The 139,830-nt window shown below is 39.8% G+C and overlaps 1 protein-coding gene across 1 annotated transcript; it reads right to left on the bottom strand.

The window, feature by feature from the left end:
- Positions 1–24,129: 24,129 nt before the first annotated feature.
- On the bottom strand, positions 24,130–95,720 carry SESN3 (sestrin 3). Its single transcript, XM_049889500.1, has 10 exons — positions 95,373–95,720; positions 55,235–55,300; positions 52,596–52,793; positions 50,578–50,760; positions 44,499–44,735; positions 43,562–43,736; positions 36,690–36,808; positions 36,009–36,199; positions 33,784–33,928; positions 24,130–32,011 (listed from the first exon to the last, which is right to left on the bottom strand). The coding sequence occupies exons 1-10, from the start codon at positions 95,448–95,450 to the stop codon at positions 31,925–31,927; spliced, it is 1,479 nt and encodes a 492-aa protein (XP_049745457.1). The 5' UTR covers positions 95,451–95,720; the 3' UTR covers positions 24,130–31,924.
- Positions 95,721–139,830: the final 44,110 nt, after the last annotated feature.

Below are 139,830 nucleotides of genomic sequence, written 5' to 3'. Positions count from 1 at the left end.
CAATGCAAACAGGAGGGGGAGCACAGGAAAAGGGTGGGGTGGGAGAAGAATTTTGTAATCTATGGAGCTGTGAGTGCAAGCACCTCATTTTTGCCTCCAACCCAAATAACCACCCCTAGATACTGACATTCCCCCAAAGAGCCGTTCATTCTGCACCTTTGGTCTGTGGTCTCTCTGTAACTGTTGGCCTGTGCCTTCAGCAATCATCCTTGGTCTAAGACTGGCTCCAGCCTCCATGGAAACCTGTGGATGCTGCCAATAGTTCCTCACGGGAACACCCTTGCACCCACACCACCCTTAAGGTCTGCCCTCTGCAGAGCAGATGGGAAAGACCTGGCTCTCCCAGGCCCTGGCAATGAGGCTGAGAGACTGGCTTGAGCATTGAGGGGAGGCTGACAAGCCACAGCCAGAGAGGAGAGGACCATTTTGAAGGGCACCCGAATAGAAAGCATTGGCCGCTCAGAACTGAATGAGGCAGATGGCATATGAGGCCAGGCCCCCAAAACAGTCACACTCTGACCCTGAGTGTTACCAAGCACTACCAACGAGGTGGTGCAAGTAAAGGGGAGTCGGTGACGGAAGGGATGGGAAGATGCTGTTTACTAGGCCGTGTAGAAGAATTGGAGTCAAGTGATTGCCAGCCTTAGCTTTTGAAGGGTCTGAATGGAAAGGGGACAATGTCATAATGGCATTAATTCATTATTTCTCAACCCTGTGTGGTAGAAAGAATATATATACCGATAGTCCCCGCCTTACGACATATTCAAGTTATGACCAGCAGCACTTATGACTGTCTTTTTTTTTACATCTTATCATTTGTAATCTGTACTACATACAGTGCTGCAGCATGTAATTTACTGATGTTATTCTCAGATGTTCACTTGCAGATGTTTATATGTAATGTTTTCAACCCCCAAAGACAAATAAAGACCGGATTAACAAAGATACTGATAATAAAAGGCAATAATAATGAAAAGTAAAAAAAAAAAAAATAGAGGTATTGACTTAAGTCAGAACCAATTTAAGATGGAGTCGTTAGAATGGGATCCCAACATAAGCCAGGGACTAACTGTGTGTGTGTGGTGTGTGTGGCAGTCTCCAGATTATGAACGAGTTCCATTCCTAAATCTCTTTAAGCTGAATTTGTACATAATTTGGAACAGTTAGGTGCAGTTCATATTTAATCTCAGCTAAACCCTGGTGGAATAGTGGTTAAGAGCTACAGCTGCTAACCAAAAGGTCAGCAGTTTGAAACCACCAGGCGCTCCTTGGAAACTCTATGGGGCAGTTCTACTCTGTCCTATAGGGTCACTATGAGTCGGAAATGACTCAACGGCAACAGGTTCTTTTTAGTCAAATACTTGTCTTAGTATACAGTATACCTTTCTATCCATAAAAACATTAAAGAAACACTTCCGGATATACTAAAACATCTTTAACATAATAATACAGTAATAATGTTTTAATGCAAGTTGCAAAGTAGTGCCCGCTTGTTATAAACCATTGTATGTGCCTTGAATTTTTAATACAGTAGGCTTTACAGGGGTTGGCTTGGAACTATGGGTTGTACATAAGTTGGACATTGGTAACCTGGGGATTGCCTGTATATATACAGTGAAACCTGTGAGTGCTGGAACTCAACAGCACTGCCTTGTTTTTCTGGGTCTGGCAAGTTTTCAACCTTTTCCAGGGTGCTCTTTTACTACTTTTGCCTGTTTTAGTAGAAAATATTTGAGTTTTCCTTCTCTGACAGGTTTCTGCCTTCTACAGATTCCAGCTTTTCCAAGTTTTACTATATATATACATATATACACATATATGCATTATATTTACATATATAATACACACACACATATGTATAGTTTGCACTCAACTGCTAACCTAACACTTGACTGAACCCACCCATCACTACTACAGAAGAAAAAGCCTGGAAATCTGCTTCCTTTAAGATTATAGCCAAGAAAATCCTACAGAGCAGTGATGCTGTGCAACACATGGGGTCACCATGAGCCAGAATTCACTCCACAGCCAACTAACAACGATATACATGTAGCTGTTATATACATACACACACACACACACACACACACACATACATATGCATACATACAGAGCTCTGGTAGCACAGTGGTTAAGAGCTTGGCTGCTAACCAAAAGGCAGGCAGTTCAAATCCACCAGCTGCTCCTTGGAAACTCTGTGGGGCAGTTCTGCTCTGTCCTATAGGGTCGCTATGAGTCTGAAGGGACTGGGAGGCAATGGGTTTTTATACATACAAACATACATACATATGTATGTATGTATATATATATATATAGTGTATGTATATAGTTTTCCCCAGTCAGAGAACACTGGGTTTGAGACCCCCACTGCCATGTACTGTCTGTAGGCCCTTGCACAAGGCGCTAACCTAACTTCGGTAATCATTCGTCTGGATAGGGTTGCCTGGAAGGACTCAAGGGCGGCACTCCCTCAGAATGCAGGGCAAGTTCTCTTCCTTTCCACTGGCTCGGAGTCATTAGGAAGATTGCTGTGCTTTTCTCCCAGGCACAAACCTCAGAGTGAGGCTTGTGGCTCTCTCTGGAATCCTTTAAGGGGAGGGAGTCCCGGGAGCAGAGGGGCAGGATCAGCCCTGAGAGGGCGAGCGACAAACGGGCATTGTTCCCCGGGATGGCGCTGGCCAGGGCAGGCTCTGATTTGGCTGCGGGCGTGGGCGTGGGCACGTTTGCGCCCGCAGAGAAGTCCTCCATGCAGACCCACAATGGACAACCCAACAACCCAAACGATAATTTTGTTAAAATTCAGAAAAATGCCAGGGGTCTTTTCCTTCCCCCCCGCCCCCGCCCCGGCCCGCCTGGGGAAAGTAGGGGAGCAAGTTGCTTCTTTGTACAGGCCGGATGGAGTCTGCCCTGTCTTCGGTCTGGCTGCACCGAGATCTGAGGTCCCCGTGAGGCAGCCAGGTGACAGCACCGCCCCTTCCTCTCAGTCCGGGGTGCGCCTTCCCGAGCCTCCCTCAGCCCCTCTCCACCCCGCGCAGAATCGAGATCCTGGCATCCTCGCTCAGGCCGGAAGTGAGGACAAACGAAGTCCTGTAACGGGCCTGGCCCCAGCACTACCACAGATGAAGGTGTCCCCTCCTCTACCTTAACACCACGCCCACTACAGGAAAGCTGGCAACGGGCAGCTGCTATGGGATAAAAAAATGTACATATGTATGATGTTGTTGTGTGCCCTTGAGTCAATTCGGATCAATAGCAACCCCATGGGACAGAGTAGCACTACCCCGTAGGGTTTTCCAGGCTGTAATCTCTAAGGGAGCAGGTCGCAAGCTCTTTTTTTTCCTGCAGAGCAGCTAGTGGGTTTAAACCACCTACCTTTCCGTTGGCAGCCCAGCGCTTGATCACTGAGCCACCAGGGATCCTTATATATGATATACATTATATTGTATATATATTATACGCATAATCTATATACATTATACACGTAACTATATACATTTTATGTGTCCATTTATCCATCCACTCATCCACCCACCCACCCATCTCGTGCCCATCTACAAGGCAACCCAGCGACTCCTCTGATAAACAACTACCCAGTCCCGCTGGTGCTGCGGCGGCGAGGATTCTCCGCTTGAGGAAGGGCGGCCGGGCCACTATTTCCGTCAGGGTTGTCTGCTGCCTTGCGGGTTCTGGGGGCGCCTGGGTGCCTTTTCCCTACTCTCGAAGGAGGATGGGATCGGTGTTCCAGAGTCAAGAGGAAAGTTCATCACAATTCCCTCCCGGCCCCCTGGCGCCCGGCGACCCGCCCAGCCTGTGCAGGTGGCCGCCAGTCCGACTGCGGCGGCCCCACGGGTCTCCGGGCGCCCCTTCGTCCTCCGCATCTCTGGCGACACAGCCGAGGGGATGCGGTGGTGTGAGCCTATTGAAGCAGTGGGCCGAGGCTGGGTGGGACAGCCAGGGCTCTGTCCCACAGGTCGGACCTCGCGTCTCCTCGCGTCCTTCCTCCCAGCCTTCCTGGGTCTGGGGGCCTTTGAGAGTCCGAGGGAAGCCATAGACTCCTCCCAGAAAATGCACCCTCACCGACCAGTTCTGCACTACCCTTCGGCTATACCTGGACCCACTGAAGCCCACGGTGGGACCCGAAGAGCTCTGGGCTTGCCCTCTCCTGGCCCTTCCCAGCCCGGCGGGTGGGGTCGGGTCCAGGGATAGCCCAGTGCCTCTAAACCCCAGCGGCCTCACCCAGGGGGCCCGACTGGGAAGGTCTGTGCTGACCACGCAGGAGGTCGTTTATAAATTTACAACAGAAAGCACTGGGGGAGGGGAGGGGGAGGACTCATGTGTGAATCCGCCTGGGGGTGTGGGGGTGGGGTGCGTCCCTTCCTGGAGGCAACCCTCAGGGGAGGCCAGAGAAGGAGAAGTTGCTGGAAGATCACGAATTGGGGGGGGGGGGCCGGGGGGAGGTGTCAGTTGAATTGACGGTGCTGTGGCATCAGACAGCCTGTTGGCCCGTTTTAATGTGACCTGATACTTCCTGAGCCCCATAGGGTCTGCCCTTACCTGGACTGTGCCCCTAGTTTCTGATGCACTCTGAACACTACCCACCTGAGATGTGTTAATAAAGGGCTTCCAACCTGTTGCTTCCGGTTGGAACCCCTGCTGAGAATATGCATTTCCATCCCAGGTTTACTGGATCAGAATCTACATTTTAACAAGATCCCCAGGTGATTCTTACCTGTAACGTCCTGGAAACTTGTTAGAAATGCAGTTCTCAGCAGGGGTTCAAACCGGAACTGGTTGGAGGCCTTGGTTAATACAGGCCATTAAGTTGAACAGTTTAGTCCTGCTGTTCCTGGCACACTTCCACTGTGAGCTGATTTCATAGTTTTGCCTGCAGAGGGCAACCTTATTCCAAGTTCTTGGGAGCCCTCTGCAAGCCTGCCTTTCCTGACTGGAAAGGTAGGCCGTAGGTGTCCCCCCAGTTGAGTTGCAGCCATGTCCTTCCCATGCATTCTCTTTCATCCTCCTCAGGCATTGGGCGTCCACTACTCTCCACCCAGCAGTAAATGCTAGGGGAAAGGACATTTTGTCCCTAGCAGAGCCAGTGTGACCTGGCTCTGTCCAGGTGACTGTCCTTGTATGCTTCCTCTCAGGAACTGTTTATATTTTAAGCAGCCACAAATCCTCCAACCTAAGGAAAGCAGGCCAGGGAAAGGCAGAGTGTGTGAGGGGCACCGGGTGGGGGGAAAGAGCGGGCCAAGCAGTTTCTGAAAGGTTGTTGTTGCCTCCAGTTAATTCCAACTCACAGTGACTCTATGTGACAGAATAGAACTGCCCCATAGATTTTGTAGGATGTCAGAGCAGATTGTCAGGCCTTTCTCCTGTGGAGTGACTGGGTGGGTTTGAATTGACAATCTTTCGGTTAGCAGCCAAGCACTTAACCATTTTACTACCAGGTCTTCTTCAAAAGATGGTTAAAAAAAAAAGATGGTTAGGAAAGATTAAATTCAATTAACATATGGAAGCACTTACTGTGTCCCCAGCACTCTGTTGCACATGTCTCAATAGAACAAGCTCTGGGTTTGGAGCTGTGAGATCTGGTTGGAATTCTGCTTTTCTGGATATGAATTTCCTTTTGTACATTTCCTTCATAGCATTTACCACTATGTAATTAAATACTTATATTTCATTCATTTGACAAATATTTATTGAATGCCTACTCTGTCCTATAGGGTCGCTAGGAGTCAGAATCGACTCGACGGCACTGGGTTGTTTTGTTTTTACTATGTGAAGAGCCTGGGTGGCACAAGCAGCTTGCCATCAGCTGCTAACCTAGAGATTGTTGGTTCGAATCTACCCAGCAGCTCCAAAGAAGAAAACACAGGTGAACTGCTTCAGTAAAGATTACAACCAAGAAAACCCTATGGAGCAGTTCTACTCTGTAGCACATGGGTCACCATGAGTCAGAATTGAGCCAAGGGCAACTGGTTACTATGTACCAATAAAGGGGCCCTTGCTGAGCTTGCTGAGCTTGCATTCAAATAGCAATAAGCAACAGATATAATAAGGAAATCATCTGTTGGGAGGGGAAGCTTGTATAGGGCATTGTAGACATTTTAAAGACTTTGCTCTAATGTGAAAGAAATGGAGAGAGCCACTGTTGGGTTTTTGAGTAGAAGATGGACACTGACTTTTTACAAGGGTCACACTGGCTGCTGTGTTGAGAATGGACAATAGAGAGTACTTGGGCCAAGAGGAGGCCATGCACTGATCCAGGTGACAGAGGGTGCTGCTTCAGGCCAGGTGTAGCAGTGGAGGTGGAGAGAGGTGATCAGATTATGGATGTGTCTTTGGTAAGCAAAATAAAAAGATTTCCTGTTAGATTGTGGGGTGTCAGAGAAAGAGAGTGATCAAGGATGACTCCATGCACATGGAAAGATGACATTGCCACTAAAATTGGAAGTCTGAGGGGGAGAGTGGTAGAAAAGGTCAATTTTGGACATTGAGTTTGAGATGTCTGTTAGAAAAGCAAATGGAGCTCTTGACTAGACAGGCACATAGAAAAGGGTTTGTTAGGATATAGGTGGTACTGAAAGCTGTGAGGCTGGTGAGATCACCTAGCAAGTGAGTGAAGATAAAGAAGTCCCAATGCTGAGCCTTAAGGGTCTCGAGCATGTACATTTTGCCTGTTTCCTCTGCTAGAATATAATTCCCATGATCCTCTCTTGGTCACTGCTCTATCCATAGTGCCTGCTCAAGGAACATTGTTATAGATTGAACTGTGTCCCCCCAAAATATGCATTGTAAATCCTAACCTCTATTACTGAGGTTATAATCCCATTTGGGAATGGGTTGTCTTTATTACGTTAATGAGACAGCATTAGTGTAGGGCGTATCTTGCATCAATCTCTCTTGAGATGTAAAAGAGATTGAACACAAGCTATTATGGGGAAATGGAAGAAAATGTTTGTTAAGTCACATGAAGATCTTCCAAGAGGAGAAGCTCAAAAGAGACAAGGACCTTCATTCCAGCCAACAGAGAGAAGGCCTTCCCCTATAGCTGGCACCTTGAATTTGGACTTCTAGCCTCCTAAACTGTGAGAAAATAAATTTCTGTTTGTTAAAGTCACCCACTTCTGATATTTCTGTTACAGTGACACTCAATAACTAAGACAAACATCTAGCCTAACCTCTCTAACTCTCACTTTCCTCACATGTGTTAAGAACAGATAAAATGATCTAAAACCAAAAACCCATTGCTGTTGAGTCAACTCCGACTCATACCGACCTTATAGTACAGAGTAGAACCTTACTTATTATCAGTAGAACCTTAAAGAACAGGGCTGAAATCTTTACAGAAGCAGACTGCCACATCTTTCTCCCAAGGAGTGGCTAGTGGGTTCAAACCTCTGACCTTTCAGTTAGCAGCCAAGTGCTTAACCACTCCATCACCAAGGCTCTTTATAAAATGATACCTACTTTATAAGGTTGTTGTCAGGAAAAGCTAAATGAAATAATGAAGGGAAAAATGCTTTACAGATAGTAGGTGTATTTTAAAAATGTATTTGAAAAATAGTACATTTTTTAAAACTAGGTTTTGATTATTATTATTATTTTTAGGGTACTCCTTGGAAACTCTATGGGGCAGTTCTACTCCATCCTGTAGGGTCTCTATGAGTCGGAATCGACTCGAGGGCACTGGGTCTGGGTTGAGGTCATCTGTCCCCCCCTCTCTTTTTTTTTTTTTTTCTTTTAACATTTTATTGTGGTTTGGGTGAAAGTTTACAGAGCAAATTAGTTTCCCATTCAACAATTCATACACATTTGTTTCATGACATTCATTCAACAATTTATACACATTTTGTTTCGTGACATTGCAATCCCCTCAATGTGACAGCACTCTACCAACTTCTTCCCTGAGTTCCCCATTTCCATTTGCCCATCTTTCCTGCCCCTTTCTGCCTTCTGAACTTCGTTTTTGGGCAAATGTTGTCCTTTTGGTCCCATGTGGTTGATCTACTCCCCTTTTTATACCTCAGTTTTATATGGACTTTACAGCTTGTGTTACTTATTTGTATCTTCACAGTTAATTCTTGATGCATGTAGGGAAGACACTGTTATTCTCATTTTATAGATGAGAAACAGGCTTGGTAAGGTAGGCTAACTTCCCTAGTGGATATGTAGTAGTAATACCAGTGGCTAACATATTTGAACACCTCTGTGTCAGGCACCAGAGCCCTGGTGGCACTGTGGTTAAGTGTTTGGCTGCTAATCAAAAGGTCGGCAGTTTGAATCTACCAGTCACTCCTTGGAAACCCTATGTGGCAGCTCTACTCTGTTCTATAGGCTTACTGTGAGTCGGAATTGACTATCCACAATGAGTTTGGTTTTTGGTTTTCATGTCAGGCACTGAGCTAACGATTTTGCTTGTGTTATCTTGAAACAACATGCCAAGGTGAGTATTATTATTCTCACTTGCAAATTAGGAAGCCAAGGCACAGAAAGGGTGGGTGACTTAGCCAAGGTCACATAGTGAGTGGGTGGCAGAGGCTGGGTCATGAACCAGACCTCTGGATCCTGACTGGAATGTTCTTTTCCCACCCTTGTAGCTCCTCTTCCTCATTCACTGCCAAGGCCAGGCCTCACCGTGGGCAAAGTCATTGCTTTGAAGCTGGAAAATTCTCTCTCCCTACACATCTCTTTTACCAAGCTTGCTGCCGGATCTGAAAGTTCAATCACCACTTGGGAACTTTCTGGGCCAAACTAGGCCAAAGCAATATGATTGATTGTTCCCTCTCTCTGGAATGCCATTTCCCCTCTTTTCTCTCTGGTGAATGCTTGTGTGTTTTTTCCAAATTCAGCTCACATTTCCCCTCTACTGTGAAGCCTTCCCTGCTGGCACCAGACAGAGTTAGCTGCTACTCAGTTCACCTGGCACTTTGTTCATACCTCTGATGTTACAAGTATCACAAAACCCATTGCCATCGAGTCAATTCTGACTTATAGGGTTGTTATGAGTCGGAGTCCGACTATGCCTGGAGCCAGCAGGAAAGGTGTCACAGTAGAAGGGACGTGGAAGTACCACAAGGAAGTGACAACTACCTATGGATTTGACTGATGCCCATTATAAGACAGTAATTTCCAATAGGGACTATTTTATTTTTTCTCATATCTTTGTATCTAACATGCTGTTTGTTTAATGGAGAAATATACCAATGAATGACCAATTAATACCTCGGCTGCTAATTGAAAGGTAGGCAGTTTGAAGCCACCAGCCACTTGTTAGGAGAAAGACATGGCATTCTGCTTCCATAAAGATTACAGCTTTGGAAACCCCGCGGAGCAGTTCTACTCTGTCCTGTAGGGTTGCTATGAGTCGAAATCAATGCTATGGCAACAGGTTTGGTTTGAGTTTTTTTAATTAGAGAACAATTTTATGGCTATCAAATCCTGTATTGGAGATGAGAAAGCTGATGCTCAGAAGAGTGACTTGCCCAAAGTCAGTGACCTAATTAAATATGGAGCATGGGCTCCACAGAGGCAATGGGCTGCATCCTTCAAACTTTGGCATGAGGTCTGTGGACAACTGGTAAAGTCCAGGGTACTTCACAGCTGCCTCACAGCCGCTGTTCTTCCCTTTTTCCTCTGCTATATCCAGGGTTCTTAAACTATCCCCCACATCATCCGGAAGGTGGCAGCAGAGGCCAAGGAAAGGTGCTGCATTCTGGCCTAAATCCCAATTGGGGGGTTGGGGGCGGGCAGGTATGGGGAGAGACAGAGCTCCCTGAGAGCTGGGGCAGGTTAACGAAGAAATTCAGTCAGGAGAAAGCATTTTATGCATCCATCATTTGTAACTCAGAAAGAACTTGTTTAGACACTCTTAGTGTAAGCACTAATCAGTCATAAAAATGACACGAAGAAAGGAAAAAGCAATTAAAATAAAAGGGCATCAAAGGACAAAATACCTTCTATTTAGATGAAAAGGCTTTGCAACCTACTCCAAATCACAGAGCTAGAAAGTAGTAGACGGGAGGGTGGATCTCAGAGCCCGTTGCCTTGTGTGGTCTACACAGGAAGTTTCTGCCTGATGCTTGAGGACAGAGAGACAAGGTGCATTAGATGCGATACAGTGGGTGTTTATTTATGGAGTGATGTCCACCTGGAGGGTCAGTGCATCTGGCTCGTTGCTAGGCTCTATTCTCAACCCTGCCCTAATAAACATTTTTACCAATGGTTCCATGAAGAAACTGAGAAAAGGTCATTGGGTTTGCCAGTGACAGGAAGCTTAAAGTACTTGCAAGTGCCCAGTTGGAAAAACTAAGAATTGTGTACATCCAGCAGTGTGGCCCAGTGGGGACATGGAGCAAGGTGGAACTTTGCCCTGTGTTCAAAATAATTAGACAAGGACAGCATGGGCAAACCATGGCTTTAGCTGGAGTGGTGTAGGAAAAATAGGGCTGCTAAACAAAAGGTGCCTTGGAAGATAGGCCTGGTGAGCTATTTTTGAAAAATCAGCCATTGAAAAGCCTATGGAGCCCAGTTCTACTCTGACACACATCGTGTTGCCATGAGTTAGAAGGGACTCCAAGGCAATTGGCTGAGCGTGGAGTTATCTTGCCCAAGGTTGCACAGTTAGTTAATTAAGTGAATTACATTTCTGTAATTCTGGGGTTGCTTCTCGGCTTTTTCCCACATCTCTAACCAGGTTGCAAGTTCTGCCCATTCTGTCTTCAGAATGTCTCTCACCTCTGTTCCAGCCATCCTGCCCAGTGTAGGAGTGTACTGCCCATCTCTTCTGGGAGCTGACGCAACCTCCTAGTTTATTCCCATTCTAAAGAGGATTTGCTATATAACACTCGGGTAGGATGACCATATTTGGAAAACAAACACCTAAACAACAAGATATTCTGTTAAATTAGAATTTCAGATGAACAATGAATACTTTTTATTGCACGAGACATACTTACACTAAAAATATTTGTTGTTTTTCTGAAATTCGAGTTAAACTAAGTACCCTGTATTTGACCTGGCAACCCTACCAATGAGTGATAGTTCTGAAATTCCATCATTCTGAAACTTTTCAGTAGCTCCCTGTTACCTTTAGAGCTGGGGTCACAAACTCAAATTCCTACAGGGTCTGGGCAAGTAACATAAATGTGTGAGTTGGGTGACAATAAGGAGAAGTGGGGCTTGGAGCTAAATTGAAACTCGAAGAGCAAATACTCTTCAATTCAGATTTTAAAAATAGATAATAAAACACTATGAAAGTAATAATACAAAATAAACATAAAAGGAAATCCCCTGGCTGTCAGAATGAACCACTGGCTTCCAGTCTCAAGCCCTGGCTTTGCCACTTGGCGTGGAAATGGAGGTCCCAGATTGAGCTCTCTGCCCTCCACTCCTACCAGCTCCACCATGGGCTGCCCTCTCCTCTCTCTCTCCACCAGCTAATTCTCCTCATGGCACCCTCACCCCTGGCCATCTTTCACCCTGCCTATCTCTCTGGCCACTCAGCCCACAGCGATCTTTCCCTTCTCCATGGTCAAAGTGCTCCTCCCTGTCCAAAGACACCACAAGAGCTGACATCAACTTTCTCTCAAATAGCCCAAAGGGAAGACGGGAAGTGACTTTGTGAGCTTCCCTACCACCAGGTACCAAATCCTTTACGTAGATCTTTGCTTACTTTTGGTCTCCTTGGCTAGATGGCAAATCATTCAAGAATAGCAGCTGTGTCTCATACACTTCTGAGTTCCACATTGAACCTTGGCATAAAATACGTGCTCTGTACACACTTGCCAACAGGTCCAAGAACGTACAATCTCGTGAACTCAGTAACTGCAGACTGGAAGCAAAAACATACGCCAGTGCTTCCTCTACCCCCACATTTCCCTACCTCAGCCCCATCACCTCCCAATTCCATTTTGAAGCATTTTTCATATCTGAGGCTTTGGCCCAAGTTTAAGCCTTGGCTTGATTAGCTGTAGAAGGAGGTTGGAAAAATCTGTTTTTTACAGAGCTGATTAGAACCTGTATTTGAAAGATGTCGGCTCTTTTTTGTCTTCTGTCCTGCTGGGTAGTTTTGCTTTGTTAGAAAATTAGCCGTAGCACCTTCAAAGGCCTCCTCTTGTGCATGTTGAACTGAGCCAGATTGGAGCTTTGAAAGGAATGCCATTTAATCTTGGCAAAGCCCCACCCTCTGTTTCTAAGCAAGGAGAGCGGCTCAGGAACATGGGTGACTTGGGGCCAAGGGCCAGTTGGCCCCCCGACCTGATCCGCCTTTGATGAGGCATGGACCAGAATCCGGGAAACACACAAATTACACACAAAGCTGGGAAAGGGAGGGAAAAGCACTGGCTAGGCAACCTTTCAGTTTTACTAACTCCAAAGACTTTTAGAAAGATCACCCCCCTCTCATGATTCCTGGCCTACCGAGGTAAAGGTATGCCTGGCAGAGTTGTCCTGAGCACAGCCTGCACCAGGCAGGCAGGCAGGGCTCGGGCTGCTGGCCTGGGAGTGGCTTGCAGCCAGCTATGCCTTCAAAGAACTCCCTCTTTAAGACTTCCTCCCTCTGACTCCACCGCTGCCTCCAGGAGCTGCAGGGCCAGGGAGGGACCAATCCGGGAGCCCAGCTCCCTTCTGAATTCTGATATTACTCTTTTCTTTATAAATGGAGATGCTTCTTTTCAATGGGGAAAGGCTCCACAACAAATACAAGTCTCTATTTTATCATTAGTCCCTCAACTTCTCCATGGGAAGGAATAGCTATTTTTTAATTGAATGAACTATAAGAAGCTCTTGATTATTCATTAACTTCAAAGAAACTATGCTAGACATCTCGGATAGGATTCAGAGCAGAGCATCCTATCGGGAAAGCATTGACAGAAAGAGGAGCAAGGACTGGAAGCATGGGTGAATTTTTCTGGCTTCATGGTTTTTCTTAAATATTGTCTAGTTTATTGTTTGGGGAGAGGCGGATTGCCTGTGCTGGTGTGCCAGGTAGTGTGCTAGGAGCTGGGAATGCAGAAATGAATAAAATCCAATCCCTAGCTCTCCCAGCCTCCTGGAGAGGATGGGCATAAACACCCTGTGCCCAGGAAGAAGCAAGCAGTGTAGCCAAGTGGTTAGGAGCACTAGCTCTGGAGTCAGACATCCTGGTTTGCTCACTGGCTCTGCCATTTATGGGTTGTGTGCCATTGTGCAAGTTACTTAACTTCTCTGTGCCTTACCTTTTGCATCCTAAAATGGGGTTAACTATAAAACCAGCATTATAGGGTTCCTGTGAGGATTTAATTAGTTAAAATATTTAAAGTACTGAAGCACAGAGCCTGGCGCTTGTGTCTGTTACTAGCATTAAGGAAGTGTGTGGGAGCACAGAGGGTGAGACTAACTGCCTGGATGAGACAGGGGAGGCTTCAAAGACAAGGTGACATTTGATTTGTACCCTGAAGGATGAGTAGGAGTTCAATACACAAAGGAGGGGTAGGGGAACCCAGGCAAGGGGCAGCATGGCCAGAGGTGGGAGAGAAGGTGGTGACTGTAAGCAGCAGCAGGAAGCTCAGCGTGGCTATAGCGAAGGACACATATTTTGCATGTTGTTGCTGCCATGGAGTCATTCAACTGCGTGGGGAGGGTGTAAAGCACAAAATGAGTCTGGAAAGGTGGGCTCAGGCTAGACTGGGAAAGGCCCTGTAACCCATGTAATGGATCATTAATTAATTCATGTAAATCAGTCAGACTGTATCTGTGTACTGTACGTGCTCAATAAATATACGTGTTATTAGCATTGTTCTCAAATCCTTTGCAGACATTATCTCATTATTGAATTCTTGCAACATCTCTGGTGTTATGGATTGAATTGTGTCCCCCAAAAGGATATGTTGAAGTCCTAACCCCTGGTACCTGTGAATGTGCCCTTCTTTGGAAATAGGGTCTTTGAAGATGTTATCAGTTAACACAAGGTGGTACTGGAGTGGAAAATACCCAGACCAAACCTGTTGCCTGTTGAATTGATTCCGACTCATAGCGACCCTATAGGGCAGAATAGAACTGCCCCATTAGGTTTCCCAGGAGTGGCTGGTGGATTTGAACCATCAACCTTTTGGTTAGCAGCCGTAGCTCTTAACCACTAGAGTAGTAAAAAAAAAAAATTTTTTTTTTTTGTGGGTCCTAATTCCATCCGAGTGGTGTCTTTATGAAAGAGGAGAAGGAACAGAGAGACAAAGGAAGGGCTGCCATGCGAAGATGCATTTTCAAGCCAAGGATGCCTGGGCTTTTCAGAGGTTGGGAAAGACAAGGAAGGATCTTTCCCTAGAGGCTTTGGAGAGACCCTGGCCTGGCTGACACATTAATTTAGACTTCTAGCCTCTGGAACAAAGGAAGAATGAATTTCTGTTCTTATAAGCCACCCTATTTGTGGTATTTTATTATGGCAGCCCTAGGAAACTAATGCACCTCCAAAGTAGGTTGTATTATCCCCATTTTATAAGATGGAGAAGGAAGGCACAAAGAAGTTTGCCCAACATCACTGAGCCAGTAGGTGGCAAAGCTGGAATTTGAACCTGGGTTTGTCTGACTTCAGAGCCTAAGCTCTTAAGCTTGATGTTGTGCGACCTCACAATGCTATGGCTGCTGCCTTAAAACATTGCTCCCCACTCAGCTTGTTAAATGGGATTACATATGGATAATACTACACTGCTCAATTAAAAAAAAATAAACCTAATCATCAGTTTGTCGTAGTGTGGGGGCTTGCATGTTGCTGTGATGCTGGAAGCTATGCCACCAGTATTCAGGTACCAGCAGGGTCACCCATGGAGGACAGGTTTCAGCTGAGCTTCCAGACTAAGACAGACTAGGAAGAAGGACCCAGCAGTCTACTTCTGAAAAGCATTAGCCAGTGAAAACCTTATGAATAGCAGCGGAACATTGTCTGATATAGTGCTGGAAGATGAGCCCCCCGGGTTGGAAGACAGTCAAAAGATGACTGGGGAAGAGCTGCCTTCTCAAAGTAGAGTCGACCTTAATGACGTGGATGGAGAAAGCTTTTGGGACCTTCATTTGCTGATGTGGCATGACTCAAAATGAGAAGAAACAGCTGCAAACATCCATTAATAATCGGAACCTGGAATGTATGAAGTATGAATCTAGGAAAATTGGAAATCACCAAAAATGAAATGAAACACATAAACATCGATATCCTAGGCATTAGTGAGCTGAAATGGACTGGTATTGGCCATTTTGAATTGGACAGTCATATAGTCTACTATGCTGGGAGTGACAAGTCGAAGAGGAACGATGTTGCATTCATCGTCAAAAAGAACGTTTCAAGATCTATCCTGAAGTACAATGCTGTCAGTGATAGGATAATATCCACATACCTACAAGCAAGACCAGTTAATACAACTATTATTCAAATTTACACACCAACCACTAGGGCCAAAGATGAAAAAATAGAAGATTTTTATCAGCTTCACAGTCTGAAATTGATCGAACATGCAATCAAGATGCATTGATAATTACTGGAGATTGGAATGCGAAAGTTGGAAACAAAGAAGAAGGAACAGTAGTTGGAAAATAGGCCTTGGTGATAGAAACAATGCTGGAGATCGAAGGATAGAATTTTGCAAGACCAATGACTTCTTCATTGCAAACACCTTCTTTCACCAACATAAACGGTGACTATCCACATGGACCTCGCCAGATGGAACACACAGAAATCAAATTGACTACATCTGTGGAAAGAGATGGTGGAAAAGCTCAATATCATCAGTCAGAACAAGGCCAGGGGCCGACTGTGGAACAGGCCATCAATTGCTCATATGCAAGTTCAAGCTGAAACTGAAGAAAATCAGAGCAAGTCCACGAGAGCCAAAATATGACCTTGCGTATATCCCACCTGAATTTACAGACCGTCTCAAGAATAGATGCAATGCATTGAACACTAGTGACCAAAGACCAGACGAGTTGTGGAATGACATTAAGGACATCATCCATGCAGAAAGCAAGAGGTCATTGAAAAGACAGGGGAGAAAGAAAAGACCAAGATGGATGTCAGAGGAGACTCTGAAACTTGCTCTTGAGTGTCGAGCAGCTAAAGCAAAAGGAAGAATTGATGAAGTAAGAGAACTGAAGATTTCAAAGGGCCTCTTGCGAAGACAAAGTAATGTATTATAATGACATGTATAAAAAGCTGGAGATGGAAAACCAAAAGGGAAGAACATGCTCGGTGTTTCTCAAGCTGAAAGAACCGAAGAAAAAATTCAAGCCTCGAGTTGCAATAGTGAAGGGTTCCATGGGGAAAATATTAAACAACGCAGGAAGCATCAAAAGAAGATGGAAGGAATACACAGAGTCATTATACCAAAAAGAATTAGTTGACATTCAACCATTTCAAGAGGAGGCATATAATCAGGAACCAATGGTACTGAAGGAAGAAGTCCAAGCTGCTCTGAAGGCACTGGCGAGAAACAAGGCTCCAGGAATTGATGGAGTATCAATTGAGATGTTTCAACAAACAGATGCAGCACTGGAGGTGCTCACTCGTCTATGCCAAGGAATATGGAAGACAGCTTCCTGGCCAACTGACTGGAAGAGATCCATATTTATGCCTATTCCCAAGAAAGGTGATCCAACCGAATGTGGAAATTATAGAACAATATCATTAATACCACATGCAAGCAAAATTTTGCTGAAGATCATTCAAACGGCTGCAGCAGTACATGGACAGGGAACTGTCAGAAATTCAGGCCGGTTTCAGAAGAGGACGTGGAACCAGGGATATCATTGCTGATGTCAGATGGATCCTGGCTGAAAGCAGAGAATACCAGAAGGATGTTTACCTGTGTTTTATTGACTATGCAAAGGCATTTGACTGTGTGGATCATAACAAACTATGGATAACATTGTGAAGAATGGGAATTCCAGAACACTCAGTTGTGTTCTTGAGGAACCTTTACATAGATCAAGAGGCAGTTGTTCGGACAGAACAAGGGGATACTGATTGGTTTTAAGTCAGGAAAGGTGTGTGTCAGGGTTGTGTTCTTCCACCATACTGTTTAATCTGTATGCTGAACAAATAATATGAGAATCTGGGCTACATGAAGAACGGGGCATCAGGATTGGAGGAAGACTCATTAACAACCTGCGTTATGCAGATGACACAACCTTGGTTGCTGAAAGTGACAAAGACTTGCAGCACTTACTAATGAAGATCAGAGATCACAGCCTTCAGTATGGATTGCACCTCAACATAAAGAAAACAAAAATCCTCACAACTGGACCAATGAGCAACGTCACAATAAACGGAGAAAAGATTGAAGTTGTCAAGGATTTCATTTTACTTGGATCCACAATCAACAGCCATGGAAGCAGCAGTCAAGAAATCAAAAGATGCATTGGGTAAATCTGCTGCAAAAGACCTCTTCAAAGTGTTGAAGGGCAAAGGTGTCACCCTGAAGACTAAGGTGCGCCTGACCTAAGCCATGGTATTTTCAATCGCATCATGTGCATGTGAAAGCTGGACAATGAATAAGGAAGACCGAAGAAGAGCTGACGCCTTTGAATTGTGGTGTTGAAGAAGAATATTGAATATACCATGGACTGCCAAAAGAACGAACAAATCTGTCTTGGAAGAAGTGTGGCCAGAATGCTCCTCAGAGGCAAGGATGGCGAGACTGTGTCTTACATGCTTTGGACATGTTGTCAGGAGGGATCAGTCCCTGGAGAAGGACATCATGCTTGGCAGAGTACAGGGTCAGTGGAAAAGAGGAAGGCCCTCAAGGAGGTGGATTGACACAGTGGCTGCAACAATGAGCTCAAGTGTAACAATTTTAAGGATGGCGCAGGACTGGGTAGTGTTTTGTTCTGTTGTGCATAGGGTCGCTATGAGTCTGAAGTGACTGAACGGCACCTAACAATAACAACAACAATCATCAGGGACCCTGACAAATTAAGTCACCCTCAGATTGAGCTGTGTTTCGGGAAGCCTGGGCAGCCAACTCTTGGGCTGTATCCCCAAGGCTCAGGCCCTAGAAGGGAAGCCTTCTGACCTCCTGGTGACTTTGGCACAAAAATCACCATGGCAGCCCCAGTTAGCATTTCTCTCTCCGGAGACTGCTTGACAGGCAATGCGCCTTGGAGAAGAACCCAAATGTCTTCCAATTGAACGAGGGCCTGTGACACCTTTCCTACACATTTGGGATCCAAATGGCACTTCTGTCCTGGGTCAACTCTGCAGGTCCTCTCTCATTATTTACTTGGGAGGTACTCACTGGTCGAAGACACTTAAGCACAGTGGATCCCCAGCAACTCCTAGGAAGTAGCTGGAGAGGGAAAAATAGCACAGTGGGGAAGCAGATAACAGGCATCAGGGAGCTCCCCCTTTCTAAACCCTCCTGTTTATTGTGTTAGTATCTTCAATACCGGAGGTTTAATAAGTCAGCACGGTGCCCAGTGGCATTTTACCTGGGACAACTGCCCTCCATTAGCATCCAGTGGAGATTAGCTGATAGGCAGAAATGTCGCTTGCTCAGAGAGCCCTCCTCGCCTCCCCCCCCCCATTCATTCTTATTCCCTGTGTTTCCCTTCATAAAATTTTTCCCAATTTGTGGTTCTGTAATGGTGTGGTATTCTTGCTTCATGTCCCCCATCCGGACTGTGAGCTCAATGCAGGCAAGGGTGCTTGTGGTCACAAGGAGGAGCATGTGGGTAAGGGCGTAAAGTGGCACAGGTTTTCTGGAAAGCGGTTCAGAAATGTGTATCAAGAGCATTTAAGAGTGTTTTTGTCCCTTGATTGAGAAATTCTATTTTAATGGTTTCCATTTCAGAAACATTTTGTAGCAAAGATTTATAATGGGGAGTTCAGTTTAACCATGGGAAATCCTTCTTTGAAGCTTCTTCTTGGTTCCATTGGATTTGCTGCTTCAATACCATCATGAACCTTGTTTGGTTTCCCTATCATATATGGAACAAAGATAGGGTGTAGGCAGTCAAGGTGGGTTTAAGGCTGTACCTCTATGTTTAATGTTGTCTAAGGAGGCTGTTCCCAAAAGACATACGGTTCCTGAAAAGAGACTGGTATAGTGCTGATTGTAATAAAGATTTGTGTGGGGAGCTTGTAAAAAGGAAAATTGTATGAACCCCTTGTCTCCATTCTGATGCAGCAAGTCTGGGTGGTATCCAGGAACGTCTATTTTTAACAAGCTTCCCTATAGATTCTGATACTCAGAGAGAAGGTTTAAGAACTATGGTTTAGACTCTAATCCACCATAATCCATTTAGTTTTTAATGAATTCCCCTAGATCTTATTTTCATAGAATATTGTATGTTACACAGGACCCATGCTTCATAGAAATATTTGAAATAGTGGACAAGCATTCTTACCACAAAGTTACAAGAAGAAGAGTAATTACATAAAATACTATGTAACCCACATACCGCACTTTGAAATACAACTCTACATACTGACAATCTAGGTGACTTCAGTGTTTCAGTCACTAGCAAGCATGGGCACTTGTATTCTTTCCCTGGGGATGATTTGAAATGAGTGTGTATTTCTATGTTCTGTGTCCACCTTGCCAGTACTTCTGAGACCCCACCATAAGGGTGTGGTCTTGGAAAAAAAAAAGCAGCTGGGAATTGATTTAATATCTGTTTCTCTCCATTCTGCCTGCAGGCCAGTTTGGTAAATCAGGGTTACAATTCTTTCCACTGTTAGGAGGATACCTATATGGTTGGAGGTTATTAATTTTGCCTCCCCTCCCCCCCCAAAAATAGTTGCTGTCCAGCTGATTCCAATTCAAGTGTTCAAGGGGGTGGGGAAATCGACTACCTCTTGATGAGGAGTTGTAAATTCACATTCCATAGGGTGTGGATGCTGGGAGGATATTAACTGAGGCCGTTAAAGCAAACAATCTACTGCATCCATTACCTAAACTTTATCTGTTTACTTAACGCATAGTTAGAAGCCACAAAGTCCTACAGGCTATCATGTGGCTCCCAGGCATCGGAAGAGTCTGTGTGCACATGGACGGGAAGGTAAGGCCGTGCGTGTTACCAGTTTGCTTTGAGGATCTTATACTTAATCAGTGATAGTCTACATCATCAAGGGGGATGTACAAAAACATTCAAGGTATTCAGAAAACTTCCCCAAGATGGCGTTACAGTTACCTTGCAGATTCTGTCAGGCTCTGGTTGTCAAGGAGATGCTGTCGTTTGATAGTGGGACCCATCCATGCCTGAGCTGAAGACTCACTGAAAATGGCTCCCCTATGAATCGGCTTCAGTCCAGCTTTCCTCTCCTTTTCCAATTGAACAAATACAAGTGTTTTAGCCTAACCTTTTAGACCCTGCAGTCTAACCAAACTACGCTTTCCAAATCTATCTTCTAATGTGAGGTCTCATACACATGCCCTGAACTTCACATTCTGGATTTTTGTTCCCATTGACCCCTCTACCTAGGATGTTCTTCCATCTCTGCAAATTCTAGTAATCCTATGTGTATCAGCTTAAATATTACTGTTTTATAAAACCTCCACTTCTAACACCAAATGAAAGTGCACTAATTTCCTAAGTGTCACAGAGGAAAAAGAATAGCGATTGAAACCTGTTAAATCTGAGAACAGTTCTATCATTCACTTATTGTTTGACCTTAGACAAGAGGCTATTTTTTTAAAGCTCTCTAACTTGGGGATAATACCCACCATTATTACTGGTATTATAATAAAAAGTGGGTGATATATTTAAAGTTCCTAACATTTAGAAGGTTCTTGATTAAATTATGGCTATTTTTATGACCCCTTGTCACAAGCTATTACATCATTATTTTCTATTATTCCTATGTTACCTTCTTCCTACCAACTTTTATCCCTTCTTAATATGTCTTATTTCTTATGTTATCTGCATTTTACAGATGAGGAAATTCAGGAACCACAAGGTTAAGTAATTCCCTCAAGGTCAGATAGTTAGCAATGGTGGAGTTGAAATTTGAATTTATTTTGAAATCTGCTTTTTCTAAATCCCTACCCTATACCGACTTGTCATAGTCTGGGGTTTTCCTGGAAGCAACCTGAGACCAAGGTTTGTTTGGAGCAATGGAGCAGGAATGGAGGACAGGTGGAGTGAAACAGGAAAGGAGGGAAAGCCAATGAAGAGATGGACTGTCACTCAACCCCAACAGACACTCTGAGGCAGAGAAGGAGGAAGCACTCACCCACCGACTCCAGTTAGCCACTGGTTGTGGTTAACCAGTGTAACTCCCTGTACTTGTGGGCTGTGCATGCTGAATGCAAAGGCGGTTCCTTCCTGTGTCCTACCCTGGTGCAGGTAGTCAGAGGTAAGCAATCCAGGGCCACAGTAGGTACTTTACCACTTCACCTGTGAAAATCTGGCAAAAAAAACCCTCAAAACCCATTGCTGTCAATTCTGACTCATAGTGACCCTATAGGACAGAGTAGAACTGCCCCATAGAGTTTCCAAGGAGAGCCTGGTGGATTCAAACTGCTGGCCTTTTGGTTAGCAGCCATAGCTCTTAACCACTATGCCACCAGGGTTTCCAAAGCCTGCAAGGAACTGGCTGTCACAGCAGCAGCAGAAGTTGGGGCCAAGAAGACTGTGAAGTGGTGTACAAGAGGTGTGCAGAATGTGCCTCTTCGTAAACAAAGTAGACAGCCAATGGGTGTTGAAAAGTACTATAACCAGGACAGTTTTCCTGAATTTCACTTTGATGGGAAGTTGAAGAATTTACATGTTTATTTTAGGTGCAGACCAGTACAAAAGAGAGTCTAATGTATTTTCTTGTCCAGCTTCCTCTTAAGGATTAGTTTTATGGAAAGGTTTGGGCTCACCTAAGTGTTCTAAAACATGTCAACTAGATGAAATTATGGAAGAAGAGACCTTTTCTGAGACAGACTTTCTTCTTAATCCACAGAATGGGAAGCACATGTTAGAAAGTTATACTAAAATCCTATTTAATACTTATAACTATCTTTGAGTTAGACATTCTTTTCTCCCATTGTGTCAACAGAGAAACTGTGGGAGCTCAAGACGTAGGTAAGTTACCCTAGGTTATGCGAGACCTACTGACAGCTTCGGTAAGCGCCTGGACAGAAAAGGTGAGGGACAGAAGATAAAGAGGACCATAAAGATGACCTCATTATACCAGAGAGTTCTTTCCATGCCATGACTGTATCTTAATCATCTTTGTTGTTTCTGATACATAATAGACACTGACTAAATGTCTACTGGAGCCCTGGTGGTGCAGTGATTAAGAGGTACAGCTGCTAACCAAAAGGTCTCCAGTTAGAATCTACCAGCCACTCCTTGGAAACTCTATGCAGCAGCTCTACTCTGTCCTACAGGGTCGCTATGAGTCAAAATTGACTCAATGGCAACAGGTTTTTTTTGGGGGGGGGGGTTATATGGTCATTTATATCACTAAGCAAGAAATTTAGGCTAAATTAAGGTAGTGAAGTTCAGTATAAAAAGTGCTATCAGAAAGGCTGGCGTTCAAATCCACTATGCAAATTCTAGTGTCAACTCTCAGGCAAGTAAAGCTAAGATTCAATTTCTTCATCTATAAAACAAAGACATTAGTTCTTTACAAAGTTACTGCAAGGATTAAATGAGATTATATGTGTAAAAGGACCAAGCACACACATAAACATGGAGTTTTATTTTACTTTTAAAAATGATTCAAAGTCGCTAATAAATTCGTAGGGAGCTAGTGGCAAAAAGTCAGATTTTGAACTGAGGGAGAAGTTGTAGAAGGGATGGGCTGTTAGCTGACAGTTTGATCCCATGGGTGCTACCCTTTATCATCCCACAGAGGTTGCAGGTTATTGGAAAAGACAGACTCTAATCAGCATGGGGAAACCCTGGTAGCGTAGTGGTTAAGTGCTATGGCTCCTAACCAAAATGTTGACAGTTCAAATCCACCAGTTGCTCCTTGGAAACTCTTATAGGGCAGTTTCTACTCTGTCCTATAGGGTCACTATGAGTTAGAACCAACTTGATGGCAACCTGTTTTAATCATCATGGAGCTGCTTTCCACTGGTCTCCCATTTCAGCTAGACATATGGCACAAAGGAAGAGCTGTCATTGTTGGTGGTTTTTTATGTAATCAGCAAGTTAAAAGAAATGAAAAATTAAGACTTTTCTTGGAAAACTAACCTGGGGATAATACCCACCATTGTTATTGGTATTATAATAAAAGGTGGGTGATATATTTAAAGTTCCTAATATTTAGAAGGTTCTTGATTATGACCCCATGTCACAAGCTATTACATCATTATCTTCTACATGCCTATGTTACCTTCTTCCTACCAACTTTTATCCCTTCTTAATATGTCTTATTTCTTATGCTATCTGCATTACACAGATGAGGAAATTCAGGAACCACAAGGTTAAGTAATTCGTTCAAGGTCAGATAGTTAGCAGTGGTGGAGCTGAAATTTAAATTTATTTGTACTTAGAAGTCTTACCATCACTTCACATTATACATATAACATCTCTCCCTCCCCATTTATTCTCCTTTGAACCTTTTTATTTCAAATTAGCAACACTATTCTCCAGCTTCATTGATCCATTCAAACTTACCACGTGCTGTACTATTTCAAATACATTATTATTGCACCTCACCTAACTCTCAACCAACCCCCTCAAGCAGGTATGATCCCCCCCAGTTCACAGTAAGGAATCCAAGGTTCACAGAGATTAAGTTATTCCCAAGGTCTCAAATCTAGTAGAATGCAGAAAAAAAATAGATCTTGAATTCAGGCTCTGACCCCATCCATGTTCAATGCCCCTTGCCCCATTCTACATTACTATATTCATTAGCAAGGGGGTAATAATGAAATCAGTTTGTCTTTTGTTGAGATCACAATTGATATTTTTAAAAGTAACAATAACTATACATTTTCCACAGCTTGCATTATTGCAATATTCCATTAATGCAATACTGAGGTGATCATAAAAAATATGAGACTGGGTCAGGAAGAAATGAGGGGAAATAAATGACTCTTAAACTTCTGATGTTTTTCAAGATGCATGTCTCAATAATCAAGCAGAAACAAACCCAGGCAAGACTCTTACTCCAATACAAATACATATGCACACACATATATATATACATATGTATATATAAAATCAAATGATCAGGGTTCAGTTTTGCCAATTTTATTGAACCAATAAAATTCCTACTAATAACAATGAAATAAATTTCTGCAAGTATAAATGTGATACAGTTTAACAAAACCCATTGTTCTGTACCTATAAATAGATTTTCAAAATGTCATAAAAAGTGCAGTTATGAATTGTTAACATGTTAATACACAGTTCCTTATTTCGAATGTGTTTTGTCTTGACTCACTAACAGTTTCCTTCTGCATCTGTTCAAATAATATTACCCATCCCTCCAAAAAAAAAAAAAAAGGCATTAAAGCCTAGAATATTACACATAAACTGATCCATTCAGGTCAGCTTTAGTCAGAACTGTAAAATCAGCAACGTAAGAAAAATAAAACCTAGGAATACAAAAAAGCTTTCATGGGTTCTCTAATCTCCTTAGCTGCTGACTCATGTGGAGGGCATACGAGCTGAAAAGGCTTATATGGTTAACTACCTTAGACTATACCTACGGCAGGGTCTGGTTTGCCAGAACAAGTTTAAAGTGGCTGTTTATCAAGTTTGCTATTTTCAGAATTGAAACTATAAGTATAAGACTGCAATTTGACACTGAAACTTGTGTGAATCCTAAATTGCATCAATGATCTATTTGATAAAAGCTTATTCTAATTTAAAACCTTATATAGTAAGAGACTGATACATATAGCAATCTTAAAGATCACGTCATCCGCCTCACATTAGTCCAAAGTCATGTGCTTTGTAAAGAAAAAAAAAAAAACTTACAGTAACAAAGCACAGGACTACAAAGGCAAAACATCACAGCTTCTGATTACATTGAATAAAAAGTACCAAGGAACACAAAGATAACTCTGTATTAATACTGATGAATTAAAGAACTATAACAGACGTTTCACAGCACGCTACATATATCGCTCACAACTTAAGGATAAAATTATGTCTAGAACTGAAAGTCAAGAAGTTGGCAATCTGATTTCATGTGCAATTCAGCTACAAACGCTTAATATATACATTCATTATGTAGCTGCCCTGCAAAATCAGGATTAAAAAAAGAGATTTCAAGTTCAAACCTATTTCATTAGCTAAAGGATACATCCAGTTCTTCCATGACCAGGAAAGTTATTTTCAGGTTTGAATGAGCAAATCCAAGCAGCAAGGCCTCATGCCAAGTTGGCCTGACAGTGTTCTGTTTTGCCTTGCTGGCATTGAGAAGATGCCAAACTGGTATGTGGTTTGTTCTCTGGGTCTATCTTATTTGGGGTTGAAAAGAGTAAACGTGAAGAGAAAGAGGGAGAGGAAAATTGTATTTTCTTTCCAGGGAAGATATATGAATTCGAAGGACTGTATCTGTACTGGATAGTTTGGATCACTTTCCTTGGTGAATAAGGGTACCATTTAACTCTTAACTTACATTTTAGAGAACCAGAGAAATTCAGAAAGGAGAAAAATAGTCTCAACATTACAAAGGAAACTTGTTGGCCACCCAACTGATAGGCTTCCTTTATCCTACCATTCGATCCTTCCTCACCAAACTAAGGATGGCCATTTGAAAATTTATCAAGACTGGTTAAGAGATATGTAATCATTTTCATTCAGAAAGTATCATAACGTATGTACTTAACTGGTCAGGATTCATGAACAATACTGTAGGGCTTAAGACCCTGGTGGTTTAGTGGGTAAGAGCTCAGCTGCTAACCAAAAGGTCAGCAGTTTAAATCTACCAGCAGCTCCTTGGAAACTCTACAGGGCAGTTCTACTCTGTCCTATAGGGTCACTATGAGTCAAAATCAACTCGATGTCAACAGGTTTAAAAACCAGAAATTCTCTCTCCCTCTTTTCTCTATCCTTTCTGTAGAAATTATGCATGCATTTTTAAGAGGTTAAATTCAGGATGCAATAAAATACTGTTCTAGCAAAATTTATGTATAAAACAATTACATTTTTCATGTTTAGACTTAGTAATGTTTGATGTTGTCCCATGAGCTGTAAAATGGCCATTTGTTCTAAAGGCTATTTTATAGTATGCATTGCATCATTTCAAAGACTTCCATAAGTTCTGAAAAGAATCAGATACTCATTGTTTTTTCCCCCCTGTATTTCTTCTTTTTCAATTCTTTACTTCATGGTGGGGCAGTCACAACTAGTTTAAAGCTAGAATGAACACTTAATAACCTGATTTAATAAAAACCACCCCTTCAGCCTCAATTACTAAGCCTTGTATCTGAACTAGGCCATCAATTCACTCCAAGGCCCTTCAAGTCATTTAATGGACTCTGCTGTCAGGTTGGGGTGTTCATGAATGAAAATGAAAAACATCTAAATACCACTGTAGATCATAATAATCTATACTTTCAAACAGGGTCATTATCTTCAGGTCAGATAAACATCTAGAGATAAACACTCCCCATGTTAGAAACCTGACTTAGAAATATTTCACATCTATGAACAGCATCCCGTGCACACTGGCTAGAGAAGAACTGTCGCTTCTCCCTCCCCTGTGTACTTCCTGCTTTCTGGACGTACCTGAAGTCAATGCATTCCCTTTTCATCCCGTAGTACTTTTCTTTTTCCATGAGAACAGGGTAGGAATGGGGGCCAGAGTCCCAGTCTAACCCAGGAAAGCCTGATCAAATCCTATGCATCCAAATTTGTGGTGTTTTATCTATATTATGGATCAAACGGACTTCTGTGTTCTGGTGGGGCTGCCTAAACACCACTTTTCATTTAGGCCTTTATTAAAAATGTGTTTCAAGGTCCCAACAACATTAATAAAACGACTGTCTGAAACAGCACTCATGTGTATGACAGGAATTTCCCACTCCACTGAAGGGTTACAGATCAATCCGGACTGCTGGAGAATTTTAACTTTACATTCAGATAACCTGGATTAATACCAATATTCACTACCTAATATAGATCCAAGTTAGAATGGCCATTAAATCTCTTAAAATCCTGTTAAATGCTAAATTCTGCATGGTAGAAATAGTTCAATTTCTGTATCGTGTATAAATATAAAGATTCCTACTTTGATAGAAGGCAAAAATCTTTTATGATTTATTTAAAATACGGAAGTAGCATTACTGAACAACAGAGAGTGAATCCATGAAAATGTTGGATACTCCAAATTTATAGGCTCTTTGGGGATGAGGTAGAGGATAGCAAGATATTTTGGCAGCTGGGATAAGAGTAGAACAGTACGGGATGGACAGATTACACTTGGTGCTGCATAACATCTAGGGTCTAGGGTAAAGGTTAGCCAAAATATATCTGGGTGGTTGAAGGATTTAGAGGGAGTCATGATAAAGCCATATTCTTAATGAATGGAGAAAAAGTAACTCAGAAAAGTGAATGCTGGTGAGTATCAGCAGGTGGCTGGTGATGTTTAGTTTGGATTCTAAAAGACGTTCAGACCAGGACTGGCTGAGGGAGGGGGAAGAGAGACAGCATGTAGAGGTTGAGGCACTTGGAGGAAGAAAAAGCAGGCAAGAAAGGGTGGACTGAATGCAGGTAGGAGCTCCCAGGTAGGAAATGTTTCCTTTATATTAGGTGTGAGGATAGTCACACCCTCAGAATTATGTTCCACTGGTTCTTTGAGTAACTTTTCCTTCCTCACAGGGCTCTGCCTCAATATACCTCTACCTCTGTGATCCATTTCACCCCAGCTATTTTTGTTCTAGGTCTTACCTGAGCAGACACTGCTAATGATGCCAGATTAGCACTGAAGTAGCTCCACATACAGTGGGCATTTAAATTCTGTTGATTGAGATGAATACATTCATGTTACAGTACTGCTTTGAGGAAAGACTTCTTAATTTGATTCTAAGTCTCCAGAGGGATATAATAGGGAAACACAGTTCATGATAATGACCACCTAGAATAGGTTCTGATTATACAAATCACATAACTTAAAATTTGATTTGAACAGAGGAGCCACATGTCTTTCAGTTTACTGTTGAATTATACTATTAAGAAAATTCCATATACTGTTTATATAACATAATTTGTTGCATACTTCTTACTCCATGCAAGACCATCTATTTGCATAAAAGAAAAAGTCCTATTCGACAGAATTTAAGGTCTTGATTTCCAAAGAAATGATTTAGAATTGTCTTCAAAACAACAAAAAACCTCATTTTACTATTACAGTGCAAATCATTTCCATAACATGCACTGAAAATTTTTTCCCTGATGAACTGTCCTTAGAATTTAAAAGACTCTTACCGTTATATATGCATGCATTCTGAACTAAAATGCAACTATTTTAAGTAGATACCTTGAATTGTTTGCTGATAATTTTACCTTGCTGCAGCATAAAAAAGCTAAGATGGGATTCTTTTAAAACTCTATAAGGTGGAAAAGGAAAAAGTTGCTCTGGAATAATTTAAAATCTTCAGGTGATATTATAACATAATTAAAATCAGGGCTCTGGTTCAAATATGAGCTTGATATAGAGCTTAGAGTGAGTTTTCTACTCTAAAACAGCCCTGTGGTGCTCTGCCATTATTTGAGTTTTAAAGCCATAATTAAAGACCAAGGCCATGTCCCAGATTCCACGTTAGCATCTTTTATTTTTAAAAATCTCCCGAATGGGACAAAGATTCTTCTTGAGACTGAGACAATATACTTAGTTCAAAAAGGTGAAGAGGGTAGTAAATAGTCCCGTCTCAAAGCCTCTTTCTCCCTCATTATCACGAGTCCACCTGAGGAAGCCTGATGTCACTCTCACACTCAAGTGATGGAGTTAAGGACAGATTTGCTTTTAGATGGGAGAATACTCAGATATTACTTTAAGGTGATCTGAGAAATCAAGAATTACAATTGAAGCTGGAAAATTTGTTATTCCAGCAAGAAAAGGTAAATAGACATTACTCAGGAATATACATCCGTGGATCATTACACTAACTGTAACGTAATAAGCAACAGAGGTAAAGGGTTCACATTCACGTGTGCTTTTGAACATACACTTGCACGTTTAAGTTTGGCACAATGTGAGCCCAAGGTGTAGATGAGCATATCGTATAATCGTATCATTACACCAACTGAACCAGACATCTCTTTTAAAAATATCATATTTGAATATAAAAAGCTATACTATAAATTACTACATAGTAAATTCAATACTCTGAAAAAGTACCACCCTGGAAAACCGCATCAGAACTTCAAGTTTGCATTTGATAAAGAAAGTTAACAGCAAACTCGCTGCAAAGTGGTATTCACCACCTGGAACGCTGAGCGTGCTGCATCTTAGCAGGCGCTTGAGCACTTTCAGAAGTCAATTTTTCTAGGCTGGTTACATAAAGACATTGTTTTGTTTTTGTTTATAGTTCCAAGTCATCTCATTTTCCTGATTACTAATGAGACAGACCAATGCTGAGCTAAAAAGAAACTTGGCTGGAAAGAGATTTAGTAAAGGCACTAATATTTCCATAACCCAAACTCCAACTATTTATATTTCTGGGGAAAATATTAAAAAAAAATTAAAAAGCTAAGTGGCCATTTTAGTTACTTAAACCTTGTTTCCCCTTTTGGTCTGAAGCTCATGTGGTGTTCTGTGAGAATTTCTCCTTTTCAGTACATAAAAATTATTTTTCATCCTGTAATACAGTTCACCTGCACTAAAATATAGGGCTATTAACTGAAGGAATTCTAGTAGAAAAACAAATGTCAGGAATAAAAGATAACCTCAACTTGAAAGTTTGAAACCTAGGGAAATCAAACAAATGTTGTCATCTGTGTTTTGCCATTCTTCTAATTACTTTTTTTGTACTTAACACTATCTACATAATGAGATACTGGATTAAATCAATACCTGGTATATGCGATGAATAAAACAAGAGATCTGGCACAAGTTCTCTGAATAATCTCTTTAAACAAACCACCCTGTCTTCAAAAATATTAGTAATTTTTTTTCCTCACATGGAAGATTTCAAATATGAGCCTGAATTCAAAAAATGCAGAACTACCTTATAGTACAAGACTTACAATCGTCTTTTTGTTTTCTTATCGGGAACAAGATCTAAAAGAAAGCGACCTCATGGATTGTACCAGAAAAGAATGATACATGGGAGGGGAAATGATTTAACAAAACACTAGTTCACAATTCTTTCATGAGAGAAAAAAGTAAGTCTTAAATAACAAGTCTGAAATGAAATCTTTGTAGGATCGCTAACGGAAAATTTTAGCTATATTATTTACTATGAAAAAATGGTCTGTTTTTTAAAAATTAGCATATATGTGTAAAATTCAAGTCACCCTTAATTAACCAAAAAGTGTTTCAGCAGTGCAGTCGTGTCCTACTGGATAGTTGTAAGCATCTCTTTAGGCACTTCACTGGTTCATTAACATAATACAAATTAAAGCTATAAACACATAATGTTGTGCTCTCTGAACATGGTCTAATCAAGCAACATAAACCAATGCAAAAATGTGACTTTTTGGCTGCTTACTCTTCCCCTAAGACTTGATATCTTTTCTTAACCAGCTGTCCAAAGAGATTTTTCTGGGGATGGGAATGCTTTGGTATTATGAAAAGAACATTGTTTAACCCCAGTAAGGCAGGTAAAACTGGGGGGAAAAGAAGCCTTGTGCAATAAAGAAATTTGAACAAAATTTCTTTATGGCTCTGTTTAGAAGGACACTTCTGCAGTGACATAATAGGGGACATCTTAGTTGAGTATTTCTTTTAACATATTGCACTCTTTTTTGTTGTTGTTGTTGTCCAATCACATTAATGCATAGAAACACAATTTTTACCTTTGAATAATAAACTGTTTAACCTATTACGAGAAGAAAAATCATGGGAAATAATTTCTAAAAGCCTAACAGGGAAAATATAGGTATATTAACCTTCCTTTGCTTACCGCAATACAGAAAAAACAATGAGAAAGGAAAAATGTGCAAAGAAAATTTTTGGTCAGTCTTGTGTGGGTGCAGGTTTATATGTGCCATCTAAATGAACTGGAAGCAGCACTGTGAGCACTGATTACTGAAGATGACTGAGGATTACTGTCAGTGATAGAAAGGATTGTGCATAATTCCACTTTTAATATATATATCTGATATGGAAAACTGAAAATTCTGTTTCAGAAGAGAAAGAAAATAGCTAAATTTGGCATTTCAGTAGCATGCTATAGAATTCATCATGATTACTTTCACATTAAATTATGGACAATGGCTGTATCACATTTCACGTTATCGCCAATAACAATTAAAAAAAAAAAAACGAAACAAAAACAGTGCCTGACAAATAATCTCCTAGGGACACACATGTGTCCATCGAGCAGCTTGGTTCAACAGCGCATGCTTTTCCTCTCCCAGGTATAGGACACAACATTGAAAACTGAGAATGGCCAGAGGGAGCCATCCTTTGCTGAATTCCAATATCTGAAAAACAATTGCTTGAACAGATTGTAAGCGCTTTTTCTTACTTAAAAAAAAAAACAAAGAAAGAAAGAAAAAAAAAAAAAAGGTACACATACACACAAACCCAAAAGCGCTGAAGTTAAGCATTAACAAACCAGGTTCATGATTTCCGGTCAGTATCCAAAAATCCAACTATAAACAATGCAAAGTAGTGCTCCTCAGTATTATTTTTGCAGTTGTTAGTAATGTTAAGCATCAAGAAAAATAAAACACATCATTGCACATTACAGCCACCAAAAAAAAATTAAAAAACGGCTAAACTTTAACACTAGAGAATTGGATAATTTTTGATGCTACATCACAAACAGCTTCTGATGTATATCTTATGTGAAAAGGTCTTTACACACATATGACACTTTCTCTGGATGATGTTTCAGGTCAAATGCCGAGTTATGGCACGAAGAGCATAAAGGAGTTCAGCTTGCATCCGCGCTTCCATTAAAAGTAGATTTACGTGAACCTAGAAATAAAAATGTCAGTTTAATAAACTATTATAAACAACTTCAACAATTTTTCATATACGAACATTCACAAAGGTTTTGCATGCATATATAAACAGATATACAAACATATATGCTGGCATATTTACACAAGTACATGATGTAGCTTTCACGAGAAACCTGTCATATAAAAAATACCTTTGTGAGCAGTAAAAACAACCTATAAAGCTTAAACACTCCAAGGGTTTTGTTAGAATATACTTTATGTTAAGCCAATCTACCTTGTGGGCTATAAAATAAAATTAATTTTTATAAATTACAATTTTCCTACAAATTATACTTTCTTCCACTAGTTGTAAACTTTTATGTGGCTAAAAATCAGGCCTACATGTCTTACAGCCTATGCTTAGTACTTGGAAAAGCTTTTTAAAGTTTTTCTATTATTTACCTGAAAGATACTCAAGTGAAAACTGGAAGTTTAAAGCAGTTTCTAATACATTACATATGTGCAGACTCCCTCGAGAGTCTATGAGATACAGTGGTCAAAAAACACTTCTTTATTTCTTTTGGGGCTAATTCTCAGCTGAGAGGTTAAAATAAATATCCATGTGTTTTCGAAATTTATTACAAAGAATATGTTATGATAATATATGTAAATTTTCTTTTTCTAAAGGTTGGATATATTGTTGGATATATTCTCCTGATGAATGAAGGGAATTTCTAGATACAACCTAAAAAGGGAGGAAAATCTAGTGCAAACATGTAAACAGAGTACAATGATCCAACACGCAGAGATGGCAGAGATGCAATGGGTATTGCCTGATGTCTGGCTGACTGTAAGACTTCAAAAAAATCTGTTAGATACTGAGGCTATAAAGTTCTATGCCAGTTAGTGAATGTTAAAACCCAACAACCCGCTGGAGGCAAGTTGATTCCAACTCACAGACACCCTATAGAGAGTAGAACTGCCTCACAGGGTTCCCAAGGCTGTAATCTCTATAGAAGCAGGCTGCCACATCTTCCTTCTGTGGCGGGTTAAAACTGCTGACCTTTCAATCAGCAGCCGAGCGCTTAACCATTGTGCCATCAGGGTTCCTTTACTGAATGTCAGGCCCATAAAAAGATTTTCTTACTTTCATGCTTGGAAACTGTAGTATAAAGCAAAGATCCTTGGAGTTAAAGGTCAAAAGACCTATGATTTAAGGCCAGTTTTGATACTATGATACCCTTGGTATTTATTAGGTCTTAAATAAGGGTTCCTATGTATTTCATCCAAAGAAACATTCTTATATAATGATATATTTGGCTCAAAGGTCCTGGATTACAGTGTCAAAATACCAAATTACCAAAGTAGAATGAAAAATCTTTGTTCTGAGAGGTTAACCCCAATGGCTGAATGGATGTAAAGAATCTCTAAATGGATATGCCTTCTGGGCCAAGACACAATTACTTAACACCTCATTAGGTTTGATTTTTTAATTAATAGTTGAAATGGCAGATCATTTCCCAAATGTTCTTTAAAAATATCAATATTTAGACCCAATTTTCCAAAGACTGATGCTAAACTTTCACTTTATACATATACTAGATAAAACATATGACCAAAATTTAGTTAATAATCAATAAACTTGATTTAAAAGACATTAAAAAAAAAAACACAGATAGCTAAATGATGCTACTTTCATTGGTGGCACTACTAATTTGTTAATACATTCATGTATCATTTTTTCATAATCATTATATCCTACACTGAGCATCTATCTAGGTAGTGTGTTAGTCAGGAATTATTTACCTTTTCTGAGTGTTTGAACTGACGCCAGTAACTGTCATACATGCGCTTTGTAGTTCTCTCAGGATAGCAGGTCACTGTCTTAATGTAAACCTTCAGGCTTCGTTCAAGTAACTGATTAACTTCTCCATAATCATAGTCATCATACCTATGCAGTGCAACAACAGTTTTACAATGTCGCAATCAAAACTCAAAGTTATACCAAGAGATATCCATTGTCTACTAATTAAATATCAAAAGCTTGTTAATTAATTCATTTAACAAATGTTTACTGAATGCCTATTACATGCCAGGCATGCTTCTAGGCACTGAAGAAATTTGAACATTAGTGAGCAAAATAGACAAAAACTCCTGGCCTCATGATGTTTAAATTCTATTGGGAAAAAAAGAAAATAAACAAAATAAATATAGTGTCAGATGGTGATTAGTGCTTTAGAGAAAAAAATAAAGCTGGGGCTGGAGGGAAGAAGTTGTGGTTTTAAGTAGGATGATAAAGCCTTCTCTGAGAGGTTGATGTTTGAGCAAGTATCAGAGAAGGTGAAGGAGCAAGTGTAAAAGCCATGAGGCAGGAGTCTAATGAAGAGTGTTTCAGGCAAGATGGAGTAATCAACTGTCTAATGCTGCAGGTAAAACAAATAAAATGATGAGAAATGACCACTGGAAGGAGCTCTTTGGAAGTCACTGACAGCCTCAACAAGAGCAGTTTTGTTGCCATGGTAGGGGTAAAAGCCTGAACTTGCAGCAGACTCAAGAGAGAGCAGAAGACGAGAAAATGGTGGCAGTAAATATTCAAACTGGTTTTCAAAGGGATTTGCTGTGCACAGGAGCAGGTAAAAGGGGTAGTAGCCAGAGGAAAACGGAAGGATGAAGACAGGATTTTTTTTTAAAAGATGGGAGAAATAACAGCATGCTTATACACTGATGAGAAAGATCAAATAAAGAGCGTAAAGCTGAGCATGCACAAGAAAGGGGGGAGAGTTGCTAGAAGAGAGTTCTTTAAGAGATGAGAGGAGATGGGGTTTTGTGCACAGGTGGAGAGGAGCACAGACGGCTCCGCCATGAAAACAGAAGAGGTAGCCCAGTCAATGGGCATAGACGCCGGTAGGTGGGTAAACTTGCTGTTGGGAGACTGTGGAGCTTCTTGTCTATTTTTTCAGTTAATTTAAAAAATTTTAAGTGTAATGCTTATTGTTAGTTTAGAAAAGTACTTTGAGAATTTTACATAAGCTTTATTTAGTAGCATCCAACAGATAAATACAACCACCACGGTATTTGTTATTTATTGTCTTGCATACAATACATATTAATTGCAATTAATGTTTATATTTTTCTTGGGTAGGTATAACATACATGTGTTTTAAAATGTGATGATGCTGTGATAACCTATTATCTAGGATGATATATAGCCAAGAACATAGTTGTTATGTATCATCACAAGTGTTTTTAAGAGAGAATGGTCCATTGTTAACTGATTTGTCAGGAAATTTTGGATTTATTCATTTAAAATCCATAGATAGCATTCTGCTCAAAAACTTGAATTCTAATTCCATTCTATAAATAGAAAGGATGGAGTAAACAGTCAAGCTGAATGTATCACAACTGGAAATTTTCTTTCTGCAAATTTATCTTCATAAAAGCCTTGAAAAAGTCCAGCTCAAAAAGGCACCTTATCCACAAAGAGCTTTCCTAATTAGACCATTAGGTCTCATTCACTCTTCTACTCACTGTCCTTTCAGTGCTAATTTTCTAAAGTTAAAGGCCATTAATGTATATCGATTGATATGTTTTGTTTCAGTGTTCTTACATGACAATAATGCATGGCAAGCTTTCAGGGCAGAATCTATTCCAGTTTTACTTATACTCTAATTTACCATCCCTTCAAAAATAAACTAAAAAACAAACTAGCGTTTATAACCATGATCTAAAGGAACACAATATATGCGTTTCAACTGACCTATTCTTCCAGGAAGGATTCTATCTATCTGGTATGATTACTCGCGCTTTCTCCCCTCCTTATTAAACTCTTACTACTGTATTTATACATGCATCAATATTAAGAGCCACAACATTTAACAAAGAATAATACTTTTCCACAAAACGGAATACATTTTTTTTTTCAATCACAAGTCCATCTGTAATATTTTCTCCCGACTTGTATACTCCCATGTTAAGAGGTAAGATTCATGTTAGAATTTTCTTTTAGAAATATATCTCCACAACGAACATACCTGATTCCAAACATACAGTGAACATAGTTAAATAAAGCTCTGCGCAGCATGGCTGTGTCAACATCCTCGTGGCTGGCCATAGTGTTATAGGTGAGATTGTAGACCATCCGAAACTTTTCATCAAGAAGATGTCCGATGTCAGAATAAAGTCTGTTCACCAGGGAGAACCCGTGATTTTCCCAAGTATAGTCCTAAAAGAATAAAATTCATCCAGTTGCAAAATGGGCATTCTCCATTTAAACTCTGTGTTTTTGTTAAAATTAACTACTGAAGCTAGTAAGTGAGGATATTTCAAATCTACATTCTAGGTTTGCAGCTTTAGTAAGAGCTTTTCATGTCAGTCTGCTGAGTGGAGTGCCATCATGTTTCTTCAATGGGGCCCAGAGCTTGCATGTTAGTGATGAACTCTGGCCACCTCCTGTGGTCAGGTACTAAACACACTGTGCCCTGATGTGCAAGGACCCCAGGAGATCTCAGAATATCCCTGTACGGCCAAACTGACTCAGTGACATGGACAGTGAGCAGGTCATCTGAAACACGCAAAGGAGTCTATCTTAATTAAAACTATACCCTCTCTAGGAGTCACATCACTATGTGGCTGTTTTCTAGGGTGTTTTACGTTTAACAGTTAAAATGGTAGTATTTATCCTGTAGTTTCTCTGAATTAAACACGTCTTATACCTGAGCTCGGAATGTTGGCAAATGCTCTTCCCCTCTTCTGGCAAAATCCTCATACCCAAAACCAGGGTCTTCAATATACCGGGAGACGTCAGATGTTACAATCATGTCATCTGCAAAATCTAAGGACAACAGCGAACAATCTAGTGTTAAGGAAACAGTACATAGTTAAGACAACAAAACTAAACTTAATTTTTCCCACTTTTTAGCTTCTCCATGGCATTTCTGAAATTATGACAGTAATTAATGAGTTGCTGTAGAATCTACTCCGACTATGGTGACCCCATGTGTATCACAGTAGAGTTGTGTTCCACAGTGTTTTCAGTGGCTGATTATTTGGAAGTAGATTGCCAGGTCTTTCTTCCAAGGTGCCTCTGGATGGCCTCAAATCTCTAATTTTCTAATTAACAGTGGAGCATGTAACTATATGCACCACACAGGGACTCCTACAATATTGATAAACCAAACCCATTACTGTTGAGTGGATTCCGACTCACAGCGACCCTATAGGACAGAGTAGAACTGCCCCACAGAATTTCCAAGGAGTGGCCGGTGGATTTGAACTGCCAACCTTCTGGTTAGCAGCTGTAGCTCTTAAAACCACTGCACCATGGCTTAAACTCATATAAAATATCTATTGCTGACATATGAATGCAATTTCATTACCAAATACTGGTAAAGATAAAGATGAAAGCCCACCTTAACTGAGTTTAATTTTCAGAAAGACTGTCATAAGTTAGCTGGCACTTTAGCTGGGTATATTCACAGTAAAAAGATTCAATACAGTTCTTTTTTACCTTAAAAAGAGGCACATAGGGAGGACTTGGAAGGGAGCATGACAGGAAGGAGGGTGAGCTTTTGGGTGCTGCTATTATTATCTTGGAAACCCTGGTAACATAGTGGTTAAGTGCTACGGCTGCTAACTAAAAGGTCAACAGTTTGAATCCACCAGGCACTGCTTGGAAACTCTATGGGGCAGTTCTACTCTGTCCTATAGGGTTGCCACGAGTAAAAATCAACTCGATGGCAACAGGTTTGGTTTTTTCGCTTTTTGGATTATTATCTTAATTAACCTGTGTGCTAATTACCCATGAGGGTTCAGTTTTTGAAAATTCATTGAGCTTTACACTTGAAGACATGTACACTACATATAAACAATGTACTTCTGAGACTGTACGTATAATACTATCAAAGTGGCATTCAGGAAGATAGTAAGACTATAATATTTTAAAACATCAGATGACTTCTGCATATTTGATACTACTAAAAAGTCCCCTCTGAAAATTTTTAAATGCCAATGCATATTAATTTGGGTTAAAGATAATGCTCCTGTTTTTAAATTTTTGTTGTTGCTGTCAGTTGCCGTCACACTGGTCCTGACTCATAACAACTCCATGCATGCAGAGCAGAACAGTTCCATAGGATTTTTAAGGCTTTGAACTTTTGGAAGCAGACTGCCAGGGCTGTCTTCTGAGGCACCACTGGGTGGGTTCGAATTGTCAACCTTCTGGCTAGTAGTAGAGTACTTAACTGTTTAGGCTACCCAGGGGGTCTATTCTTTGTTTTTTCTGATTCAACCACTAAAAGGGACTGAACAAGTTTTACTTACTACCATTTACTTTAGAAAATAAACATATATTCTTCAAAATAAAAGAAAAAAATCAGCTCCCTTTGTGCAAGGAACAGTATTTTCTTAATAATGCAATTTTATGGCATAATAAAAACTATAATTCTTAACTTGACAAAGTCTTGAGAGGCTTAAAAACCAAGGGCAATTAAATTAATTCATCTGCAAAAACTGGTAGACTTAGCAGTACTTTATTATATTCTGTTTTTGCTGTTTCATGTAAATCCTAGTAGTAAGTATTCTTTTCTTACAAGTTTTTACCTTTCCTTAAGTTGCTGCCTAATTGGGCTGCTTGAAAACTGCAGGAAAGATCAAGTGCCCACTTTGGATGTATCTCCTTAAAATTCTTACCTAACTTCTTTATTACACATAAGAGACTATCATTTGTTGAGTTACACATCACAGGGTTCAGTTTGTGAAAATTAATTGAGCTTTGTACTTTAAGATATATGCCCTTTTGTGTATGTATGTAATACTTTGATAAAAGTTAAAACAAAAAATTATACTATGTATAAAGTAAACACGGTACTGAGACTGTGCTACTCAACAGGTACTATGCTATGCACTTAACATCTATTTTTTTCTTTATTTGCTTCATTAATACAAAAAGAAAAATCTACTTAAGAAGTAAACTGACTATAAGTTACTAATACCATTGTCAGTAAGAATCACAACATGAATTAGTTTAAGAAAATGTGGAAAACTTCTAAATAATAAACTACTTAAATTGACGTGAAGCTTTTGACTTCAGTTTTCTGAAAAGAAATCTCAGGCTTATTCCTAGCTTAACCCCACAGCCAATTTTGTTTTCTTCTTGTATTTTAGTATTCTACTCAGTTAAAGAAAAACACTTTGAAAAATTGCTTCTTCAATTCATTATCTCTTAATACTTATAAAATAGGTTATACTTTAATTCAGTCCATCATACAGTAACCAAAAGAAATAAGCAAAAAAAAAAAAAAAAAAAATGTGGTAGCAATCCTGAAGGCTGCTATGAAAACTAGGAGTTTTGTGCGCTGCAAAGCAAAATCAGACAAAGAACCGTGAGTGATGGCTACACTCTGTAAGACAGTCTCTCCCTGGAACAGATCGTTTGCTATGCTGTAAAACCAGGTGCTTTTATTTGCTAACTGGCGATTTTGGAGTTGACCATTACATAGCTCGTTCCTTTTACTTTGATGTTATTTTTTTGTCCTGCTCATATAACATTTTCAGGTTGTCACATGACTTTTGGACATCTTTCAATGAACTGTAAAAAAGGAACCAACCAAATAAAAGGGAATTTATTCTAGGGAAAATCTACATCTTCCAATTTTAAAATTATGGGTCCATCAAGTTTTGTTTTTTTTAAATATTCTGTCCACAGAAAGAAAGGTACAGAAGTCCCTCAATCCACAAATTTTTTTCTAAATTTATTTTAAGAAGTTAAAATTGGTACTTTGGTCAACAACACTAAAACTCTAATTTTATCCTAACAAATATTTCAAAATCTGGACTCAAAGGAAATAGCATTTTGTATTTTATGTGCACTCTTCTGCCCCCTAAGAGGTAGATACTAACATGATACAGGAAAAAAAAAATCTATCTTACACTAATGGAATACCTTTCTAACTTAAAAAAGGAAAAACAAAAAAAGCTAGTTAACCTTTTACCAACCTGTAGAATACTATCTGTGAACACTTCAAACATTTATTTTCTTCATAAGACTTGAAAAACTATTTTTAGGATCCCTATGAGAAATTTGGGATCTGGAATGCTTTATTACACTGATCAAATCAAGAAAAAAAATTTTTCTAGGACAAAATTCCTATTTCGATCACAAAACATGGTAAATGTATAAAAATGATTCAGTCAACCACTGTACTAAGTAATTTTTCTATATTATCTTCGTGCGGCCAGCAAATTAAGTACTTGGAGTGATGAAGAGTAAAAACAAATATATAATGAAATAATTTTATTTCCTTGAATGATTTAAACATGATACAGTCTCTTCTGTTAAAATTAGAACATGATTTTTGGCTAGGGTCCAAGGCTTGTGAGTCACAATCCATTTTCGAAGGTAGAAACTGGGATTCATAATAAATATTCAATATTTCAAAAAACCTAAAAGAAATAAAACATTTGTATCCTTGAAACGCTACTAGTCTTAAAGAAGTTTTTAAAAATGACTAAAAGCAAGTAGATATTTCCAACCTTAATAAAGTATTTATATTTTTAAATAGTGGTTTAGTTCACCAAAGGCTGGCTTTTTTGTCCTTACTTCACTTGTTCTCTCTGGATGTTTTTACAATCAACTCTTTTGATTTTAACTCCCAGTTACATGCTGATAACTTCCAAAAAGATATCTTGATCATAAGCCCCTCCCCTGATCTTCAGACTTTCTGCTAAACTCCAGCTACACACGTGTGGTTTGCAGACCAGCAGTACTAGCATCACTTGGTGGCTTGGCAGAAATGTGGCTGCTCAGGCTGACCCTAGACTAACTTAATCAGAAGCTGCATCTCAACAAACTCCCCCAGGTGACCCACATGCATATTAAAATTTGGGATGCTCTGTGCTAGACACCTCCAGACTGGATGTTTTACAGACATCTAAACTTAAAATGTGCAAAATATGGCAGGCTACATGTTGCTTAAGGTTAGGTCCCTGTCTACTTAAGCAGTTTTCACTTACTCTTCACCTCATGATTTATGTTCTCACAACACAGAACCACTTGTCCTGCACACAAAACCTTTTCCGTACTGTCATGCCTTCGCTCAGGTTGGGAGGCTGGTTACTACCTCCTCAGCCCCCCTGGCTTCCTCTCACTCTGTAAGATTTAGCTTAGAGCCAACCAGCTCCAGGAGTCTTCCTCTAGGCTCCCTTTTGCCCAAATCCCTCCCTCACCAGGGCTGGGTTCAGGGCCTTCTTCTATTCTCACAAACCTTTACCGTTCTGCTGTGTATTGCAATTACTTATTTCTCTACCACTAGCCTAAGAGCTCACTGAGAGCAGGAATCATGTTTTATTTAGACTTAAAACTTTCGTACATACCACAGTGCTGAGACTATTACTCGATAAATGTTTGTAGAATGAATATTACACCAATAACTAACACCAAGTTTCTTTATTTGGGATATCCTGCTGATTAGAAGCTCTGACTTGCAGTTATAGTATTTTTTTAATGAATTAAAAACAAAAACTGTTACTTAATATACCCAATTTGGTAATTAAAATCTTTTGTAATAAGATACACAGGGAAAATGATAAAAGGAGTCCTTGTTCTTTCAGGTAAAGTTTCTAAGAGGTATTAATCAATGCTATATTTAGCGTTGCCAAACAAGTTATGGCCAATACAATTACCCTCAGAATTTACAAGACTGACCAGCCTTAAAATAGCAATTTTGAAGCCTTCTTTTAAACCAATGAAATCCTATTTGAAAAGAAATCTTATGTAGATTGATGACTTTTGAAGAGTTTAAGCTTTTTACTGAATCTATGCTATTTTACTAACATGAACTACTATGTGGTATTCAATATATTTTTCAGTTATGATTGAAAAGTTACCTCCATATTTAAAAATATATAAGAGTATTAGGAAAAAAATATGTTTTTTAGATTAGGGCAAAAACAGAACAATCCCAGCTTGTAATACAGAATGAATTTCTCCAAATTCAACCTAGGAAAATGGCCTAAAATAATTTATTTTACTAAAGTTTCAAAGAAAGATTTCTCCAGCAGTGGGATGCAGATCTCAAATTCTTGTAAAAAGACCAGACTTAATGGTCTGACTGAGACTAGAAGGACTCCAGAGGCCATGATCCCTAGACCTTTTGTTAGCCCAAGACAGGAAACATTTCCAAAGCCAACTCTTCAGACAGGGATTGGACTGGATTATAAGATAGAAAATGATACTGGTGAGCAGTGAGCTTCTTGGCTCAAGTAGGCACATGAGACTATGTGGGCAGGTCCTGTCTGGAAGGGAGGTGAGAAGGAACAGGGGGACAGAAGCTGGCTGAATGGACACAGGGAATACAGGGAGAGAGAAGGAGTGTGCTGTCTCATTGCAGGGGACCAACTAGAGTACATAGCAAGATGTATATAAATTTTTGTATGAGAGACTGACTTGATTTGTAAACTTTCACTTTAAGCACAATAAAAATAAAAATAAGAAAGGTTTCTCTAAAGAAACACAAATCCAAGTGCAACGTAATTTTAGAACTAATGTGGAAAAGCAGTGGTGTGAGAATAATCCCTCTGCCTCTCTGAACTCTGAAGAAAAGAAAAGATATTTTATATACACACATAACCATAGAATCACACATGCATGTAAACGGGGATGCTGTATTGACTAATTTGTATAGTCTAATTAATATTATTTAAAGCATGTATTGAATTAGTGAGAAATTGCCTGGAGTTTAGTATTTTTTCTGTTTGACACTGGAGAGTGTGTTGGCAACTCTTGACTGGAGGGGGGATAGGAAGATAGAGAGAGAGGGAAGATGGCAAAATTGGCACGAAACGAGAGACTGTAAGGGCTGACTCAATAGGGGGAGAGCAAGTGGGAGAAGGGAGTAAGATGTATGTAAACCTACATGTGACAGACTGATTGGAATGGTAAATGTTCACTTGAAGCTTAATAAAAATTAATTAAAAAAAAAAAAAAAGGAAAGGGAAACAAGCAGAGAGATGGGAACCTCATGCCACCAAGAATGCAGCACCAGGAGTAGAGCGCGTCCTTTGGACCCAGGGTCCCTGGCCTGAGAAGTTCCTTGACCAGGGCAAGATTGAGGGCAAGGACCTTCCTCCAGAGCTGAAAAAGAGAGAAAGCCTTCCCCTGGAGCTGACATCCTGAATTTGGATTCGTAGCCTACTAGACTGTGAGAGAATAAATTTCTCTTTGTTAAAGCCAAAAAAAAAAAAAATTATTGTATCTATTAAAAAATTACAAAAGTAGGATAGATTAAATATTGGTATCTAACTTTATAAGCAATTGGTCTGCTTTGAATAGCATTCTACCATGGATAGAGTATGACTGTGTGAATTAAGCACGAAGCTGGAAGTTCCTCTGAACTGGATGTGAGATACATTCAGAGACGCACCAGCCTAGGAAGGGGAGCAGCAGCAGTAGGTCAAGGGAGAAGAGGGGAGCTCAATAAAAGGAAGAGAGAAGTAGCATCATTTCTACATATACACCTGGAAAATACTGCAGTTTGTTCTGTCAGGGCTTTAAGAACGAACAGAATGCAAAGACAGTACAAATAACCACCTGAGTGAGGAAAAGAATGAAAAGTATCTCCAGAAACCACAAACAGGCTTTCTTTCTTCTCCGTCTCAAAACGAGTGGTCATTTCTTCCTGAGATGCCTCTTCATCTTCCCTTTCTTCCTGAAGCCTTTTCATCCTTTCCATTAAGGCCTCCAGCTCACTTAGTGAATCGACAATCTGTAACCAGGTAAGATTATGTTGGGTGTTATTATCATTTAAAACTGTTCTAGTAAATGTCTCCATTTCCCAACATCATTTTTATTATGTACAGTGGAAGGGACACAGCTATTATGTTCTTAAGTGGGTTTTCCACCAATTTCAAATAAAATCACAAGGCAGATTCAAACATTTTTAGAAGGGCAATGTTTTTGCTTCAGTTGTAAATACTGAAATTTAAAAAGTAACTGATTAGTGCAGATACATGCAATCTAAAAGTATAATAAAAAAAATAATAATACTTGGTATATATTAAATTATGTTATTGTTTTCAAGAAAATTATGCAGCCTCAAGTTTTCTACTTTCTACTGTCATAAAAATATATTTTCTATTGGTTGTTCCAGTGTCCTGCAGACATGAATACATCATTCTGGGATTTGCTGTTCAAAGGGTATAACATTAAAAGCCTGTGACCACTAGAATGCATCATGGTTTCGGTCTATATAATTTGCAATATCCATTTGCTATAAAAGTCTCTAAGACAAACCAGAACTTCTGGTACCAGTTAAATTTTTACAGTAATAAAAATTACACACACTGATTTGTACATGTAAAAAAATGTTGAAATGGTAAATGTTTTGATATACATTTTTGGACCGTAATAAAAAATTTATGCAAAAATAGTTCAAGTATATAATATCCTTTTAATTAGAGAATAAATTCCTTTTAGAAAGCAAAAATAGTAAAGAAAACATAGTTTTAGAAAAGTCAGTAAAACAAACCCCAAAGTTGCTGCCTGTAAGGGACGCATTCTCTATGTTGTTGTCATTGGCAAGATCACAGACGCAGAAATTGTTCACTGATATTAGCCTGAATCCATTGGAGATTTCTGGGCCTCTCTCTGGATTGATGCCACTACCAAAAACAAAGCTTGCCAAGGCATGATAATGTGCCAGCAGGACCACGGCATGTACCAGTTCTGGCAGAGACCAATTATTTTCTCCAGTTTTGACAAGTTTCTGAAATGAGAAAGCATGTAAGAGTAAATGTGAAAATCACAGAATGCTATAAAGGAATGTTAAAAAGCATGGAAAATCTACCAAATTTCATATACCCACTTATAGTAGTAAAACTTAAAACTCCCTTTTAAAAATGTTTCATACATTAAAGATAGGGCTTTGGTTAAACAATGCTGCATTCGAATCATAAATCTAACAACAAAATTACGTGCGGCTTTCTTAATTGCATTTTTACATATTCTGCTAGTTTAATAAGATACTTGAAAGAATCATAGAACATCTGGCAAAACCATTCATTCAATATTTAAGGTTTTTTGGAAACTTTGTTTCATAAGATCACATAAAAATCCAATTTAGTAAGTCAAGCTTTGGTTAAATTTTAGATATTCTCTCTGATGGAGAAAAACACTGCAGCAGATAATAGAAACTGTAGGATTCCACCCCACATTTGAAAAAGAACATAAAATTTCAAAGCACTTTCTTATATGGGATTTTATGACTTTTGATAAAACTGCCATAGAGCTTTCCAATGTCTTCGCCAATCTCATTAAACCTGACAGGATACTAATCACTCATCATCTCTAATTTCTTACCTCACATTCATTCCCACTTCTTTTCATTATAATCTGGTTTCCCTTCCAGCCAAACTCCTGAAGTTACATTCATTAATGTCACATATGACCTCCAATGGCTAAATCAGTTCTTTTAGGGCCTCTGTTGTTGTTCTTAGGTACTGTCAAGTTGGTTCTGACTCATAGTGATCTTACGTACAACGGAACCAAGCTCAACTGAAACCTGTCCACCACGGGCGACCCTTACCAATTTTTTTTTTTTAATTGTGCTTTAGATGAAGGTTTACAGAGCAAATTAGTTTCTCATTAAACAATACACATTGTTTTATAACACTGGCTGCCAACCCTGCAACTTGTCAACACCTTACCCTTCTGGACCTTGGGTTTCCCGTTTCCATTCGTCCAGATTTCCTGTCCCCTCCTGCCTTCTTATCCTTGCCCCTGGGCTAATGTGCCCATTTAGTCTTATATACATGGCTGAACTACTTGTATTATTGTTTTATGGGCCTGTCTAATCTTTGGCTGAGGGGTGAACCTCAGGAGTTACTTCGGTACTGAATGTCCAGGGCCATACTCTCAGAGTTTCTCCAGTCTCTCTCAGACCAGTAAATCTGGTCTTTTTCGGTGAGTTAGAATTTTGGTCTACATTTTTCTCCAGCTCTGTCTGGGATCCTCTATTGTGATCCCTGTCAGAGCAGTCAGTGGTGGTAACTGGGCACCATCTAGTTGTGCTGGACTTAGTCTGGTGGAGGCTGTGGTACTTGTTGTCCATTAGTCCTTTGGACTAATTTTTTCCTTGTGTCTTTGGCTTTCTTCATTCTTCCTTGCTCTAGACAGGGTGGGACCAGTAAAGTATCTTAGATAGCCACTCACAAGCTTTTAAGACCCCAGATGCTATTCACCAAAGTAGGATACAGAACATTTTCTTTATAAACTACTGTATGTCAGTTGAGCTAGATGTCCCCCAAGACATGGTCCCCAGACCTCAGCCCAGTAATTCAGTTCCTTGGAGAGTATGGATGTGTCTATGAAGCTTCTATGACTTTGCCTTGGTCAAATCGTTCTGACTTCCCCAGTATTTTGAGTCCTTTTCCTATTTTGTCTCTGCAGAATTTACACTGTTCCTCACTTCTTCCCTTCTTGAAATTTATCTTCTCTGACCTCAGCAAGTCCACATTTTGGGGGGATACCTTTCTGACCCTGGGATGGATCTTTCTTCATCTCTCATAGCCTCTTCTTCTGCTTGCCTCCAAAAGGTTGGCTTACTTTATTCTATTAATAATCTTCTTTCCTTGTACAATATCTCCATGGATAGATCACTCACTCATTTCTTCACCCTGACCTTTGCTTGTCTATCAATAACTATCCAATTTTATGTCCAGTCCATCCTTTATCTTGAGCTGTTGCTGTTGTTTTTAGGTGCTGTAGGTGCCGTCAAGTTGAAATCGACTCAGTGACCATATGTACAACAGAACAAAACACTGCCTGGTCCTTCACCACTCTTGCAATTGTCGTTACACTTCCATCATTGTGGCAGGCACTATATGTCGATCCATCTTGTCCACGGTCTTCCTCTTTTTCGCTGACCCTCTACTTTATCAAGCATGATGTCTTTCTCCAGGGACTGGTCCCTCCTGATAACTTGTCCAAAGTATATGAGATGAAGTCTCGCCATCCTCACTTCCAAGGAACACTCTGGCTGTATTTCTCCCAAGACAAGCTTGTTCATTCTTCTGGCAGTCCATGGTATATTCAATACTCTTCGTCAGCACTGTAATTCAAAGGCATCAACTCTTCTTTGGTCTCCCTTATTCGTTGTCCAGCTTTTGCATGCATATGAGATGATTGAAAATATCATGGCGTAAGTCAGGCATGCCTTAGTCCTCAAAGTGACATCTTTGATTTTGAACACTTTAAAGAGGTCTTTGCAGCAGATTTGTCCAAAGCAATACGTTGTTTGATTTCCTGACTGCTGCTTCTGTGGATATTCATTGTGGATCCAAGTAAAATGAAATTCTTGACAATGTCAATCTTTTCTCCATTTATCATGGTTTTGTTTATTGATCCCGTTGTGAAGATTTTTGTTTTCTTTATGTTGAGGTGCAATCCATACTGAAGGCTGTAGTCTTTGATCTTCATCAGTAAGTGCTTCAAGTCCTCTTCACTTTCAGCAAGCAAGGTTGTGTCATCTGCATTTTGCAGGTTGTGAATGAGTCTTCCACCAATCCTGCTGCTGTATTCATATAGCCCAGCATCTTGAATTATTTGCTCAGCATACAGGCTGAATAAGAATGTGAAAGGATACAACCCTGATGGATACAACCTTGATGTACACCCTTCTGGATTTTAAGCCACACAGTATCCTCTTGCTCTGTTTGAAGGACTGCCTCTTGGTCTGTGTACAGGTTCCTTACGAGCACAATTAAGTGTTCTGGAATTCCTATTCTTTGCAATGTTATCCATAATTTATTATGATCCACACAGTCGAATGCCTTTGCATAGTCAATAAAACACAGGTAAACCTCTTTATAGGTTCACTATGAGTTGGAATCGACTTGATGGCAATTTTTTTTTTTTTTTTTTAAACCTCTTTCTGGCATTCTCTGCTTTCAGCCAAGATCCATCCAACATCAGCAATGATGTCCCCCGTTCCATGTCCTTTTCTGAATCTGGCTTGAATTTTTGGCAGTTCCCTGTTGATACACTGCTGTAATCACTTTTGAATGATCTTCAGCAAAATTTTACTTGCATATCATATTAATGATATCTTGAGCTACAGACCTGTATTCGGACCTTCAGTAACTGGACATCACAACCTGGAGCCATAATCTTCTGTTCTCAGGCCCGATTGTATCCTATCTTGGCTCACTACATTGCCTTTTGCCTAGTCACCAAGGTAGAAACCTTAGTGTCATTCTCTCTCCCACCCCCTTCTCCATCCTCACATTTTGCCAGTCACTGAGTCCTGCTTATTCTCATGCAGAATGATCCCAAGTATCTGATTCGTCCTTTACCTCCCCTTTGCTTTTTTTTTTTTAAATCATCTCTTAGGTGGGCTATGCAACTCTTTTATGACTGGCTTATCGTCTGCTTCTAGCCTGTTATATTTGTAATTTACCTTCCATATCACAAAATAAGCTCATGTCATGACTCTTCTCAAGAGCCTTTAATGATTCTTGATTCTCTCTCATAATGATCTCAAACTCTTTTGATTATATATATATATATATATATATACTTTCAGCAGAAACAACTGGAGGGGCAATTATAAATTAATATATATTTTATATAGAATACATGTACTGTAGTAATACTATGAAACACTCAAACACAGAAATTTTAAAAGGAGGATATAAGAACATGCATACACACACACATATATCTTCTCTAATATTTTGAAGGATTATTTTATGTACCCACTGGGGTACCATAACACGCAGCTCTGGAGACCGTAATTTTCTGAGGATAAATGTGAATTCCTTAATACAATATTCATTAGGTTATACAATATTATCCTAATTCTTCTCTTTTCCCATCACCACCTTACGTTAACATTCCATACCTTCAGTAATTCCAAGCTGTTAGCCACTCTCCCGGCATGTCATAAAATTGTGTACTCTGTTCATTATCTGGAATGCCCTCCTTTACTCGAAAACTCCCACTTATTCTTCAAGACATAACTCGAATGTTATCTCTACCATGAAAGCTTCTCTTACTCCCACTGACAACTTTGTGATGCCATTCTCTTTATTCATACAACTCTTACAGCACTATTGTGCTGTGCTCACTATCTTTACTCCCCTGCCTTTCCTCTCCCTCGACTCCTAGGAATCTAACGGTAGGGTCTTTATCTTCTTTGGACCACCAAGGTATCTGGCACAAAGTAATCAACCCACAAAACAAAAACAATGATTGATTCCTTTATCCAGTGGAAAGATTATAAAGCGTATATAATCCTCAAGGCAGTACTGGGCTTCACAGATTTCCAGATAATAACCAAAATCAGAGATCCATAAAGATTTACAAAATTTACAGAGATTTATAAAAGCTAAATTTCATCAAATAACAGGGCAACTAACTAACAAGTACGTAGTCTAGTAAGGGGATCAAAAAAACAAGGACATTTCTATGCATCAGAAGCAGAGGTTTTAAATAAGGAAGGCTTCCACTGATGATAACTTAGACCATGTTGTGTCGATTCATGGGGAGCCCGTGTGTTACAGAATAGAACTGCTCCTTAGGGTTTTCCAGGCTGTAGTCTTCTATAGAAGCAGATCATCAGGCCTCTCTTCCGAAGAGGAGCTTGGCGGGCTTGAATCACCAACCTTTTGGTTAGCGTAGACTGGAACATCTGTGCCATCCAGGGTCCCAGCTTAGATCATAGCTATTATTTATTGAATATTTGCCATGTGCCAAGTACAGTGCTAAGCATCATTACCTCATCCTGTAGGGCTTTGATGGAAGTTCCTTTCAAAGTTCCTTTTAAAGTGCAAGCGCTCTAGCTAATCACAAGTCTACTTCTCACCTAAGCTCTTTTTAAAGGTACTTATAGATTCACAACAGCTAGCAGGTCCCTTTTTATTTGCAAAATCATTTTTTGAGAATCTTAAAATTATGAAACGTTAGAACTAGAAAACAGTTTAGAGCTCATATAATCCAGTCCCCTCACTTCAGAGTAGGAAACTGAGGCCCATAGCAGTTCAATTACTAAAGGTCACAAACTTGTGAGGAACAGAGTAGAGACTAGAACCTAGGCATCAGGTATGCTAGTGTCCTTTCTTTGTTCTACCCACTGCTTAAAAATAGAGATCAACTTTTCCCATAGCCACTCACCAAAGTACTTGTACAAGCTAAATACTGATTATTTAAAGAGATGATTCATTTTGTACTTAAATTAAGCCCACTTTCTAAATTTATCTTTTCTACACATGCTTGGTAAAGTAGAGGGTCAGTGAAAATGAGGAAGTCCCTTCATGAGATGGATTGACACAGTGGGTGCAACAATGGGCTCAACCATAGCAACGATTGTGAGGATGGTGCAGGACTGGGCAGTGTTTCGTTTTGCTGTACACAGGGTGACTATGAGTCAGAAGCAACTCGATGGCACCTAATAACAACAACATACATTAATATACTTTGTTATTTTTCAAGTTCTTAACATGCAACGGTTTAAAATTAAATCTTAAGCAAAACACCTAACTAAAAAAATGAACTCTTAGTTAGAATCATTAGGAAACTTCCCTTGATTTCAAAAAAAAAAAACACAGTACCTGAATGTGCTCTTTTGTGATCAGCCAGGGCCGGTGTGCTAGCAGCTTATTTATTTCATTAAGGTTTTTCAGTCTTTGTGGTATATACTCCAAACCATTCAACCACTCAGCCATACCTCCGGTCTTTAGAAATTCATCCACATGCATGTTTATTAAGTAAGAGCACTGATGTCTAGCTGCAGCCTAAAACGCAAAGAGTCCGTTGATAAAACAATCATGGTATAGTCTTATTCCAGTTTCTAAACAAATAATTCAGATTGAGTTAATAATTTTTATAGCCAATTGCTTGTTTGTTTTTTCTTTCTTTAAGAATCCCCTTTGAGGATGGAAAATGATACTAGTGAAGAATGAGCTTCTTGGATCAAGTGGACACATGAGACTATGTTGGCATCTCCTGTCTGGAGGGGAGATGAGAGGGCAGAGGGGGGCTAGAAGCTACCTGAGTGGACACGAGGAGAGAGAGCGGAGGGAAGTACTGTGCTATCTCACTAGAGGGAGACCAGTTAGGAGTGTATGGCAAAGTGCATGTAAATTTTTGTATGAGAGACTGACCTGATTTGTAAGCTTTCACTTAATGCACAATAAAAATTAATTAAAAAAAAAAAGAATTCCCTTTGAAAAATTTCCATTGCAATGCTATAATAGATTTCTCGAATGAATACACGAAGCTGGTATGTATACAAGCAAATAATCATCAATGAAGCCAATCGGTCCCTCATCCGGAAGTTAGTGTAGGTCAGCTCAGAGCCCACCACCTAACTTTGCTAAGGAAATACATGTGCGTTTTTCATTATGGTAAATGATATCTACTTTATTTTGTTTAAAGCATAATAAAGCCTCATTACTAATATAGAATTCATATTAATTTGGGTACTTTTCTTATCCCCTTTAGGACAACTGTGATTCTAGTCATATCTGTGCATATTACTCTATTAAGATGAAACTGAACCTCACTGACCCTTTTCCTTCCTATGCAGTCAGAATCAGCCTTGAAGCTGACAACTTGGTAAATCCATGCAGCACAGTTTTGACCTCTCCTTTCTTCAGGGCTGCTTCTCGGTAAAACGGTATGATTTTATTCTTCCTATTCTCTACATCCTGTTTCTCTCTTAGTTTGTGGTCATTCTAAGTCTTCTTTCAGCCTTATTCTCATCAAAAGTAAAATTATAGTCTTAGTCAAGTTCATTATTCAGTGAAATACGGGATGCTGCCCAGACTTTTTTCTATTTAAAATTTCAGTGAGAGCATAAAAAGACATTCAAAGCAGACTGCGTAAAAACTAACCTGCTAACTCCTGGCCAGCTCTGCTAGCTCTGCCAGCCCAGCTATTTCCCTAGCCTCTCCAAATACATAGCACTCCCATTATGCTCTCTTTGATCTTTTTCACCAGTAACAGCCCAAATGTAGCACTGTTTCTTTCTACCTTTCTCGTTCTTGGTGGGTATCACCCCAGTTTACAGTTCTCTCCCTCTTCCCAACATTAACATTAACTAGTTTTTAACAAGTACTATTCTTAGAAGTGTTATGTTTGACTCTTTTTCCCTCTTCCCAACATTAACATTAACTAGTTTTTAACAAGTACTATTCTTAGAAGTGTTATGTTTGACTCAAGGATTCTTCTCTTATCCAGATTCTCCATTAGAGCTGACTGATACTTTCCTCTTATTTGGCCAAATTAGGGATATTCTTCATGTGCAATATGACTAAGTAAAATGCCACAATCTGTTTTTAATTAATAATAAAAATAAGACATCAAGAGCAAATACACACTTGTGGGATATTATTTTGGACCCTACCAGCATCTCTAATCATAAGAGAACAAATATGGAAAATGTGTTTACTAAAAATTAAATGAGAAACATTCAGCACATTAAGTGGTTTTACGCCAAAAGGCCACTGGCTTCTTCAATTCTTACTTGCATGAAATTAGACCTGGCTCGACACACAGACACACACAATTTTAGAAGGGAGAAAGATGCGATACGAAAATTGGAAAAAATAAGAAAACAAGCACCTACCATGATTGCGATATAGTGCCTGTATGGTAGAGGAAGGGGACCATCCATGCGCAACATGTAAAACTGGCTCCTCAAGAAAGACTCCAGGTACTGAGTGTGTAAACTCATGACCTGTGTGATGTTGTCCAGACGACCGGATGTAGAGTATTCTTCCACAAGAAAGTTAGTACGTTCATCTACTGTGTTTGCTTGGACAACCTTATAAAACAGAATGATTACTGAGTAGTAAACACAGCCTTGGTTTACATAAATTATGCCACTATTGAAGCAAATGAATGTTCTTTTGATATTAACAGACACTGAAATTATGCAGTTGCTCATACTAGATACAGCAACAAAAAAAGAGAACACTATTCATTTTTGGCTTTGATACCACAATTTATTAAACAACAAATGTCAAATTATCAAACATTCTACACATAGCTATGAAATTGGAGAAAGGAAGCTTCCATCTGTTTTGCCAGGCATACAGGCAGATTTTCAGGGCTTACTTGCCCGGCCATTGTCATACTAATTTGTGGTTTTTTTTACACTAGTGCCATTTGACTACATACAACTTTATCTCAGCAGTCTATCAAGATAATTAATCACATTATCTTTAGACAAATATTTTCAGTATGATCCTTTGCCTGTTTTTGTCATTCAACGTTAAGAGAAAAAAAGCTTTCTGAAGTCTTTCTGGGGTGGAAAGAAAAAAGATAATTTGTAGGAAAGTGTTAATTGAAAAATTAATAAAGATGCTAGAATACTATCATTCCTATTTTGAGCTTATCATATTAATCACCAGAAACAAGTTGAGTTATTAAAATGGACAACCTCCATCCTAGAAAATCAAAGGAGTTTTCTCAAAAGCAGATTTTTTATATATCCTGTTATGCACAATGACAGTTTGTGGGCATCACACCAAAAATTGGCTCTGAAGGTGTTAAGAGCTTATTAGCATCTTGTAGAAAGACTCAGCTCTGTGGGAATTAATGGACATAAGATGCATTTTTTTTTTTTAAGATGCATATTTCCATATTTTACTTCAGCTCATTATAAAGCCAAGAATAGATTTCATTTGTTCATTTCCCCTCTTTTTTTCTACTATCGGGACCAAAGATGATAGTTAAAAATATAACAGGATCTGGATGAAGCACATGTAGTTAGGGAGAGAATATTTGTTGTTGTTATTTTGTTTCCCTTAGCAGAATTTTCTTTTGTCTAGCTGGATGCCTAAAACACATTAATAGATTCTTATGATGCAACAGATCCTGAAAACAGTGGTGGATTCTGCAATCCAGATTATCTTCAAATATAAACTGTGAAGATAACTGTATTTCAGTAACTCTTGAGGTATGTATTAGGCAATCACTCCACGAAGAGCAACACCCAGTTATATGAGAGAAATAGGCATAAGCACAGCCATTTCTTTAATGTATTGTCACCACTGAGATCAGCTGTTGTGACTGAGCTCCCAAAACAATGCTACTATTTTGGATTTCCTTTAAATGGTAAGGTAACTAAAAAAGTGAAATGAAGATGAAGGAAATGCTGACTCTGGCAGTGATCTGGCATGCATTATTCTAATTCTACCAGACCCTTTTTTTTATGGCTGGCACATAGAAGGTGCTCTGTTAATATTTGTTAACTAATTTCAAAACAATATAGGAATAATCCTGGTGCTTTAAGATAAATGATCGCTTTGCAGTAAATAGTCAATCAGTACACATGATAACTCTATTCAAATGAGCTAATAGCTCCTTGAAGCACGGTTTTTAGCCTTTACTTAGCCCAAACATATCTGAGAGGCATCTAGGAATCTAGAAGGTGCTGTACATTGCTGTGATCTTGCATACAGATATATGCTCGAAAAATACTCATAAATCTTTTATTGATTATAATCTCCTTTGTGTCATCTTCCGACCCCTTTCCTTGCATTTACCAACTTGATTCCTCATTCCTACAAAAACCCATTGCCGTCGAGTCGACTGCGACTCATAGCGACCCTATCGGACAAAGTAGAACTGCCACATATGGTTTCCAAGGAGCACCTGGTGGATTCAAACTGCTGACCTCTTGGTTAGCAGCCATAGCTCTTAACCACTACGCCACCAGGGTTTCCATTCCTACAAAAGGGTGCCAAATTGTATTGGAGATCTCATGACATCCTATCCAACAAAAAATTTAGAACAAAGTGAAGAGAGTAACTACTAGTGATGTAATATTACACTTTATTTAATAGGCTTACTTGGGGAACTTACTGTTTTATTTCAAAATTTCTTTTCTCAACATTTACGTAACCTATAATCACCACGAAAAGAGTGACCATTTAAAAACTTTAACTTTCAGGTTAACATTAAATTTTACTGCTCTCAGTAGCTTTGCTCAGAAAAGTTATATTTGAAATCAAAGACGGTTAAATTTATATTTTTCTAATCTCAGAGTACTACCTAACTTTAAATAATAAGACAGATTATTATACACTCAAGCTTTTAAGTGAAGCTGAAAAGAAAATATCTCTGTGGGTTTCTGACATATGAATAAGAAACTCAAGAGCAAAACACTTTTTCACTTCTGTTTTAAAAATGATGATATTCTTTGATACAATTAGGTTATTCTTTACCATGCTTTATGTATTTTAAAACAGATAAACTTACTTCCTTCTCTGGAATAAAGGCACTTGGTCCTCGTGTCAAGGGTTGAGACGCTCTGATTCTTTTATCCTGTTTATAAAAGAAAAGTTTTATGTATTAATAATGATTATTTAAAAAGTTATATTGGTGCACATTTATTGCTAACATACTAAAATAAATAGAATTATGTGAAACCAGAGTAAGTGTCGGGTCTCAGAAGGAAGAAAAGCCACAGGATCACAGCATAGATGAGATAACGGGTCAAACTCCTACCACAGTGCTGGGCTCATAGTAAACCAAAAACCAAACCCAGTGCCATCGAGTCGATTCCGACTCATAGCGACCCTATAGGACAGAGTAGAACGGCCCCATAGAGTTTCCAAGGAGCACCTTACAGATTCGAACTACTGACCTTTTGGTTGGCAGTTGTAGCACTTAACCACTACACCACCAGGGTTTCATGGTAGGTTCCCCAAAATGTCATTTCCCTCAATAATATTATACAACACCACAGATTTTCAGCCCATATTTGACATGACTGAAAGCCATTAACCTCCATAATTGCCCTGGTGGCACAGTGGTTAAGAGCTTGGCTGTTCACCAAAGGTCAGCAGTTCGAATCCACCAGCTGCTCTTTGGAAATCCTATGGGACAGTTCTCTGTCCTACAGGATAACTATGAGTAGAAATCGACTCGACAGCAACAGGTTTTTTTTTTTTTTTTTTTGGTAGCAGTGCGCTAATACACTATAAGACATTGATTTGGAAGTTAAAGGGAAGGTTAAATTCAAGGAGGATTATATGCAACTCCCTAAAACAATTTACCTGGCATATGGTTTTTATCTGGATAAAATCGGAATAACCACATCTAATATAAAGTTTAAACCCTTTAACAAAAATATAAAAGTTGGAGAAGTAAATATTAATTTAAACAACAGCAAATACAGCAATTCTTGTTTCTCTACTTGTTATTCTATTAGTATAAAAACTGGTAGATTGTTGATGGTATATTTGAGTGCCATTTTTTTAAGTTTTTTGTTAAATAGTTTTTTAATTGAAAAATATTTTGGTGTCTTCATTTAAGTATAATTATCTATACACCAAGGAAACCCTGGTGGTGTAGCGGTTAAGTGCTACAGCTGCTAACCAAAGGGACAGCAGTTCGAATCCGCCAGGTGCTCCTTGGAAACTCTATGGGGCAGTTCTACTCTGCCCTATAGGGTCGCTATGAGTCAGAATCGACTCAACAGCACTGGGTTTGGTTTGGTTTGGTTTGGATCCATAAGCCATAAAAATTCCAATTATGAAATAGCTTCCTCCTCTATAGGCTTGCTTAGGAATAGTCAGAGAGAGGGTCTCATGCTTTCAACACCTTCTTAGCCAGGAGATGAGATGGAGGAAATGGTCACTTCATTTTTTATGAAAAAAGTAATAATCTAAAGCTCTACAAAAGAAGACCTCCAAAGCCATTAAATAAAAATGGGGACTATGCCATGGTTTATAAAGACTGAGTAGGAAAATTAAAAAATGTGTGTCTATTAAGGAATAGCAAATTAAGCTTTTAGGTATATGGCACAGTGGTTAAAGAGCTCAGCTGCTAACCAAAAGGTCAGCAGTTCAAATCTACCAGCTGCTTCTTGGAAACCCTACGGAGCAGCTCTACTCTGTCGTATAGGGTCACGGTGAGCCGGAATCGGCTCGATGGCAATTGTTTTTTGGATGGGAAGCCCTCCTGAGGAAACTTCTGAACTGAGGAGGTAGATTTAGGTGGTTTCTCACCCAAAGATGGCAACATTTACTCCAAATGATCCTGTCTCCTGGCCACAGCTAACCTGACCAAGCCCCAACCAGTCAACACAGCAGCTGATCAGAAGCCCCTCCATGGCTTAATGCAAAAGATCTACCTACACAGAGTTGAGAGTAATTCTTTTTCAGGACCATGTACTAGAATTACACAAAAGTAATGTAATTTATCAAGAGAAAAGAAGCAAAACATCACTCAGACACAGAGATGGAGAGTAAACAACAGAAACACAGCAGGGCAGGCATCAACAGATACCTGCTTCTAAGAGTTTCAATGGATTCACTAGAGAAAGCAAAGCCTAACCATGGTCTGATCTCTCTGGGTCAGTCTTTCTCTTTCTTCCTCTCTCTTTCTTCACTGAACACTTACAATGTGATAGGCACAGCGGGACACAAATAAGGATTAGATTGGTAGAAATGCATATAACTAACTATAGCATATGATATACATCACAGCAGGCTCATACACAGAGTGGTGTAAAAAGACATCATTTTAGCAATTATCATTTACCTAGTCATTTTCTTATTGTTGAACATTTAGATTATACAAAAATTTCACTATTGTAATTCTATGATAAGCATCTTTGATTAAAAAGATTTTGTGGTATTTAGAACAGGTTCTTTACAAAGATTCCCAGAAGCAGGGTCTTAGTGCATACTGCCGATACACTAATAAAAATGTTTTACTAATTTTATTTTCATCACTAAAAAAATGTTAGTTTAACCCATTAATTCCAAAAGTGAAAAACAGCATCTCAAAAAATTTTTTGAAACTTTTTTACTGTGTGCTTATTGAACAAAAAGTGTTCTTAATCAGAGATGTGGGTCAGATCAGTGTTTTTAATGGCACAACTCTGGGAGTGATGTAGACCCCTGGGCACAGGACAGAAAAAACAGCAGAAAGCTGCTGTAACAGCCCAAGAGAGAAATGACGTGGCCTGATCCAAAAAGGTTGTTTATGCATTGAAAAGAAGGGAAAACTAACACTGTTTAAAGTTTTTCCATCATGTGTCCTTCCTCAGTTACACTTTTAAAATGGCACCGCTATTGAAAAGATCAGCCTAGGTCCTGGGCTGTATAAGGAACATCTTTTCAGGTAAGGACTCCACTACTGCCTGAGTTGGCTGCTTTTCCTATTTATATTAAGGTAAGAAACAAAATTTTTCAAATGATCAAGGCAGTGCATAAATTCTACTTCAGACTCACTTAACTCTGAAAGTTTTTAATTTTTCCACCTATTTCTATGTCTATATATTCCTATGTTGGTAAGATCAAACACAGAAGAGAGAGGAGAGCACTCTAACCAAGCAAGAGATTCATTTTAAAACCACAAATTGGAATTCTGGTCAAATTGTAATACCTTTCCTCAGCTTTTCTTCCAAATCCAAAATGTGCAAGGGCCAAGTTCCCGCTTCCTTCATACCCCAATTAACTTTTCTGACGACTCTAGATCTGTGCTACCGGATATGGCAGCCATCGATTGCATGTGGCTAGATTTAATTAAAAGTAAATAAATGTAAAGATTCAGTTCTCAGTTACACCACTACTTTTCAAGTGCTCAAAAGCCGCGTGTGGCTATAGGTACCACAATAGACAGTGCAACATTTCTATCCGCCACGGTAGAAAGTTCTAATGTATGGTGCTGCTCTAGGCTCTTCATCTGATTTTTTTTAATCATATCTTCAAGCAATTTGATGCATTTTTGAAATGTTAGGAACTGCTCTGCAGAGTTATTGGTTTGATGGTCATACCTACTTAATTCCAGAACCAAGCATTTTAGCTTAATTGTAGAAACATTCTAAACCAAGTTAGGAGTGAACCCAGATAGGGGCAAGTCAGGAAAAAAAAAAAAATCAGTACATTCCATGGACTCTAGTCCTAATTTATGCTCACCTTCGGTCACCAGAAAACTATCAAGAACTTTTTATGCAAGCATACTCTTCCAACCACAATGGAGATTGTTCCTATGTAGCCCCTCGCCTTCTCACCAACCTGCACAATTCAGGTCTACTTCTCTCTGTGCAAAGCTCCCCTTGCTCAGCTTCCATACACTGAACCACCCCAATCCACTTATACCTTCAACCACTTTACTTTTCCTAGGCATTTCCTCCACTTCTGTCTTCATAAACATTCATTCACTCAAGTGAGAGTTCTCTTCCATGACTTACATATTCTTTATACTAATAAAATTCTACTTAGCTTGTTATAGTTACTATACTGGTACAGGAAAAGGCAAGTGAGAGAGGAAAAAAAAGGGAATGAAATATGAAAATGAGTAAGCTATGCAACTCACTCCGTTTATATCTAGTGATTTTAGCTCTTCTCTATGCTTCAATTCAACTTTGGGTCATTTTGAACTGCCTGCAGTATCATTTGGATATAACATTTGCACCTTCGAAATCAGTATTTTAAAAAGTAATCTATGCCAAACACACACCAGTCACCCTGGCTCAGATCTCAGAATAATCTTATCCTCATTAGTCTCATCCTAGAAGCCTACACTCAGAGTTGCCAAGTCCTATAATCGCTACCTCCAGATTTATTGCAAGATTGCAAAATCTTTATGTTATCCTTTCCACAGCCCCTTCTCAGCCATAAGAATTTCTCTCACACTCAGAAATATTTTCCACTCACAAATGAAAATAGAGTCAGTTCTAGGCCTTAGCTCTCCCCCTTTGTTGGGAGGATCCAGGGAAATAACACATTAAAAAGATATTGCAAAAAATGCAAAGCACAATACAAAATAAAGTATTTTTATTCTACCAATTTTTCCGTGTGTGCGTATGTGTGTGTATATATTAAACCAAAGAAGCCAAACCCGCTGCCGTCTTGAGTGATTCTGACTCATAGCAATTCTGTAGGATAGGGTACAACTGCCCCATAGGGTTTCCATGGTTGTAAATCTTTACAGGAGCATTCTGCCACATCTTTCTCCTGTGGAGCCACTGGTGGGTTTAAACTGTCGACCTTTTGGTTAGCAGCCAAGCACTTAACCACTGCACCACCAGGGTTCTCTCTCTCTATATATATACACTAGGTGTATTTTCTCAACAGATGCTACTTCAATAGAAAATTTCAAGCAATTTATGTTACAAGTGATAATAATCTGTAGCTACACTAATTTTAAGGAAAATATTGCCATGTTTTCCTCTCTTTATTAAGTGCCAAAGAGTCTTGCTTAGTTTCTGTGAAAACCCAAAAACACGTCCTTGAGTTTCTTTAGCTGCACAGTACAAAATAGTGGCCACTAGCCACATGTAGCTATTTAAATTTAAATTAACATTAAATAAAATTGAAAATTCAGTTCCTTGGCTGTACGAGCTACATTTCAACTGCTTCACAGACACATGTGCCTAGTGGGTACCATGCTAGATGGTGCAAATCTAGAATATTTTTATTATCACTGAAGGTTCTATGGTATGGCATTGTTCAGCCCTGATTTCAACTATTGAGATTAAGCAAAGATATAAAATGACTAAAAATTCAGGATTGAATTTAAGTATAATAAATATGTATAAAGGTAACTTCACAGGAATGAAACACTTATCTGAATGTCAAGACTGGGAAAATAACAAAACCAACAAATTAAGTACAGTTGCAGAAAAGTGTGACGATATCATTCTTCATAGTCTTACTGGACTGACAGCTTTCAAATCACTAAAAAGAAGAAAAAAAATTCTCTTCTAGTGTTAAAAAATAAAAAGGGACTTAAGAGTATCCAAGAAATTTTAAACGGTAGTAAATTTAATTGTGACTTATTTTCAAAGGTCTTAGACAACAGTCACAGAACTTGCTTAAACTGTTTTCATAAAGTCCTATAATTTCAATCATGAAAGAATAAAATAGAAACTCATTCTTTCTATGTGTCAGTTCTACATATTCTAAGAGATTATTTACAAGGGTTGTGACATCAAAAGTGCTACATTAAGGAAGGCTTCTTTTTTTCAGATATGTTACTATAGCTGTAAGACGTTATGGCTGAAATTCATCAGTGGAGATTATGCCTAATAAGTCATGAATATCTGCTGGAAAACAAAGCACCGACAGGATAAAGATGAATTATATTGAGAAAACAGCTTACTTTGTTACTTAACAGCCAAGAAATTCACTAGATCACTTTACATAAATTAATCCCAATAGGAACTTAAGATACTTGGAAGTCTGGAACTCTTAAAATTATAAGTCTTAAGAAGTCATCAGAAAAGTACTTGCCTGTATAAGGCTGACTGCCAAAGAGAATTAACTGCTGCATTTTGACCTACTACATACTTTTAAGATAAATTATTAAATTTAATTTTTACTTTTCTTTATTTTACTAGAAAATGGAAAATCAAAAACTATGTAAATCCTATCCATTAAAAATATAAAAGCTATTTGTTCCTTTCTATAAGAGAGGAGAATATTAAAAGTAAAATGAGTGATAATCTTCTATAGAGACACTTAGGAAGAGATTAAAAAATCTGTTCAACATATAAAAATTCCAGCAAAGCAGAAATCTGACTCCACAGAGCAGACTACTGCCACAATTTTTAAGGAAGTCCTTAGAAGACAGTTTATCTAATGGCTTCAACATTAGTTTTAAAACACACTACAAATACAAAATATCTTAAATATGAAACACAAGTTACAAAGAAAACTTTTCAATGTAAAGCCAATTATAATTATCAATACAAACAGTAATTCAGCTGTTGATTCTTCTATTGTTCATAGATGTGACACTTTGGCAGAAACTGTTGCAAAAAGAGTGGGGAGGGACGGGTGGCCATATACTACGAAATACGCTGATGCCATATTTTTATCCCTGGCAGATGATTTCAAGAATATAATCACTGGTTTGTAGAAATTGATGACAGTATATACTTCAAAGGGAAAGGGCAAATGGAAAAGAACACAGAGATACTAAATGAGAAAAGAGCAGGTTCTAAATTAGATTAATTGTAATGGATTGGGAATTTTACAGTAAACTCAAATTTAAATGTGAGTCATTACCTGGAACATACCATACCTTATATTCCCACCATCCCTAGAAAAGCCCAAAAGACTACGTATTTACGTATATGTGTATATATATATATATATATATATATATACCTTCTATACTAGATTAAAATATGTATTGACCTTCACAATATTATAATAACTAGGATCCAAGATTATTTAGTGAGAAAAGATCTGAAAGTAGAAAATGGTAACGGCACCAAGAGCCTGAGTCTTGCTTTCAAATCACACCATCATCTCAAACCAGAGTGGTGCAAGGAACCACTGGGCATCACAGGTCTACACGGTGTGGCAGAAAAATTCCAGAGACTCCAAAGAGCACCCAAAATTCCCCCTTATAGGTAGGGAATCCTGTCTTATTTTAAGGGCTTGAGGTTTCAGGAGCAGACTCCTTTTAACTGTGTTGTGATTAAAACCAAGGCAGACGTAAGTCCTTTCTGCAACAACAGAACTATAGGGCTCAGGACAGGCTTAATTGAGGGACATTACGAAGATCTTGTCAATAGTAGCTTTGATTTCAGCCTTCTTCAACAAAACTTGCTGCTTTAATTTTTTAATTTGAAATCTCAAAATGTTTCCACTCAGAAACAGTGAATTTATCAACTGTACTTTAGCCATTTGCTTACCCTCTCTCTTCCCTACTAAACTGCCAGCTCCTTGTGGGCTGGGACAATGCCTTCTTCATCTATGAGTATTTCAACCTTTCAATCTTACTATGGTATACAGCGTGAAGTAAACTTCTGGTTAATTTTTATAAGTTTTACATAACGCTCATTTGAATAACAGTAATTTTTTTCTATTTCACTTGCTAAAAAATGAGTTATAATGAATAATAGTTATCATGATGAAACAACTCATTAAATACATATGCACATACAAACTGGTATGCCATTTGTTAGGAGCCATTAGGCAAATTTTATTTGTTTTACTAACTGGAGGCTTAAAGCTGGACAAACTCACCTAGTGAGTCCTCTGGAAATCATAGCCACGAGTACTACTATTACTAGGAGAAAAGTAATAGCACTTAAGGAAGTAGAGAAGAATGGATCTCATCCCAGCGCTGAAAGAGTTAAAAATGCTTCTTCTCCAAATGGCAAAGGGTGACTAATGAGTTAAACTTGCACTGCAGTACTGCTAAGTTTCTAAATGAGCTTTCTCTTGGCTACGAATAAAACCCCTTAAATTCTACTCATTATAACGCACAGTGAACCTGTTTAGAGTACAGGCATGATTTTTATATTTATATATTGATCACAGAGAACCAAGCTTCTAAAAACAACAGGACTACTTTAAGGTAGCACTAATACAATCACAAAGTGACACAAACCTACAAATGTGCAAATATGTTAAGAATGAATATAGAGCTAAGATAGTCTTTAAACTATTCCATTAGCAGTGTACTACTAACTAATCCTTTAAGCCAGAAGTAAATTTAAAATCAAGTTCATGTCCAGTGTTTTCTCGAGGCAAATAGCAAAGAACATACCCTCTTTTCCACTTTTCATGTAATGCCGGAGTAAGACAAATCAGTTACGGCAGATTCACTTGTAAATTGGAAAGGTGACTGGTAGTTTTAGCATGGCAGGTTGTTTCCGTGTTCTGTGGAATCTGGATATATTTGAACCAACATTTTCTGAGGATCTGCCTTCCTTTTTACCTCAATTAAAACCCTACCCATTCTTCCTTTAAGACCCAGTTCAAATACCAACTCCTTTGGTCTCCCTCTCTTCTCGTTAACTCCCACCCTCTTACCTGAATTTGAAACCTATTCCTCTTAAGATTTACCACTGTATTTTGTTTCTCTCTTTTATAGCTTTTTAAAAAATACTGTAACATACATCACTATCTTATCACTCCTTTCAGACCATAAGAGTCTTAAAGAGCAGGATCAATTTCTAACATAGTATCTGTAGAATTATAACAGAGCAACATGAAAATAACAGGTGCTCATATATTTGCTGAACTGAATATTAAGGAGACCGGAGTCTGGATTCAGGTTTTTCCATCCCATCTCCTTCCCTAGACAGGAGAGAGCATCCTGGGGACTTACGGTAGCTGTGTATTCTCTGTATTCTTATTAAGAAACACCAATAAGTTCAACTAATAAGTTAGACACAATGCTTGACATCAACCCACTGCCTTTCCTGTACCCTCTGGGCTCCCTGTGTGATGCAGCTTCATTTTTTCCCCCATTTTTTAAATTTTCTTATGTTGTTAAAAACAATTAATACCTGCAATTTCCCATAAGTAATACTACTTTCTTAGAAATCATAACACATTGCATGCTGTGACACAAATCTTGAGGAACAAAGGCTCCTATACAGACTTTTATAAAGTGTTGAACACTTTCTATAGAGATGGAGAGCTACAGAACATACTTTCTGAATGTACTATGAAAATTTTGGACTAAAGCTCAAAAGAAGAGAGGGAACTATAACAATCAGCTTCTTAAAATTCTTAGTACCTGAGTACCTTAGTTCATGTAAGATCATAATGACCTAACTCAGTGCTTCTCTGTCAACACACAGACAATACACTTTCCTTCCACTAATTAGGAGATCTCTCCCCAAGTCCCAAAAAAGTATTAAGAAGGGCTTTACTTCTACACAATTTTTAGAGTTTCTATATTATGTAATAATAAAACCTCACTTTGTATATTGGAATATTTTACCTATTAAAATTATGTCCCAATTAGATTAAAAGAAATTAAAATTTGAAGTTTTAGAAAGTAAAACGCCCATTAGAGATAATTACAGTTACATAACAGTCTAGTATTAGTAGTAGTTGATAGCTACTAGTCTTTTTGGAGAAACAATAAACATGCTGTGATACTTTGAATATGGCGGTGGGGGGGGAACCAAGCCTGTTGCTGTCAAGCCGATTCTGACTCATAGTGACCCTATAGGACAGAGTAGAACCGCCCCATAGGGAAAAGCAGAATTTTAAATCAAGCTTCTACCACCTCAACGATAATAGGGTCAAAAGGCCTTCGTGTTATTCTAATGGAATACAAAATGACAGGGTAGCTTCTGGTTCTTTTAAAACACCATGATAAATAAAACACAGATTACTTGTTCAGTTTAGACAAATCAAGGAAACACTGAATACATCAGGTTCTAGAAATTTACAAAACAAACATTTAGCTATCTGAATACAACACTTCTTTAGACACAGAGTATTCAATAACAATTGAGATTCTGAAGACTGGAGTTCTACTGCCTGCCCCTGCAGTGACCTTAGGTGAAACACCAGTCACTTATCTGACACCATTAAGTGATAATCAAAGACTAAAAGAGTCTCTGTTTTACCAAAGATTTTATGTATATTATAGTTATCTGGATGTATCTTAGGTAAAAATGTTTACCAGAAATATAAAGAGAATTGTGGAGGAAACAGTTGAATATATCTGTGAATAACGGAAATGCATACATGAATGAGGGAATAAATGAATCTTACAAAACTGCAAAGAAAGCAAGGATCATAGCTTTCCATTATGATCGCCCTGTGATAAATTCAATATTCCTTAAAAGAACTAGAATTCTGCTTCATTTAAATTGATAAAGTACCTCTCACACAGCCTTCCAGGAACACAATGACTGAGCAAATAAAAATGTTTGATTTTACACTGAATTATATTAAATTTCAGTTTTAATAAAATTTAAAAGAAAAGAAGTTTTTATTCTTGGTTCTGAACAGAACAGTTGTGTTTTAATTTTTGCCCGGGTAGAAACTATATTTGCTCTATGCATTCTCACTGGCTTCATTATTCCTGCTCTATTTTGTCAATCCCCGAGTCTATAAACAGAGGACTGTACCATCGTGCCTCATGGATACAGGCAAACTCAAAACCTACTGTAATCAGTTCATTTAAATGGATAGTCCCCCAAACTTTGTGCTATGAGGACCGTTTACATTCTTAAAAAATATTGAGGGCCCAAGAGCTTTTGCTTGTATGGGTATATCTATCAATATTTACAATATTTCAAATTAAATCAAAGAATTTTTTAAAATATCTATTTATTAATTCATTTAAAAATACAGATAATAAACCTATTACATGTGGTCACAAAATAAAATTTTTGGAACTGATTTCCAAACAACAACAAAATAGTGAGAAGAGTAGCACAGTTTTACGCTTATCTAAGCCAGGAAATCCTGGTGGCACAGTGGTTAAGTGCTATGGCTGCTAACTAAAAGGTCAGCAGTTCAAATCCACCAGGTGCTCCCTGGAAACTCTATGGGGCAGTTCTATTCTGTCCTATAGGGTTGCTATGAATTAGAATTGACTCAACAGCAATGGGTTTATTTTTTTATATCTGGCTTAATTAGACAGAAATGGATACTCATTTGCTTCTGCATTCAATCTGTTGCTTTATGTTGCTGTGATTGAACTACATGAAGAGAATCTGGTCTCACACAGATATGTACTTAGAAAACAGGAGTATTTTAATAGCCATTTTAAATAATTTTGGTCATTCTTTGATATTACACTAAACTTGACAAGTGGCAGCTTTTGAAAGTTTCTAGTAATATGGAATCTAACACCATACCAATACTCTTCTTACTCAGTGTGATTGTTAAGGTTGTGTGTCAACTTGGCTGGGCCATGATTCTCAGTGGTTTGGCAGTTATGATGTAGTTTGGTAGTCGTATAATGGCATAATCACCTCCATGATAAGATCTGATATGCCATGATTACCACCATGATGGGATCTGCTGTGAGCAGTCAATGAGTTGAAATGGAGTTTTCTTGGGGATGTAGCCTGCATGCTATATAAGTAGACTTTCTGGCAAGGCTCACAGGCTTTTGCTTGCTTTGGATCCCGCAGCTGGCTCCTGTTCATCTGACCTCCGGTTCTTGGGACTTGAGCTAGCAGCTTTTCTGCTGATATTGGGATTCATCAGCCCCTGCAGCTATGTGAGTCAGGGGAAGCCTCCAGCCTGGCCCACAGACTTGAGACTTTCCAGCCTCTACAACCATGTGAGCCATTTAAATCTCTCCTTTTCGTTTTCCCTCTCTATACAGCCACCTCACTGGTTTTGTCTCTCTAGAGAAAGCAGCCTAAGACACTCAGAATAAAATCCACTGCTTTATCTTGCACTTTGAATAGCTCTTTTAACCCATGTGTGATTTTGTAATGCCAGTCACTGGTCATTTAGAAAATACTGCTTCACTGAGTTTTACAGGTTTTCCAAATGTTGATACATTTCATTATATAATATTAAAAAATAAAATTTGTTAATTTATCAGCACAGATCACATCAGAAAAGTCTTTAAGTATGGGAAGGTGTCAGGCTCATGGTAGCGGAAACCAGTTTTCCAAAATTCTTTTCATCCGATAGCTCAACAAACCCTGTCAGTTGTTTTCCTTAAATTGACAGGCTCAGTTTGTTCATTTTTGAGAAAATGTCTGCCAAATACCGAGGTCTGAATAATCATAGTTGTCAGTCATTTTTTATGTAAAAATGGTGTTCCATGAAAAAGTGGCTCATTAGTCTCACAACTCAATCACACAACTGCTTTTCCCTGAGAAAACCATCATATTTTGATATGTAGAAAAGCTTTGTGCATATTACCCATTTTGAAACAGACTATTAAGAAGACATGTATTCCAAAGGTCAAGGTACAACATAATACACACTTTTTACTGCTTCATCGTGGACATTCTAGATGAAAAAAACAATGACTGCTATTACAGTCTGGTGTCACTGCCTGGATTTGGGCTAAGGCTTTGAGAACCACTGATTTAAATAAATGTTTCAAATGCACTGCTATCTCTTTCTTTTAGTTATGTATCCTTATCAACTGTTTCAGTCGATTGCAAAAAAATTGCTACACTTAACTCTCCTTTGGGAGAAAGTACTAAGTAACCCCTAGGAATAATTTTTGTTTGTTTTTCTCTGTTACTACTAAGCCATAAGGTGCGCTGGTGTCACAACACTTAAGCTCTCAGCTGCTAACTGAAATGCTGGCAGTTTAAGCCAGTGGCTCCATGGGAGCAAGATCTGCTTCCATAAAGATTACAGCCAAGAAAATCCTATGGAGCACTTCTACTCTGTCACATGGGGTTATTAGGAGTCAAAAAAGTCTCAATGGCACCTAACAACAACCAAGCCATAGAGCTATATAAAAGTGTTCATTTTTGTATTTGTACAATAAACCGTCAATCAATTACAGGCATGGGTGGTCAAGAAAACCCTGTAAAACAGCAATGTGGGAGAGGGGTAGACCTACCATGTAGTAAAATTCTTCCATTTTATTTGGATCCATAATCAATGTCCATGGAAGCAGCAGTCAATAAATCAAATGACATTGGACAAATCTGCTGTAAAAGTCCTCTTTAAAGTGTTAAAAGGCAAAGACGTCACTTTGAGAACTAACGTGCGCCTAACCCAAGCCATGGTATTTTCAATGGCCTCATATGCATGCAAAAGCTGGACAAGGAATAAGGGAGACTGAAGAATTACTGCCTCTGAGTTATGGTATTGGTGAAGAATATTGCACAAATATTGAACAATACTAGAACAAAGCTGTCTTGGAAGAAGTACAATCACAATGCTCCTTAGATGCAAGAATGGCGAGACGTCGTCTTATGTACTTTGGACATGTTATCAGGAGGGGTCAGTCCCTGGAGAAGGACATCATGCATGGTAAAGCAGAAGGTCAGCAAAAGAGAGGAAGACCCTCAATGAGATGGACTGACACAGTGACTGCAACAATGGGCTCAAACATAGCAATGTTTGTGAGGATGACACAGGACCGGGCAGTGTTCTGCTCTGTGGTACAGAGGGTTGCTATAAGTTGGAACTGACTTGATGGCACCTAACAACAATTACAAGCATTGTGCTGGCACATGAATAAGCACACAAACCAATGGATCCTCCTCATGATTTAAAATCCAGAAACACTAAAAGAAAAAAGTGATGTTTCTATTACTGAAAAACAAAACAAACTAATTTTACATGGTACACCATACGCCAATTCAGATGACAGTAAGAAAAATATTGGCAACTTAACACAGACGATAGAGTAATATTCCAATTATATAAACAGCTTCCGAAAATCACAAGGAAAAAGATCACCAAATAGAAAAATGGACAAAGAATAGGCAATTAACAGAAAAAACTATTCATAAAAGGAAAAAAGCAAATACCATATTTTATACATCAGATTGGCAAAAATCCAAGTTAGACATCATGCTGTATTAAGTAGGCAGCATATTCTATTGACAAGGATGTAGGGGACAGCACTTTCAAAAACTGCTGTAGGAATGCAAAATCAAACAACTCATCCAGAAAAATTACACATGCATTCACACTTTGACCCAGCAATCTCAGTTCTATACTATCAATATGAACATTAAAAAAAAAAAAAATGAGGGAAATGTCTACACACCAAAGATAACTTGAACCTGAATCTAATCAAACCTTGACCTAACTTCAAATTAACAGGAAACATTGGGACTAGAGGAACAAATTAAATGACACCATGAGGACACACCAAAAAATATCAGTTATATTTTACAGGACAACTGACTCAATTTCTTCAACTAGTAAATGACATGGGAAGAGAGACAGAGCCACAGATAAAGAGAGGAGGAGCAGGACTACTCTGAGACTTAAGGCTATCCTACAATTAATTAAGACTATCCTACAATTTAGAGTTTCTCTTCTTTGAGAATAAAATTACAACCAGAGCTAGGCAACTCTTTTCTACCAAATGTAATGGTAGACCTAACTCAGAAGAAATCAACTCTAAAAAGGTATTTTTTAAACAATGGGAAAAAATTGAACAAGACAAGGTAGTAGATGATACCAAACATTATTGCTAATTTTGTGGATGAATAATGATGACACCAATTGAAAAAAAGGAAATCAAGACAATGAGGTTGATCCCAATAATCCAGGGCTGTTTATAAGGCAGGTATGCAGAACGATATGTATTTTAGGGAGCTGAAATTGCTGGCAAGAATCAAGTGTTTCATTATTTTAATTTGCATTTATGTAAAAATGGCATGGTGTGGGCATCTGATCTCCTCTAACTTCAAGAGGGGAAGAGAGAATCATTATGAACATTAACAGCCCAAGGCTGATTTTTATGAGGTGGGGGTCAGATACACCCCCACCCTCCAACCTTTTTACCAATTCTGACACCAGCTGTCACTCTACTCCTCTGCTGGGATCAATAATTTGTTGCAATGGCCACACAGAACTGACAAACCATACTTACAGTTATGGGGTTTATTAGGGAAGTAACATGTTACAATTCAGGATATAGTTCTTCAATCCGGACAGAAAGAGCTGTAATTATGTTCAATTAAGATCTGTGAAAGTAATTATCTCATAATAATCACAAATTCTTTAATTTGTCATCCTCCTGATATTTCATTTCCTCCCATTTTCCAGATTAGCTTGCATATAGATGCTATTCATGCACTTTTCTGTTCTCTATCCTTCTATTTTAACTAACTCTACAACTCTATTACCCTTAGCAAGAGAAGGATGTGGCAGTCTGCTTCTGTGAAGATTTCAGCCTTAGAAACTCTATGAGACAGTTTTACCCTGTTCTATATGGTCGCTACGAGTTGGAATTGAATCAATGGCAAAAAACAGTGGGTTTGGTTTTTGGTTGAGGCCTGAGAATTTGCATCTCTAACAAGTTCCCAGGTGTTGTTGATGCTGCTGGTTGTGGGACCACACTTTGAGAACCATTGTCTGAGACATTAAACAAGCTTACCAGCCTATGGAATTTTTATTTTCTTTTCATAAGATATTTCTATCTTTCCCAAAATGAACCATTTTAAATAAAACAATACTTCAGTGTCTGGGGGAAAAAAGACAGTCAATCACAGTAATTTGGAAATGGTATTAATTCAATCAAGATCAGGAAAATTCCTAAGAATTGCTATCCACTGGTTGGATAAGTTACAATTACATTTAGAAAAATAAATCCCTGGTCAGTAATAAATGGTCTATGCCCCCTGTGAATTCAGCTAGCCTTGAGCAGCCAGCATTTACTACAAAAAAGTGAAGAGAAACTTAGGATTTAATGTAAATTTTTCTTAGAAATAATTATAAACCAATTATACATTATATATGCTCCAGAAAAGATAGGCATCAAGTTTCTGTGAGTTCAGTCTAGTTTTCTCACTGACTTACATCTTCACTTTAGAAACGTGTCATCTTGAACTGATTGATCTACAATTGATAGTACATTACATTTTAGTTTTCAAATATCCCATAGCTTCTGTCGGAGCTCTGGTGGTGCAATGGTTAAAGTGCTTGGCTGCTAACTGAAAGGTTGACAGTTCTAATCCACCAGCTGCTCTGTGGGAGAAAGATGTGGCAGTCTGCTTCTGTAAAGATTACAGCCTTGGAAATGCTATGGGGGAGTTCTACTCTGTCCTATGGGGTCACTATGAGTTGGAATTGATTCAACGGCCACGAGTTTTTCTGTCAAACAGCTTCTGTCAAATAGTTAATGATACATAAACATCAAAATGCATTAAAATGGCTATAAAGGTGGGATAGAAGAAAACGGCCTTTATAACAATACGCTCCTCTCTTCTTTTATGGCCATGAAATACATACTTGTCACTGACAAAGTGATAAGACAAGTTAGGGGTTCTAGAGGACAAATTACTATACTTCATTTTTATGATATCAGAGTACCTTTGATGAATGGTAGCATAGTGGTTTATTAAACACTAAAATTATTAAATCTCACTGCCATAACAGGTTCAAATTTTAGTGGCACTCTAGAATAAAAGACATGATAACTTGTAGCACATCGATGGCAGCGTCCTCAGTTTCTTACTCAGTATTTTCAAAAATCCAAAAGTTTCTATAAATGTCTGAAGCTAAAGGGTGGTGTCATAGAGGCACTCATTAATTAACAATTCTATCCATTTATGACTGTGGCAACTATGTTCTCTGTAACAGTTCTAATAATGATTGTTAGTAAGACAAATAAGAAAAATACACAGATACCATGTACTTATCTTTAAAAGCTTTACTCCAATTAAAAGCAAAACAATTTCCATTAGTGGATGATTATACAGCACAGGAATTTGTATTTTAAAACCAAATGTATCAAATGATGACATACATATTTACCACAATAAAGAAAGAAAAAGTAAAAAAAAAAAAAGTGCATTGGCTCAGTGGTTGTTGTTAAGTATCCTCGAGTTGATTTCAAGTCATAGCGATTACTTCATAAAACAAAGAGAACAAGATAAGAATTATCATCCATATCATAGCAGAAGTTACGAGCATTTCATTCTTCTATAGGCAACCATAACAAGGAAAGCTGATCAAAAAGAACTCCCTACCAGATCTAGTTCGAAGCACACATTATTAAAATGCGTAATTGTCAATCCTCATTTCAATGGGAATTCTGATTTCAGGACTTGAATCTTCCATGTTATGCTGGCTGTGCCGCTGCTCTGGGTATCATCAGGTCTCAACCATGGAAAATATCACATACTGAAGCTTTTTCAAGTATGCAACTCAAATAAATGGTGCCAGGTTATGGTCAACTGATTAGATACTCAGTGTGAAAATTTTAGAGTTCAGCTCCACAAAAAGTATTCTGAATAATTAACAATTTTCCATTTTTAAATTACTGACAACCATCACTTCTACTTCTGCCCACCACTGAATGACCCTCCCCACATACACACCACCCAACAAAAAAAGAAAAAATTTACCCAACACCAACATTCAAATACCTTTGCATTCAGTTACTACCCTTGTTAGCTCTGGAATACGTGTATGGTTCACTCATTTACATGACACATTTCTTGAGTGTCACTATGTTAACGTCTGGAGTCCCTAGGTGGCGCAAATAGTTAACCGCTTGACTATGAACCAAGAGGCTGCTGGTTCAAATCTACTCAGAGGTCCCTCCAAAGATGCCTGGCGATCTGCTTCTGAAAGGTCACAGTCTGGAAATTCCTATGGAAATTCCTGTGAACTCTGCACAAACGGGGTCACCATGAGTTAGAATCAACTTGAGAGCAACCAACATGTTAACATCAATTGAGAAAGGTAGGTAAGGAATTAGGACTATAACTGAATAAGACAATGAATTCAACACTTTAAAATTATTCATTACAGAAAAACTACTACACTTGTTACACTTCCTATTGTGGTCATAAAGGTCTAAGGAACTATCATATACTCTCCTCATTTGTGACCTCAAAGTTGATGTGAATACTGGAGTCCTAAAATCCTAATACAGAGACTCTCACCAGTATAAAATACATTTAAGTAAATTAGATGGCTCTGAAGTAACTGGTTTTGCGCTATTACATGTCAATCCAAACCACTCCATATAAATTAGGTTTGGAAAAACTCTCAAAATGTAACTTTAATTAAAATGTAAAACTCTGTAATGCATTATGGCACTTTTTTTGTTGAAATCAAACAAGGCGCCACAACTTCAAGACATAAAAAGCACTGTGTTTGTAAATGCTAAATGACATAACAAATGTGCTTTCAAGTATACTCAGCATCCACAGATTTTAAGTTTCACTTCGGATTCATCCAAATTATATGACAGCTGCATAGTAAGGACCAGCATAAATCCAATCCCTGAAACGTGGAGATCGATCCAGTCCTGCCATTCCCACTTCTCCATCATTGTCACCAGTCACCACAGCAGCGCTCTCTCTCTCTGACCCTAACCACCCAGAGCTAGGTCAGAGCTCACAAATTAAAAGGACACCATCCTTCAAGCTACCATAGGCAGATGTCAGCCACAATTTGGGGGAGTCCACATGACACCCCAACCTTCTGACCTGCTAGCCACCACGTTGGGGCTGGTGTCCCACTACCTCTTCAGGATACCAGCTACAAGTTTGGGAGCCACAAAACACCCTTACTTTCTAACCTGCTGGCTCCTACTGCTCCTTTAGGTTAGATAACTCACTGGAAGGACTCACAGAATTCACAGAGTGCACCATACTTACCAGGACAGATTTATTATAGCCCAAAAGGATATGAATGAAGAGACTCATAGAGCGAGGTCTGGGAGAGTTCTAATGCGGAGCATCCGTGTCCCAAGTAGGGCTTCGAACTGGTTCGGTCATAGCTGACGAAGCAAAACCGGAACAGACTTCAATTTTTTCAATTTGGGTTATACAGAACCATAAACGGAACAGGAAAAATTATAGGTCGAAGCCCTGGAATGCGAAACTGAGACGAGACGTAGTGATCCCTTTCAGGAGCGTGATGCATGAGACTGGACTACTGTCAGGACTGAGGAGAGTGACATACGTTCAAAGCGCGTGGTCAGCCGCCATCTTTGAGCCGGGCACTGCTGTTTCCGACTCTACGCAAAATCTGACAGGGAAGAGATTTGGTTACTATGTGACACGTACCCTGCCCTTGTTTTCTAAGATGGAGATTAAGTTTCTAGCAGGGCTTCAACCTGTGATTTCTCCTGTTTTGGTTACGGTTCTGCTTCACCCAAATTTTAAAATTTGAGTTTGTGCCAGTGTCTCTTCCTTTACCATGACTGAACCGGGAGGAGCCAGTTCAAAGCCCTCATCCCAAATGGCAAACTACCTGCCCAACAGCAGATGTTCCAACCAAACAGGAAGTTCTCTGAACCTACATGTTCAGGGGTTTTATAGGCCAGTCCTGCATGACAGCCTAATCATGCCTCTGAGGCTCATTGATATCTGCTCCTAGGTGAGTTTTTTCTGGTCTGGGCTGCCCCCACTTACCAGCACAAATTTATCAGGTGTGGCCTGGAAGTCCCAAAACAAGGCACCCCAATCACTCCGAGGATTATTTCTTTGGAACCAAGGACTAAATACTACTTTACTTGGGGTAAAAGTAGGTCCTTTACTCCATATTACCTATCCAGGTACTAAATAGAAAACTAACTCTAATTAGATGTTTTTTAAATGGTCCACCAAAAAACCAAACCAAACTTTAAATGGTAGTGTTTATTATATAGTTAGTTTTCAATTAATTTTGCACATCAGTGAAATTACAGTTAGAATGATATATAAAATGATTTTTATATAGGTATTATTACTATCCCTACATTACTAATAAGAAAAGCATGGTTCCAAAAGGTCACATAATGCCAAACTGCTTGCACTTTCTTGTATACCAGGGGATCTGCAAACTACGGACTGCTGGCCAAATCCAGTCCATTGCCCGTTTTGCTAACACCTAGGGCCTAAGAATGATATTTATGTTTTTAAATGATTAAAAAAAAAAATCAAAAGAATACTACTTCATGACATGTGAACATTAGATAAAATTAAAATTTCAGTGTCTATGAATAAAGTTTTCTTGGAACACAAACACCCATTTTTTAAAGAATTGGCTTAACTGTCATACTACAATGGCAAAGTCGAGGAAATGAGAGGCAATATGGCCTTGTTCTTAGGTGCCATCCAGTCAATTCTGACTCACAGCAACCTTATGTACCACAGAATAGAACACTTTTCCTGATTTTAAACCATGTAGCATCCCCTTGTTCTGTTCAACCGACTGCCTCTTGGTCTATGTACAGATTCCACATAAGCACAATTAACATTTTTTGCAATGTTATCCATAATTTGTTACGATCCACACAGATGCCTTTGCATAGTCAATAAACACAGGAAAACATCTTTCTGGCATTCTCTGCTTTCAGCCAAGATCCATCTGCATCAGCAATGATATCCCTCATTCCACATCCTATTCTGAATCTGGCTTGAATCTCTGACAGTTCCCTGTCGATGTACTGCTGCAAGTGTTTTTGAATGATCTTCTGTAAAAATTTACTTGCCTGTGATATTAATAAAAAAAAAAAAACCAAACCCAGTGCCGTCGAGTCGATTCTGACTCATAGCGACCCTGTAAGACAGAGCAGAACTGCCCCCATAGAGTTTCCAAGGAGCGCCTGGCGGATTTGAACTGCCGACCCTTTGGTTAGCAGCCATAGCATTTAACCACTATGCCACCAGGGTATACTGTTAATACTGTTAATAATTCCTGTTAATACTGTTCAATAATTTATGCATTCTGTTGGGTCACTTTTCTTTGGAATGGGCACAAATATGGATCACTTCCAGTCGACTGGCCAGGTAATTGTCTTCCGCATTTCTAGGCATTGACTAGTAAGTACCGCCAACACTGAATCCCCCTGTCGAAACATCTCAGTCGATACTCTGTCAATTCCTGGAGCCTTGTTTTTTGCCAGTGCTTTTTTTTTTTTTTTTTTTTTTCAGTTTAGCTTGGACTTCTTCCTTCTACCTCCTGAAATGGTTGAACATTGACCGATTCTTTTTTTTTTTTTTTTTAATTGTACTTTAGGTAAAAGTTTACAGCTCAAATTAGTTTCTCATACGAAACACACACATTATTATGTGACCCTAGCTGCTATCCCTATAATGCGACAGCACACTCCACCTTTCTACCCCAGATTTCCCATGTCCATTCAACCAGCTCCTATCCCTTTCTGCCTTCTCATCTTGCCTCCAGACAGGAGTTGCCCATTTGGTTTTGTTTATCTACTTGAAATAAGAAGCACACTCTTCAGACTATCATTTTATGTCGCAGAGCCCAGTCTATTCTTTGCCTGAAGAGTTGGCTTCAGGAATGGGTTTAGTTCTGGGTTAACAGAGAGTCCGGGGGCCACGTCATCTCTAGTCTCAGCCAGATCATTAAATCTGGTCTTTTTACTAGAATATGAATTCTATACCCCACTGTTCTGCTCGGTCAGGGACTCTCTGTTGTGTGCCCTGTCAGGGCATTAATTGGTGGTACCCAGGCACCATCTAGTTCCTCTGGTCTCAGGCTGGTGGAGTCATGATTTATGTGTCCCTTTGGCACTGGGTTTGTCTGGTTTATCTCTTGGGCTAATATTTTCCTTGTGTCTTTGGTGTTTTTCATTTTCCTTTGCTCTGCCACTCACCAAATTGAGAGGCAGAACATTTTCTTAATAAACTTTGTTGGGCCAATTGACCTAGCTATCCCCTGAAACCGTTGTCCCCAGATCCCCAGCCCCTTACTCTGTCCCTCGAAGTGTTTGGTTCTGTTCAGGAAACTTCTTAGCTTTTGGTTTAGTCCCGTTGTCCTGACTTTCCCTGTACTGTGTGTTGTCCTTCCCTTCACCTAATTCTTGTTTACTATCTAGTTAGTAAATTCCCCTTTCTCTCCCTCCTCACACTTGACCATCAAAGAATGTTTTCTCCTGTGTTTAAACATTTTCTTGAGTTCTTATAATAGTGATCTCATACAATATTTGTCCTTTTGCGACTAATTTCATTCAGCATAACACCTTCCATATTCATCCATGTTGTGAGATGTTTTGCAGATTCATCATTGTTCTTTATCATTGTGCAGTATTCCATTGTATGTGTATACCATAATTTGTTTATCCATTCATCTGTTGATGGTAACCGAGGTTGTTTCCATCTTTTTGCTACAGTGTGAACAGTGCTGCAATCAACATGCGTGTGTATATATCGACTTGTGTGAGAGCTCTTATTTCTCAAGGATATATTCCAAGAAGTGGGATTGCTGAGTCATAGTTTTTTAGGAAAGTGCCAAATCGATTTCCAAAGTGGTTGTACTGTTTTACACAACCACCAGCAGGGTATAAGTGTTCCAATCTCCCCACAACCTCTCCAACATTTATTATTTTGTGTTTTTTTGGATTAATACTAGGCTTGTTGGGGTGAGACGGTAACCCTTTGTAGTTTAGTTTTCATTTGCATTTCTCTAATGGCTAATGATCATGAGCTTTTCCTCAGGTATCTGTTAGCTGGCTGAATGTCTTCTTTGGTGAAGTGCCTGTTCATATCCCTTTGCCCATTTTTTGAGTTATCTGTCTTTTTGTTGTTGAGGTTTTGCAGTATTTTGTAGATTTTTAGATTAGACGCTTATCAGATGTGTCACAGCCAAAATTTTTTTCCTAGTCTATAGGTTGTCTTTTTACTCTTTTGGTGAAGTCTTTTGATGCGCTTAAGTATTTGATTTTTAGGAGCTCCCAGTTGTCTAGTTTCTTCTCTGGTGTTTGTGCATTGGTAGTAATGTTTTGTATCCTGTTTATGCTACATATTAGGGCTCCTAGCATTATCCCTATTTTTTCTTCCATGATCTTTATTGTTTTAGACTTTATATTTAGGTCTTTGATCCATTTTGAGTTAGTTTTTGTGTATGGAGTGAGGTATGGGTCTTGTTTCAGTTTTTGCAGATGGATACCCAGTTATGCCAGCACCATTTGTCAAGGAGACTGTCTTTTCCCCATTTAACGGACTCTGGGCCTTTGTCAAATATCAGCTGTTCATAGGTGGATGAATTTCTATCTGGATTCTCAATTCTGTCCCATTGGTCTATGTATCTGTTGTTGTACCAGTACTAGGCTGTTTTGACTACCATGGCAGTATAACAGGTTCTAAAATCAAATATTGTGAGACCCCCCACTTTGGTCTTCTTTTCAGGGGCTCTTCCTTTCCATATGAAGTTGGTGATTTGTTTCTCCATCTCATTAAAAAATGTCATTGGAATCTGGATCAGGATTGCATTGTATCTATAGATGGCTTTGGGTAGAATTCACATTTTCACAGTGTTGAGCCTTCCTATCCATGAGCAAGGTATGTTTTTCTGCTTATGTAGGTCTCTTTTGGTTTCTTGCAGTAGTGTCTGGTATAGATCTTTTACATCTCTGGTTAGATTTATTCCAAAGTATTTTATGTTCTTGGGGGCTATTGCATATGGTATTGATTTGGTAGTTTCCTCTTCGAAGTTCTCTTTGTTAGTGTAGAGGAATCCAAATGATTTCTGTGTATCTTGTATCCTGATACTTAGCTGAAATCTTCTATTAGTTCCAGTAGTTTTCATGTGGATTTTGGGGGGTTTTCTGTGTATAAGATCCTATCATCTGCAAATAGAGATACTTTTACTTCTTCCTCGCCAATATGGATTCCCTCTAGGATTTTGTTGAGGATTTTTGCGTTTATGTTCACGAGGAATATTGGTCTGCAATTTTCTTTTTTGTGGTGTCTTTACCTAGCTTTGACATCAGGGTTATGCTGGCTTCATAAAATGAGTTTGGGAGTATTCCATCCTTTTCTATGCTCTGAAATACCTTTAGTAGTGGTGGTGGTAACTATTCTCTGGAAGTTTGGCAAAATTCTCCAGTGAAGCTGTTAGGGCCAGGACTTTTTCATTGTTGTTGGGAGTTTTCTAATTACCTTTTCAATCTCTTATTATAGGTTTATTTAGTCGTTCTACCTCTGTGTTAGTTTAGGTAGGTAGTGTGTTTCTAGAATTTTCTCTGTTTCCTGCAGGTTTCCAAATGTGTTGAAGTACAATTTTTCATAGTATTCTGTTATGATTCTTTTAATTTCAGCTGGGTCTGTTGTGAGATCGCCCATCTCATTTCTTATCCGGGTTACTTGCTTCCTCTTGTTTTTCTTTTGTCAGTTTGGCCAATGGTTTATCAATTTCGTTGATCTTTTCAAAGCACCAGCTTTTGTTCTTGTTAATTCTTTCAAATGTTTTTTTATTCTCTGTTTTCATTTAATTCTGCTCTAATTTTTATTATTTGCTTTCTTCTCGTGCCCGAGGGCTTCATTTGCTGCTCTTTTTCTATTTGTTTGAGTTGTAGGGTTAATGTTTTGATTTTGGCCCTTTCTGCTTTTTGGATATGTGCATTTATTGCTATGAACTGACCTCTGAGCACTGCTTTTGCTGTGTCCCAAAGGTGCTGGTAGGATGCGTTTTCATGCTTTACGGCCTAATACGTGGCCTATCCTGAAGAACGTTCCATGTGGGTTGGAAAAGAAAGGATACTTGGCTCCTGTTGGGTGGCCCGTTCTGTATATGTCTATGAGATCAAATTGCTGAACTGTGGCACTTAGATATTCCATGTCTTTACTGAGCTTTTTTCTAGATGTTCTGTCCTTCACGAAAAGTGATATGTCGGTTTCCTACTACTATTGTGGAACTGTCTATTTCTCTTTTCAATGCTGTTAGAGTTTGTTTTATGTATTTTGGAGTCCTGTCATTTGGTGCATAAATATTTATTATGGTTATGTTCTCCTGGTGTATTGACCCTTTAATCATTATATAGTTGTCCTTCCTTATCCTTTATGGTAAATTTTTCTTTAAAGTCTATTTTGTCAGAGATTAATATTGCCACTCCTGCTCTTTTTTGGTATATTTTTTTCCATCTTTTGAGTTTTAGTTTGTGTCTTTTTGAGTCTAAGGTGTGTCTCCTGTAGGCAGTATATAGACTGATCTTTTTTTTTTTTTTTAATCCAATCTACCACTCTCTCTTTATTGGTGCATTTGTCTGTTTACATTCATCACAATTATTGATAGATACGAGTTTAGTGCTGTCATTTGGATATATTTTTTTTTCTTGTGTTGACAGTTTCTTTGTTCCATTTACTTTTTCTGTGAGTTGTTTTCTTTATGTATTTTCATCTTTTTCACTATTTCTGATTTTGTATTTGCTCAGTCTGCGTGTCTTCCTTGGTTTTTATTTTGATGTATAGGATTGTTAGCTTCCTTTGTGGTAACCTTAATATTTACCTCTATTTTTCTAAGTTTAAACCAATCTTTTATTTCTTGATATCACCTTGACTTCCTCTCCATATGAAAGATCTACTATATTATTTAATCCCTCTTTTTTGTTTTGATGTTGTCATCTTTTATATACTGACATCTCTGCTTCCCTATTTTCAGTGTTTTAGCTTTGATTTATTTGTGACTTCCCTATCTGGGTTGATACCTGGTTGTTCTGTCCTGATATTATTGATTTTCTAACCGGAAGACACCCTTTAGTATTTCTTGTAATTTTGGTTTGGTTTTTACAAATTCCATTAACTTCTTTTTACCTGGAAATGTCCTAATTCCACCATTATATTTGAGAGCCAGTTTTTCTGAATATATAATTCTTGGCTGGCAATTCTTCTCCTTCAAGGCTTTCTATATGTCATCCCATTGTCTTCTTGCCTGCACAGTTTCTGCCAAGTATTCAAAGCTTAGTCTTACTGACTCTTCTTTTTAGATGGCTTTTCGTTTATCCCTAGCCACCCTTAAAATTCTCTATCTTTGGTTTTGGCAAGTTTGATTATAATATGTCTTGGTGACTTTCTTTTCGGATCTACCTTGTGTGGAGTTCGATAAGCTTCTTGGATAGATATCTTCTCCTCTTTCACGATATCAGGGGAGTTTTCTGCCAACAAATCTTCAACAAGTCTCTCTGTATTTTCTGTTATGTCCCTCTGTTCTGGTACTCCAATCACTCATAGGTTATTCCTCTTGACATATCGAGTCCCACATAATTTTTAGGGTTTCCTCGTTTTTTTTTAATTCTTTTATTTGATTTTTCCTCAAATAAATTGGTGTCAAGTGCTTTATCTTCAATATCTTTTATTCTGACTTCCACTGCCTCAATCCTGCTCTAATGACTTTCTATTGAGTTGTGTAATTTTGAAATTTTATTATTAATCTTTTGGATTTCTGTTTGCTGTCTCTCTGTGGATTCTTGCAGCCTGTTAAATTTGTCATTATGCTCTTGCATAATAGTTTTAAGTTTTTCTGTTGCTTTGTCTGTGTGTTCCTTAGCTTGGTCTGTGTTTGGCTGGATCTCCTTCCTGACCTCTTGAAGAGCTCTTTCTATTAATCTTTTGAATTCTACCTCCAGTTATTCCAAGAAGTTCTCTTCTTCCAGAAGGTTTCTTAGTTCTTTGTTTTGGTCATTTGCTGAAGCCATCATGGTCTGCCTCTTTATGTGATTTGATATTGACTGCTGTCTCTGATCCATCAATAAATTACTGTATTTTTTCATTTTATGTTTGCTTGCTGTGTCCTAGCTTCTTGTTTCATTTTGATATGCCCAAACAGTCTGCTCATGTGAGCTAATTTGATTATTGTCATTTTAGAAGCTCTCATGTCCTGTCAGCAGGTAGTTAGAGCTGTTACTAGATATATGAGCTTAGGAGTCCATTTACTTTTCTTGTGTTGATTCAGCTCAGGTGTCCAGGTCATTAGTCACCGAGTGTGTGGTACAGGCTCTCATCTACAGTCCTAGATGGGTGGGGGTGATTGGAGTAGGCACAGATATCTGGCTACAGTAGGGGGTCATGTGCTGAGCAAAGCAGGGGGCTCACGGCTGCCCAAGTGCCTGGGTGGAAGGTATGACACTGTTCCCTAGAGTGTGCAGGTGGGTGGGTTTTATAGCTGGACTATAGGCACTGAATGCTGTTGGCTGTAAGGACTGGGAGGCACCACTTATTCTTGGACCCCTGTCACAGGTGGCTAGGTGGAGTGGGTGCAGCCTCCAGTTTTCAGGCCCCTGATGTGGATAAGTGAGGACCCTGCTTAATGGGCAGGGCAGTGTCAAATGTCATGAATCTGTCACTCTCCCTTATAGCTGATGCAGTTTAAAATAGGCTTCAGGTATATACCCTGTCGTATTGTGCTAATGAAGGCGTATGCTGCTGAAATGGGCCCACACATGTCTAAGCGGGGGTAAAAGGCATTCAAAGTAAGTGAACCTCTTATGCCTGTGCCTAGACAAAGGGGCTGTGCCTTCTCTGAGTTCCTGGCTACCGGTGCTGGCAGATTATTTTTTCCTATTTGTAAATTTGTTTCTTCTCCAAAGCCAGAAGGATGACTCAGGGCCGGTGATGGCTCCTACTTCCAACCCAGGGGGCGCAGCAATCACTGAAGCCCACCATGACCCAGAGCAGAGTGAGGAGGGAGTAGACAAATGGGAGAGAGCTACTTCCCAAATGGGGGAGGGTTTTTTTGTTCTGCACAGTAGGTTAGACACTTATCTTTTGTTGATTCAGAGCCACTTCTCCCTGGTTCTGGAGGCTTGAGCAGTCTCTCCGTTGCTCAGTTTCTCCCAGTGTGGAAAACGCGTCCTGAGCACTACTGGTTGCCTCAGCCCACGCATGCAGGGTACCGGCCAGGTCACGTCTAGCAAATCCTTGCTGCTTCTGATCTGTCTCTCCTTCCCCCTGCCACTCGGTCTGACTCTCCAACTTTTTCTTTGATGTTTGGGGCTCCTAGATTGTCATAATATAATCAATTTACTTGTTTTTTCTTGGGTCTTTGTTGTAAGGGAGACCACAGGAAGCATCTGATTACTCCACCGTCTTGGCCCCACCTCCAACCGACCAATTTCTTTTGGTATAGTGGCTCTCTGTATTCCTTCTATCTTCTATTGATGCTTCCTGCATCGTTAAATATTTTGCCCACAGAATCCTTCAAAATTGCAATTCGAGGCTTGTATTTTTTCTTTAGTCTTTCAGCGTGCCTGCTTAAGAATATGAAGACCAGTAAAGGGTAATATCCTTGTGACAGAGAATACTGATAAGCATAAAAATGGTGATCCATATGTTTTTACACACACACACAAATTTTCTACATTCCTATGTATCTAAATGTATATTTTCTATCATTTTTAAGAGCACTAAATACTAATACGATGCATAGATAATCATAAGGATACTTACTTCTTTTGTGCCAATCTTGGGTATTCAACAATGCACTTTGCGTAAAGACTGTTTGAACTTAAAATCTGTAGTTATTTTAATAGCCACACAATACAAAAAGGAAAAAACTTAGTATCTCACAAGATTACTGACTATATAGATCATACTCTATTAAAAAAATAAAACTACAGCACAAATAGGTATGCCATACTTCAGCTAAAAATTCACTAACTTCAAGTAAAATACAAAAAAATTTTTAATAAAATAAAAATAATTAAAGACTACATGGAGGAGTCAATGCTAAAGTATTTTATTTAGGTGTTTTTTATTTTGCTGTTGTTTTATTTTGTTTCAGTTCTTTTTTAGTGGGGAAAATCTGCTGGACTGATCTGTTTTCCTTTATTAATTTAACTCCCCCCCCAGAAAAATTAAGACACACATGTTAAATTCCTAATTTCACATAAAAAGAAAACTTTCTGGATAGTTCAAATTGCCTGTTTATTCCTATTACCTTAAAGATATCAGTAAGTAGTAAAATATATGCTACTCAGCTTAAAATACACTGTGCTTGCCTAGGTTCTTAGCCAGTACCAAGTGAACAAGGATAAGCCAGCTTGACATTGGCCCTTGGCCATCCCAACACCCTGACTGTCACCCAATTTTATCCCTTCCTTCATTTCAACTCCTACCTGAATATGGAATAGAACTATATTAACAGTTTTTCTATCAGATACAACAACCAGTTGATAAACATATCCTCTGTGCAAACATACTGAAAATACTTTTTACCAAAATCTTACCATTTTTAGTGCTGAGTAAGCGAGTTAGGAAAGATAATCTCCAATGAAGCAGCTACTTAGAATCCAGAATATATTTTCCCCTGGAAACAATGTTATACCCAGTAAATTCATATTGGATTATATACTTGTAATATTAATAGTACTCTGGAACTCAGCTAGTATATATCCATTTTGGTATTTCTGTGGAAAACTCTCAGAGTTGTAATTTTATAAATAGCAGAACCACATCTCCCCACAAAATTCCCTCTGTAACGTAAGCCCGGAGTCTTGTGGAGCAGTGGTTAAGTGCTTGGCGGCTAACCCAAAGGTCGGCAGTTCAAATCCACCAGCCATTCCTTGGAAACCCTATGGGGCAGTTCTACTCTGCCCTACAAGGTCACTATGAGTCAGAATTGACCCGACAATAGTGGGTTTGGTTTTTTGTTTTTGTTTTTTTGGTTTTTAACCTAAACCCTTAAGTAAGCCTAGAAACTCTCCCTTTTCCTAGCCTGCAGTACCGTGGGGGAAGGATAACAGTCCCAGGGTTTCTTTGTGTCCTTTTCCCACCATATTTGCTTATTACAGAAAGCCAAAATGAATGGTGGACATGAGCATCCATGTTATTTCTTATCTTAAGTCTTTTTTACACCAAAATTTTTACCAAAAAGTAAGAACATTTATTAGTGGTCCTATTCAAGAGATACAACACGTAAACGTTTCTAGACAGTTTCTTTTGTCATATACTACAGCAACATGTGGAGTCCTGGTCTGCAGTTAGGATCTACCAGCCGCTCCTTGGAAACCCATGGGGCAGTTCTACTCTGTTCTACAGGGTTGCTATGAGTTGAAACTGACTTGATGGCACCTAGAACAATAGCAATATGTGACCAGTATGATTCAATACTATTGAACTAATGAATGACTAGTTGGCAGGAGGAGGAGATTAAAGTATAGTGGAAAGTTAGGATATAGATATCTGGGGATAAGGGAAGAATGGTCACATAATGGAGCTAACTAGATAGGTTAAACTTGTTCAATAAAAACTTCAATTTGTTTCTCAATTGATTTAATTTCATATACACTTTTTTTGCATTTTTAATGCAAAAAAAAATCTGAAATCACTCTTATTAATCTCTTGAACAATCAGATCCTATTAAATTTCATTAGTTTAACATTTTACAAGAGTCTTTTGCATTAAAAGAAAAAAATGTAGAATGTAAGGCAAAGCTGTATTTATACCTATATAATGAGCCAGGCTTTGGAGTTAGACCTGGTTTCAAATCTTGAGTGTGTTACTTATTAATGCTATGACCTTAAGCGAGTTACTAAAGTTCACTGAACCTAAGTTTCTTCATCCATGCGATGTGACTAAAAATGATTAAATGAGATAACATATGTAAAGCTTAAGTACCTGGCATGAAGTATGGCACACAGGCAGTCTTCAAAAGAAATTACTGTCATTATTGATATTATAAAATGTTTTGAAACTAAGAGACATGATGTCAGATAATTACAACTGTCTTTCAACAAATCCAGCATTAGTTACCCATGAGGTAAATCAGAGTTTTCCAAATATTCAGCACATAATTCTAATTAGAAAGAGATTTCATTTCTTCGACTGACTGGTTCCACCTTTGTAATACAGAAAGATGTAAAAACAAAAAATAAAACGTAGCCAGAAATGAGAACATATCCCTCCATTACAAGTAGCTAATAATTAAAACAGAATAAAGAGAAAATAAGTCTCAAATACATATTTTAGGCCTGTCTGTTGAGAAGTCACTGGTGAAAGAAATAATATGGCCCTTAAGTGCCCATTTTTATACTTTTTCATACTTATTCATACTTGATATTTTCAATGTGTTCTTCTTTATGAAACATATGGTAAAATGTCTGCCATACCTTATGAGAAGCTTTGAGCAATAGAAATGCAAGGTATTTCAACTACAGTGTTCAGCTCTAAATAGGGATAAAATTTCCCATAATATTCATGTGTCCCTCAGGGGACAGTCAATACCCTAACCCACAGACAAATGAATGACCCACTTCTGGGTGGGTCCAAAAAGCAAAGGCTAGCTATGGGGTAGCCCAGGCCCATGAACAATTGTCTGTCTCACAGTTACCAAGGGAGTACCTGCTGGCCAAGGGAATCACAGCTGGCTTGGGAAACTTCCAAAGTAAAGAGTTTGGGAGGAGGTGAAGGAAGGAAAGGCTTGGCCAGAATTCCATACTAAAACTGGAACCTTAGGAAGTAGCCTATAGAGAATCTTGGAAGTTTGAAGGTATGCCTTAAGTACTCTAAAACAGTCATCCCTTAGAATATTAACCAAAACTAACCCACTGCCTTCGAGTTGCTTCCGACTTATAGCGGCCCTCCAGGACAGAGTAGAACTGCCCCATAGAGTTTCCAAGCAGCGCCTGCCGGAATTGAACGGCCGACCTCTTGGGTAGCAGCTATAGCACTTAACCACTACATCACCAGGGTTTCCTATAGAATATTAGCAGATTCTAAGAGGGAGAGCATTGTCTATACTAAAGCAATGGCCATTGACATTTCTGAGAAGGACCAGAGCTGAGGCCAGTGTTCTGACCATCTCAGTGGACAAACATTCTTGATGCCTAATACCAGAACTCCCTCCAAAAAATGATATGATATTTAATTGAAATATTGCCATGGCTACAAATATGACCACGAACACGATAAAATGTTTAAAAGAAAAAAAAAAAAGCACCAGTGTCCTTTGTTTTCTCAAATAATCTTTGCTACTGTACTTCTGAAAATGTTCCTTACAGATAAAGAGAACAAAACTGGGCTGTCAAGAACACACACATCTGACAAATATCAGACAATCTGGGGGAATGAGAAACATTTTACTTTTATGACCTATTTTATATTGTGTCCAATATCAATAAAAACCAAACCCAGTGCCATGGAGTTGAGTCCGACTCATAGCAACCCTATAGGACAGAGTAGAACTGCCCCATAGAGTTTCCAAGGAGTGCCTGGCGGATTTGAACTGCCGACCCTTTGGTTAGCAGCCATAGCACTTAGCCACTATGCCACCCAGGTTTCCCCAATATCAATACACTACCAATATTCAGATGACCAATACATCTGTAAATCAAAATTCCATTTTGCCAAAAACAAACTTTTTATTAATCAGATCCCAAATACAACCTAGTAGGAGAAAAGGGAAAATTAATATGATTGTTAATTATAATTCAGTGTGCTAAGTGCAATAAATGCAATATATTTGGATGGCAAGGCAGCCCAGAGGATTGAAGGAGTTGGAAGAGGGCCAGAAGTTTAGGAAAGGCTTTTTGGAGGTGACAACAGAATTTAGGGGGGAAAAAAAAAACTTTGAAAGAAAAATAAGAATTCTATAAGTTAACTGTGGATTTACATAGTACAGGATTTACAATTTTAAATATTTTATACCTCACCTATTTATAAAGATTTAAGGTAACTGTTATGAGACATATGATTAAATGCTTTGACTACACAATATATTTACTGTATACAGTGATTTCTACTTTTTCCCCCTCATGCCCATGGCCATCATAGTGAAGTTTGAAGGTATGCCTTTGTACTTCATGGTGATGTCTAAAGGACCATAGCCATTTGCAGGACTCATCAGATGTAACCAGAGAAAGCAAACAGATCTTTATACTTGTGCCCGCAAGACCACACTGAATTGTAGGTAGCTGTTGGTTGCTGGCTGCCGTGGCTATTACGTATAGTATACCCCCCCCCCACCACGAAAGTGGAAATGTCCCTGTACCTTCGAGAACTTTAGTATTTGGGAACGCCCATATTCAGAGCTGTCCTATCTCCTGCCTGTAGTGCTGGTTTTCTTCTTTCTTGTAAGGATGTTTATTATAAATATCCTACATTGTTGCTTCTCTTTCTTGTTCTTTGCTGCTTCTTTTGTGTCTTTCACACATCTCTTTCAAGCAAAAAGGCTAATTTTTTTAAAGACACTGCTACTCAGGGCCTTTCTTTCCATTTCAGACAAGAACCAACCAATCAGAGCACAATGGGCATAATCTTTGGATATCGCCATTCTTCAGTTGTTGCACGGTATTGAGGAGGATATTCCTTATTTTGGCTGCTAACCAAAGTCAAAAAGCTTTGCTCCCCCTTCCTGGTTTCTACCAGGTAAAGGTATGCTCATGAAAATTAGAGAAGGATGTCACTGCCAAGGCACTAGGCTCCATCTACAAGCGATCCCCACCTAGGATACAGATGGTTGGGTTGATCTTATCCACATTTTCTGTGTCAGTGGTATTAACTTTTTATTTTAGCCATAGATACTCCTGGGAATTACAGAATCATACACTGCCATCAGTAGCTCTGGCTCAGCAGTTCCCAAATGTTTTTGGTCTTGTAACTCCCTTTACACTCTTAAAAATTATTAAGGACCCCAAAGAGCTTTTGTTTATGTGGGTTACAACTGTCAGTATTTACTGTATAAGGAATTAAAACTGAGAAAATGTTTATTAATTCATTTCAAATAATAATAAATCATTACATGTTAGCATAAATTGAATATTTTTATGAAAAATAACTATATTCCAAGACAAACAAAAAATGAGTGAGAAGGGTGATGTTATTTTACACTTTGCAAATTTCTTTAATGTCTGGTTAATGTAAGAGAGCTGAATTTTCATATCTACTTCTGCATTCAATCTGATGTGATGTTTTGATCAAAAGATGTGAGGAGAATCCAGCCTCACACAGATATGTAGTTGGAAAAGCCGGGACATAATTGTGAATATTCTTCTTTGGTATCACATCAAAACTTCACAAGTGTAGTTTTTTAAAGGTTAGTTGTAATATGGAATCTGAAACCATATGAGCGAACTTTTCACACTCTGTTACGTTGCAATACGTAGTATATCTTACACTTTGAATGGATATTTTATCCATACATGATTTTGTACCACCACGCACTGACTAGTCATTTGGAAAATATTCATCCATTGAGTTAGTAGATCTTTCATATGTTCACATATTTCATTATACAAAATAAAAAATCACATCCATCAATATTGCTCTTGATCTCAAGAGGAGAACTTTTCAGAATCAGGAAGTTTTAAGGCTAATGCTGGCAGATACACATTTTCCCATTTTCCAAAATTCTCATTCTTCCTCGAAAGCTCAAATTCTATCACTGACAACAAATATTGCCAGTTGCTTTCCTTGAAATTTCAGGGTAACTTTGCTCATTTTTGAAAAAAAAATACCAAACACTTAAGTCCAAGTTATCATAGTTTGTGTCAGTTTTCATTCAAGTAAAAATAGTAATACGTGGGAAAAAAAAAAAAAACACGGTAATTCAGCTTGGTAACTCAGACAATTGCACAAGTGCCTTCTCTGGACACAACCAGTTTACCAGGCAGCATATATGCTTTTTACATTGTTATGGATTGAATTACGTCCCCCCAAAATGTGCTGTAAATCTTAACTTCTATGCCTGTGGTTATAATCCCATTTGAGGATGGGTTTTGTTATGTTATGAAGCAGGATTAGTGTACGGTGTATCTTGGCCCTATCTCTTTTGAGATATAAAGAGATTAAAAAAAAGAGAGAAGCAGAGATGGGGAAAGGCAGATGCCAAGCCACATGACGATCGCCTAGGGGCAGATGTTCAAAGAAACATGGACCTTCCTCCAGAGCCAAGAGAGACAGGAAGCCCTTGCCTAGAGCTAGCAACCTGAATTCAGACTTCTAGCCTCCTAAACGACGAGAAAATAAATTTGTTTGTTAGAGCCACCCATTTGTGATATTTCTGTTATAGCAGCACTAGATAACTAAGACATACATACTTCCCATTTCTTCACATAGGATATCAAGAAGATGAGCAATCAAGGGTCAAGATTTAATAAAATTTACTTTTTTAATTGCTTCTTCAAGAACATTCTTAATCGAAACTGGCATTCTTCCCCCCACTGTGTTTGTGTGGTAGTAAGAAATATGGTGATTGTTATTTGGTGCTACTACTTTGATTTACAGTAAGGATCCAGCACAATTTCACCACCACTGCCTTTTCACACAGGAAAAAAGCCAAATAAATTCTAAGTATGACTATGAAAATAGTTTTGACCTCCAAGACCTCCTTATAAGGGTCTTGAAGACTCCCAGAGTTCCAAGAATCATACATTGAAAAATGCTGCTGCTTTACCTTATCAACAAATTAACCACACAGCTGTTAAAATAAAAGTAGCCAGCTATCGCCTCTCTACCCTTCTCCAGTTGATCTCCAGTAATATGTTCAAGAGTGGCCAGTTTTCATACATCCAACCAATATTACCTGAGGAATTTTAGGTACCATTTTTTATGGGCATTCCACAGATACTGCAGCTGGGAGTAGACAGTCCCTGGCAGCCTTAATACTGCAGTGGACAGTTAGAATAGTTCTGAAGCAGTATTAAGAATTAAATATACTTCTTAATTTTGGCTATATGACAGATGCCATGCCCCTTAAATCTTCTGAGTTTCGACTGGTGAGAATTAACTGAGATAGTGTGAAAGTACTCTGAAAACTGTGAAGGTCTACACAAACAAGTTATTATAACCCAACTCTTCAAAAGGGGAAAAAAGTTGGAAGAAATAAAGAGGAAAGATTAAGAGACTTTTATTTCCATAGCTCTTCTCCTAAACTAAAATAAGTAAAAATCTTTTTCCTTTACCCTAAATTTATTCCCACTTCTACTAAGCATACTTATCTTTGACTCTTTTTAAACAAAATACCAATTTTCCTCATCTAATGAGGTATCTGAGGCAATTTTGTTTTATTTGATTTAAGAAACCAAAACCAATACATTGGATTAACATTTAAGTGAGGAGAACACAAATAGGAATGCACAAATCAATAATCAATATGCACATTATTCTAACTAAAAGCATAATACCCTTGCCTCTTATTTACGGGCAATAACTAAACAAGCCAGAAAAGTGACAATTAACCAAATTACTCAGTATATATGGAGCTATACTACAACAACACACAAAGAATTGGGGTATGCTGGAAAAGGGGGAAATAAATAGGCTTGTCTTTTTTTCTTTCTCATTTTAAAGCTATACTTTATGATTTTACAAAGTACTTTAACATATATTATCTCTCTCAAGCCACACAGCAACCTGTAAGACAGGTAGAAATTATCTATTTTTACAGACAAACTAGGCTGAAAGAAGTTAACTAACTTGCCCAAAATTAAAAGAACTGTCAAAGACCTAAGTGCAAGCACATCTTGTAGCTTCCAGTATCATTACATTAGCAGCTATGTCTTTATTTATTTGTTTCGGTGGGCCAACAGAATCCATTTTACCAATGAAATCTTATACTGAACCTGAATATATGAAACATACAAATATACAACAGCAACAATTTTTGTAATGTTTTACTTACAGAGTAACAATTACTGATAACAACCACTTGGAGCTCTTATGAGTAAAAATTCAACGTGAGTAGAGACGTTTAATGGATTAAAAGCTATATTATGCCTTGGTTAATCAACTTTCCTATGTATATCTTTATTATTGTAAAACGCAGTCTTTTACCTGATTTTTATCTTAAATAAACTAAGCGGAGATCAAGCAGCAAATTTAAAACTGTAAACCATAGTGCAATGGTTTCAAACTGCATTCTATGGAACCCTAAGATTCTTCAGGGTTCGAAAGTGCTTGAGCTGGATTAAATTTCTAAATATATTTTAAATTATTATTTAGAAATACAGCTACCCAAAAAAAGGTACAACCATTCTATTGGTTGTACCATAGGAAATTGTTAATATCTGACAATTTTCACCTATAAAAATGAGGTTCAGGGAGTTCAATCTAATAGTTCCCATTTGAATTTAGAAATATCTTCACTTATAATACTATCAAAAAAGTCAAAATTTATCACTATAGAAGCAAAATGTAAAAGTACAGAAACATTTATCCCTGGAACTACCCAAACGTACTGAAAATTCTAAAACATTAAGTCTTCTAACCTATAGTGCAAAGTTTCACTTACTTCAGGGGCACTAACCGCTCAATACTCAAAAAGTACAGTGTAATATGCTACCTTGTATTTACCACAAGATGAGTGAACTGACTTACTGAGCGAAGACAGTTACCTCCCCTAAGGTAGTTCGACACTTCACTTTGAAATTAAAATGAGGGAGCACACCTATCTAGTTGTCACTGGAATTTTTTCAATTAGAATGTATCACGCTTGGAAACTCACCAACTTTAAAGTAAACAGAAACATTTCAACTTTGTTGAACCACCTCAGTGATAACACAGCTTTGCAGGAGCTATAGATTTGTGGATAGTTTTTTGTTGTTGTTGTTGCTGCTGTTGTTTATTTCTCTGCTTGGTTTACTTCTTGGTAGTTTTTGTTGATCTAAGGTTCCTATATTAGGCACATTCAATATTCTAAGAACTCTTTTTATTATTGATGATACTGAATCAAAATTGTAAAGGCATTCTAAGCATAAATGTGATTCTCAGTAAAGACACAATTCGATTTTCAGATACTGAGTTAAACCAAATTATTTCATTTGAAGGTAAATCCAGTTCCTCTGGAAGTTCTCCCAAAAGTCAATACATTTCAATAAATTAAGCTACTTACAGGGAGAAAAAGGCTTATAAAGGTGATCTTCCTCCCCATCATTAATGAAGGTTCTAACAGCAAACGGCAATTCACACTGGGTGTGCATGTCTTTCACGCTTCCATTATGAACTACTCTGAACTAAAATTCAAAATGCTATGACTCACTTGGTTATTACTGAACACTTTATTAAATGGAAAAAACAAGATAAATTTAGAAAATTCCTTTTAGAGAGTTACAGCTGAATTTTACTTAGAGTTATATACTTTCTAGCAAAACGTGTCTATTAGAAATAAATTCTTACATGCTATTTTTAGAGTGATGACTTTAAAATGCTAGACCTTGACTTCTTTTAAGAGCACTTAAGGATGGCACTCTAAAAAAGATGTACGTGTTGCCAAGTCATGTCATAACTGGCTCAAACAAACCCATTTCCATCTAAAGTTACTTCATGCTACTGCATGAATCAGTATTAAATACCTTGGAGGTACTAAAAACTGGAATATTGGCACAGATATGCACAGCAATTACAGAATATGGAAATGATGAATATCCATTTTTCATATACTTCTTTTAGTAATAATTAGAAATGAGGATGTTCTTTCTAAGTCAAAGAAATAATTTCTTAAAAGTTAAAAGTAAGATATAAAGATGTCTCAATTGCTACGGAAGTGTCATGTATCCATAGCCAGGGTTTTTCAAAAGAAAAATAAGATAGATTTTGAAGCCTAATTTTACCTTCAAACATTTCATTAGTCTTCCAAATTGTCAGAGCATCACACACAAACAACACACACATACACATTTCTTCATCTAGGTCAATACAGCTCTTTTTCCCCCCCTTATTTAATTAAAAAAAGCCCAAAAAATTAGCCATCATTTTAACCAGGCTGCAGTTTAATCAAATGTCTAAAAACACTTGTCAGCCAAAGACATTATTATCACTTTCCAAGTTAAGAAATGATAATAAGCTAAATTCAGATGGCATCTGGCCCTGCAGTGAAAGAGTTAACATTCAACTGAGCTGATCTGCACTTCTGATCCATTACATTTCTCACAAGCTGCGCTACAATGAGCAGTGCAAGTATCAACTGTAATTTGATCCCAGAGTTTATGGAAAAAAAAAAAAAGCTGCACATACTCAACATGCATATTTAATAAAAATCTGTTTCGAGAGAAACATATCCAATAAACACAGCGTAAGGCATATTTAAATGTTCGATTGACTTCAAATCTGCAATCCCTTTGCTTTCCTCCTGCTCTCAAAAAAAAAAAAAAAAGGCAGCAGCCTTACTGCAGGGAAAAGAGGCTTGAAAAACAACTTTGATTGGCATTTGGCCTGACCCACAAAGGAAGAAAAACAGTTTTTGGACAAAGAGCGCAAATATTTCAGTTTGCTTACTTACATGCTTTCTTTTTTTTCAAATATATATAAGAACAATTCCAACGTAGACGCTAGTTCGAGAAATTGACTAAAAACGGTACCGTACTCATCTTAGTCTTTCAACCTCGACGCATTTGCACACTCAGCAATTTTAATTCATTTGTAGTGGACAAACAGCAGCACCTCAACTAATGTTTCCGCTTAATCAAATGTGAAAATAGTGTGGGCAATAATAAACTGATTAGAACATTACTCAATGGTGGCTGTTAAAAGTCCGATTAAAAGCTCTTCTCGGTCTAAAGCGACATTTTTCAGCAAAGGCTTCCCCTCCCCCCACCAAGGAACTGATTAAGCCAAGTAAGCTAAACAATACCGGAGTAAACTTTCTATCAGTCACTCTGGGAAGCAATAAGTTGATTATGCGACTGATTTTTTCTGGATCAACCCTGGGGGAGGGAGTGCTAAGGAGGGATAACCCACGTCCACCTCAGTCTCCTCCGCCCCCAACCAGACTAAGGAACTGTAAGGTCGACGAGCATTTCCCATGCGCAGAAAGTTCAAAGCTGCTTTACCAATTCCTTTAACGACTGAACTATAGACACAGGACAAACAGCCAAAGAATTTTAAAAGGGGGTGCTCGGCGAGGGCGCGCAAAGTTGAAAGTAACCTGATAAACAAAAACAACAGCCGCCAGAGTTAGCCACAGCAAAGAGGGGGCCCGGCTCCCCAGACCAGACTGTTGAGATTTCACAGCAATCTCCATCAACAGCTCAACCGCACAGGGAGGTGGATCGAGCCGCCAGGACCCGACCGGAACCGGCCCTCCCTCGCTCCCTCCGCCCGAGGAGCAGACCCGGGGTTTGGGCAAGTGGGGAGGCGAGACAGAAACACCACAAGGTGCCGAGAAGAAAATCCCAGCCCCTCGGGACTAGGGTCTGTCCCGGCGGAGAAAACACCCACAGTGCAAACCTCCCCCCTCAACCCACGCCCCCTTGTTCCGTCTCCGCGCAGCGCCCGCGCCCGGGGAGCCCTTCCAAGATCGCCCCAAGTGCGCGCCCCGGGGCCGAGCAGCCCGAGCCCCGGCCGCCCGCCGGTAGCGCCCCCGGCGGGCCGGACCCCAGACGGAGCCCGTACCTTCCGCAGCACTTTCCGGCAGTTGGTGCACAGCAGGTAGTTGGTGGCGGCCGAGGGGCTGCTGCCGCCCCGGTTCATCTTGGCTGCGGGCGCCGAGGGCGAGCGCGGGCGGCAGGCCGGGCCGGGCTGTCACTGCCGCCACCCGCGCCACTGCGGGGCCGAGCCGTCCCCCGCCGCCGGCCTCGCTTCAGCCTCAGCCTCCGGGCGAGATGTCGGAGAAGAGGCGGCTGCCAGAGAGCGAGCGGCGCTGCCCGAGGTGACCACCGCGGCGGCTGCCGAAGCGACGGCGGAGACGGCGGCGGCTGCTCCTCACCGGCCCGTTGTTTCACCCGCCCCCATCCTCCAGACCCCCGCCCCCGTCAGGCTAGGACGAGCAGCCGCCACCGCCGCCGCCGCCACCGCCGCCGCAGTCGCAGCGCCTCAGTGCGGCCCCGCCCCCGCCTGCCCACCACCTTCACCACCTCCACGCTACGGGACCGCCCCCTCCCGCCAATCCGACCGCTCCGGCCACGCCCCCGGGGCGCTAACCCTCAGCCAATGAGCTCCCAGAGCCGGGCTAGGAGCCCCTCTGGCCAATCGCAGAGGCCGAGGACGCCTTGAATCTCCGGGCAAGTTAAGTTTATCTCCGAGGCTCTAAACCTAAGGGGGATGGCGGGTTAGGTAGCCGGGTGGGAGGGGATACAGTGTATGCTGCTCCGCCAATAGAAGGTAGAGGGTGTCTTGTATGCAAATAAATGGGAAGCCCAGCCCCGCCTCTCAGGCCAGCCACGCCCCCTTCTCTGGATCCCTGCTGAAATGGTGAGGAGAGTGAGATAAATAGCTGGAAGCTAGAGCACGCTAGAGGGTCTAAGACTGAGCTAAATACTTCCTGATCTCTTGAGAAAGGGGGGCTAAAACGTTTTTACCATCAGGGCAGTGGTTAGGCTTTCTCTTAGCTAAAATCAAAGCTTAGCTGTAAAGAAGACTGCGTTCTCCCAACACTTTGCATCCAGGGATCTCAAAGAACTTTATGCATCATTTATTGTGAGCCGTGTTTTGCAAAAAGACCAGTTACCTGAGGCTTGAGAGGGAAGCAGAAGATAGATATTAGAGGTATATTTATGTAATTAATCGGATTAGGGAAAAAAGACACCAAAACTCTGGCTTAGGGGCTTCCTACTCTATCTGAAGTCCGTTCTCACAGTCCTCTCAGCGATCAAAGTTCCTTTATTTGTCCAGCACGAAAGGGCCAAAAGACAGGTTTGTCTTCTCACCCAAAAGTCCTTTCTGAGGTGGTTGGTCAGATGCATGCAGAGGACAGAGACTGCTTGGACAGGAAGGTTTAGGGAACAAATTGCTATTGGGTTGGACCTGCCTCTTCCAAAGCTAAAAATGGTGAGTCAGGGTTTTAGCGTCCTGATTGTCAGGAGAGAAGGCAGATATAATTGGGAAAAGCTCTGGCTGGCAGGGGATGGGGGTGGGGGGAGCCAGGTGTCCTAGCGGGCCAAGCAACACGCGTGCGGGTTGAATGCGTGTTCCTGACGCGAAAAGCCAGAAACCTGCTCCCCAGTGAGAACAAAGGCAGGCGCTGAGCAAGAACCTGATTGGTGCCCGGTCCTCACGCCTCCTTCAGGCCCCGGAGATAACTTGCTTCCCCCACTGGCGCGTAGCGCGGTGCTCGCTGGAGCCCTAGCTCCCCACCCGGCTTGGCTTTAACCACACTGGGCTGTGCGTTATGACATCACCTGTTTTCGCTCTTTAGAACTAAGATCAGTATTCTTGGCTTCCCCTTTCTTAAAGGTCTCTAGCACATCCAGGATTTGTGAAGGCCTGCAGTTTGCAGAATGAAGTCTGTGGCGATGATGGGGGGGGGGGGGGGGGCGGGGAACAGTTCCACTGGTTTGCATTTCTTTCTTTTCTTCCTCTTCTTTTTAATTTAAAGAACTACCCTGGTTTTCTTAGGGATTCAGTGTGGTGTTGTGATGCAGAATTAGAAAGGTACACTTAGAGGAGCTAGCAAGTTTAGCATGTCAAAGCTATTAGAGCAAATTGTGTGGTTAAAACTGCCCATCTCCTCATTTCTCAAAAGCTGCCTCCCGTTCCTTTCAGAGACCAACACGTATAAACCAAATCTACACAAGGAACAAAGGAAATGGTAATCTGCTAGTGTCAGATTTAAATAGACTAAAATAGACCGGAAAATCTCAAAAGAGTCTAAATCGTGTGGCTGGGTAAATGTGTTGATCCATTTAACTAGTGATACCTAAAGGCCGCTTGATATTGTGTAGACATGTATAGCCTAGAATAGCAAGGGTGTGGTGAGGGTGCTTAACATTCAGTTAGAAGAAACTGTAAAAGCAAGAAAATTCAGCAAAGTGAGACATTACCACATGCCCTTCAAATGCAGACAGCCCAGGAATCCAGGAAGAAAGTCAGCAAGGCCCCAGTTTTCCTAAGACCTGAAACTTGTAGGTGTCCTTATTTAGTGGTAAATTTCCTGGGCTACATTCCCAGCTGGTTCTATCTTTTAAAGCAGGGTTAATGTGAATACATTTTAAAGGAAAGGAAAAATGGAAGGAATGAGTGAATTTTGTGCAGAGTGAATTTGCTCAAATTGTATTTTAACCTCAAATTGTTTTCTATCATTTTAGAAACTTCTTATAACGTTTCCTTTATTTAATAGCTAAAATAATTTTCCATTGAGATCCTTTAAGCTCTTTGAGATCTAAGTCCCCTTGAAATAATGGCCAAGAGAGTCTAGCCCTACATAATTACACCCTATAACCGAGATTGTTAGAGGTTTCAGAGGAATTATCCTCATTGAGGCTAACCAAATATGGCCCTCTCCTCTAAACTTTTATAACATTTCTTGTCTATAGAGCCATGTATTTGGCACTTACTAATGTACTGCCTTGTGACATTTCTTATATTGAAACATTATATATGTGTTTATGCTCAATGCTAGTAAATTGTTCTCAAGACACAACCATCTTTCTGGTTCATATCCTTACTCTCACTCTCATACTAATATCCAGCTTCTGGACCCTTCTGTTCTCTTCTACCTTCTCCTTTCCTCATCAGCCTGAATATCATAAAGAGAATGCAACTTAGAGAATATGTGATTTACAAATACAGGATCACACTTTTAGTTAAGAGAGAAGGAGGCAAAAGTCAATTATTTTGGTTTAGTACGGACCATCCCCTTTGGTTTGGAGACCATCCCTTGAACTTGGAGACCATCTCAACAATAGATTTGACACATTGGACGCTAATGACTGAAGACCAGATAAGTTGTGGGATGACATCAAGGACATCATACATGAAGAGAGCAAAAGATCATTAAAAAGATAGGAAAGAAATAAAAGACCAAAACGGATGTTAGAAGAGACTCTGAAACTTTCTCTTAAATGTAGAGTAGCTAAAGCGAATGGAAGAAATGATGAAGTAAAAAAGCCAAACAGAAGATTTTAAAGGGCAGCTCGAGAAGACAAAGTATAATGAAATGTACAAAGACATGGAGTTAGAAAACCAAAAGGAAAGAACATGCTTGGCATTTTTCAAGCTGAAAGAACTGAAGAAAAAATTCAAGCCTTGAGTTGCAGTATGAAGGCTTCTATGGGCAAAATATTGAACAACACAGAAAGCATCAAAAGAAGATGGAAGGAGGACACAGTCACTGTACCAAAAAGAATTGGTGGACATTCAACCATTTCAGGAGGTAGCATATGATTAAGAATCGATGGTACTGAAGGAAGAAGTCCAAGCTGCACTGAAGGCACTGGCATAAAACAAGGCTCCAGGAATTGCCGAAATACCAATTGAGATATTTCAATAAACAGATGCAGTGCTGGAAATGCTCACTCATCTATGCTAAGAAATGTGGAAGACAGTTACCTGGCCAACTGTCTGGAAGAGATTCATATTTGTGCCCATTCCAAAGAAAGGTGATCCAACAGAATGCAGAAATTATCTAATGATATCATTACTATCACACATAAGTAAAATTTTGCTGATGATTATTCAAAAACGGTTGTAGCAGTACATCGACAGGAAACTGCCGGAGATTGAAGCCGGATCGAGAAGAGGATGTGGAACAAGTGATATCGTTGCTGATGTCAGGTGGATCTTGGCCAAAAGCAAAGAATACTAGAAAGATGTTTACCTGTGTTTTGTTAATTATGCAAAGGTATTCTACTGTGTGAATCATGAGAAATTATGAATGACATCACGAAGAATGGGAATTCCAGAACATTTGGTTGTGCCCATGGGTAACCTGTACAGAGACCAAGAGGCAGTTGTTTGAACAGAACAAGGAGATACCGTGTGGTTTAAAATCAGGAAAGGTGTGCACCAGACTTGTATCCTTTCACCATACTTATTCAGTCTGTATGCTGAGCAAATAATCTAAGAAGCTGGACTATATGAAGAAGAATATGGCTTCGGGTTGGTGGAAGACTCATTAACAACCTGCAATATGCAAATAACACAACCTTGCTTGCTGAAAGTGAAGAGGACCTGAAGCGTTTACTGATGAAGGTCAAAGGACAGCCTTCAGTATGGATTACACCTCAACATAAAGAAGACAGAAATCCTCACAACTGGACCAGTAACCAGCGTGTTGATAAGTGGAGAAAATATTGAAGTTGTTAAGGATTTCAGTTTACTTGGATCCACAATCAACGCCCATGGAAGCAGCAGTCAAGAAATCAAGCAACATATTGCATTGGGCAGATCTCTTTACAGTGTTGAAAGGCAAAGATGTTACTTTGAGAACTAAGGTTTGCCTGACCCAAGCCATGATATTTCGAAAGGCCTCATATGCATGTGGAAACTGGACAATGAATAAGGAAGACAGAAGAAGAATTGATGCCCTTGAATTATGGTGTTGTTGAAGAATATTGAATATACCATAGACTGCCAGAAGAATGAACAAATCCGTCTTGGAAGAAATACAGCCAGATTGCTCTTTGGAAGTGAAGATGGTAAGACTTCATCTCATGTACTTTGGATGTGTTATCAGGAGGGACCAGTCCCTGGAGAACATTATGCTCGGTAAAGTAGAAGGACAGCGAAAAAGAGGACGACCTTCGACGAGACGGTTTGGCACAGTGGCTCCAACAATGGGCTCAGACAGAGCAACGATTGAGAGGTTGGTGCAGGACCAGGCAGTGTTTTGTTCTGTTGTATATAGGCTTGCCGTAAGTCAGAAGTGAAAAACCACCTCCCCTTTTGTTGTTTGGTATGTCTAAATAAAGAATTTTGAAAACTATAATATGGGCGAAAATTATAAGCCATGTTGAAAACTACTAAAAATTTTTTTTTTTTTACAAAATTGGGGTGATACTTTATTAAATGTTTTAATAATTTTTAATACTTTTTAAACTGTATTATGGCATGATCATTTTTGCTTGTCCTAAAATATTCTTTCAAAATGTGAGTTTTTTTTTAATAAGGAGTACATAAAATTTCATGATTTAGGTATACCATAACTTATATAACCTTTACTCCATTGTTGGACATGTGAGTTGTTTCCTGTTTTTCATGGTTGTAAATAACGCTGTGATAAACTTCCTCATCATAAGTTTCTGAGAGCATCTCTGATTCCTAGAGGTGAACGTTCTGAGTGTTTTAAAATAGTATTGGGGATATTTTTTTAAGACTCTTGATATAACTTGCTACGATATTTTGTGGAAAAGTTTAACCAATTTGCACTCATACCATAGTGAATAAAAACATAGGTGAGAGCAATAATTGAAAGCACAAACTCCCGTATGAAGCTCAGCAATATTCCACTTCCCTCTGCCTCTAATGAATGCTCCCCTCCTCTTCTCTGCCTGGTGATTTTCTCCTCTTGTTAAAAGATTTCCTGGTAGAGACAGTGTGTCCATGGTATTCCTCTTTTACCTCTTCTTTAGCATCAAGCTCAGTACTGAGATGATTAGTTTAAGTTCTATTTTCTCATTAGATGCAAATCCCTTGAAGGCAGGGATGGAGTTATTTATTTCGTATCACCAGCTCCTAGCTCAACCCACAAGGAAATATTTAAAACATCTTGGAGAAATTAATGAGATTTTAACTCTTAATTTCCTAACTGTACCATACTTTTTTTTCTAGGCTATATCTTTTGAATCCCTAATAGCGGCTTCAAAAAACCAAACCAAAACAAAACAAAAAAACAGTTGCTGTTGAGTTGCCACTCATGGTGACCTCATGTGTGTCCGAATAGAACTGTGCTCCACAGGGTCTTCTATTGCTGATTTTTCAAAAGTAGAGATTGCAAGGTTTTTCTTCTTGAGGCACCTCTGAATGAACTGGAACCTCCAGCCTTTTGGTTAGCAGCCAAGCCTTAACTGTTGACACCACCCAGGATCTCCAACAAGGTCCTATAAAAGGGCCTCAATACATATTAGTGAATTGAATAGCTCATAAAAACTATCACTGCAGATCATAGAGATTGGGTTCGTCTCCTTACCTGTCACCGATTTCTTCACTAACATTGAGCATATTGATTCTCAGGACTAGTTATCTCTTTCACAGAATGAAAGTTGTTGCCAAAAACCAGTTGTGTGGGGAAATTTTTTATGTTCAGCACTTTTGAAAGAAAAAAAAAAAGTAAGGTACCCTGTTAATAACGTGCTTTGACTTTCAGACTTGAAATGTATTCCTCTAGATACTTTCATTCTTAGTGACCTAAGAAGTAGGCCCCTTTATAGTTCCTAAATAAGGACATTTTTTTTTTAATTACTATTTTTAAAATTCCATTTCTTGGGACAATCAGTCATTTTCTAATATTTTGCCTTCTCAGACTTGTTTTTCTTTCTCAGCGGGAAGCGGGTCTCCCATTGGTCCCACTGGATTGCGGGTGTGGGGGGGGGGTGGTGCTGCTGCATTATTTACAAATTTGCCAACACTGTAATTTGTTTCTGGAACAAAGGAATTTGCACTTCACACAATTGTAAATTGATTGCTCCCTTTGAGCTGTTAATTAGGTTCCAGCTATTTTTTCCTATGGCCCAAGACCAATACAGCTCTCTCCAAAGTAGAAACACAAGATCTAATCCAAGAAGGCCTCTACCTTAGTCCCCTTCCCCACCTTTCTTCCTAAATCCCCCACCTGCACCAAGAAAATTATTCTCACCAAAGCTCACTTTTCAAAAAACAAATATTCCACCAAAGTCCAAATTCCTGTCAGCCTTCTTACCCTCCATCCCAGAGTTTTCTGCATTTAACCCCATATAAGGAAACCCTGGTGGCATAGTTGTTAAGTGCTACAGCAGCTAATCAAGGGGTCAGCATTTCCAATCCGCCAGGGGCTCCTTGGAAACTCTGTGGGGGCAGTTCTACTCTGTCCTATAGGGTCACTATGAGTTGAAATGGGCTCCACGGCACTGGGCTTGGTTTTTGGTTTTTGAACTCCATATAAATCAGTCTACAAAGGAGAGGCCTAACAAACGTGGTTTTGTTGTTGTATGTTTTTGGCCTATACAATGTTAGCCTGCGCAGAGTTTTTTGTTTTTAAATTGAATTACTTTCAAATATTTACAATTTAGGAGATTTTACACCAAAGATCTAGATTTCGAGTTTTTATTGGAACATTGTCAGGTCTGGCCACACTGGGCTCATATTCGCACATGGCAACCACATGCTGGAGCCCAGGACCAGTGATGCGGCTTCAGATATGTACTCTCCAGTTTACCAAGGTCCCCACCACTCCCTTCAGGTTTACATTTTGCCAGTTTATTTGTATTATCCTCTTGACCCTTGTAGGCATTTGAGTTTTCCACCTCCATAGACTTTCTCCAGTATCTAAATTACTGATGGGCTGATTGCTACTCTTAACATTATCATTGAACATGAATTAAAAATAAACTTGTCACTAGTTGGTGCCCGGCCACAATCGATGACTGCCCTGACAGGGAGCACAGCAGAGGACCCCTGAGGGAGCAGGAGATCAGTGGGATACAGACCCCAAATTCTCATAAAAAGACCAAACTTAATGGTCTGACTGAGACTAGAGGAATCCCGGCGGCCATGGTCCCCAGACCTTCTGTTGGCACAGGACAGGAACCATCCCCAAAGACAACTCATCAGACATGAAGGGGACTGGTCAGCGGGTGGGAGAGAGACACTGATGAAGAGTGAGCTAATTATATCAGGTGGACACTTGAGATTGTGTTGGCAACTCTTGTCTGGAGGGGGGATGGGAGGATAGAGAGAGAGAGAAGCCGGCAAAATTGTCATGAAAGGAGAGACTGAAAGGGCTGACTCAAGAAGGGGAGAGCAAGTGGGAGTAGGGAGTGAGATGTATGTAAACTTATATGTGACAGACTGATTGGATTTGTAAACGTTCACTTGAAGCTTAATAAAAGTTAATAAAAAAAAAAATTACACTGAATGTAAAAAAAAAAAAAAGATTGAGAACAATAAAAAAAAAAAAACCCAAAAATAAATAAACTTGTCATCTCTTGGCTACAGCAAACGTTGCGACAAGGGGCCAAATACAAGGAACACCATGATGTATAGCAGGTACCCTGGCTCGCTGTCTGTCTCTTTCTCTCTCATGCAAAGGAGCGCTGGTGGCCCACTCAGCTACTAACCAAAAGATTGACTGTTCAAACTCACCCAGTGGCTCTGTGGGAGAAAAGATCTGGCAATCTGGTCCCTGAAGATTACAGCCTAGAAAACCTGTAGGAGAAAGGGAGCGTAAGGAATGTGGCAATAGTGGAAGGGAAAGGAAGCCAGCTGCATTGAGAGTATTTTCTCTGATAGGCAGTATCACATATAGTCTATGGGGCAGTTCTACTCTGCCCTATAATGTTGCTACGAGTTAGAATCGACTCCGTGGCAGTGGGTTTGGTTTTTTTTTTTATCACACAGAGTCTAAGAGCCCTGGCTCTGGAGTCTGACATAGATTTGAGTACCTACTTTGCTCTTTACGAGATGTATAACCTTGGGCAAGTTATTAGATATTCTATGTTTCCTTTTCTGTAAATAATAATGGCACATATATCAAAGAGTAATCATAAAGAATGAATGAGATAATGCATGTATAGTGCTCAGCAAAGTGACTAGATCTTTGTAAGCCCTCAATGAACGTTTGCTGCTAGCTGCCAAAATGCTCTCCGCAACTGTGTGTCCTTGGTCTAGCTGTTTTACCTTTCTATGTCTCAATTTTTGCCACCTGCAAAATAAGAATGTTAATATTACATTAGTCATAGAGTGGTTCTGAGAATTAAATGACTTGTTATATGTACAGTGCTTAGAAAAATGCCTGGCAGGTAAGAAATTTTTTTGCTATTGTTTTGTACTGTAGTCAGGAGATTATTTTGTCTCTTTTTTTAAAACGAAGTTGTTTGTTTTTTTTAGATAATTGTTCTCAAAAATAAGATAATGTGGGGTAGTAGAAATAGTAATGGGCAGAAAGCCAAGAGAATTGGGGTTTAGTTCAGTACTCTTGTGAACTATATGATCTTGGGGCTTCAGTTTCCTCATCTGTTAAATGTGGGAGGTGATTAAGTAGAGTCAGAGCCAGAGCCAGGTTTTTTGTGAAGACTGAAGCTTACGTGCTATTGAAAACTTCTTTAAGAAAAGAATATAAAGCTATGAATGCAAAATTAGTTATGAAAGTGAATAGTTAAAATCAGCAATGAGATCATAACAAATTTTAAAAAGCTGAAAAATGCGATGAACATTTTAAAATCCAGATAAATAACAAATTTTTTATTAATTAACTGCCCGACAGAACCCTCTATTACTTCCTCCCCAACATTTTTTGGGCTGTATATTCTGATTTCCTCTTCATAGGACCAAAAATTTTTGCAATATTACCTTCTAAAGAGAGAATAGAAAGATAATTCTGTCTTTCCCCTAGCATATATTTCTAGTGCTGTGTGCCTTAGGACATGTATGTAGCATGAAGCCACCTCTGACCCTATACCTGTGTGACATACTGCCTGGTAAATTGGCCTGGTGGTCAGTGGGGCATTCCTAGAACACATGCTTATATTGGGACAGTGACTGAAATGACTGATCCACATGAATATAACCCACTAAACTCAAACTAAAGGTACCCCCATCTCAACTTCCTCTTGGCCAGATCACCAAAAAGACCCAGCAGCTTCTCCATGAGGCGGAGGCCAGACATGCCTCCTCTCTCTGCCATCTTTACCAATTCTGACACCATCCATCCCTCCCAGGGCACTCCCTAGTTCTCTGCTGGGTTTGATTATTGGTTGCAATGGCCACACAGAACTCACAGACCATCCTCACCATTATGGAGTTTATTAGGGAAGTAACAGTTACAATTCAGGCTTAGGAACACTCAGGATACAGTTCTTCCATCTAGACAGCCTCTTCCCAACCATGCTTGCAGGCACATCTCTCCTTAGCCCCAGGCCTCTCCCCAAAGGCACTCAGCTTTCTCTCTCCGTGGTCCAGGAAGCCCACTGCGCCATCTCCTGCTGCCAGGGTCTCCTTCCTTGGTGGGCCTGTGCTCCTTTCCTCTGCTCTGGAACTGGCCCTCTTTTATGGCAGAGCTGACCAATCCCCTTGGATTACCCTATCACAAAGTCCTGCCAATCACCTGGGTGACAGTTGTAATGTGATCTTGCAAGGCCATGGCTAGAAAGGCCACACAGAAGTAATCAATCACACTGCAGACAGTTACTAAATAGTAAGCTTGATGATAAAAATAACAAAAGACAGGTGTATCATCTAATAGTGAGGCTGAAGTATAATCTCTGCTTTTGTGCAGAAGATAAATATAAAATGGAGAATTTGGGGAGAGGGATTATTAGCAAAGAGCTCAGGGAGGTTTCTTGAGCATTTATACTTGTAACTGTTATAAATACCATCAAAACTGTACTGTTGAAGATGTATGATACAGAGTTCTTGCCGTGTTTCCAAGCAATTTACAGCATCAATAGTAAGATAAGATTAACACCTATCAATATCAGAGAACAATACAGAACAGTTTATGATGAAGTCGCCTCCTAATTCCATGTTCATTACTTAATTATCGCATCCATGCATTCATTTACTTAGTGTATATTTGTGGAGTGCCTACTATGTGCCAGACACTTGGCTAGGCATCGAGATAAATGATGGACACGAGAGCCAGGTTCTTACCGAACTTGTAGCTTAGCCGAGAAGATGAACTTTAAACAAGTCATACGTTCTATGCAATGTATAGGAAATGTAGGGAAAACACAGGAAAGGAGCATACAGCAGGGGAATCTGATATGGTCGAGGCCCCCCTGAGGAAGTGAAATGTAAACTCAAGTAGCGGGCTGCCCCTAGTTTCTGGGAGTGACACCCAGTAAGTCCTTTCCATTTGCAACACTAATCTTAATGTTTCAATTCCCCTTTTAGTATAGTTCACTACAGAACTCCTCTGTTTCCTGGCTTTTTTACACTGCAGTACCTAAACTTTCATGCTGGGAACTATTTCTCCTTTCCTTCCTAGTTAGCACTATCCCTATTAAAGATTTACCAGAATTTTAACTTCCTTTTCCTGGTTAAAGAATATTACTTTACATCACTATCTCACACTTAGCATTTCACCCTTAGCCCACCACGGTATCTTATTATCTCCATTTTATTTCTGACTTAAAGGGATTAAACAAGGTAGTCAAGGTCACACAGTCATCACAAAGCAGATTTGCTTGATGCCAACATTTACAATGTTATATGACCTGCCTTGGCATTATACAATCAGTCATTTTTGTAAATATTTGAACTAATTCTCTGTGTTAGGTCACCAAACTGTGAGACCCACTAACTTAGACCTCCCATGAGTTCACCAAGCATAGTTTGGGCACCACTGCCCTGGTGGTGCAGTGTTATGAGCTGGGCTGCTAACCAAAAGGTGGGCAGTTCGAATCTACCAGCTGCTTCTTGGAAATCCTATGGGGACAGGTCTACTCTGTCCTATAGGGTTGCTATGCATCGGAATCAACTCAATGGGAAAGAGTTTACAATATCTTTACTATATACCTCTTGAAATAAATGCTCTGGGAGTAGGCAAAGAAGTATCCTTTATTCCTTATTCTATTTTATTGCCCACTGCATGCTACTCTAAAATAAAACAATTGGGTGATCCTGGGATATGAAAAAACACTTTTCTTGGCACCCTAGGTTAAAATTCCAAATGTTTGAAATATGGTTCTGAAGAGCCCTAGAGTTGAGGAGAAGGGTAGAGGAAAGAAGTGCTCTTGCTACTTACACGCACTGTGCCTAGGGAAGTCAGATCTGTTGTGATTAGCTGAGGTTAGCTCCTTTAAGACGGAAGATCAATAAACTGGTTTCCACATATTCTGTGCCATCCAGTAGATTCAGACTCATAATGACCCTATAGGACAGAGTAGAACTGCCCCATAGGGTTTCCTGGGCTATAGCCTTTATAGGAACAGAACACCACATCTTTTCTCCTGCCCAGGGGTGCTGGTGGGTTCAAACTGCTGACCTCTCTTTTCTGTTAGCTGCTGAGTGCTTAACGATTGAGCCACCAGGGATCCTTGTCCACAAACTAAAACCAAAGACCCATTGCTGTTGAGTCAATTTCAACTCATAGCAACCCTGTAGGACAGAGTAGAACTGCCTCATAGTTTCCAAGGAGCGCCTGGAGGATTTGAACTGCCGACCCTTTGGCTGGCAGCCATAGCAGTTAACCACCAGGGTTTCCTGTCAGCAAACTAGAGATGTTTATCTTAGCCCATCTTAGCCATACCCTCCTCCTGTAAGGAAATTTGTCTGCTATGACCTAATCCTAGATAGTCATACTCTACAGTATGTGTTTTCCCCAGTCTCAGATGAATGGACCCAGAGGTTGATACCTGACTGGAAGACAGCCATTCTAAATCCTGCCCAGCCATCTGTATGGACTAGCTTAAAATGATAATCTGGGCCAATGAGATTTCTCTCTTGGAAATTTGGATTGGGAAACTAAGATACTAAGCCAGTTGGCAGCAAAGTTAGATTGTGAGAGGATGCCATGAACCATATGCAAACTGAAACTATAAAGGAACGGAACAGATAGCAAGTAAAGGGTAAGGAAGCTGGTTGGAAAAGGAGAATGGGAAATGCACAAAAGAAGCAAACACACTAAGACACTGCTATTATTATTGCCTTAAATCCTTGTACATTTCAAATTCTAGTCCCTGTGTACCTTTGCCATAACCCCCTCCCCCATCATCCTAAGTAATCCCCCTGCACTGTTAATTTTGTTGTGAAGTAACCTGAGTGGATCTTTGTTTCTTTCAACCCAAAGAGACTGACTGAAACAGTCTTGCTTCATTCCTATGTCAAACACTTAAAAATATCATTCTTAGTTTTCATTAGTGAATGAATGTGAAAGTGAGACATCCCAAAAGAAAGAACTAGAACTCACTGGGCCAGAAAACCCCATTTTAGTTTTTGCACATAAAAAATTCTTACAGCACATGTTTCTTTTACATACACATAGGCTGTATGAATCTCTTATGTGCAAAAAAACTGAGTCTGAAAAAAAAGTCTTCTGTGCCAAAACCTCATAGAACCGAACTTTAAAAAAAAAATTTTTTTTTTGTTCCTAGTTAGAGAATGGAGAGTGGTAATCTATTACCCAACTTGTTTCTCTTCTTCTGGTTTGATGTTAAAGTATTCTAATATGTCTACACTATCTTTTTTTTTTTTTTTTATCAACTACTGTGAAGAAAATTTTGAGTCAAAAAGCTTTTTCCTTCCCCACTCTTTTTCCTTCACTGAGACTTCATGCCTGCCTGCCCAGTTTAACAATTTTCTAGAGTTGATGAAACAAAAAGATAAGAACAAAAATCAAAGTCAAATTTCTTTGTAAGTTTGTAAGAACTAAGTAGTCAGGAAAAGATACATTGAATGAGGATGCCTTTGTGGCAGGATGCAGGTCGAAGATCACTCTGGCAGTATTTATGAGGTATGAAGGAGGAAACAGGTTGTCATGGATTGAATTGTGTCCCCCCAAAATGGTTAGGCCATGATTCCCAGTATTGTGTGGTTGTCCTTCATTTTGCAATTGTAATTTTATGTTAAAGAGGATTAGGGAGGGATTATAACACCCTTACTAAGGTCACATCCCTGATCCAATGTAAAGGAAGTTTCCCTGGAGTGTGGCCTGCACCACCTTTTATCTTACAAAAGATAAAAGGAAAGGGAAGCAAGCAGAGAGGGGGACCTCACACCACCAAGAAAACAGCACCAGGAGGAGAGCACATCCTTTGGACCCAGGGTTCCTGTGCAGAGAAACTCCTCGTCCAGGGGAAGATTGAAGAAGGAATTTCCTCCAGAGCCAACAGAGAGAGAAAGACTTCCCCTGGGTGGATGCCTGAATTTGGACTTCTAGCCTACTAGACTGTAAGGGAATAAACTTCTGTTTGTTAAAACCATCCACTTGTGGTATTTCTGCTACAGCAGTACTAGGCGACTAAGACACAGGTCCTATGCTAAGTCACTTTGTTTTGGAAAGCACATATATATAAATGTTTTAATTTGACTCAACTTGCCAAATGCAAAATGTGCCTAAGAATCTGATCTTTCTGTTTCTGCCACAGCCAATCATTAGCCTTAGAGGATCAAACCCCAGCTAATCACATTCAACCAGGACTTTCCTTGGTCTCCATTCCTATGCCTCACGTTGCTCTCTGTGACGTCAGTACTATTGGGGAAAGCTGCAGGAGTTGCTCCCTCTTTCGCTTTCTTGGTCTCTCTCTTTCTCATTTATACTTGGCTCATTCTGGTTGGTATTCAGTAACCCTTGAACCCACTGTCTGTCTCATAGGTAAAATATTAGGATTTTCTAAGCCCTTGGGACATAAAGGAGGCACTTCAGCTTGCCCATGGGGATCATATTTGCTGGTGTGCCTTGCCACACCTTGGATAACTTTGATGGAGAGGAAAAGAAAATGGTACTTCTCCCTGGACAACGACACTTAGAAGGGTTATGGTTGTCTTGAGCTTGCTGTTGATGAGATAACTCTGCTGTTATTTCTGTATGTGTAAGACCTGCCACTTTGCGTCTTCTATCTCTCAGCAAAGACATGAACATCTAGAGATTCACATGTCTATGGGGAAGAAGAATGCTGAGGAATGGAAGCAAATAGAAACATTGTCATATTATACAAGTGTAATTTTAGCTGTGATCTGAGATGTATTGCCTAAGACCTATGTAAGGGCAATATTGGAAACTTCGAAAATATTTTTTTCTACCTCAGTATTCTACAGTTGGAAACTCTGGTGACGTAGTAGTTAAGTGCTACGGCTGCTAACCAAGAGGTCTGCAGTTCAAATGCGCCAGGCGCTCCTTGGAAACTCTATCAGGCAGTTCTACTCTGTCCTATAGGGTCGCTATGAGTCAGAATCGACTAGAAGGCAGCGGGTTTGGTATTGTATAGTCTTGTGACTGTTCAAAAACTCTTCAAACTTCATTATTTTTAATATTTACTTTAGAGGGTTTTTATGAGGATTAAGTGGGAAAATATAGGTACAGAGCTTAGAACAGTGCCCCTCTTATTATGAGCACTCAATAAATGTTACCTATTACTATTTTTTTAAAGGTTTCATACAACAATAATACATTTTTCCAATAGTAATAAAATTTACTTGAGTTTTAATGTTTTGGGCTCCCTGATACCATTTACCAAGATCATCTGTTCTGATTGAAAGGGCCTCAAGTGCTTGATAGTATGCAGAGGTTATCCTTAACATCTTTTTTGCAATTGTGTTTGCAAAGCACATTTTTGTCTTCTATTAGTTACTCTATGCAATCACACTCTGAGAGGCACTGCTCAAATAACAAAAAAGCTACGGGCATGGAGAGATTAAGTGACAAGAATATATCCCTCATTCAACCTCTTTCAAAATGAAGAAAGGCAATCTTCTCTGAACTTGGGCTTGTATGTGTATGCACACACACACGTATGTATTCCTTTGACTATTCTGTTCTTTTTTCTAAGCTAGTGATAACCTTTATTTCTGTGGAGTCATCATCATTTCTTAAACTTATAACTGACCAATTGCAGTTTGCCAGTTAATGAAGTTTCTAAGCACTGTATACTGGAGGGAATATTATTTCCATTTAAGAGTTGGAGCTCTACCCTTCAGACAAAGATTGGACAGGCCCATAAAACAGAATGAGACTAAAGGGGCACAGCAGCCCAAGGGCAAGGACCAGAAGGCAGGAGGGGACAGGAAAGATGGTAATAGGGAGCCCAAGATAGAGAAGGGAGAGTGTTGATATGTTGTGGGGTTGTTAACCAAGGTTATAAAACAATATGTATACTGTTTAATGAGAAACTAGTTTGTTCTGTAAACCTTCATCTAAAGTACAATTAAGAAAAAGATAAGTCATACATACTAAAGGAAAGAAAAGAAAAGAAAAGAGTTGGCGCTCTGAGGCGGAGTGCCTTGGAATACTTCAAGAGCTTTACCTACTAGCCATAGTTGGTGACTACCAGTTACTCTGAGGAAGGCAACTATCTTTCTTGATATGAACAAAATCATGAAAGTCAATATGCCCGATGTATTCTGTATGACTCAAGCAAGAGGCTAACATATTATAAATAGTTCTCATTTTTATAAATATAGTGTTTATAGAAGCCTATTTGTGAGCCTGCCTTGGTCATCGGGCAAAATGCCCTATTTATTTCCTAGTTGTTTACAAAACCCAAGGACCCGGGCTACAGGATATTTATACTGTTGTCTATCAAAGCATTCCCTGGGAGAAGAGATAAGCAATTCATCTGCCAAAAATATTGTGGCCTGCAAATGATAAGTGCACAGGAAAAAAGGTCACTGCCTTACCAGGTCATGAGTAAATGATTTTGTTCTCCTGAGCTAATGATCTCGCTCATTTAGGTTTATTTCGCCATCCATTCCTCATGTCTGCCTTTTGACCATAGTTCTTGGCCCATTGTGAGAGCATCCCAGGTGAAAGTGGACTAAAGCAAAATTGAGCTGCTTCCTGAGTTGAGTACTCATGAGAACATCAAGAGAAATTTCCACCTGTTTTGAAGAACTGTGGAAGTATGTTTGGCCAAACAAGGGTAGGATGGTAGATGAGGAGGGCGATGATGAGGAGTAAGAACTTTCTGGGGTGAGACAGAGAAGGGAAGGCAGATGTCTTGGTCTGTTTGTATCATAGTCCCAGTGCTGCCCAAAGTAGCTCCAGAATGAAGGCCAGCAGTCTCCTCCCCTAGATGGGACAACAACCTGGGGTGGGTCAAGGCAATGGCTCCATCCTGACAGCTGCTGGGCCAGCCCAGCACCACCTCAACTTTGTTCTCTTTGTCTTTGGCCTTCAGGGCTTCCACAACATCATTCCACCCCTCTTTCGAGGGAGCTCAGTTGAATTCTTCAGAACCCATGGATCCCAGCGGTATATTAGCCATGCTGACTTTGCATCAGTACTGCTTCTGAGTCTCCACAAATAGATTTAATCATATTACATGATCTCAAAGCCTTTTAATACCTCTTGCCTTTGGCCCTATCACTTATCTGACCTACTTCCAATTCTTCATCCCATTGCTTTTAATTATCTGCTTGTTTTCCACACTGTCGGCCCTCCTCCCAGCTACCTGCTAACTATAGCAAAGTGCTGATCCCCAGTACCTTTGCTATCTTGTTTAAATTCTCCTGAAAAGTCACTCAAATTAGACTGGTGGCAAAGTAGAAAAACTTAAAATAAAAATTAGTGAAAGTCCCAGAGATGACTTACCTAGACATGGCCTTTTTTGCCACTTGATGTAGTTCATGCTCCTTCCAGGGGGAAGTTATGGTTGGGATTTTGCCTAGACGTATTTAGGCCTCTGTGTGTTTAGTGCCACCCATGGTGATTCAGATATGATTTAAGTGAATGAAGACAAGTGTCCTTGAGAAGTGGTAATGGAGCCACTTGTGGCATTCACATGGCCAAACTCTTGTCAGTTACTTCTGGCCCTGTCCATGAACAGAATCTCAAACCCAGCCATATTCTCCCAAAAGAAGATATTATTTTCATCATTAGACTGTAAGCTCCATGAAGGCACGCATCTCTGTTTTGTTCATTCATGTATTTTTCCTCAGATGCTGTTGAATGGAGAGCCACTGTAGGTGCTCAATTCTTTTGAATTCTTAAGAAGTTACTGCCCTAGTACACTGCATCTCAAGAAGGCCCTTCTCCTGGTAATAGCACACTATCACCCTGGTATGGCAGAGTAGAGTTGAATATGCTAATTAAAATATACAGAAAAAAAAAATCATGATTCATCCATCCATTGTGGGGCTTTGAAGGAGCAAGAGCTTCTGAGAGAGTTGTAAATGTATCTCAGGGGATGGCATTAGAAACAGAATAGAATGTAGTAAATTTTAAGCAATAGCTAAAACATGAAGGCTAGTAGATAAAGAGAACATTTATTTATTTTAGAAATGTGAAATTAATAGAAAGTTCCCTGTTTGACTGAAACACAAGTATTTTCTCAAGACCTTAATATTGTTAAAATGAAAGGATTTAGACTAGCTAAGGCTCTTTCCAAATCTAAAATGTTATGAGACTATAATTATACATGATCACTACATTGTAAAAAATAAATAAAACCGAGGACATTACTCTCTCTTTCGGGAAGGTTTATTCCTACAGCAAGGGACTTTAACCTGAAGTCTATGGTTGTACTGCCTCATACCATTGAATTCCCAAAAACTGTATGCAAAAGTGTTGTATATGTATATTTTTCCCCTGAGGCACAAGGATCCATAGCTTTCTTCAAATTCCCTAGGTAGTTTGAGACCCCAAAAACCTTAGAAACCACTCATAATATTTTAGATTTTCTCCTTATGAGGCAGAATACTTTCTATGTGGCAGGCATCCTACAATGCCTTATATACATTACCTCATTAAACCCTACCCAAAAAAAAAGTTCTTTTTTTTTTTTTTTTTATAATATAGCTGCTCTTCTGAGACGTTAACTTTTCCAAAGGCAGCAAATAAAAGGTGGAGCTGGGATACTAACCAGGCTGAATCAAAATTCCATGTTTTTATGTTATCTGGAACTACCTTCGTTCTGAGGAGCCCTGAAGGTGCAGTGGTTAAGTGCTCGGCTGCTAACTGAAAGATTGGTGGTTCCCACCAGCCACTCTGCAAGAGGAAGATGTGACAGTTTGCATCTGTAAAGATTGGAAGCCCATTCTATTCTGTCCCATAGGATCACTATGAATCAGTATTGACTTGACAACAATGGGTTTGGACTTTCCTTTTGGGTCAATAGAACATTTGTCAAAATTTAGAGTCTTTTCTAATCTTAACCATCATTTTCCTGTTAAACCATCCTTTCTATTATGTAGTAACTGCCTCATGTTGCTTTTGTTGTTAGTTCCGTCAAGTTGATGGCAACTCATGGCGACCCACCATTTTCAAGGCTGTGACCTGTCAGAAGCAGATTGCCAGGACTGTCTTCCAAGGTACCTCTGGTTAAGTTCGAACCGCCAGCCTTTGGGCTAGTAGTCGAGCACTTAACCGTTTGTGTCACCTGGGGCAGGGGGACTAACTGCCCCTTAAAGCATCTTAAAGCTTACCACATCCAAACCACTTTGCTCTACGGAACCAGCCTTCTAAAGCAACCCTGTCCAGATCCTTCGCCTCAGTTTTTTTTCCATTGTACAACTAGGCTGTAGTTAGCAGACTTTTGTCTTACCTCTCTATTAGAGACTCAAGTCTGGCCACGTGGCCCAAATGGACAACCCATACATTGGAGAGACTCCAAGCAATCCATCCCAAGCACTGAATGGTCCTGGCCCTGTTCCAAAACTTTACTAATGTTCCACAAATTGGGATTCCAGACACGTTTATACCTTGGCCCCCAGAAAAATGGAAGCCACAAAAAGGCAGAAATTAAATGTCAGCCCGGATGTGCCCACAAAGCTGGGCCAGCAATTACAACTGGGACCCATCACCTCTCTGATCTCCTGAACGTCACACATCTGTACTTCCTGCAAAAGGAGTAACAAAGTGATCCAGAGCAGTTTCCCAAGTGTTCCTGGACTCCCTGTAAACACAGTACTACTTAACAGTAACAACTAAGATTTTAATAAATAAGCAGCAATTTTGTTAAGGATGATGAAAAATTTGGAAAGGGATAATGGTGATGGTTGCATAGCATGATGAAAATAATATCACTGAATTCCACATGTAAAAATGTTTAAATGAAAATTTTTTGTTATATATATACTCACAGTGATAAAAAATTAATTAAAAAAATAAGCAGCAGAAATTTTTTTTTTATTGTGCTTTAGGTGAAAGTTAGTCTCTCATATAAAAATTTATACACACATTGCTATATGACCCTAGCTGCTGTCCCTGTAATGTGACAACACACTCCTCCTTTCCACCCTGGATTTCCTGTGCTCTTTCAACCAGGTCCTGTCCCTTTCTGCCTTTGAATTTGCCTTCAGACAGGAGCTGCCATTTAGTTTCGTGTATTTACCTGAACTGAGAAGCACACTCTTCATGAATATCATTTTATGTCTTATAGTCCAGCCTATTCTTTGTCTGAAGAGTTGGCTATGGAAATGGTTTTAGTTCTGGGTTAACAGACAGTCCAGGGTCCCTGTCTTCTGGGGTTCCTCCAGTCTGTCAGACCATTAAGTCTGGTCATTTTACTAGAATTTGAGTTCTGCACCCCACTTTTCTCCTGCTCCATCAGGGACGGTCTGTTGTGTTCCCTGTCAGGGCAGTCACTGGTGGTAGCAAGGCACCATATAGTTCTGGTCTCAGGCTGATAGATAGAGTCTCACAAGGGAAAAATTTTAACCATCGGATCAAAAGCAGAAATCAGAGTACTCGTGAGCTTTGTAATTCAGCTATCACTACCATCATTCAAAGGCACCCTGGTGATGCAATGGTTAAGCACTCACCTGCTAAACAAAAGATCAGAGGATCAAAACCATGCAGCAGCTCCTTGGGAGAAAGACCTGGCAATCTGCTCTAATGAAAGATTATAGCCAAGAAAATTCTATGGGGAAGTTCTACTCTCTCACATAGGGTCACTATGGGTCAGAACTGACTTGACAGCACCTAACAACACCAACATTCTCCGCCAGAGAAATGAGTGAGGATCACCCAAATCCTCTCACTTACTTCAGATTCTGAGAACAGTAGCATGCCATGTCACCGCAGATGGGAAAAAAAATGTCCACAACAAAGGTGACATTAGAAAGGTCATACACCTTTTTTTACACCTTGTGGGATCATGACAAAAGTTGAAAACATCAACCTGAGAAAAATAAGTGAGACTGGACCAAAGTCAGAACTATGGGTGACATAAGGGATTGAATGACATGGGAATTGAGACATTACCAATCTCCTCACTTTCTCCTTTTTTCATTGTTTACAGACCCAGCCACTGAGAGAAGCCACTCACTTGACTTTAAGTAAGCTGTTGTGTTTTCTGTGCCTGGAAGTTGCCAGCTGCAGCATTTCCTATGTTACATCGGACTTAACCTTCGTGAGTCTTTGCTAGGTTTGAAACTGAGCACGCCAAGCCAATAGATACCTTTTCTTTTTCTGGTATCCCAAGGATAATTTGAGATTACTTCAGCAAAAATAACCTTTCTGCCAATCTGCATCATAACTCAGAGAGGCAGCTGGTCAAGCTAACAAAGAAAACTGATATTTAGTCAGGAAGCAGCTTGATTAAACTGCTCTGGTTGATCTTTTTATATCTTGATACAGTAATGTATAAAAATGGGTACAGGTTATTTCCTTTCAGTACTCCTCACCTGCTTTGCTGTTGCTTTTTCGCTTGGCTGCCTTCTCCGGGAGATTATAAACTTTATAAAAACAGCTTTCCTCACTATTTTATCCTTAATGTGATAATTTTTTAAAGAAATGAATAAAGGTAATTCAGAAAGGTCCTGTAGTCTATATTGTTAAATGAGTTGCCTCTGAGTTGATTTCAACTCATGGCAACCCCATGTGTGTCAGAGTGTTCAATAAGGTCTTCAGTGGCTGATTTTTTGGAAGTAGATCACCAGCCCTTTCTTTCGAGTCACCTCTGGGTGGACTCAAACCTCCAACCTTTGGGTTAGGAGCTGAGCACTTTAACTGTTTGCGCTCTAGGGACTCCAGTCTATATACTATAGGAATAGTAAACTCTTATCAAGTTAATAAAATGTGGTTGAATTCCTCAGGAGTTTTTAATAACCAGTGATTGTAAAATGAATTTATATTATGTGTGAATGTAATATTGAATGCAGTTAAAAGTTTGGGAATAGGAACAGGCTGAGGTGGATACGCTGCTGTTTTTGCCCTCCAGCTCTCATTCATCCTTCATGTAACTGTTAGCCGGGTTTAGTCTGGGAAATCGCCCCCTCCTGCCCTCTCAGTCAGCCCCAATTGTCTAGGTGGAGAGGCCTCCTCTCCCAGGTGCAGTAGGTCCAGCATTGGTATGTAGATTCTTTGTTCCACCCAAGAACCGCCTTCCCAGGGCCTTGGGGCTTTGTTCAGCCACAGTCCCAGCTGGTCCTGTTCAACGAGTTGCTGAAGCTCTGGGGAGGATGTTCTTTCTTTGCTTTGGGGAGAAGTGAGCTGGAACTGTGGGGGTCTCTACAGGGAGCCTGACACCAACAGAGCGGAAGGAGGCAAGGGCGGAGAGGAAGAGAGAGAGCTTGAGAGCAAGTGAGGGAGGAAAGGAGGGAGAGAGCTAAGAGAGAGAAAGAGACCAGCTGGAAGACTAGATCATCTGGGTGATAGCTGCAAAGTTCTTCCGTTAAGGCGATAGCTGTTAGGATAGAAAGAAAGGAGATAGTTGAAAGGCAGTGAGGACAAGTGGGCAGACTGTGCTGTAGGACTTTGCTACTCAAAGTGGGTCCGTGGACCAGTGACATCACCACTACCTGGAATCTTGTTAGAAATGCAGACTCTCAGGCCCTCCTAGACCTACTGGATCAAAATCTGCAGGGTAGTGAGATCTCGGGGTCATTCAGAGGCACATTAATGTAGTGAAACACTGACCTAGGTACTTGGGGTATAGAGGGGGCATAGGCAGCTGCAGTCCCTGCTCTCGTGGGGTTTCCACGCTAGTGGGGGGTAGCAGGTATGAAGCTGTGCTACTTAATTAACATTGAACGAGGACTGTGGTCAGTTATAAGAAAGGGATACACAGGGAACTGTGAGAACAGGCAATAGAGACCCTGACCTCAGGGGAGGTTTACCTACTCAGGCCTCAGTTGGTGAAAAAGCCCAGTTCAAGGGAGGTTTACTTACTCAGTCCTCAGTGAAAAAGCCCAGCAGAGTAAACCAGCTGAGGCAGGTGGGAAAATGTGTGTGTGAGAGAGGGGTGTGGATGAGTGTTCCATGCAGAGAGACCAGTCCTTCAGGCTGAAAGAGGCACCAGGGCCTTGGAGGAGCTGACAGAAAGCTGGAGCCTGTGTGAATAAGGAGAGAGGTATGAAGTGGCACTTGAGGTCCTGTGGGGGAATCAGGTCCAGCTTTTTAAATCGTGCAAAGGATTTTGATTTTGATCTTAAGAAGAAAAGAGGAGGGGAAAGCCCAGAGCAGCATCAGGAAGACAGTACACAGGAGAACCTACATAGCCTTCTGTGTTGCTTTTGACAACAACAGTCCATTCATTAGTGGAGTTATTGCTTTAGGCAAGGAGCCCTAGTGGCACAGTGGTTAAGGGCTCAGCTGCTAACTGAAAAGTTAACTATTCAAACCCACCAGCCACTCCACAGGAGAAAGATGTGGCAGTCGGCTTCCATAAAAATTACAACCTTGGAAACTCTATGGGGCAGTTCTACCCTGTCCTATAGGGTCACTATAGTCGGAATTGACTTGATGGCAAGGGGTTTGGTTTGGGGTTTTACTGCTTTAGGCAGAGACTCTGGGTGGTACAAATAGTTAATGAGCTTGGCTGCTAACCAAGAGGTTGGACGTTCGAGTCCACCCAGGGGTACCTTGGAAGAAAGGCCTGGTGATCTACTTCCCAAAAATGGGCCATTGAAAACCTCATGGAGCACGGTTCTACTCTGACACACGTGGGGTCCTCATCGGTCAGCGTCGACGCAACAGCAACTGGCTGGTGTTGCTTTAGGCTTTTTTAGTTTTCACTCAGTTTAAGAAAGATTTATTGAGTAGTTATTATGAGTTAGACCCTGTGCTAGGCAAAGGAGAAGTATTAAAATAATTCAGATGTGACCCTTGAGATTACTGTACAGTTTAGTAGCAACATTTAAAAAAATTTTTTTTGCTTCATTAAAGAAGTTTACAGTCAACTTAAAGAACTTCCAGTTAATCCTTCCCTTTGTCATACATGGACTGCTTCTGAGCTAGTTTTCCCGCCTCCGTTCTTATATATTTGATTTTTTTAATACAAAATTTTAGATTTTTTTTGTTGTTTTAGGCCATCCTTTCAGCCTGCTATATCTTTTTGAATCTTACTTCAGTTGTCAATTTTCTAGCTGTCTCATACAATTTTATACCACATGCAGATCTGATGAGCATGTCTTCTTTTCTTTTAAGATCCTACTTAAAAATTTGGGGACAGATCTCAAAGGGCCCTTAAGCCCCTTACCATGGCAATAGTAGAGAGTCCTTTCCAGGTGACTATTGATTGATTAGTCAATACATATGGGGTACTGTACGGTGTTTTTCCTGGGAAGCTTTCCTGTATCTTGTAGGTGGAGATAAGTGCCCCATTTACAGGCACCCACAATGTCTTTGGCATTCCATTTTAGTTTTGTTACATATCTAACTATCAGTACTAGGACACTGTCTTACTCGCAGCTGTATTCCCAAAACTAAGCACAGTGGATTGCATTATGGTAGGCACACAATAAGCATTTGATCAGTGACTTAACCTGCATAATTTTTTATGAACTTGCAGAAATTGTGTAAAACAGCCAGCCTATCTGAGAAATGTCAAGGATAGAAATATAAAGTTTAGCCCTTCAGACATTTCCCAGGGCTGTGGCCAGCTTAGCCACACACAGGTTAGAAACTGGAGTTCATACTTACTCCCCAGAAACTGTGCCACAGTATCCTACATTTTGCTTTCTGGAACATTTTCAGATATTTCGTGACAATGTTTAGTTTCTTCAGGTTACCCCAGAGATTCTACAACTGATACAGTGAGATCAGGAGAAAAGAGATTTGTAACCCCCTATATACAACTCAGAAACCCTGGTGGGGTCGTGGTTAAGTGCTAGGGCTGCTAACCAAGAGGTCAGCAGTTCAAATCCGCCAGGCGCTCCTTGGAAACTCCATGGGGCAGTTCTACTCTGTCCTGTAGGGTCGCTATGAGTCAGAATCTACTCAACCGCAGTGGGTTTGGTTTTTTTGGTATATACAACTCACCTACCCTCTTGGCACAGTGGTTAATGCAATCGACTGCTAACTGAAAGCTCAGCAGTTCAAAACCACCAGCAGCTTCATAGGAGAAAGGTGTGGCAGTCTGTTTCCGCAGAGATTTCAGCCTTGAAAACCCTGTGGGGTCATTATGAGTCAGAATCGACTGGACAGCAGTGGGATACACAACTCTGATACTCAATTTCATTGACAGGACACGTCAAAATGGCCCGGATTTTGCCGATGAAATTCTGGTTAACAGCTCTACTAAACATAGTAAAAGCCACAGCTTAATTTGGGAAAGCCCACTGGCAAAACAAAACAAAAAGCAAACTAATTTTTTATGGTAATCATCTTGAGATATTTGTAGTTTTTCATTATATTCTTGTATGTTTCACTTGCTTTTCTTCTTTGATTAATTAAACTATAGATACCAGAGATACTTATTTTTCAAATTACTGTATTTAATTCCTCACTACCTTGATTTATTTTCTTTTTTCTTGTTGGATCTGAATTTCTACCAGTTTGGCTAAAAGTAAAAGTATTTGGTAGCGTTTATTGAGACTTTTCTGTATCCCAAATCCCAGCTCTGTGCTATGGATTTTACACGCATTATTCCATTTTATCCTCATCTATAAAAGGCAAGTATATTACTGTCCTCCACGAGCAAAAATAGCTTCTGTCCTTTCTCTTGGGTCTGCTGAAGTGTTAGAGAGCTGAGGTTGGAGCAACGCCTGATTCCAAAGCCTGAACTTCTAACCCAACACACACAAACTTGCATAGGAGCCAAAGACCTGGAATGCCACACTGGAGATGCCCGTGGAGATCATCGAGCTCAAGATATGATGTACATTTTAGACATAATTCACTCTGTTACTTTCTGGCCAAAATGGATCTCTCAATGCAGAGCAAAAATCAGGTGGGAAGGATGGGTGAGCTGGGGAGTAGGGGGTTCTAACTCACGGACTCAGGAACTCAAGGACTCGTGGCTTTCAGGTCTGAAGTTTTGGAGTTGGATGGACATTGCAGGAATTTCCGAATCTAGATTAATATGTTTTCCTATCAGTAAAATATTTGTTTGATAGTTAAGCTGTCATCATAGATATGTGACCATAGGATTTTTTAAAAACCATGGCAACTGGTTTAAGGAGTCCTTGGGTGGTGCAAATAGTTAATGTGCTCAACTGCTAACTGAAAGGTGGGAGGCTTCAGTTCACCCAGAGGTACCTTGAAAGAAATGCCTGATAACCTACTTCTAAAAAATCAGCCACTGAAAACCCCATGGAGAACAGTTCTACTCTGACACACACGAGGTCGCCATGAATTGGGGTTAACTTGACAGCAACTGGTTTTAATACTGTACCATTTAAAAAAACAAACATTTCAGGCAAAAGACACAGAAGGAGAAAAGTGTGGTGCCTTCACTGATCCAGAGATGGGGAGGACGGGAGGTGGGATCTGCCTAGGCTCACTCTAGAAGGTTGATGAGATGAAGATTCCATTTTTCAACATGAAAAAATGATTTGTTATCTTAAAACAAAATAAAATGACAAAAATCACTAAGTATGTAGGAATTAAAAAAGTGGAGATCTGAGTGGTTTGAAATGAAGCCAGTTTCAGAGAGGGCGTTTTGTTGAGATTGATAAAGCAGTGAGTTTGGTTTTGTTTTTTTGTGTGTGTGAGTAACATATGAGAAGCAGAAGATGTAGGCATCGGGGGACACACGGTCCCACAATGTCCCAAAAGGGGAAAAAAGCAACCATTGGGAAAATTATAGAACCATGTAAAGTACATGAAATCAACTATGTCAATTGGGAAGCATCATACTTCTATGTGTTTTGTGGCTGTACTCACAAACATCAAGATAGAAAATCAAAACCTATGCTTCCATGGCCAAGTAGCAAGCTGCGCCCTCACTTCCTTGTGCCCTTCCCCCAACATTTTAGTCTCCTAAGTCTTTGTTGGAGCCCTGGTGGTGCAGTGGTTAAGAGCTGGGCTTCTAACCAAGAGGTCTGCTGTTCAAATCCACCAGCCACTCCTTGGAAACCATATGGAGCAGTTCTACTCTGTCCTATAAGGTTTCTATGAGTCAGAACCGACTCGACGGCAATGGTTTTTTTTAAGCCTTTGTTGAAGGATTTTCTGTCTCATTTAAAAAGAAGGGTGGGTGAAAGAATATTGTTTTTGCCTGAGCAAACCAGATGTGGTGGGCTCTACAGAGTAGACTCATAGTTTTTTGCTCTGCTTATGTAAAAATAACCTAGGGAAGCTGAAATATTTTGCATGTGTGTTAAAAGTTGAAGGAAGGAAAGGTTTGGAGCAATGAATGAGATGAAAGGGACAGCTGTGCCAGGCAAGATGAAGGGGAAGCAAAGGACCTTCATCATCACAGCCAGGGATAAATAGGTGGAATCCAGTGACTCCTCAGAGATGAGAAGAAGCTTGACTTTCCACTGCTGAAACATCTCTGATATCTCAGTTACTGAACTGATTACTAAACCTGCTATTTCTGCTGTCAAAGTCATCCCATTAAAGCTTAAAATAATCCTGCAACTGGATAATCTTACCTCTTGTGAAAGGCTTATGTAATGTATGCAAATGCGTATCTGAATTATTACGATTTTTTTTCTTTCTTGCAGCTGCACGTATTAAGTAAAATCTGTGAAAGCCTAGAGATTTTTGGAAAAAAAAATAAATGTATTTCTAAAAGCATCTCTAAAGAAAACCTGGAGAGAGATGTTGTCCTGAGAGCTAGCAAGAGCTTTAGAAGAAAAGGCCCTGAATGGAGAAATGAGGAATCTCTGGGTAGTACAAACAGGTAATGCGCTCAGCTGCTAACCAAAAGGTTGGAAGTTCGAGTCCACCTAGAGACAATCTAAACCAAAAACACCAAACCTGTTGCTGTCGAGTCGATTCCGACTCATAGCGACCCTATACGGCAGAGTAGAACTGGCCCATAGAGTTTCCAAGGAGCAGCTGATGGATTCAAACAGCCAACCTTTTGGTTACCAGCCAAGCTCTTAACCCCTATGCCTCCAGGGCAATCTACTTCCAAAAAATCAGCCATTGGAGGCTCTGTGGAGCACAGTTCTCCTCTGACACACACGGGGTTGCCCGAAGTTGGAATGAACTTGATGGGAACTGGTTTGGTTTTTATGCAGAATGAAGATTGCTGGATCCCGACAGTGGTTATCTACTTACTTTGGACTGGCCCCTGCAAACCACTTAGCTGCCCAGGCTGAAAGATGCTGTGTCCAAAGGAGAAGAGTTCAGATACTGGTGTCAGGAAGCCTGGGTTTGAGTCCTAGCCCTGCGTTTATGAGCTACCTGGCTGGGCATTGATTTTAATATTTGGGGACTTGTTTCTTTATCTATAAAATGGAGAAATAACAGTATCTAACTCCTAGCACCCTTGTGAAAAACAGATGAGACAATGTATATAAAAAGTGCTTTGCAAGCTCAAAAGGCAATAGGCAAATTGGCCTTTGCCATGCCTTCTCCAACGTCACAGAATGCTGGGAGAATAAATGAGAGCTAGAAAGGTATGTATTACAGAAAGTCCTAAGTACGTACTACTCCACAACTCCTTGTAGCAAGTGAAGACATACTTAAATTCTGTTGGTAAAGGCAGACACAAACTAATCTGAAAGTCAGCCCCATGGGGAGACATGTAAAACATCTTCCTTCCACATTCAAAGAAAAATGGTCAGGTTTTTTTTTTTTTTTTTTTTTTCCTCTGTGACGTATTCCCTTGCAGTCTAGAGGGCGTTGGGGGATGGGTGGCTGGAGGAGAAAGTGTCACACAAAAGCTTTTGGTAGATTACAGCGGGGGAGAGAACAATTTAAGAGGCATAAAATAACTGAGACTATCCCACAAAAAGGAGATCTTCTAATTCCATTTGAGCCATAATCTGATTTCACTGTAAAGTACAATATCCGCTTCACAAAAAGTCTGAAGTCAGTATCGAGGGCTGTGCGGCAGAAGTTTTCCACCCGGCAACAGGATGATGTCAGCGGCCAGGAGAACCACCAATCAGCAGGCAGAATGAATCAGCGCGTGCTGGGATTTTGCTTAACTGTCTCCTAGCAAAGCAAGCTCCGCTCTCAAGTGCAGGGGTATTTGTACTTCCTCTGCTCTTGAAGCCGAGACTGAATGGCTCCTTAGCTGAAAGGGTACCAATGTGTGTGCAAGCAGTTAAGATTATTTGCATCCAAACAGCCAGTCCTGTGGGTAATAAGAGTTACATCCATGCTTTTCTGCAAGCATTTTTTTTTTTGCAATTAAAAAAACAGCATTAATAAGTATTTTAAAGTCTTTATTTGTATGTTGTGCCTTATAATTGTTTGGAACCTGTTTTTCTTCATGCATTATGTGCTCTGGGCAGCTCTTGGCACATGGACTATATTTAAAGTTCAATAGTATGCCTTGTAGAGTTTGAGCTTGCTTCTGATGTTTTAAGCCTTCTCTCTAATGAGGAACAGTCTGGAAGCCAACAGCCACTACATTTCTGGGTCAAAAGCCCCAATTCTGTAATTCCACTGAAACATGTTTTGTGCATGCTTTAAAAAAGTAAGTCGAAGTGGGAAGGTTATGATGTGACGTACAGACATCACCTCATGGAGGACTCCGTGGCACTTCTAAGAACATGCAGTTTCTCTGATCTTAGTAGACAATGACGGCAGTACTGGAAAAGGGTGCAGCCCAAGGGTTAAGCCTTCCCACCAAGCGTTACAGTCTCTTACACCTCCCAGGCAGATTTCTCACCTATCCAGTCTGTAGCACAGGACAATCTCTGCACTAATGCCAGAAGGCAGCCTATTCTGCAAATGGGCAAAAACACATCTTTACAAAAGAAAAAAAAAACAAAGAGGGTGTGATTTTCTGTCTTCTCTCCTTTCTGAGTTCCTGGTAGGAATCAGGAAGCCCCATAGAATATGATTTATGAGTCCAGACCTGCCGCAACCTCTCTCTCCTTAGACAGTTTGCTCCTTGGCTGCGTGCCTCATTTTCCTCGTTACTGAAATAAAAACAGGGTTTACAAAAGCTAGTTGATTTGGACCAACTAACTAAGAACAAGGAGCCCTGGTGGTGCAAACAGTTTAGTGCTTAGCTGCTAACTGAAAGTTGGTGGTTCAAACCCACATAGCAGCTTCATGGGAGAAAAACCTGGTGACCTGTTTCTGTAAAGATTATAGCCTAGAAAACCTTATGAGGCAGTTCTACTCTGTCACATCGGGTTGCTATGAGTCAGAAATCAATAGCACCTAACAACAACAAATTAGGGACAGGCCATTCTGAAATAGTGAAAAGACTGAATTTGGGGCTGTACTTTACGGACAAGAAGACTTAATACATTCAAGGACTGATAACATGCTGAAGAAAGCATGCAGATCCCTGAAGTAAGGCTCATCTGGATTTGAATCCCAGGTCCACCACTTACCATCTCTGTGACCTTGGCCCAAGTCCCCATTTTGAGGTACAAGCTGGGGGCAGTGCTTGGCTCCCAGGGTGGCTGTGAAGGTAATGATAAACATCTCTCACTAAGCCTAGGCAAAGCACATAGTAGCTGCTCAATAATTCATAGGCCCCCTCCAACCCCCTTTAAACTGGAAATAAACAAGTTGTTGGCAAATACAACTCCTAGAGGGACCGGCTTTCACAAACACGGTATGGTTTGTAATTAGCATGTCAAAGGACTGCTTCCAAGTGCTTGAAAGCAGGTTGTCCTTTAAAGGCTCTTAGGCAACCTTGGGAAGTCTTGTTTACACTCTAGCATTAATTTGCTTAGCAAATCCTTACTGCCAGGGCAAAATTAAATTTCAGTTCAGGCTCTGTTTGAATGACCCCAAACTCCAAATGAAGGTAGCTTTTGTGCAATTTAAGTTTCACTCTTCTGGGAGCCTTGAGATTAATGTAGTGGGCCTTCTAATAATTCTGTAAAGCCTTTGACACTCTTTACAAGAAAAGTGTAAATGTGAAGTATCTGAACCAATTATGTTATCACCACCCTCCTCCTTCTTCATCTGAACATCCCCCAAGGGGGCTGCTTCTTGTGCCCAGAGGACTTTAGAAAAGCTTTCTGCAGACTGGAACACATCAAGAGTTGAGGTTGAAGTTGGGGTGACAGCTCCAGGGCAGGTTAGAGGTTAGAGAGGCTGTGGAGCCCTGAGAAGTCAGGAGGAAGTCAGGGCGGGGGATGTACTTCCTGAGCAAGGCAGAATCAGCTATTTTGGACTCTCTCGTTCCTCATTAGTCAGCAGTCAAGGCTACAGACATGGTAACATTCTATTATTTCCACTGGGCCTTTCTCCTGAAAAAAATGCATTTGCTGCCTAAAATGTGGTGGTGTAGATTCACAGCTATCCATTCAAGCTTTACTATACGAGAGAGAAGCAGATGACAAGCAGTCTTCCCACTCCACCACTTAAAACCACTTGCCATGGGGTCAGCTCCAACCCAAGGCAACCCCACATGTCAGAGCAGAACTGTGCTCCATGGGGTCTTCAGTGGCTGATCTTTTGGAATTAGATCACCAGGCCTTTCTTCCGAGATGCCTCTGGATGGGCTCGAACCTCCAACTTTCCTGTTAGCAACAGAGCATGTTAACAGTTTGTGTCACCCAGAGACTCCTCTTCTCGCTATAAAGAGAGATAAACTGAGAGCTTGTGAGCAAGCTCGGGGAGTTGTGAAAGATCACTCCACATTAGGGAGAACAAATGGGTACGCTGAATACAGACACAAAGAAAAAGAAAATTGAGATCTCCTGAGTGTAACTGCATTGTTCCAATCACTCCAAGTCTATGTGGAGAAGTTAGAAATGGGTAAAAATTGCAACCACAGCTTTAACCAAGAGTCAAACCTTGGCATTTATTGAATAAGTTGACTTCTGTAAATAGATCCTAACAGATCTTTACCTGTATTTAGGCAATGGGAAACCAGCTTATTCCAAGAGAGTGTCATTTTGTGTCAGAACAACCTGATATGATCTTAACTGAAGTTACTAATGTCAATCCATACTGGGTAAAGCTGCCAACTGTGTGATCTTGGGCAAGTTACTTGACCCTTTGAAAGAAAGCTTTCTTATCTGTGAAATAGAGGTGGAGTAGGTGACTCAAAAGGACTCCAACATCCTTTGAGAATATGAGTTCTCTTCCAACATTTTATCAGTTTTCCTTCCTCTGATGTAGTTCTTGAATTCTTCCCTATCTCACCATCTGCACTTGCCCTTGACTTATCTTGGAGCTCAGTTATTTCTTGCCCGGAACATTGCAAAATTATTTTCCCCTCCAACCTATACATAACACAACTGCCTGAGGGATCTTTCTAGACACAGATCTAATAACCTTTCCCTATACACATCCCTGCAAAATTCCTTAGCTTGGAACAAGACTCTTCATGTCTGGACCACCAAACCTCTCCCTTCAGGCTTGTCTCATATCAACCCCACCCCAATTCCTCTCACCCCCACATTTCATATATTTTAAGCCACACGAAAATACTGTTTCCTAAGCAAACCATGCACTTCCCTTTTCTAAAATGATGCTCCCATCTCCTCCCCAGAGACGTTCCATCTGCCCTTTTATTCCCCACAAGAGTTGAGGGCAGTCACTATGTCTCATTCATTGTTTCTTCTCCATCACCCAGCATATAGTAGGACCTTGGAATGTATTAAGTGAGGGAATGCGTCTTTTATTCTTCAAACTCTACTTTGAAGATTCTTTTTTTCTATATGAAGACCCAGATTAGTTGTTAACCTCCCAACTCCCGTTGCACTTTGTCACAATTTTATCATATCAATTCTTTCATCTTTGTATCACCCCCCCCCCCCCAGCTCCATGCATGGTGCCTTGCACACAGGTAATAAGTGCTCGTAGAAGAGACGGACAAATAAATAGTGAGCAAACATTACTTGAAGTGTATTTTTTGTTTGTTTGGTGTGAAGCTCTTTGAAGCATCTGAGATAAGTGGAAAAGTTTAACACCAACTTGATCGACCTTTCTTGTTGAATCTGGTTGTGGTGATAGCAGGTTTAGTTCAATTGGTTGGAGTGTGTGCAAAGGAGGCTGGGCTCCTACAGACTCCTGCTCACTTTTGGGCCAGTTACAGTGAGCATCCCAAGCCCCAGACTGCACTGGCAAATCCTGCAGGGCAGGGCCTTCCCCTAGGTTACAGGAGGGGAAAGGTAAAAGAGAATGGTGAGTTGTCACGAGCTCACTTATGAGAGTTAGCAACTCAGCCTGAGGGCAGTGGCCAGGAGCTGAATGGTGTTGTTGGGTGCAGTGGAATCGATTCTAACTCATAGTGACCCTTTGTGACAAAGCAGAACTGCCCCATGGGGTTTGCTGGCTGTAGTCTTTAGGTGGAGCCACTGGATGCTTTTGAATCTCCAACCTTTCAGTTGGCAGCCAAGCGTTTAACCGTTGCACCACCAGGGTTTCTAGGAGCTTTGTAGTAACTACAAATGGACTCCTTACAATGTAGGCCTCTCCTTTGGCACCTCCCCCTTTCTCACTCTCTGAGTACGTTTGGTCAATCAAGGCTCTGGGTGGAGGAAAAGAAGAGAAGCCTCCTGGCAAGTGATGCACATATTCCTCCCCTGGCAGGGCTTCACAGTAGATGGGTCCCAGGGTGAGACACCGGCTGCTCAGCTTTGGTTTTGCCTACAGGTCAGGAGAGTCATCTTTTGAATTGTAATGATAACAACCATTTACTGAGCACTTACTATCCATATGGCCAGTGTCTAGTCGCCATGGGGTCAAACATGACTCTTGTGACCCCATTTGTGTAGGAGCAGAACTGTGCTCCATAGGATTTTCAGTCTGATTTTTCAGAAGCTGATCTCCAGGCCTTTCTTCTGAGGCATCTCTGGGTGGATTCAGACTGCCACTTTTTTTTTTTTTTAAGATACAATTTATTATGAGTTTATGAAGATACTTCCAATTCAAACTCAGGAGTGTATGTTTTTTACTAATATCATTGATCTTATATTTGTTTCCTGTTTCTCTCATGTCAAAAATTGTGCTTTTAAATGGCAGTCATATAGTTCCTCATTTGCTTTTTCTTTTGCTACAAACACAACAGTCTCATCATAGTAATACAACACGGCCAAAATATGAATCCAGAAAATGTATTGTTAGTTTTCTTTTGTAATTTGGAATATATCCCACTTAAAATAATCAAGTGCTTGTATTTTAAAGTCACTGTAAATAGTTTCCCTTTTTATGTCATACCACTTGTCTCTTTTTAAAAAAATTTTATTGTGCTTTAAGTGAAAGTTTACAAACCAAGTCAGGCTCTCATACAAAACTTATATACACCTTCCTGTATACACCTAGTTGCTCTCCCTCTAATGAGACAGCATGCTCCTTCCCTCCACTCTCTATTTTTGTGTCCACTCGACCAGCTTCTGCCCCCCTCTGCCCTCTCATCTCTTCTCCAGACAGGAGCTACCCTCATAGTCCCATGGGTCTACTTGCTTCAAGGAGCTCACTCTTCACCAGTATAAACTGCTACTTTTTGGTTAGTAGCCAAGTGTGTTAACCTTTAGCACCACGCAGGGAACTAAATCAAAGCTAAGTGATACTAAAATTTACTAATGGCTGGATAGATTAGAGCAGTTCTCCTCAAAGTATCGTCTGTGGCCAGGTGCTAGTGTATAAACCGTTTATTCTAAGTTCTTGATGACAGAAGTACTGAAGTTGGGAATAAAATATTATGATTTTTTTATAGTATTTTGACAGAGTAATTTTATGTCATTAATTTAATAATTAAAAAATTGGGCCTTTATTTGGTATATCTTTTTAAAAAAATCATTGTCTTAGTGTTTCATTTGTATTTGTATTTCACAAAAACTCATCCTCAAATACCAAAACCAAACACCAAACCCATTGAAGTCAAGTCGATTCCGACTCATGGCAACCCTATAGGACAGAGTAGAACTGCTGCATAGGGTTTCCAAGGCTGTAAATCTTTGCGGAAGCAGACTACCTTCTTTCTTCTTTGGATTAGCTGGTGCATTTGGACAGCCAACCTTTTGGTTAGCAGCCAAGCACTTAACCCATTGCACCAGCAGTGTTCCTCATCCTCACATAGATTAGAAAAAACAAACAAATAAATCTGGCCCTTCAGCACAGGTAGTTTAAGAATCTCTGGGCTGGTGTACTGGTAAATTTCCGTCGTCTCAGGAGATAGACCCCCACGTGTCTGTCAGTTTGTCATACTGTGGGAGCTTGCGTGTTGCTGCGATGGTGGAAGCTATGCCACCAGTATTCAGATACCAGCAGGGTCACACGTGGAGGACAAGTTTCAGCTGAGCTTCCAGACTAAGACAGACTAGGAAGAAGGACCCGACAGTCTACTTCTGAAAAGCATTAGCCAGTGAAAACCTTATGAATAGCAGCTGAACACTGTCTGGTATGGTGCTGGAAGATAAGCTCCCCAGGTTGGAAGGCACTCAAAAGATGACTGGGGAAGAGCTGCCTCCTCAAGGAGAGTCGACCTTAATGATGTGGATGGAGTAAAGCTTTTGGGACCTTCATTTGCTGATGTGGCATGACTCAAAATGAGAAGAAATAGCTGCAAACATCCATTAATAATTGGAACCTGGACTGTACGAAGCATGAATCTAGGAAAACTGGAAATCATCAAAAATGAAATGGAACGCATAAACATCAATATCCTAGGCATTAGTGAGCTGAGATGGGCTGGTACTGGCCATTCTGAATTGGACAATCATATAGTCTACTATGCTGGGAATGACAACTTGAAGAGGAATGATGGTGTTGCGTTCATCATCAAAAAGAACGTTTCAAGGTCTATCCTGAAGTACAAGGCTGTCAGTGGTAGGATAATATCCATACGCCTACAAGGAAGACCAGTTAATACGACTATTATTCAAATTTACACACCAACCACTAGGGCCAAAGATGAAGAAATAGAAGATTTTTATCAGCTTCACAGGCTGAAATTGATCGAACATGCAATCAAGATGCATTGATAATTACTAGGGATTGGAATGCGAAAGTTGGAAACAAAGAAGGATCAGTAGTTGGAAAATCTGGTCTTGGTGATAGAAACAACGCCAGAGATCGAACGATAGAATTTTGCAAGACCAACGACTTCTTCATTGCAAATACCTTCTTGCAACATACACGGCGACTATACACATGGACCTCACCAGATGGAACACACAGAAATCAAATTGACCACATCTGTGGAAAGAGTCGATGGAAAAGCTCAATATCATCAGTCAGAACAAGGCCAGGGGCCGACTATGGAACAGACCATCAATTGCTCATATGCAAGTCCAAGCTGAAACTGAAGAAAATCAGAGCAAGTCCACGAGAGACAAAATATGACCTTGAGTACATCCCACCTGAATTTAGAGGCCATCTCAAGAATAGATTTGATGCATTGAACACTAGTGACCGAAGACCAAACGAGTTGTGGAATGACATCAAGGACTTCCTCCAAGAAGAAAGCAAAAGGTCACTGAATAGACAGGAAAGAAAGAAAAGGCCAAGATGGATATCAGAGGAGACTCTGAAACTTGCTCTCGAATGTCGAGGAACTAAAGCAAAAGGAAGAATTGATGAAGTAAAAGCACTGAACAGGAGATTTCAAAGGGTGGCTCGGGAAGACAAACTAAAGTATTATAATGATATGTGCAAAGAGCTGGAGATGGAAAACCAAAAGGGAAGAACATGCTCGGTGTTTCTCAAGCTGAAAGAACTGAAGAAAAAATTCAAGCCCCGAGTTGCAATAGTGAAGGATTCTATGGGGAAAATATTAAATGATGCAGGAAGCGTCAAAAAAAGATGGAAGGAATACACGGAGACATACCAAACAGAATTAGTTGATGTTCAACCATTTCAAGATGCAGCATATGATAAGGAACCGATGGTACTGAAGGAAGAAGTCCAAGCTGCTCTGAAGGTATTGGCAAAAAATGAGACTCCAGAAATTGATGGAACATCAATTGAGATGTTTCAACAAACAGATGCAATGCTGGAGGTGCTCACTCGTCTATGCCAAGAAATATGGAAGCCAGCTTCCTGGCCAACTGACTGGAAAAGATCCATATTTATGCCTATCCCCAAGAAAGGTGATCCAACTGAATGTGGAAATTATAGAACAATATCATTAATATCACACGCAAGCAAAATTCTGCTGAAGGTCATTCGAAAACGGCTGCAGCAATATATCGACAGGGAACTGCCAGAAACTCAGGCTGGTTTCAGAAGATGACATGGAACCAGGGATATCATTGCTGATGTCAGATGGATCCTGGCTGAAAGCAGAGAATACCAGAAGGATGTTTACCTGTGTTTTATTGACTATGCAAAGGCATTCAACTGTGTGGAACATAACAAATTACGGATAACATTGCGAAGAATGGGAATTACAGAACGCTTAATTGTGCTCATAAGGAACCTTTACATAGATCAAGAGGCAGTTGTTCTGAGAACAAGGGGGTACTGATTGGCTTAAAGTCAGGAAAGGTGATCATCAGTGTTGTATTCTTTCACCATACCTACTCAATCTGTATGCTGAGCAAATAATCCGAGAAGCTGGACTATATGAAGAATAACGGGGCATCAGGATTGGAGGAAGACTCATTAACAACTGGCATTATGCAGATGACACAACTTTGCTTGCTGCAAGTGAAGAGGACTTGAAGCACTTACTCATGAAGATCAAAGACCACAGCCTTCAGTATGGATTGCACCTCAACATAAAGAAAACAAAAATCCTCACAACTGGACCGATGAGCAGCATCATGATAAACGGAGAAAAGATTGAAGTTGTCAAGGATTTCATTTTACTTGGATCCACAATCAACAGCCATGGAAGCAGCAGTCAAGAAATCAAAAGACACATTGCATTGGGTAAATCTGCTGCAAAGGACCTCTTTAAAGTGTTGAAGAGCAAAGATGTCACCTTGAAGGCTAAGGAGCGCCTGACCCAAGCCATGGTATTTTCAATCACATCATATGCATGTGAAAGCTGGACAATGAATAAGGAAGACCGAAGAAGAATTGAGGCCTTTGAATTGTGGTGTTGGAGAAGAATATTGAATATACCATGGACTACCAAAAGAACGAACAGATTTGTCTCCGAAGAAGTACAACCAGAATGCTCCTTAGAAGCAAGGATGGCGAGACTGTTTCTTACATACTTTGGACATGTTGTCAGGAGGGATCAGTCCCTGGAGAAGGACATCATGCTTGGCACAGTACAGGGTCAGTGGAAAAGAGGAAGACCCCCAAGGAGGTGGATTGACAGTGGCTGCAACAATGAGCTCAAGCCTAACGATTGTAAGGATGGCTCAGGGCCGGGCAGTGTTTCGTTCTGTTGTGCATAGGGTTGCTACGAGTTGGAACCGACTTGACGGCACCTAGCAACAACAACAGGAGATAGACTACTTTGGTTCACTTCTGGCTTTGCAGCTTATTAGCTGTGAGAGCATAACATCTCTGAACCTTAATTCTTCTCACCTGTATAATGGAGGAAAGGAGCCCTGATGGCGCAGTGGTTAAGCGCTTGGCTGTTAACTGAAAGGTTGGTGGTTTGAACCCACCAGAGAAAGACCTGGCAGTTTGTTTCTGTGAAGATTATAGCCTAGAAAACCCTACGGGACAGTTCTACTCTGTCACATGAGGTCACTCTGAGTCAGAACCGACTTGATGGCACCTAACAACAACAACAATAACATAGTGGTGGAAATAATATCACCTACCTTGGAAACCCTGGTAGCATAGTGGTTAAGTGCTATGGCTGCTAACCAAAAGGTTGGCAGTTTGAATCCACCAGGCCCTCCTTGGAAACTATGGGGCAGGTCTACTCTGTCCTATAGGGTTGTTATGAGTCTGAATCGACTTGATGGCAACAGGTTTTCCAGGTTTTTTTTTTTTTTTTTTTTAATCTTCTAGGGCTGTTGTGAGGATTAAGCAAATTAATACGTGCAAGCATCATGTAAATGTCAGTTGTTATTATTCTTTCTCCAAAAATGTTACGCATATGTACATAACCTTTGAATTCTGGGACCTGTGGCCTGTGAGGGGTAGAATGGCAATCAAGAGTATGAATGATAATTCCAAAGCTGATGGAGATGTTCTTAACTCTGAACTCCCAGCAGCAGAACCACTAAATTACCAAGCCTCCTTCCTGCTCTCTCTCCTTTTTCTAGCCCATACACAGCCCAATTTATTTCAACTTGACAAATATTGTTGAGCACTGTGCCTGGCCTGGCCCTGGATATAGCAGTGAACTACATAGAGGCAGTATAGTGGTGAAGGAGGACAAATAAGCTGCCAATAACAAGGCTGTGTGTACTAATTGCCTAGAGCTGCTGTAACAAAACACCACGAACAGGGTGGCTTATAACAACAGAAGTTTAATGTGTCACACTTCCAAAGGCCAGTAATCTGAGCTCAGAGTGCCAGCAGGGCCATGATCTCTCCGAAGGCTCTAGAGGAAGCTCCTTTGTTGCCCCTCTCACCTTCTGGTAGCCCCAGGCATTCCTTGGCTTTCATCCTCAGCATCACATGGTCTCCTTTCTCTGTCTGTCTCTCTGAGTCTCTTCTTCTCTATTTTTGGATAGCACGCAGATTGGATTAGGACCATCCCTACCTCAGTATGACCTCATGTTAATGTAACTGATAGTATCTTCAAAGACCCTATTTCTAAACCAGGTATGTTCACAGGTACTAGTGGTTAGGACTTCAACATAAATTTTGTGGGGATGCAATTCGATCCATAACACTCTGTGATAACACTGTGAGAGGAGTCCTTCAGGGTATGAAGGGGCATGCAGGAAGGGCATGAAGGGCCATCTGGAGGCAGTGATGTTTAAGCTGAGTTTTGAAAGATAAGAAGTGTATGTGATGAAAAAGAAAGCAGACGTGTTCCCGGCCAAGGAAACAGTACACCAGTAATACCCGATGGTCCAGGGCAGTGGTTGGGAGGCGTGGCAGCATATTTGAATAGAAAAATACACTGGTCCCCAAGCTACATGTCAGATCATTAAATCAGAATATCTGAGGTTGGAGATAATCCATGTGGCCAGTACTGAGAACCACGGGTTAGAGGAATGAGGAAGGGTCCTCCAAGACTAAAGGTTAGATTGCAAAGATGGAAGGGGTCGGGGAGGAGAGAGGGGTTCAGGAGAATTCTAGTTCCGCCCCTGCCTGTTCCTACTTACACGGCTGGGCGAAGTCTTTTAACCCCCACAGGTGTCAGTGTCCTTCTTCCAGAGAGAGGTTTGGACTAAGTGCTCCATGAGTTATCACATGTAGAACACTTAGAACCACACGAGTTGTTGGTTGCCATCCAGTTGACTCTGACTCATAGCAACCTTGTGTATAACAGAATGAAACGTTGCCGGTCCTGTGCCATCTCCACAATCCTTGACATGCTCGAGTCCATCGCTGCAGGCACTATGTATTTTGAGTGCCTTCCAACCTGGGGGGCTCACCTTCCAGCATTTATATAGGACAATATCCTGCTGTGATCCATAGGGTTTTCATTGACTAATTTTCAGAAATAGATTGCCAGGCCTTTCTTCCTAGTCTGTCTTAGTCTGGAAGTTCCACTGAAACCTGTCCACCATGGATGACCCTGCTGGTATTTGGAATGTTGGTGGCATAGCTTCCAGCATCCTAGCAATACACAAGCCACCACAGTAGGACAAACTGACAGATGGGTGGTGTAAAGGCCCTTTACATGGTGCCAATCAGCATTTCCGCAAAAGTTTCCCACTCTTCTGCTCACTTTACACTAGGGGAGGGGAAGGAACAGGTCTTCTCTCTGTTCAACGACTGCCTGAAAACGGTGAGGATCTGTGTCATGGATTGATTGTGTCCCTCCTGAAGTATCTGTCAACTTGGCTAGGTCATGATTCCCAGGGTTGTACGATTGTGTACTATTTTATCATCTGATGTGATTTCCCTATGTGTTGTAAATCCTATCACTATGATGTAATGAGATGGATTAGTGGCAGTTATATTGATGAGATCTACAAGATTAGACAGTGTCTTAAGTTAATCCCTTTTGAGATATAAAAGAGAGAAGCGAGCAGAAAGACCTGGTAACCTCATATCACCTAGAAAGCAGTGCTGGGAGCAGAGAGCATCCTTTGGACCTGAGGTTCCTGCACGGAGGTGCTCCCAGACCAAGGGAAGACTTATGACAAGGGCCTTCCTCCAGAGCCGACACAGAGCTTTCCCCTGGGGCCGGTGCCCTGAATTCGGAATTCTAGCCGACTGGACTGTTAAACTTCTCTTTGTTAAAACCATGCACCTGTGGTATTTCTGTTATTGCAGTACTAGATGACCAAGACAGTCTGTCAAGTACTAAGTGGGTCTCACAGATTCTCCAGAGTCCCACCCAGTCCTCATGCAAAGAGGTCACTGGGGCCTATGGAATCTCAAGCAGGTAGACTCAAGAATAAACCCCCCCACCTCAAATTCTCATAACTGGCTCCTTTCAATAAAGCAAGAGACCCTCAACTTATTATGAAGAATCTCTATTTATTATATAAAATGTTTTCTACGTATGTATTTAAGAAACAATTAGACTTAGAGACAAGTCTGGACTTTTATAAATATTTTATAGAAAGAACCCCAGTAGTTGATATGCATGTATTTAACTTCCTTGAGCCAGGAGACCAACAGATTTCATACCTTCCACCCAATTTTGTTTAATGTCCCTGCCCAGGTCATTCTAAGCTCTCAATTTATACAGTAGGCTCATTTTGATGTTCTCAGACTGATAACCCAGATTTTCAGAGAGCTGGAAGTATTAAAAGCCTGACCTTGACTTTAATGGATACTAAAAGGCAACATTAAAGCTTTCAGGGAGGTATTTTTGATATGCATTTGCTCAAGCTATAATGAAATATGAAATGAGAAATTTCTTCAATTAGATGAGGTCTTGAACAGGAGTTTAAAAATTAAACATTTTATGAATAATAAATACACAAAAAAGGTATAAGCTCACTAGAAAGCTAGGGACTATAAAGGCAACAATGAGATACAATTTTTCACCTTTAAATTGGGAAATGTAATTCTTAATGCATATGGGGTCCAGTGAAACACAGTCAGACAGCTCATGTGGGATGAATTACTGGAAGAACCTTTAAGTGAAACAGTTTGGTCACATGTGTCAGGATTCCTAACCACAGCCATCTCTTTTGATCCAGTAACACCACAGTATCCTCAGCCCCTCAACTGCAGCTGACACATCATAGATGCTTAGTAAATATGTATGGAATTAATTAACTAATTTAATCTGATAAAATCCTTACAAAGCTTGAGAGAGTAATATCAGTTACAAAAATGCATGAAGACATTTATTAAAGCATTTGTTATAATAAGGGAAATGGAAACAACCTGAATTCCCAAAATAGAAGTTTGATTAAATAAATTATAGAATATTCATTTGATGAGACATTAAAGCCAATTGCTATCAAGTCAACTTCAACTCATGCTGACCCCCTGTGTGTCAGAGTAGAACTGTGTTCCATAAGGTTTTCAATGGCCATGACCTTTGGGAATAGATCTCCAGGCCTGTCTTCCAAGGTTCCTCCGGGTGGACTCAAACCACCAAACTTTTGATTAGCAGCCCTGCACTTAACCATTTGCATCATCCAGGAGGTTGGATGGAACATTACCCAGACCTTAACATTCAGCTTTGGAAGAAGAATTGTTGATAGCATAGGATAACATGGACAAAGATGAGGATACTAAACTGCGTATACTGTGATCCCCAATACGCATATCAAGAAGGCAATACATAGCTATACATAACAAAAAATAATTTAGAAGGAAATACTCCAAAATGTAAATAGGGGTTCTCTCTGATGGTGGAATCATAAGTTATTTTTGTTTTCTTCTTTACACTATTCTGAATTTTTGAAATTTTCTACAATGACCTTGAATTACATTTATATTTAGGAAAACAATAGAAGTATTTTAACAAAGATATTTCAAGTCTTAAAAATTTACCTAAAACTATGACTATACATTGAACCAAAAGTTTACGGTAAAAAAAAAAAAGTTTGGTTTTCTGCAAATATTTGAATCATGCTAGTTTTTCTCCTTTTATTGCTTTTGAACCAGAAATACCAATTTGGGTGAGCACAGAAAGGGGCCGAGTGGAATGGTAGTTAAAGGCATATCCTGTAGAATCAGGCTTCCTTAGTTTAATCCTGGGTTCTGCCACTTACTAGCTGGGTGACCCTTGGAAAATTATTTAACCTCTTGGAGTCTCAGTCTCCTTGTCTGTAAACGGGAGTATTAATAGTACCTATCTCATTTTTTTTTTTTTTATCTCATAGGATGGTTACATGGATTAAATGAGAATGATATATGTAAAGCACTCAGATCTGTGCCTGGTGCATAGTGAATGGTACTGTGTTGATTTTTGCCACAGTATGATTTCTAGCCAAGCAGACCTCTGTTTAGTGTCCAAGGTTTGAAATGCACACTCTTCCTCTGCCCTTCATCAACCAAGAGAAAAAGATTGACAGTAAAGCTTCTGCGTTATTTGGATGTCCACGTTGGCATGATTTATAGGTGACATGACAAAGAAGATGAATGAAAAGAATTTAGATGACCTGGACCTGAAATGTCATGGCCTTTTAAAGCAAGCACTCTGAAATATACTTTATTATGGATGCGCACTTGGAGTTCTCTTGCCTTCAGAATAGTCCAAAAAAAAAAAAAAAAAACAAGCTCTCTCAATGCACAGAGGTGTTATCTCAACCTAAACGGAGAAGTGGGAAAAGTTGGTGCTGGTAAGATAGATGTCTCTCCTTATTTGAACACTAAGGGGACTTTAGAGGTCTGGATCAAGTTCCACCCCCAGGGAGTCTCCCTCCGCATGCTCTCCAACACCAAATTCCTCTCTTTTCTGACGTCCCCGAGCCTTTTTTCTAGAGCCCCTTGAGAGCTGTTCTCACCGTCTATCTTGTGCTATGTCTCTCCACATGGCTCTTAAATTTCATGTTTTATTCTACACCTTTTTAGCATAGTAGAACCTGCATACAGTAGAACTGCAAATTTTTTGAATTAATTAAATAAAAAGTAATGTAGATATTTAGGGCTGGGAAAAGATTTTAAAGCTGCTGTAGTTACAGCTGGGAAAAGACC

This window comes from Elephas maximus, chromosome 7 (genome assembly GCF_024166365.1).
Source record: "Elephas maximus indicus isolate mEleMax1 chromosome 7, mEleMax1 primary haplotype, whole genome shotgun sequence".
Lineage (NCBI taxonomy): Eukaryota > Metazoa > Chordata > Mammalia > Proboscidea > Elephantidae > Elephas > Elephas maximus.
The sequence above is the reverse complement of the archived record's forward strand: the minus strand, read 5'-3'. Positions and strand labels throughout refer to the sequence as shown.

Coding starts and splice junctions, on each gene's coding strand:
- SESN3 (XM_049889500.1), bottom strand. CDS start 95,450: ATGAACCGGGGCGGCAGCAGCCCCTCGGCCGCCACCAACTACCTGCTG. Junction 50,761..52,595: donor GGCACTATATCGCAATCATG/GTAGGTGCTTGT, acceptor TTTGCGTTTTAG/GCTGCAGCTAGACATCAGTG. Junction 44,736..50,577: donor TCACAAAAGAGCACATTCAG/GTACTGTGTTTT, acceptor TTCTCATTTCAG/AAACTTGTCAAAACTGGAGA.